The sequence below is a fragment of the Manis pentadactyla genome, chromosome 3 (assembly GCF_030020395.1).
Source record: "Manis pentadactyla isolate mManPen7 chromosome 3, mManPen7.hap1, whole genome shotgun sequence".
Taxonomy (NCBI): Eukaryota; Metazoa; Chordata; class Mammalia; order Pholidota; family Manidae; genus Manis; species Manis pentadactyla.
Window position 1 is genome coordinate 126,209,554 of NC_080021.1, and position 106,613 is coordinate 126,316,166.

The 106,613-nt window shown below is 44.9% G+C and overlaps 2 protein-coding genes and 3 long non-coding RNA genes across 8 annotated transcripts; 3 read left to right on the forward strand and 2 right to left on the reverse strand.

Annotated features, from left to right (window-relative positions):
* The first annotated feature begins 11,226 nt into the window (after positions 1-11,226).
* LOC130682941 (uncharacterized) lies at positions 11,227-80,165 on the forward strand. 3 transcript variants are annotated; one of them, XR_008996409.1, is made up of 4 exons: positions 11,227-11,479; positions 65,508-65,614; positions 76,524-76,622; positions 78,360-80,165. It is a non-coding gene; the product is annotated as an uncharacterized LOC130682941 (long non-coding RNA). The 3 variants fall into 3 exon arrangements; XR_008996410.1 differs by having other exon boundaries at positions 11,228-11,479; positions 65,525-65,614; XR_008996411.1 differs by lacking the exons at positions 76,524-76,622; positions 78,360-80,165 and adding an exon at positions 73,300-74,315 and having other exon boundaries at positions 11,230-11,479; positions 65,525-65,614.
* LOC130682940 (uncharacterized) lies at positions 26,117-85,409 on the reverse strand. Of its 2 annotated transcripts, XR_008996407.1 has the most exons (4): positions 85,123-85,409; positions 67,552-67,661; positions 26,726-27,248; positions 26,117-26,606 (listed from the first exon to the last, which is right to left on the reverse strand). It is a non-coding gene; the product is annotated as an uncharacterized LOC130682940 (long non-coding RNA). The 2 variants fall into 2 exon arrangements; XR_008996408.1 differs by lacking the exon at positions 85,123-85,409 and adding an exon at positions 67,842-70,380 and having other exon boundaries at positions 26,117-27,248; positions 67,552-67,658.
* Positions 53,624-65,500, reverse strand: LOC130682942 (uncharacterized). The gene is made up of 2 exons (XR_008996412.1): positions 61,460-65,500; positions 53,624-54,456 (listed from the first exon to the last, which is right to left on the reverse strand). It is a non-coding gene; the product is annotated as an uncharacterized LOC130682942 (long non-coding RNA).
* Positions 85,410-87,446: 2,037 nt separating the features above from the next.
* Positions 87,447-94,832, forward strand: LOC130683093 (NUT family member 2G-like). Its single transcript, XM_057499362.1, has 10 exons — positions 87,447-87,522; positions 87,824-88,030; positions 89,624-89,820; positions 90,004-90,341; positions 91,181-91,309; positions 91,656-91,795; positions 92,116-92,522; positions 93,037-93,153; positions 93,476-94,310; positions 94,612-94,832. Exons 1-10 carry the CDS (start codon positions 87,447-87,449, stop codon positions 94,830-94,832), a joined length of 2,667 nt encoding a protein of 888 aa, XP_057355345.1.
* An 8,146-nt stretch (positions 94,833-102,978) lies between these two features.
* Positions 102,979-105,846, forward strand: LOC130683094 (NUT family member 2B-like). Its single transcript, XM_057499363.1, has 4 exons — positions 102,979-103,536; positions 104,051-104,167; positions 104,490-105,324; positions 105,626-105,846. Exons 1-4 carry the CDS (start codon positions 102,979-102,981, stop codon positions 105,844-105,846), a joined length of 1,731 nt encoding a protein of 576 aa, XP_057355346.1.
* The last annotated feature ends 767 nt before the right edge of the window (positions 105,847-106,613 follow it).

Here is a 106,613-nt window from a genome sequence, read left to right on the forward strand (position 1 = left end):
TTTCATGCTTCTGCAAGGTATCTGGGTGCACCACCAACCTGCAACCACTTTCTGCTAAACCTGGTGCTCAGGTTCTTCGGGTGCAGACACAGGAGTGTAAATGCTGTGTCTACACCTTACTGTGCTTAGGAAAGCTCAGGGCACTCTGCAGAAAACCTGTGCGGTGGCACACAAGGCTTGGAGACTGTACACATGTTCAGATCAGTTACTTCATGAAGCTGGACCCATAAAGGCATCATCTGTAGTGGGGAACTAAAAGACCCCACACTCCGATCTCTGCAGAAGGAATCGCTGGGAGGTAATGCCCATGAGGGCCGAATGCCCCTCCTTGGGGCTGGTGGCTCTAGTCTCCCGGGAATTCCTGCCTTTCCAACCCAAGGCCCCTGCACGTCACCGTCAGCCAGGGATGATCCTCTGTTGCTTGTGTTCTGGTGTAAATGAAGTGCTGGGGACTGGGGAGTATTTGGTCCAGATGAACTCACTTGTCATCCTACCATGAGCACCCCCAGACCCTTGCTGTCCTGGTGGCCACAACTGTGAGCCTGAGGAGGCCCTGGGTCCACTCCCACCTCGGGCAGCTCCTCTCTTTATAATTGTGGGGGTAACATCTGTGTTCTTTAGTCTAATCCTGTGCTTTCTTTACTAAGATACTACATGTTTTCTCATTCAGGCAGCTATCCCTTCTTATTTTCTATTCTACTTATTGACTCATTAATTTTAAACATGTTTTATGTCACATGTTGGGATAGTTTTGTGGGAGAGGAACACTACACCTTGAAAATATCTTTATAATATTCTGCATATTCTGTAAGTACCCTTTTCTTTGGGATCAACTTGTCAGGTTCACTGAAGGAAAGAAACATACAGAATTAACTGTATTGCTATGATTCAATAAAAACTCAGGTATGTTTAATGAGATAAAGTGCAGCCCAAAGTCTTTCCTGCTGACTTGTTAGAATACGTTGATGATATGAGGCACAGCAGAGAGAAAATTTAGTGCAGAGAACTGTCTGAATGAAAATGATTTCATATAAAAATACTGGAATTATAACAGCTTTCTAAAAACAGGTCAGTGTCATTAAGATGGTAACATGTCTTAAGACTTGACAACAGAAAAAAAACGACAGCTCATTGCAAAACATTTACTCTATGGGAAACAGTACTTCACTGCTTAGTAAAACACACAAAGTATTTGAAATAGAAACATTTTTCTACATATTCCCTAGAAGTGGCAATGTTATATATATGTCGGTGAGTCCAACAGTAATACGTGTGATATTAACGTAAAAAATAGCACAATCCAGCTTAGAAACTACATTTAACACACTTGCCACAAGGAGCACCTGTTATTTTCTAAGTGTAATCATGCAAAATAAAGGTCTGCCCTGTCTCTGGCCTTCTTAAATATCCCCCTCCAGTGTTTACCTGACAGTGACTGCAGCCTGTCTTCATCTCCCCAGGGACATGCTGTCTGGGTAATACAAAGCAGTGATGATTCTCAGGGTACGGCAGATATGCTATGTAGTGGGCTAAGAAATACTAATACAACTTGCTAAAGATTTTACTTAAATTTTCTAAAAGGATGTATAGACATTGAAGAAGCTGAGATGCAAGAAAGCGGCTAAGCCTATACTCCATCTTTGGACAACAGGCCCACACACCATGAAGTGGTCAGGGCAGACTCCAAGAAGGACAGACGACACCAGTGAGGGACTACTGCCTTAAGCTCATCTGTCTGATGTTATTTCCTTCTATTTTTGGTTACTTTGCAAAAAATCTCCCATTTTTGCAGGCAAAATAAATCCATGAATATCTGTTAAAGTGGTATTCAAATGTTCTGCATAGAAACTACTTGATATAATAGAAAACATTCTAACTATACTCACAGTGCTCACGCACCGCAGTATCTGTCCCACACTATGGCACTGGGCTTTTCGTGTGTCCCTGAGATGCCTGGCTGACATGTCTCCCTCCCTGGGGAAGGATGCGCTCCTTGAAGGCTAAGTAGAAAAAGAGGGAAACAAATAACAAAACTGATTTCTATACAGCACTAAGGAGCCCAGTGACCCTGGAGGCACCAGCAGAGGTGACCCAGTAGCACCAGTGACTCTCTGGCAAAGAGGAGGGAAGTGAGGAGTGGAAGCCTGCCTGGCCCCACAGGCCACAGATGGGGGGTCTCCTTGCTCTTTAGGGCTGCCTGGTCCTCTGGAGCCAGACACCTGACCGGGGCGAGAAAGGCAAAGGAAGAGGGCAGAGAAGCAGCAGGTCACCCGAGTCAGCCCACGAGTCAGCAAGAGGCCCACTCAGGGCCTCTGAGACTCCCTCCCTTGAGGCTCCCCCTACCAGGGCCACGGGCAACCCGAAGCCCCCAGGGCCGGGCACAAGCCTCCCCGACTCTGCTGCCAGCCCTATTTCCTCGTCTTTTTGAGCGCTCTCTCAAATACAGCCACTGAGCAGCTCCTTTGAGAGAACCCAAAAATGTGTGCTATAGTGCCACCTGCTGGAAAACAAAAGAAAGTCCTTTAATTGCCAAACTTGGACTGTGTACAAAGTAAAGAAGGTTTTATCTAAATAAAAAAGGTGTTAGCTACTTCAAATGTACCAGCAAAGGCACATGTCATCAAACACCGTGAAAAGTCATGGTAATACACTATCACAAAAAGAAAAAGAAAACTCTCCAGCAACCAAACACAAAGATACAGAAGATTGCAATCTGATAAAGAATTCAAAAGAGCTGTTATGAAGAAACTAAATGAACAAGAAAACTCTGAAAGAATTCAATGAACTCAGGAATAAAATTAATGAACAGAAGGGGTACTTTACCAAAGACAGAAATTTTTAAAAAGAACAAAACAAATTCTGGGACTAAAGAACTCAATAAATCAGATGAAGAATGCATTAGGAAGCACTGGAAATAGAGCAGATCATATGCAAGAGCAAATAGCCAAGTTCGAAGATGAGAATCTAGATACGACTCAGGTGGAAGAGACAGAACTAAGACATTTTTTTTTGAGAGGGCATCTCTCATATTTATTGATCAAATGGTTGTTAACAACAATAAAATTCTGTATAGGGGACTCAATGCACAATCATTAATCAACCCCAAGCCTAATTCTCAACAGTCTCCAATCTTCTGAAGCATAATGAACAAGTTCTTACATGGTGAACAAGTTCTTACATAGTAAATAAAAAACTAAGATTTTTTAAAAGCAAAGGAACCCTATGGAGAACTATCACATTCCATTAGTTTAGCCAACCTAAGTATAATGGATATACCAGAAGGAGACAAGGCAGCAGAGAGTTTATTTAAAGAGCTAAGAGCTGAGACCTTCCTAAACTTGGGGAAAGAATTGGACATACAAATCCATAAAGCTAACAGATCACCTTATTATTCCAACACAAAAGACCTTATCCAGAGCACATTATACTAAAGCAGTCAAATGTCAATAATAATCCTAGAGGCAGCAAGGGGGAAACAAAGAAAGTAACCTACAAAGGAACTCTTCCCCCCTTAGGCTATCAGCAAATTTCTCAGCAGAACCTCTACAGGCCAGGAGAGAATGGAATGACATATTCAAAATATTCCAAGATAAAAACTGCCAGAATATTCTATCCAGCAAAGTTATGCTTCAGATATGAAGAAATAAAGGCCTTTCTGGGCAAACAAAAGCTGAGGGAGTTCATCAAGAAATACTGAAAGGTGATCTTTTCTGAAATGAAAAGACAGAAGTACACAAAACTCTGAATAATGTGAGAGACACAATCAGAAAACTGTAATTCTATTTAGAATGGGGTGTTAAACACTTACTTATAGCATAAAGAGTAAAGGAAAAAGCATTAAAAGTAACTATAGTGACTATAATTTGGTAACAGACGCAAAGCATATAAAGTAATAATTTCTGACAGCAAAAATATAAAAGGAGAACACTAAATGACAGAACCTGTATAGGCAAATGAAGATACTAGCTAACAGCACAAAGAGGACTATTTTACTTCTCAGATGCTTCATGCAAACCTCATGGTAACCACAAAATAAAATCTAAAGCAGAGATATAAAACATGAAGAAAGGGGAAACTGAGCAAATCATCATGGAAAGCCAATTTTAGGAGGGATTCGAGGGCTCCAGATGGCAGTATGAGTAGGATGGCGGAAATCTCCTCCCCAAACCATATACATTATGAAAATGCAGTAAACACAACTATTCCTAAAAGAGAGACCAGAAGATACAGTACAACAGCCAGGCTACATCTACATCTGTGAGAACTCAGCATCCCACAAAATGGTGGGAAGAAAAGAATCAGAGTGGGGAGGGAGTAGAAGCACAGGACTGCTAAATAACCAGCCCTAGTAATCTGCACTGGGAGCACAGACACACATTGCATGGTGTACTGGATATTAGAGAAACGGAAAGTAAAATTCGAGATGGCGACTGTGAGGGGGTCCCCTCGGCTGGCTCCCCAGGGACAAAAGAAAAGGGGGTACACAAAATCGTGCTGGCACACTCAGCCCAGCAGGCTGGGAATCTTAAGGAACTTCAGGTGCCCTAACCTCCTGGGTGGCAACAAAGCTCTGAAGACCCTCATGGTGATAAGCAGCCTGTCATTCATTGCCCCTCACCAGCACTGCAAGCAAACTGGCTTACCCTCCATTGCTGTGGACAAGCTGGGGAGCAGGCCCTCCCACAGCAACCACACAGTTTTCTCCCAGTGTCCAGCTAAATGGGCCAGATTGAGTCTACCACGACCGTGCAGCTGCCTGGCACAGTCACAGGAAGCCAGGGAAAAGTCCGGAAGTCACGAAGGGGCACTGTTCTGGCAGAAGAACACACCCAGTGCAACTTCGACACCCGGCAGTGCCTCAGGCCATCCCGAGGGCTGCCCCACACATGGCAGCTCAGGGAATTAACCCAGAGACTGCTCCTGGTATGCAGGTAACTGTCACAGGCAGCAGAGAAGGACAAGGTGACCAGCAAGCAGGAAGGGACTTTGTTTTTCCAGATGACACATGCACCACTTGCCAGCAATCACTTCTATCGCCATGAAAAGGCAGAAGAACCTGGTCCAGTCCAAAATCACTCAAACAATGCCAGAAAGAGGGCCTGGCAAGATAGATATAAGCAATCTTCCTGAAAAAGAATTCAAAATAAAAGTCATAACTAGGCTGATGGACTTGCAGAGAAATAATCAAGAGCTAAGGGATGAAGTCTGGAGGGAGATAACAGAAATGAAACAGTCAACTGAAAGACCAATATTTTCATAATAGGGTGACCAGAAGAAGAAGAGAGAGAAAAAGGGAGAGAAAGTGTCTTTGAAGAAATAATTGCTGAAAACTTCCCCAAGCTGGGAGAGGAAATAGTCTCTCAGACCATTGAAGCCCACAGATCACCCAACATAAGGAACCCAAGGAGGACAACACCAAGACATACAATAATTAAAATGGCAAAGATCAAAGGACAGGGTATTAAAGGCAGTGAAAGAGAGAAAAAAGATCACCTACAAAGGAAAACCCATCAGGCTATCATCAGACTTCTCAACAGAAACCTTACAGGCCAGAAGAGAATGGCATGATATATTTAATGCAATGAAATAGAAGGGCCTTGAACCAAGCATACTGTATCCAGCAAGATTATCATTTAAATTTGAAGGAGGGATTAAATAATTTCCAGATAAGCAAAAGTTGAGAGAATTTGCCTCCCACAAACCACCTCTACAGGATATTTTAAAGGGACTGCTCCAGATGGAAGCACTCCTAAGGCTAAATAAATGCCATCAGAGAGAACAAAATCACAGCAAAGAAAGAAGGTCAGCCAAATACTAACTAAAGGCAAAAAATAAAACCAGCTATCCACAAAAACAGTCAAGGGAAACACAGAAGAGTACAGAATAAAACACTGAACATATAAAGAGTGGAGGAGGAAGAATAAGAAGGGAGAGAAATAAAGAATAATCAGACTGTGATTATAATAGCACATTAACTGAGTTAAAGTTAGACGGTTAGATATTAAAGAAGCTACTCTTGAACCTTTGGTAACCACTAATCCAAAGCCTGCAAAGCCAATAAGTACATATCTGTCAATAATCACCCTAAATGTAAATGGTCTGAATGCACCAATCAAAAGACACATAATAATAGAATGGATAAAAAAAGCAAGACCCATCTATATGTTGCCTACAAGAGACTCACCTCAAACCCAAAGCCATACACAGACTAAAAGTGAAGGGATGGAAAGAGATATTTCATGCAAACAATAGGGAGATAAAAGCAGGAGTTGCAGTACTAGTATCAGACAAAACAGACTTCAAAACAAAGAAAGTAACAAGCGATAAAGAAGGACATTACAAAATGATAAAGGGGTCAGTCCAACAATAGGATATAACCATTAGAAATATCTATGCACCCAACATAGGAACACCCACATATGTGAAACTAATACTAACTGAAAATTAAAGGAGGAAATAGAATGCAATGTATTCATTTTAGGAGACTTCAACACACCACTCACTCCAAAGGACACATCAACCAGATAGAAATAAGTAAGGACACAGAGGCACTGAACACACTAGAACAGATGGACCTAACAGACATCTACAGAACTCTCCCCCAAAAGCAGCGGGATACACATTTTTCTCAAGTGCACATGGAACATTTTCCAGAATAGACCACATACTAGGCTACAAAAAGAGCCTCAGTAAATTCAAAAAGATTGAAATTTTGGAAATTCTACCAACCAACTTCTCAGATCACAAAGGTATAAAACTAGAAATAAATTATACAAAAAAAAAGAGAAAAGCTCACAAACACATGGAGGCTTAACAACATGATCCCAAATAATCAATGGATCAATGACCAAATTAAAAAAGAGATCAAGTAATATATGGAAACAAATGAAAACAACAGCAGAAGGCCCCAACTTCTGTGGGATGCAACGAAGCCAGTTCTAAGGGGAAAGTATATAACAATCCAGGCATATTTAAAGAAGGAAGAACAATCCCAAATGAATAGTCTAAAGTCACAATTATTGAAACTAGAAAAAGAAGAACAGAAGAGGTGCTAAGTCAGCAGAAGGAGGGACATAATAAGACCAGAGAATAAATAAAATTGAAAAGTACAAAACAATAGAAAAAAATCAATAAAACCAAGAGCTGGTTCTTTGAGAAAATAAACAAAATACATAAACCCCTAGCCAGACTTATTAAGAGAAAAAGAGAATCTACACACATAAACAGAATCAGAAATGAGAAAGGAAAAATCATGACGGACACCACAGAAATACAAAGAATTATTAGAGGATACTATGAAAATCTATCTGCCAACAAGCTGGATAACCTAGAAGAAATGGACAACTTTCTAGAAAAATACAACCTTCCAACACTGACCCAGGAAAAAACAGAAAATCTAAACAGACCTATTACAAGGAACGAAATTGAATCAGTAATCAAAAAAACTACCCAAGAACAAAACAACCAGGCAAGATGGATTCAGTGCAGAATTTTATCAGACATTTAGAGAAGTCATAATACCCATTCTCATTAAAGTTTCCCACAAAACAGAAGAGGAGGGAATACTCCCAAACTCATTCTATGAAGCCAGCATCACTCTAATACAAAAACCAGACAAAGACTCCACAAAAAAAGAAAACTACAGACCAATATCCCTGATGAACGTAGATGCAAAAATACTCAACAAAATATTAGCAAACCGAATTCAAAAATACATCAAAAGGATCATACACCATGACCAAGTGGGATTCATCCCAAGGATGCAAGGATGGTACAACATTCAAAAATCCATCAACATCATCCACCACTTCAACAAAAAGAAGGACAAAAACCACATGATCATCTCCATAGATGCTGAAAAAGCATTCGACAAAATTCAACACTCATTCATGATAAAAACTCTCAACAAAATGGGCATAGAGGGCAAGTACCTCAACATAATAAAGGCCATATATGATAAACACACAGCCAACATCATACTAAACAGCGAGAAGCTGAAAGCTTTTCCTCTGAGATTGGAAACAAGACAGGGATGCCCACTCTCCCCACTGTTATTCAACATAGTACTGGAGGTCCTAGCCATGGCAATTAGACAAAACAAAGAAAAACAAGGAATCCAGATTGGTAAAGAAGACAAACTGTCGCTATTTGCAGATGACATATTGTATGTAAAAAACCCTAAAGACTCCACTCCAAAACTACTAGAACTAATATTGGAATTCAGCAAAATTGCAGGATACAAAATTAATACACAGAAATCTGTGGCTTTCCTAAACACTAACAATGAACTAATAGAAAGAGAAATCAGGAAAATAATTCCATTCACAAATGCATAAAAAAGAATAAAATACATAGGAATAAACCTAACCAAGGAAGTGAAAGACCTATACCCTGAAAACTACAAGACACTCTTAAGAGAAATTAAAGAGGACACTAACAAATAGAAACTCATCCCATGCTCTTGGTTAGGAAGAATTACTATTGTCAAAATGGCCATCCTGCCCAAAGTAATAAACAGATTTGATGCATTCCCTATCAAATTACCAACAGCATTCTTCAATGAACTGGAACAAATAGTTCAAAAATTCATATGGAACCACCTAAGACCCCGAATAGCCAAAGCAATCCTGAGAAGGAAGAGTAAAGTGGGGGGGAATCTCACTTCCCAACTTCAAGCTCTAGTACAAAGCCACAGTAATCAAGACAATTTCTTACTGGCACAAGAACAGACCCACAGACCAGTGGAACAGAATAGAAACTCCAGACATTTACCCAAACATATATGGTCAGTTAATATATGATAAAGGAGGCATGGACATACAATGTGGAAACGACAGCCTCTTCAATAGTTGGTGTTGGCAAAACTGGACAGCTACGTGTAAGGGAATGAAACCCGATCATTGTCTAACTCCATACACAAAGGTAAATTAGAAATGGATCAAAGACCTGAATGTAAGAGTTTTGATAAAAACTCTCAACAAAATGGGTATAGAGGGCAAGTACTTCAACATAATAAATACCATATATGACAAACCCACAGTTAGCATCATACTTAACAGCAAGAAGCTGAAAGCTTTTCCTCTAAGATCGGGTACAAGACAGGGATGCCCACTCTCCCCACTGTTATTCAACATAGTGCTGGAGGTCCTAGCCATGGCAATCAGACAAAAAAAAAAAAATACAAGGCATCCAGATTGGTAAGGAAGAAGTCAAACTGTCACTATTTGCAGATGACATGATATTGTACATAGAAAACCCTAAAGACTCCACTCCAAAACTACTAGAACTAATATTGGAATTCAGCAAAGTTGCAGGATACAAAATTAATACACAGAAATCTGTAGCTTTCCTATACACTAACAATGAACTAGCAGAAAGAGAAATCAGGAAAACAATTCCATTCACATTTGCATCAAAAAGAATAAAATATCTAGGAATAAACCTAACCAAGGAAGTGAAACACCTATACCCTGAAAACTACAAGACACTCTTAAGAGAAATTAAAGAGGACACTAATAAATGGAAATCCATCCCATGCCCTTGCCTAGGAAGAATTAATATTGTCAAAATGGTCATCCTGCCTAAAGCAATCTGTAGATTCAATGCAATCCCTATCAAAGTACCAACAGCATTCTTCAGCGAACTGGAACAAATCATTCTAAAATTCATATGGAACCACAGAAGACCCCAAATAGCCAAAGAAATCCTGAGAAGGAAGAATAATGCAGGGGGGATCTCGCTTCCCAACTTCAAGTTATATTACAAGGCCACAGTAATCAAGACAATTTCGTATTGGCACAAGAACAGACCCATAGAGCAGTGGAACAGAATAGAGAGTCCAGATATAAACCCAAACATATATGGTCAATTAATATACGATAAAGAAGCCATGGATATACAATGGAGAAATGACAGTCTCTTCAACAGCTGGTGCTGGCAAAACCTGAGTACTGATATGTATTAAGCAAATGCTCACAGATATTAAGAGAGAAACTGACAACAATAAGAGTAGGGCATGTCAACATTCAATACCCCACTATCAGTAACTACTAGATTGTCCAGACAGAAAGTCAAAAAAAGACATGTTGAAACTGAAACATGTTTCAGAACAAACTGACTTAACAGATATAGACACAACATTCTATCCAACATCAGATACACATTTTCTCAAGTGCACATGTGATATTCTCCGGAACAGATCATATGATAAACCACTAAATAAATGTTAGCAAATTTTGGAAGACTGAAACCATTCCATTCACCTTCTTTTGATTACAATGGTATGAAATAAACAGGAGGAAAGTGAGAAGATCTACAAATATGTGGAAATGAAACAATACATTTCTAAACAACCAATGGATACAAAATGATCTCAAAACAAATGAAAATATATCAAATTTTGTGGGACACAGCAGCTCTGAAAATTTATAGCAATAAATGCATATATTAAGAAATTAGAAAAGATCTCAAATATACAACCTAACTTTACAGGTAAAGGGACTACTAGGAAGAGAGGAATAAATAAACCCCAGTTAGTAAAAGGAAAGAAATATCAATCATAAGAGACTACCGTGAATAATTATATGCCAAAAACAGACAAGAACTACAAAAACAACCAGAAAACAATTAACAAAATGGCAGTAAGTACATACCTGTCAATAATCACTTTAAATGTAAATGGTCTAAGTGTTCCAATCAAAAGACATTGACTGAATGGATTAAAAAAAAAACAAGACCCATCTATATACTGCCCCAAAGAGACTCACTTTAGACCTAAAGACACATACATATAGACTGAAAATGAAGGGATGGAAAAAGATATCCCATGAAAATGAAAGTCAAAAAAAAAAAAAAGCTGGGGAAGACATACTTGTATCAGGGAAAAAAATGGACTTCAAAACAAAAACTGTTAACAAGAGACATAGAACAATAATACATAATGATAAGGGGATCAATCCAACAAGATGTAACAATTATAAACATCTATGCATAAAACATACCTCAATATATAAAGCAAGTGTTAACAGACATAAAGGGAGAAATTGACAGTAAAACAGTAATAGTAGGGGACATTAACACTCTACTTACGCCAGTGGCTAGATCAGACAGAAAATCAATAAAGAAACAGGCTTTGAACACATTAGACTAGATGAACTTAACTTGTACAGACAGAACATCCCAGCGGGTCACACAGTGCGCAGCGCGGCGCACCGACGTCTGCGCGCCTGGGGGCAGGGCGCCCGAGCGTGGGGCACCACCCCATGACGCTTGTGCACTGCGCGGGAAAGCAGAATGTCGAGGCCTCTGCGGGGACGGTTGTTGACCTGAGCCTCCTACCTGGGGCGGGTATTTTGGGAAACTGCGGACTGATTGTCCTATTTTGACCCGCTGGCATTCGGGAAGGAGGCCGGAGCGGCTGGGTATGGCGGCCTTTGCGGAGACGTGGGTGCTGGTGGAGCTGGTCCAGGCGCTTTACGAGGTGAGCTGGTGGTCCGCGGCCACACCCGGTCCCGGGGACGTGGACGGTGCGCGTGGCTGTGTTCCGAGACCTGGGCGGGCCTGGCTCGGTCCCTCGGCGTCCGTCTCCGGAAGGACTCGCGGGCGCACACCGCCCCGGCCGCTGAGCGTGGGGAGGGACCGGCGAGAGCCAGAGCCGAGGGTCTCGGTTTGAGCTCCGGCGAGCGGGGAGTTCCCTCCGGGCCTGTCCCGGCGCCAAAGGAGCACGGGGAAGAGGGCGCAGGGGAGAGGCTGGTCCTCAGAAACCACAGTAGGAGCTGTTGGTGAAACGGGGTGGTGGAAACAGCGGGAGATCTGAGTCTGGAAAGGCCCTCGGGAAGTCGGGGCCTTGGAACCGTGCGGCAGGAACTAGGGGACAGAATTGCGATCCGTTGGGGTTTGTTTGTCGGGGCGTGAGGTTAGAAAAGAAACCAAATGGGAAGCTGCATTTATTGTTCTCTAGGTATTTTTTTATATCGTTTGATTTCTTCCTTGATCCATCGGTTATTCAGTAGCATGTTGTTTGGCCTCCACATGTTTGTGTTTTTTTCCAGTTTTTTCTTGTTAACAATTTCTAGTTTCATAACGTGGGAGGAAAAGATACTTGATATGACTTCAGCTTTCTTAAATTTGCTGTCTTGTTTGTGGCCTTACATGTCACCTGTCATGGACAGTGTTGCGTGTGTCCTTGAGAAGAATGTGCATTCTGCTGTTTGCGATGTTCTGTTTATTCTCAAAAATTGGGAGGTTTTAAACTAGATTCCCTAAGACAAATTTATCTTCTGGAATACAGCCTGGCTTAAATCTTTCAAAAGAAAAGAACGCTTAAAGAGAGGCTTGGCTTTGTCATGTTCAGTGAAGCTATTGTAAGTAATCTATCATGGTTGTTAAGAACCAGTGAACTAAATTAGTGTAGTAACTGAACTTCTTAATAATCGTGTGTTACAGTGCACTACAGAGTGTATACCTATGTACGGCTTGAAACTGTTTATGGTAACCTAAAACCTTAAAGTTTTGCTAAGTAAACATATTTTGTGCCTATTGAAAAATTGTGCTGTAAAGCATGTTTCCAGAAATTATAAAATCTGTTCATAAATTTGTCAATTTAAAGACTGCTAGTATTATAGTTTACAATAGTTTACTTCTCAGTGTTCACTGAAAACTAAAGTTTCTAATGGTTTTGAGTTCTAATTAAAAGTAGTTAAAAGAATAAGGAAAACATCTCTGCATGCTAAAAAAGATGTGTATTTTGATAAGAGAAGGTCTAAGGAATGGAAATGCATTTTATTAAGGGTGAAAGAAGGTAAATTTGTTCTAAGTTACAGCTGGTTATTTAAAGAGGGAGAACTCTGAATGTAAAAAAGAAAGTTGCAGAAAGTTTGTGGAAGAATTGATATGGTCATACTATGTGAAATTAAAGCAAATGAGTTGATATCAAGAACACAGAAAAATAAGAATTTTCTGTTTGTTGAAAGGACAAAGTTTTCTTAAACTATTAGTCTGCTCTTTTCTTTTTGTAATTAATTTTTTATTAAGGTATTATTGATATACACTCTTATGAAGGGTTCACATGAAAATACAATGTGGTTACTACATTAACCCATATTATCAAGTCTCCTCACCCATACCCCAATTCAGTCACTGTGCATCAGTGCAGCAAGATGCCACAGATCCACTCTGCTTTCTCTGTGCTACACTGTTCTCCCCGTGATCCCCCACACCATGTGTACTAAACATAATACTCCTCAATCCCCTTCTCCCTCCCTCCCCACCCACCCTGCATACCCCTCCCCTTTGGTAACCACTACTTCCTTCTTGGAGTCTCTGAGTCTGCTGCTATTTTGTTCCTTCAGTTTTGCTTCATTGTTATACTCCCCAAATGAGGGGAATCATTTGGCACTTGTCTTTCTCTGCCTGGCTTATTTCACTGAGCATAATGTCCTCCAGCTTCATCCATGTTGTTGCAAATGGTAGGATTTGTCTCATTCTTATGGCTGAATAGTATTCCATTGTGTATATTATGGCTGAATAGTATTCCATTGTGTATATGTACCACCTCTTCTTTATCCATTCATCTATTGATGGGCACTTAGGTTGCTTCCATATCTTTGCTATTGTAAAAAGTGTTGTGATAAACATAGGGGTGCATATGTCTTTTTGAATCTGAGAAGTTGTATTCTTTGGGTAAATTCCAAGGAGTGGGATTCCAGGGTCAAATGGTATTTCTATTTTTAGTTTTTTGAGGAACCTCCATATTGCTTTCCACATGGTTAAACTAGCTTACATTCCCACCAGCAGTGTAGGAGGGTTCCCCTTTCTCCGCATCCTCGCCAGCGTTTGTTGCTCTTAGTCTTTTCAATGCTGGCCATCCTTAGTTATGTGAGGTGATATCTCAGTGTGGTTTAAATTTGCATTTCCCTGATGATTAGTGATGTGGAGCATCTTTTCATGTGTCTGTTGGCCATCTGAATTTCTTCTTTGGAGAACTGTCTCTTCATAACCTCCACGTATTTTTTAATTGGATTATTTGCTTTTTGGGTGTTGAGGTGTGTAAGTTCTTTATATATTTTGGATGTTAACCTCTTTTCGGATATGTCATTTACAAATATATTCTCCCATACTGTAGGATGCCTTTTTGTTCTGTTGATGGTGTCCTTTGCCATACAGAAACTTTATAGTTTGATGTACTCCCATGAGTTCATTTTTGCTTTTGTTTCATTAGCTTGAGGAGATGCATTCAGGAATAAGTTGCTCATGCTTATATTCAAGACATGTTTGCCTGTGTTGTAACAGTATTATGGTTTCATGACTTACATTCAAATCTTTAATCCATTTCAAGTTTACTTTTGTGTATAGGGTTAAACAATAATCCAGTTTCATTCTCTTACATGCAGCTGTCCAGTTTTGCCAACACTAGCTGTTGAAGAGGCTGTCATTTCCCCATTGTATGTCCGTGGCTCCTTTATCATATATTAGTTGACCATATATGATTGGGTTTATATCAGGGCTCTCTAGTCTGTTCCATTGGTCTGTAGGTCTGTTCTTGTGCCGGTACCAAATTGTCTTTATTGTAGTAGAGCTTGAAGTTGGGGAGTATAATGCTCCCAGCTTTATTCTTCCTTCTCAGGATTGCTTTGGCTATTGGAGATCTTTTGTGGTGACATATTAATTTTAGAAAGATTTTCTGTAGTTCGTTGAAGAATGCTGTTGGTATTTTAATAGGAATTTTTTTGAATCTATAGATTGCTTTGGGCAGGATGGCCATTTTGACAATATTAATTCTTCCTATCCATGAGCATGGGATGTTTTTCCTTTTATTGTTATCTTCTTTAATTTCTCTCACGAGTGTCTTGTACTTTTCAGAGTATAGGTCTTTCACTTCCTTGGTTAAGTTTATTCCTAGGTATTTTACTCCTTTTGATGCAATTGTGAGTGGAATTGCTTTCCTGATTTGTGTGTCTGCTAGTTCATTGTATAGCAATGCCACAGATTTCTGTGTATTAATTTTGCATCCTGCAACTTTGCTGAATTCAGATATTAGATCTAATAGTTTGGAGTGGATTCTTTAGGGTTTTTTATGTACAATATCATGTCACCTGCAAACAGGGACAGTTTAACTTCTTCCTTGCCAATGTGGATGCCTTTTATTTCATTGCGTTGTCTGTTGCCATGGCTAGGACCTCCAGTACTATGTTGAATAGAAGTGGGGAGAGTGGGCATCCTTGTCTTGTTCCCGATGTTAAAGGAAAAGCTTTCAGCTCCTTGCTGTTAAGTATGATGTTGGCTGTGGGTTTGTCACATATGACCTTTATTATGTTGAGGTACTTGGCCTCTATATCCATTTTGTTGAGAGTTTTATTATGATTGTATGTTGAGTTTTGTCAGGTGCTTTTTCAGCATCTATGGAGATGATCATGTGGTTTTTGTCTTTCTTTTTGTTGATGTGGTGAATGATGTTGATGGATTTTCGAATGTACTACCATCCTTGCATCCCTGGAATAAATCCTACTTGATCATGATGGATTATCTTTTTGGTGTATTTTTGAATTCGATTTTCTAATTTTGTTGAGTATTTTTGCATGTATGTTCGTCCAGTATATTGGTCTGTAATTTTCTTTTTTTGTGGTGTCTTTGCCTGATTTTGGTATTGGAGTGATGCTGGCCTCATAGAATGACTTTGGAAGTATTCCCTCTTTTTCTACTCTTTGGAAAATTTTAAGGAGGATGGATATTAGGTCTTTACTAAATGTTTGATAAAATCCACCCATGAGGCCCTCTGGTCCATGAATTTTGTTTGTTCTTTGGTAGTTTTTAAATTACCAGTTCAGTTTTGTTGCTGGTAACTGGTCTGTTTAGATTTTCTGTTTCTTCCTTGGTCTGCCTTGGAAGGTTGTATTTTTCTAGAGAGTTTTCCATTTCTTCTAGGTTATCCAGTTTGTTAGCATATAATTTCTCATAGTATTCTCTCATAATTTTTGTATTTCTATGGTGTATGTAGTGATTTTTCCTTTCTCATTTCTGATTCTGTTTATATGTGTAGACTCTTTTTTTCTTGATAAGTCTGGCTAGGGGTTTATCTATTTTGCTTATTTTCTTGAAGAACCAGCTCTTGCTTTCATTGATTCTTTCTATTGTTTTATTCTTCTTGATTTTATTTATTTCTGTTCTAATCTTTATTATGTCCCTCCTTCTACTGACTTTGGGTCTCATTTGTTCTTCTTTTTCTAATTTCATTAATTGTAAGTTTGGAGGGCTCATATGGGATTGTTCTTCTTTCCTGAGGTAGGCCTGTATTGCAATATACTTTCCTCTTAGCATGGCCTTGGCTGCATCCCACAGATTTTGCAGTATTGAATTATTATTGTCATTTGTCTCCATATATTATTTGATCTCTCTATTTATTTGGTCATTGATGCATTGGTTATTTAGGAGCATGTTGTGAAGCCTCCATGTTTTTATGGGATTTTTCATTTTCTTTGTGTAATTCATTTTTAGTTTCATACCTTTGTGGTCTGAGAAACTGGTTGGTACAATTTCAACCTGTTTGAATTTACTGAGGCTCTTTTTGTGGCCTAGTATATGATCTGTTTTTGAAAATGTTCCATGTGCACTTGAGAAGGATGTGTATTATGCTGCTTTTGGGTGTAGAGTTCTGTAGATGTCTGTTAGGTCCATGTCTTCTAATGTGTTGTTCAGGGCCTCTGTCTCCTTACTTATTTTCTGTCCGTTTGATCTGTCCTTCAGTGTGAGTGGAGTGTTGAAGTCTCCTAGAATGTATGCATTGTATTCTATTTCCCCTTTTAATTCTGTTAGTATTTGTATCACATATGTAGGTGCTCCTGTGTTGGGAGTGGAAATATTTATAATGGTTATATCATCTTGTTGGATTGACCCCTTTATTTTTATGTAATGTCTTTCTTTGTCTCCTGTAACTTTCTTTGTTTTGAAGTATGTTTTGTTTGATACAAGTACTGCAACTCCTGCTTTTTTCTATTAGTTACATGAAATATGTATTTCCATCCCTTCACTTTTAGTCTGTGTATGTCTTTGGGTTTAAAGTGAGTCTCTTGTAGGCAGCATATAGATGGGTCTTGTTTTTTTATCCATTCAGTGACTCTGTGTCTTTTGATTGGTGCATTAAGTCCATTTACATTTAGGGTGATTATCAATAGATATGTACTTATTGCCATTGTGGACTTTAGATTCATGGTTACCAAAGGTTCAAGGTTAACTTCCTTACTATCTAAGAGTCTAACTTAATATGCTATTACAAACACAATCTAAAGGTTCTTTTCTTTTTCTCCTTTTTCTTCCTCCTGCATTCTTTATATATTAGGTATTATATTCTGTACACTTTGTCTATCCCTTGATTGACTTTGGGGGTAGTTACTTTAATTGTGCATTTCCTTAGGAATTAGCTGTTCTATTTTCTTTACTGTGGTTTTACTACCTCTGGTGACAGGTATTTAGCCTTAGGAACACTTCCATCTATAGCAGTCCCTCCAAAATACACTGTAGAGATGATTTGTGGGATGTAAATTCTCTCAGCTTTTGCTTATCTGAAAATTGTTTAATCCTTCCAAATTTAAATGGTAATCTTGCTGGATAAAGTAATCTTGGTCTGAGGTCCTCCTGCTTCATTGCATTACATACATCATGCCACTCCCTTCTGGGCTGTAAGGTTTCTGCTGAGAAGTCTGATGTTAGCCTAATGGGCTTTCCTTTGTATGTGATCTTATTTGTCTCTCTGGCTGCTTTTAAAAGTCTGTCCTTATCCTTGATCTTTGCCATTTTAATTACTATATGTCTTGGTGTTGCCTTCCTTGGGTCCCTTGTGTTGGGAGATATGTGAATCTCTGTGTTCTGAGAGACTATCTCCTTCCCCAACTTGGGGAACTTTTCAGCAATTGCCTCCTCAGAGACACTTTTGTACCCTTTCTCTTTCTCTTCTTCTTCTGGTACCCATATAATGCGAATATTGTTCTGTTTCGATTGGTCACACAGTTCTCTCAATATTCTTTCATTCTTAGAGATTCTTTTTCTTTCTGTGTGTCAGCTTCTTTGTAGTCCTCTTCTCTATTTTCTGTTTCATTTATCATCTCCTCCACCGTATCTCATCTGCTTTTAATACCCTCCATCGTGCTCTCCAACGATTGGATGTCCGACTGTAATTTATTACTGAGCTCTTGAATATCTTTCCATACCTCCATGAGCATGTTAATAATTTTTATTTTGAACTCCCTTTCAGGAAGAGTCGTGAGGTCCATGTCATCTTTCTCTGGAGTTATATTAATTTTACTCTGAACCAGGTTCCTTTGGTGTTTCATATTTGTATATGGCGCCCTCTAGTGTCCATAACCTGTGCTCTCTGGACCTGCTCAGCCCCTGGAGCAATGTCGGGGGTCACAGGGGAGTGGTATTGGTGCCTGGGGAAGGGAAAGAGATGTTTCCTGCGTCCTGGCCTCTATGCCTGTCTCCACTCCTGAACCAGTGGGCCAAGCACACAGGTATAAGCATCTGTGCCTAGCTAGCATTTGTAGTTGCTGTAGACAGATATTCACTGTGGCTGGCCTAATGCCAGGGTAGGGTTTGCCAGTTTATGAGCCAGGTGTGGCTGGCCAGGAGAAAGGCGCAGTAGGCTGCCTGTCACAGAAGGGGTTCTTGGAGCTCTGTAGCCAGACAGGGAGCTGGAGCACCTGGAAATCGTAAAAGCTCCCAAACTACTGGGCAGAGTGCACCCAGACAATTTTGTCTACCTGTCCTTTCTCCTGAGCAGTAAGCTCTCTGTGCAGTCCTTGCCCTTTAGCAGCCCTCTTGCTAAGGGCTTCCTTGTTAGGATGTCTGTCAGACTGCCTGCCTCTCTTTTGTCCCAGGGCAGCCGGATATGGATCCCTGCTTTCCACAAGCAGCTGGGATCTCAGTCTCTCCAGGAATTCTGCCTGTTTTAGCTTTCCAATCCCCTAATCACAAGAGTATCATGAAAGCACCATGAAATGTAGGTTTGTGCTCTCAGAGCAGATCTCCAGAGTTAGGTGTTCAGCAATCCCAGGCCTCCACTCCCTCCCCACTCTGTTTCTCTTCCTCCTGCCATTGAGCTGGGGTGGGGGAAGGGTTTGGGTTCCACTGGGCCACCGCTTTGGTAGTTAGTTACCCTGTTCCATGAGGTCTGCTCTTTTCTTCGAGTGTATGCAGTCTGGCTCAGCCCTCTTTGCTATTGCTCTTTCAGGATTAGTTGTACTAATTATATTTTCGTATTATATGCAGTTTTAGGAGGAAGCCTCTGTCTCGTCTCTCACGCCGCCATCTTTTGTATTAGTCTGTTCTTAATGTTGAAAAATTGCAAAGTGTTTTCTAGTTGTTTTATCAAAGCAGTTTCTCATGCCTAAAGTCTCAATAAGTTTATGGGCATAAATTTCCCTTCTCCTATGATGTTTCAAAGAATTTAGCTACCATTACAGCTCTACCCCAACTGCAAAATGCTTCCAATGTGCTAATTCTCCATGCAAATAATCACAGATATGAAAGCAATTTTTTCAAATCCAGGATGAGTGCATTTGGGTTACTCCAATGGCAGGATGCTTAAGTCAAAAGGCTCCCCTCTGCTGGGAGCAAAGAAACCATTCTAACAACCATCGCCCAAGCTTCACCCAATATTTAAACTGGCTTCCCAAAGACCACTGTTTACATATTATAACTTTACAGGCTACAGATTGGCTTGACACAGATTAGACAATCCACCATGGTATCCGTTGTCCAGCCCCAAACAGCACTCACTGTCTGTGTGGAACTAATCTCTGGCCATGGCTCCCTCCAGGGTGGATAGGGAAGTGCACTCTGGGATTTCCTTGGTTGCAAGGATGTTGGGTTAAGAACATCCCACACCCTGCAAACTTCGGAAGCCTCCAATATCAATGGACTAGGAGTGTTTTTCACTGATATGATCACCTAGCCTCCATTTTTATACCATCTCTTGTTTTAGAATATGTAATTTGGTATATAAAATCCTTAACCAGTTTTACTCAAATGGCCTTAATACTGAAGTTAAACTAATGCACCAAGCAGTTATATGACATAATATGGCACTAGACATCTTAACAGCAGCACAGGGTGGAACCTGTGCTATAATTAAAGTTGAGTGTTGTGCAGAATATTCACAAAATGTTTCTGATTCACTCCAGCACCACTGAAAGCAAGTTCAAGCTATGTCAGGCCCAGAAGTCCCATGGACTACTACAATATGCAGCTAGTTTCTAAATGCTCTTAATGCCATAATACTGCAAATGGTGGAAATGAAACCCAGGATGAAAATGTCCATCTCCTGAGGCCTCTCGACAACCAGTGAAGGAGACCTGACTGCACGCTTTACTGCGCCCCCTCTCGGTCATTACCCCCTTTCCCTAGAAGCAGCTAGGGTCTCCATGTGCAGGGGGAGAAATGAGACAGGGACTGTTGGCTTAGACAGGGTAGGATGAGGGCCTCCAGAAAACACAAAGCATGAGTATCCATTGTGGGATTTGCTTTGGCCTGCTGGGGGGCCCAGCTTGTTTTTCTGACTTTACCCAGGTGCTGCTTTCCCTCCTCCACCCCTATTCAGGTCATCTGCAACCTGGACAAGTTAACAAGCAAGCCCAAGACAACATAGTAAAAACAGGAAGGTCTGAAGATAAGATTGCATTAAAGCCCAATTAGTTAAAAAGTAAGTTTCTTAACATACTCTTTAACAAACAGACAATAACTCAGCCCACCTTGGGAGCAAAGCAGGCAGCCGGGTAGTGAAAGAAAAACTTGATGGGCAGCTCAATAGAATCTTGTTGGGCAGTCAACAGGATCTTCTTAGAATTGTGGTTCCAATTAAAACCATAGCAGCAGTTCCAGCCGCTGAGGTCCAGGGCACAGAAACCGGAGTCAAGGCCTCATGACCCGCCTGTGTCCCTGCAAAACTTCGTGGGGACCATACTCAGGATTCATCTGGGCTCTAACCCCCACAGGAGGACGATTGGGCATTGTGGTTCAACTGGGAGTGTGGGGTCGGTCAAGTTCCCCACCTTGTGGGACATGGTGGGGACTGGAGGCCACATGTAGAATTAGCAATTCATTGGTCCCCTGTGAATGTACAGTGTGTCCTGGCACTGGTGGACACAGGAGCTGAGTGTTCTCTGATTTATGGCAACCCTGAGATTTTTCCTGGGACCCCTGCTGTGATAGATGGCTATGGGGATAATGCAGTTAGAGTGAAGAAAGCCCCAATCCCATTGGTGATAGGGCATTTACCTCTGAAGGAGTATACCGTGTACATTTGTCCCATCCCTGAATGTATTTTGGGAGTAGATATCCTGCAGGGCCTGTGGATATAGACCACTGCAGGTGAGTTCAGACTGAGGGTATGTGTGGTGAAGGCAGTTCTGAGGGGACATGCTACGCAACCACCTGTAGCTCTGCCTGTACCTCAGCGGGTGACAAATGCTAAGCAGTGTAAATTGCCTCAGGAGCACAAGGAAATAGGAGAAACCCTACAGGAGTTGGAGAGCATGAGCATCATAAAACCCACTCATAGTCCTTTTAATTACCCAGTGTGGCCAGAGAAAAAGTCAAATGGCTCCTAGTGTATGACTGTGGACTACAGGGAATTGAATAAAGTCACACCCCCTGTGCATGCTGCTGTCCCCTCTATAGCAGCCATTCTGGACACCCTCAGCCATGAGCTGGGAACCTATCATTATGTAGTAGACCTTGCTAATGCTTTCTTCTCTATAGACATAGCACAGGAAAGCCAGGAACAGTTTGCCTTGTCATAGGCAAGGTCCAGGCTTTCCCTTACCACTGTGGCAGTATTACAAGAATGTTTGGGTCTTTGGGGCCACTGGAGAGTGTTTATCCCACACTTGGCAAAAATTCTGAAGCCCTTACATCTGTTGGTACAAAAGGGCATCAGGTGGGACAGGGATGACACATGTGCAGCTGCTTTTACTGCTGCCAAGTGACAGTCAAGGCTGTGCAAGCCTTGATTGTAATGGACTCATCAAAGCCCCGTGAGCTAGATGTTCATGTAACCAAAGATGGTTATGGATGGGGCCTTTGGCAGTGGCTTGAACAGACACGCCAACCTACTGGATTCTGGTCACAACTATGGAAAGGAGCAGAGGCCCGGTACACCTTGAAAGAAAAGCAACTGCCTGCTGTGTACCACACCTTACTGGCTATGGAACCTATCACCAGAACAGCTCCGACAAAGGTAATAACCACCTATCCCATTGCGGGGTGTGTGCAAGACGGGACACAAAGGCCACAGAGTGGCATGACACAGATGCCTATGCTGGCCAAATGGGGTGCATATTTACAGCAGCATAGTGCCCTCTCTACTAGCCCCTTAAGTGGAGGACCCCAGTGCTTATTGGGGCCAGTGATCTATACCGTGGAAAGCAGGAAGAACTTGCTTTTGAGCCATTGGTAGCTGAGAGTCCTTATCAGGAGGGAAAAGCCCCTGTACCTGAAGATGCTTGGTATACAGACTGCTCCAGTCATGGGCCTTCCCCAAAGTGGAGGGCTGTTCCATCCTAAGACTGAGACAATGTGGATGGAGGATGGCGAGGGGAAGAGCAGCCAGTGGGCTGACTTGTGGGCAGTATGGCTCATGATCACCCAGTAGCCTTCCCCTATACTTGTCTGCATTGTCAGCTGGGCTGTCTGTCATGGCCTGACCCTGTGGCTACTGACGTGGTACTACGCCAACTGGATGGTTGGTCACCAGCCCCTTTGGGGGCAAGTGTTGTGGCAAGACCTAGTGGCCACTGGTCAGACTAAGACTGCACCATATGTCATGTGACTGGCCATTTGCCTTTGGCATCCCCAGCGAATGATGAAGCAGACACAGTGACCCAGGTGTGCTGGCTAGAAGGAAAGCCTGCCTCTGATGTGGCCCAATGGCTACATCAGTGTTTGTTGCACACAAGGCAAAAGACAACGTGGGCTGTAGCCCGTTGATGGGGCTTGTCATTGACCTTTGAAGAAGTCAGCCAGGCCCGGAAGGAGTGCTTTGCATGCTCTAAGAGGGACTTACACTGAGTCCTGCTGGAACATGGGACAATAATGAGGGGACTGATACCTCTTATAAGCTGGCAGATAGACTAGACTATATTGGGCCTCTGCCCATATCAGAAGGATATCGGTATTCTGTGGCTTGTGTGGACATGGCTACTGGACTATTGGTTGCTTTTCTTGCATTTTGTGCAGATCAGCAAACCACCAGCAGGGGCCTAGAGCATCTCTTTGCAGCCTATGGCCAGCCACAGGTGATTGAGAGCGATCAAGGCACCGACCTTACTGGACCTGCGTTACAAGGATGGGTGCAGCAATTAGGAATAAAGTGGAAGTTTCATGTACCATATAACCAACCCTACTGGGGCAGGCATGAAAGAGAGGTACAATGGTTTGTTGAAATCTGGCAAGAAGTTGGACACCAGTAGTCTATGGGGCTGGTCAGTGTGCTTATGGACAGTGCTACAGAATTTGAATGAGAAGCCACAAAAAGGAGCTTTGAGCCCTGTGGGTATGCTCACACACCTTGCTACACACCTTGCTACCTCTCCTATACAGCTGTATGTGCAAACCAAAGAAGAGTTTTTGAAGTCATGATATGGCCAGCAGAGCAACATCCTGCTACCAGCCTCAACTTCATTAAACCCTGGAGATATTCAAACCATGTTGAATGGACATGGTCCTGGACATTTCAGCACATGGGCCAGGGATAGCTGGTCCTCTGGCACCTAATGGAAAAGGCCTGAAAGCTGGCCTCATGTGTATTCCTGGAGTAACAGCAGAGTGGCCCTGAAAGGTCACAGTAGTGTACCCAAAACATCCAGGAGGTAAGAGCATCTTTCGGGGAAGTTTTGTTTTTTCTTTATGGCCAGTGCATGTACCTCCTGTAGCCGTATATATTGACCCATCTGTAACACCCACAGGGAGGGGTGTGAAAGTCTGGTATACTAGACCAGGATGATATCTCATTCCTGCCACTGTTCTACCACAGGACCACTCTCTTGCTTGCATCCTACCTGATGGACAAGATTTGCCTATGCTGGTGTCATTAAAACATGTATCTTATCACCCTTAGGTTCATTTTCTTCAGTCCTTGTGGACTGGATACGCTCCCTGGCTGCAGCTGCCACATAGTAATTGCTACCGCCTGCCTGTGGAATGGGCGAACTGTGGACTTAATCTGCAGAGGACTTTGAACACAGCTGAATCCTCTGGCTTGAGGATTATCATGATTTTATCACTGTTGCTATTTTATGTCATCAGTCTAGCCACAGTGCCCCAGTTTTCTTGCCCAGGGGCCATTGCGGAAGAGGGGGAGCGAGTAGATTGTAAGGTGAGATTTCTGGAGGGGTGACCTGTGGGTAAAATGGAAGGATTTCCAGAATCTCACATGGCTTTAGTGCATCTGCATATCAACAGGCGTTCCTAAAGGGGTGGAGAGTAGTTCATCAGTAGGTAATTTACCTGGGTGACCCAGGGCTTATCTGAACCTGAGAGGTTGAGGGGAAGTCTTGCTTGTTTCTGCCAGAGCAGTAGAGAGAAATGGCTCCAGACCACAGTTTGTAAGCAGTAAACGGATTTTAAACTTTATTTTTCCCTTTGACTGATTTTGGTTTTAGAGGTATTTTGGGCTGGGATTTCCTCTTCTCAGAGTTAACAATTGGCGGTAGTTGGCAGGACCTCTGAACACAAAATCTGTCCAAATTGGTGAGACTTTTGAGAGGGCTGTCCCTAGAGATGGTGGGGAGATGCCTGGAACCCCCTCTGTGGATATTGGGGTGGACCCAGTGGATGCAGTGGCAGAGGATGCAGCTTCACCTGTTACTGTCCCCCCATCTGTGGGACTTCCAATTTGGGAGCCCCTGGTGGGGAATTGGTCTAGGGTAAAGTACCTCCTAGAGGGTCAGGGCCTTCCCCAGATCTGGGGAAGGGTGGGGACTCCGGAAGCTGCAGAATTAGCCCTCTGTGAGTTAGAAGGCTGCTTACATACCCTAAGTGGCGTGTAGTGTTGGTCCCCTCCCTGCCTCTCTATCGCAGATAAGGGGGGAGACACCATGAGATATGAAGATCTGAAAGGGCAGCCAGGGGACTCAAGGCATAACAGCGCAAGAGTGATGCCGAAAAGGCACTCCTCATATTTATTGAGCAAATGAACCCAAACATCCAAAGAATTCTGAGTAGGGGGTTCAACACATGGTCAACACACAATCATTATCTGACGTTGAGTCCAGACATATGGCATGGCGCTCCTCAGGGACACCGAAACCATGTGAGGTCATGAGTTGTAGGAACTGTTTTGTCTTTACTCATTCTGTTATTGATCATGCATTAGGAATTGTAGGAGAAACAGTCAGGTCATATGTATTTGTACATCTCCTATATTACTTGATTTATGTATTAATCCCATTAATCCCACATTTCCCCCTTTTCTTTTAAGTAGTAGATATAATAAAGAATATAGCAAGCAGATAGTTTCTAACAGAAGGCTTTTAATATAGTTTACTTCTCCAAATTCTGCAGTATGAAATAAAAGTCTGCTTCTTAAATTTACATGATGTGAAATAGACAGAAAATAGATTTAGTGCAAATAGAAGGTAATTGCAGGTGATCAGGTCTATGCTTATAGAGGGAGTTTTGACCTGAGCTAGGCAAGGGCAACAAAACAGCCCTGGGTAGAGAAGCTTTTTCTCCAAACTGGGGGGCTGAGGTTCTAAGCCTCACCTCTGTTGACTCCCAATTTCTCACCTGATGGCCCCTCTGCGACTGTGCCTGTCTTAGGTCATTCCTCCCTTGAGGATTCTTACCCGTCTCTGGCTAACCAGCCATCTTCCAGGGCCATACAGGGAGATGTGAAGTGAGTAAGTGAGAGAGAAGTAGTATTCTTTGAAAAGGTTAGCTTTCTGCCTTTTTGAAGTTATGCTTCATGGCTACTATGCCCAGCACTTGTCTTGAGGTATCCTCATTAGCTGGAAAGGCTTTGATGCACTACAATTCTATCTATGAGACAAAAATTCTAGAAAAAGAGTTGTATTCAGGAAGGGAGAAGAAAAGTTATAGAAGTAGCAAATGGAAGAAAAATGTGAGAAGATTATTTCTATGACATAACTTCTTGTAGAGTAGCATAAACCTGCATGGGTTTTAACAAACTATCAATTAAATTACATACACACATTAACAGAACAGGAATACAGATACATAACAAAAGCAGACCCACAATTAAGGGCCATATCCAATGAAACCAAGAAAACCAGTTAAGTAACCCAGGCATTTGTGAAAACTGATTACTAATATTATGAATATTGTCTAGTTGATTCTGAATGGTTTGAGAGAAGTCTGACAAATTAAAACAGCACATTCCTGCAAATTGTTCACACCCCGTATGTCCTTTTAACAGCAGAGAGTCATAGTAGCACGATTCTGAAGCACTGCAACTCACACTTCTAGCTCTTGACTGAGTTCAGATAATACGGAAGCAGTCAAATTCATTGTCTTGCTGTATGCACAGGCCAGCTTAGACAGTTTCTTTTGCATTCCACCGAGAAGCCCATGAGCCAGCAGGATGAATGCAGCTGCAACTGCAACAAAAGCCTCAAGTTGTCATCACAATCAGATGGCAGAGCTCGGAGAAATCTTTCACGACTATTTCCAGGATAATCTATTAGAGCAGGAAGGATGCATCCCATGCCACACATACCTTAATAACCTGAAGAAAGGGCTTAGGGTGTGGACTTGCACCACCTGCCCTGCCCCTAGGGTGGACTGGGTTGCTGTCTGTTTGCCAGGGCTGTTTGCAGTCAAGTCACAGGTTGTGCTGAGATACCCTTCTTCATTTGCAGAACACTCAAACATTCCAGGCCAAGTTGCTCCTGGCCTTTTAAGCTTTAACTGATCTCACTGAAGAATGACTCTAGAGCTGAATGTTTAACACAGAGTTTTGGTAGGGGGTTTCCTTGCATGCAGTTACATTGCTCTGACTGCAAATATCCTGCCTTGCCTTTTCTGGAGGCCCTCACCCTGTTCTGTCTAAGCTCAAGGTCCCTGTCTCATTCCCCCCTCTACAGATAGAGACCCTAGCTGCTGCTAGGGAAAGGGGGTGACGACCGCTCTGGCTGCTTCATGCTGAGAGGGGGCCCATAAAGGTCAGTTGAGAGGGCCTTGGAAGATTGGCGCTTCTATTCCAGGCTCCATTTCTATTACTATTTGCAGTTTTGTGGCTTCTAGGCAAGATAGAACATATTGTGTTATTAGGTTAAGTAGCAATGTCTGGAGTTGGATTTTCCATTCTGGAAGGACAAACTTGATGAGATTAAGAATGCATGGTTGAATATGAGAACTAAAAATAGTAAAACTTTAATTGAAATGATAGAAAACTAAAACATCTGGAAAATCATAGCCAGATATTTTGAAGAAGCTAGAATTTTGGATCTAGTTTATGTCCCAATGACTATTAGGGTTTAGTATAGATAAGGCTGCATTATTGAAACAATTCTCTTCTCTAAAATCACCTTTATTTTTATTAGAAGTAACTAGTTTAAGAAAATAATTAACAATTGGCTTGACTGTTTGCATAAGTGCAGCAAGAAGAGCAATTGATTACTTAGGATCTTTTAAATGTGCTTTGCTGGAACTTTTTATAAGGAATTTCAGATTGGACTTTTGAAGGCCTCTTGAGGCCAGAAAGCCAAGCCAGACTTGCGATCAGGTTTTGCCTGCAGTACTTGTATATTTGGGTGAATTCCTGTCTTCTTGAGGTCTCCGAGACATTTTGAGATTCCTGCACCTGCCAGGAATCGACCTTCCTTACTCACCTGGTAAGGCTGCTGGGAACCCTGTGAGCAAGGTACCAGGCCAGTTCTTCCAAGGGGCTTTGTTGGCTATAAAAAGTCAACCTTAGTTCCTTAAACTGTTCATATCTGAGTTTATGCACGTGTCTCTCAGGTATGACATTCCAGTCAAAGCCTTGATAACATAACCAGTGTTTTTAATTGGTCTTGTTATAAGGAAAGCAGATTCTTACTGAGCTTATGCAAATAAACATACTGCCATAAAATATAAAAATACTGAAAGCTTTTAAATTCTGGAGGGGTCAGGTAGAGAAAAAGACAAGTGTTTCAATTCTGCTTTTAAAGGCATTGTCATTTACTAAACTGTTGTCAGCTTAAGAGAAAAAGCTTAAAACACTTAATCAGCAACATTTGAAACAAAAAGCCACAAAATCATTTCCCTAGTTTATTTAATCTTATGTAAACAATACTTGTTCTGCTGAAATCCAGTTCTTTACTAGTTTAGGAGTAATAAGAGAGTGACTATAAATGACAAAAGACTTATAAATGACAATGGTTAAAGATCTGATGAGAGCTTACTATAAGACAGTTGACATAAGAAAATTTGGATATTTCTGTAACATAAAACATTCAGTAACAAAGTTTGGCATCATTCCCTTTGACAGTGCTTTCCAGGTAAATATATATCAGATAAATAAGCCAAATTAGCCAAATATTTTCCCCGATGAGGAGAAAAAATTCCTCTGACGTGTTCCAGGGGCCCTCTGGAAAATACCAGAGTGAACTAGAGGTAAAAAGCACCTTTTTGAATTTGGTTTTGGGAAGCTGTCAGAAAATTTTTAAGGCACTTGCCTAAATAGCCTAAATAGAATCATAAGTCACTATGAAACAGTACTTATCTATTTAACCAGAATGACAATAAAAGATTTAAAGGCAAATACAGAAGATTACACAGTTGTTAGCAAAGCTTAGCTTTTAGTCTTTTTAATATTAAGATCTCATTTTCTTAAATACTCAGACAACTCACTGAGACTCTAAGGATGAGAAACTGTTTTGATAAAACAATTAGAAAACCCTTTGTAATCTTTCAACATTAATGGTTGACTAATAAATCTTTGTTCCTTTAACAAACAAAAATTTCTAGTTTTGCTATGTACTTGATATCAAGACTTATTTGCTTTAATTTCATATAGCATGACTATATCAATTTTCCACAAACTTTCTACAACTTTCCTTTTAAATTCGGTGTTCTCTCTAAATAAACAGCTGTACTTTAGGATTTACCTTTTACCCTCAACAAAATGAATTTTCATTCCTTACACCTTCTCTTATTAAAACACACATCTTTTTTTAGCAAGTAGAGATGTTTTCTTTATTACTTTAAGTAGCTTTAATTAGACCTGAAAACCATTAGGAACTTTAATTTTCAGTGAACACTGAGAAGTGGGCTATTGTAAACCATTGCACTAGAATTCTTTAGATTAACAAATTTATGAACACACTTTATAATTCCTGGAACCATGTGTTTTACAGCATAATCTAAGCACAAAATATGTCTACTTAGCAAAACATTAAGGTTTTAGGTTACCACAAAGATTCTCAGGCTGTTTGTAGGTATACACACTATAACACACTGTAATACATTAACACACTATTATTAAGATGTTTACTTGCTACACTTATTTAGTTTACTTATTCCTAACAAGTATGCTCACAAAACTTTTACCAAAAGACAAAGTCAAGCCTCTCTTTAAGCATTTTTTCTTGAAATATTTAACAGATAACATCAACTTCAATGACTTTAGGTAAACTTAGGCAGCTGATAAGCATAAGGACATGTCCATTTCAGTCTAACTTAAATTAGCATTAATGCTTAGTATCTTTTATTAGAATTTTCTGGAAGTTTTAGAATGTCCAATTTTTACAAGCACTTGTCTTTAAATTAATTTTTATTAATACCATCCGGAGGTAGAAAAATATTTTTCATTTACACACATAAGCATACAGATTGAGACATAATTACTACAGTTAGCAACACTTTTCATAAAAGAACATATACACAGATAAACTGATACAGAGATTTGAGTTACTGATATCCAATTGCCTTCTTTCCTTTTAGCTTATTTGACTAAAAGTATCTCAGTTTTCAAGAATACACACTAAGGGTGAGCAGTTTACATCACTGGGTTAAGGTTTAGATGGCCCCAGACTAAAAGGGCCAGTAAAGGCTCTGTACTAATAGGGACCGTGTGTGTCCAGGGGGTTGGAAATGGTATGCAAGTACAATTCTAGCACCAGTCATTTAAAGCCAGGCTGTATTGCAGAAGATAAATTTCTTCCATTTCAGGGAGTCTAGCTTAAAAATCTCCCAATTTTTGGAAATAATAATGAACATATATTTAGCTGCATAATCTTATTATACTGTATACTTCCCTCAGGTGCCAAGCTTTTCAAATCAGAGACTTAAGACTGGTAGCTGACATTAACTGTCTTTTAAGTGACTAATAGCTACTCAGACACATTTTATGAGATAAAAAGTACAGCATTTAGTCAGGAATAAGAGCAGTTTCTTCCCTTGCAGTGGTGGGCATCAGGTTCCGTGACACTGATGAAGTTAGAAGAGTGTTAGGGACGCCCCCTGCCTCACCCAGAGGCCAGGGTGGCCTGAGGAAGCAGGCTGGAAGTCAGAGACAGAGACAGAGAGACACTCCTCATGGATACCCTGTCTGGCTGTGGGGGTCTGATTCCAGACACGCGGGCCTTTGAGAAGCCGCTGAAGTGCAGCCTCAGCCTAGACTCTCACAGTTGCCCAGGGCCTTCCTCAGTCCCTCGCATCCAGGGAGACGCCTCTGAAGGGGAATCCTGGCCTCCACTCAGGTGACTTTCCCGGCTCCCAGGGGAGATGGGGGATCCACTGAGGGAGACACCGGGGAACCTGTCACTCGGGACTTTGAGATCGGCAGCCCGGCTAGTCCCATTTAAGTGGCTGACGAGCGCCTGATGCTGTGAGCCATAGACAGCTTCCTTCTATGAGGACAGTGAGAGAAAAGGCAGGCTCAGGTGCTGATACTCACCTCCGGTTATCCTGGACGAGCCCCCAAAGATGATGCCAGGGTTCTTGTTTGCGGAGGTGATAAATGAACTAAGCAAACAGTCAAGGTAGGAGAGCTAAGGGGAGACTTCTATTTAGAGATACAGTGAGAGGACAGACAGCTCCTGGCTCACCCCAGGAGGGAACAAGAGAGCCCTGTGCACATAATTTTGACAAATTGTAGGGCTGTTTAACATTCCTTGAGGAAGTACTTTCTATTGGAATCCTTCTGAAGGAGCTTGTAAATTTAAGAAGGGTACAGTAGAAGCAAAGGTTTCCCTATCTGCCATAGCTAAAGGAATTGAAAAAAAACAAAACAAAACAATCTTTAAGATCAATGATAACCATGTCCCAGTCTTACAGAATCATAGCTGGAGAAGCGAGGCCTTCTTGTAAAGGACCCATAGGTTTAAGGACTGCATTAATTTGTTGTAAGTAATGTAAGAGTCTCCATTTTCTGGATTTTTTTTTTAAATGAATACAGGGGAATTCCACAGGCTTATGGAAAATTCTAATCTATTTAGCTGAAGCTGTTCTTGAACTATGTGTGTAAGGCTGCCAGTTTTTCTTTATTGAGGGGACATTGATCTACCCAAACAGGTACAGGGATAATGTTTCTCTGTGAGCCTTTTTGAAATCTCTTAATACATTACTCCAATCAGCTTGTCTGAGGGTTCCTTGTGGCGGCAAACAGTAACAATGTTTTTAAATATATTTATGAAGTTGAGCAAAGTCTTTTTTAGAAGTTTTCACGAGGGCGCAGAGTAATTTTAAGTAATCCTCTGGTTTATCTGCTTTAGTTTCATGTTGGCCCATTATAGTGTCCCTGACGTCTCGATCCTATCCCTACGTATGCTTTCCTGGGAGTCTTACCGGGTCATCGATCTTAGGAGCTTCCCTGCTCTGAGTTTCAAGGGTCCCTGTTTGGGTGCCGCTTGTCGGTCCCCTCCCTGCCTCTGTATCTCAGATAAGGGAGGAGACATGATGAGATATCGAAGATCTGAAAGGGCAGCCAGGGGACTCAAGGCGTAATAGTGCAAGAATGATGCCGAAAAGGCACTCCTCATATTTATCGAGCTAATGAACCCAAACATCCAAAGAATTCTGAGTAGGGGGTTCAACACATGACCAACACAGTCATTATCTGACCTTGAATCCAGCCCTAGGGCGTGATGCTCCTCAAGGACACCGAAACCATGTGAGGTCACGAGTAGTAGGAACTGTTTTGTCTTCTGTTATAGGAGTTGTAGGAGAAACAATCAGGTCATATGTATTTGTACATCTGATTCCTATAGTACTTGATTTATGTATTAACCCCATTAATTCCACATATAGCAGCTGGCATTATAGGGTCTCTTTTCATTGAGATACTGGAAAATATTATCTAGGAGAAAGGGGATTATCAAGAGGGTTAGTGAGGAGAGAGGGACTTAGGCTGGACAGAGACACCCTTCAGCATCGCTTGGGGGAGCTGGGAGATAACCTATGGGATGCTTTAAGGAAGAGAGAGAGTTACCCCACAGGTGGTCACATATACATGACACAGAGTTAATTTCCTTATCTATAAAGCACTTTTACACATTAGTGGATAAAGATAAAAAGTGTACAGATGGAAAGATATTAATAAGCAGTTTGCACAAAGATGGCTTATAAATAAATGAAATAACATTCAACCTCATGTAAAAGTTGAAGAGAGGAAAACTGAAACAGCAGTGGGTACTACTTAGCCCATTAGATAGGAACAGAGTTTAGTATTTGCTAAAAGGGCTCCACTGTTTAGGACAATACTTTGCAAACTATATCATAGTAAAAACTTATATTCTTTTCCTTTCACAGTTATGTATTAAATTTAAAGTCTCTTAAAATATAAATAGTACACCATACCTATGAGACCATGGATGTTCTTGCTTAGCATAAGACTTGGGTTTAAAAAAAATCAGTTTAAAGAAATTGAGACTGAATTGTTCATTACATATCCTGAGTGCTTAGTGTTCGGCAGACAGAATTCTTTGTGTTTTGTGTGCCTTAACATACTCACAAAGCTTTACAGGAGGTAGTAATATTCTGCTCAAGTAATAAGAAAACAAGCAAAAAACCAGGTTTTATTTGCTCAAATCAGAGAGCTGGTTAGTGCTGACACAAGGATTTGAACCCAAGCAGCCTGGCCACAGACCTCACAGCCCTCACCTGTTGCAGGTCTGTAATAAGCAGTTTGCACAAAGCAGATAGACAAACTGATTATGTCTGCAGATGAACTGAAAAGGTAGAATCCAAACGATTTAACCTCAGTTAACACTGCCTTAGGTGCTCTGTGGGGTATACACTGATACGATTCCTAGGAGGGCAATTTGGTACTAGCTGGACAATTAACTACAAGTTTACAAAATGATACAAGAAGAGTGATGCTTTTAGGTCTTCACAGTGTACAATTTAGTAGGTAGCAATTGTACTTCTAGAAATCTACCCCATAGTTATAGTCTAATATAGTCATATGTAAATGTGCATAAAGAGATCAGTTGTACCATTTTTTAAACTAAGGTAATATATTGACACAGTTCTCTATCTGTTGGTGCCTGACAAATAAATGGATACTTTTATACTATGGAATTGCACACAGCCTTTAGAAAGAATGAATTAGTAGTAGTTGTTGATAATGAACTTCAGGACTTTTTTATAGGCAATCAATTGATAAACATAATATTTTACCTTTTGAGATTCTCAAAATAAATAATACATATATATGCGTGTAAAATATCAAATATATATTTAGGAGGATATACCAGAAAAATCATTATAGCCTTATCCCCCTCTGGGTAAGGTGCCCAGGAGTAACAATACAAGAGGAATGGTTTAAACTACATGAATGTTTAACTTTTCACTTAAATACTAAGTAGTTGAAAGATTTAGTAAACAATAAACAAACAGTGGTCTTAACTTCATTCTTTTTAGCCATTGAAATCTCTTCTGTTTGAAAGCCAATTGGTAGAGCTCAGTTAGCATGTCCACCATGTCCTCATCAACCCCTCCTCTGATGCACTTCCAAAGATACACACGATCCATCTGAAAGGGAAAAGAGCGCACAGACAGAAGTTTGTCTTCATTTGGCTGGGTCTGCCGCAGAGACCGTGAGAGCAGAGGCCGCACAGTGCTGTGTTTGGTAACAGTGCCTCGCTCGGCTGCTGGAGGGGAGGCTCTGTCCACCATGTTAATCCTGGTGCTCTGGAGGACGGCTTCCTTTGGCATCAGCTCCTGACTCGGTTTCTCCAGGTGTCAGGACACAAGTTTCTGCTCCAGTCAGTCACCAGGGTTATACATCCTTACCCCCAGGACTGCTTCTCCATGCCTTGCTTTCCTGTGGTCTTGAACCAATGTTTTTCATCTCATCACCTCTGAATTGGGTCCTTTGGCCAATAGTAGAAACCATGTGTTTCCCAAGTGGCCTCCTTGACCTCAGAACTATTAATATTCACTAAATCATTTCTCCTGAGTTGTGTAAATGGCTTCTGACATAGTTCCACTTCTAGATGCCATTTCTGAGTTACCATGAACTGCAACAGTCTGCCCAATCCTTCCCTGCCAGTATTTGAAGCTCATTTATTAATATAAGCTGCTGACTAAAAGATACATTATTTTTGTTATCATTTTATTAAACATATTAATGCTTATTTAGGACTGTGAATTCCTAAGAGATGGGTTTGTTGTAAGATTTTTTTCGTATGAATAGAATTTTGAATCATTTACACAGTGCATATTTTCCTAATATGTCCTTTTTGATGACATGGATAGGAGAAAATATTAATACTACTCTATTCTTAGTGACCACAGATAAAATAGAATATTATAACCAGTCATGTCATTCCTGGATTACATTCCTGGGGTTTCTGTTTATAAAGCAACATGTATTTCCCTGTGACATGTATATTTACAAGAAAAGCTCTTCTTTTTAAGTAGCAGGACCTGAATCAGGCAACTGCACCTTCATGCATATTTCCAGTTCTCTGTGCTTCCCTCCAAGTCTGCCTCATGTAAAACCCTCTGTTTACGCCAGCATATAGGCCAGTGTTCCTTTCATAAATGTCCTTGGGGAGGAACCTTTGGGTACTACAGAAAACTATACTTTAGAAAAGATCCAAGTGTCCGGACACTAGTTCCGAAGTAACTGTGAGCATGAGAAGAAACAGAAATAATTCAGGAAAAATCAGATTTGATCTGCATTCTGCAAATGGAAGTATTTTTTAAAATTTGAACTCCATCTCTTAGTTTTCTATTCCTTAAAGTCCTAGTTAATTATTAAAATCAAGTTGCTTGTCTTTCCTTCAGTTTTGCTTCGTTGTTATACTCCACCAATGAGGGAAATCATTTGGTATTTGTCTTTCTCCACCTGGCTTATTTCACTGAGCATAATATGCTGTAGCTCCATCCATGTTGTTTCAAATGGTAAAATTTGTTTTCTTCTTATGGCTGAATAATACTCCATTGTGTAGATGTACCACATCTTTATCCATTCACCTACTTGATGGACACTTAGGTTGCTTCCATTTCTTGCCTATTGTAAATAGTGCTGTGATAAACATAGGGGTGCATATGTCTTTTTCAAACTGGGCTCCTGCATTCTTAGGGTCAATTCCTAGGAGTGGAATTGCTGGGTCAAATGTTAGTTTATAGGAATACCACAGATTTCTGTGTATTAATTTTGTATCCTGCCACTTTGCTGAATTCAGATATTAGATCTAGTCATTTTGGAGTGGATCCTTTAGGGTTTTTTTATGTACAATATCATGTCATCTGCAAACAGGGACAGTTTAACTTCTTCCTTGCCAATGTGGATGCCTTTTATTTCTTGGTGTTGTCTGGTTGCCGTGGCTAGGACCTCTCCAGTAATATGTTGAATAGAAGTGGGGAGAGTGGGCATTCTTGTCTTGTTCCTGATTTTAAAGGAAAAACTTTCAACTTCTTGCTGTTAAGTGTAATGTTGGCTGTGGGTTTGTCATATATGGCCTCTATACCCATTTTGTTGAGAGTTTTTATCATGAGTGGATGTTCAATTTTGTCAAATGCTTTTTCAGCATCTATGGAAATGATCGTGTGGTTTTTGTCCTTTTTGTTGATGTGGTGGATGATGTGAATGGATTTTCGAATATTGTACCATCCTTGCATCCCTGGAATAAATCCTACTTGATCATGATGGTAATCTTTTCGATGTATTTTTGCATCTATGTTCATCAGGGATATTGGTCTGTAATTTTCTTTTTTTGCCTGGTTTTGGTATTAAGAGAGATGCTGGTTTCATGGAATGAGTTTGGAAATATTCCCTCCTTTTCTATTTTTTGTAAAACTTTAAGGAGAATGGCTATTATGTCTTCACTAAATATCTGATAAAATTCAGTGGTGAATCCATCCGTTCCTGGGAAATTGTTCTTGGGTAGTTTTTTTGGTTACTGATTCAATTTCATTGATGGTAATTGGTCTGTTTAGATTTTCTGTTTCTTCCTGTGTCTGTCTTTGAAGGTTGTATTTGTCTAGGAAGTTATCCATTTCTTCTATGTTTTTCAGCTTGTTAGCATATAGATTTTCATAGTATTCTCAAATAATTCTTTGTATTTCTGTGGTGTCCATTGTGATTTTTCCTTTCTCATTTCTGATTCTGTTTATGTGTGTAGATTCTCTTTTTCTCCTAATAAGTCTGACTAGGGTTTTATCTATTTTGTTTATTTTCTCAAAGAACCAGGTCTTGGTTTCATTGATTTTTTTCTATTGTTTTATTCTGAGTTTTATTCATTTCTTCTCTGATCTTTATTATGTCCCTCCTTCTGCTGACTTTGGGCCTCATTTGTTCTTTTTCCACTTTAGACTATTCATTTGGGATTGTTCTTCCTTCTTTAAATAGGCCTGGATTGCTGTATACTTCCCTCTTAGAACTGCCTTTGCTGGGTCCCACGTAAGTTGGAGCTTTGTGCTGTTGTTGTCATTTGTCTCCATATATTGCTTGATATCTGTTATAATTTGGTCATTGATCCATTGATTATTTAGGAGCATGTTGTTAAGCCTCCATGTGTTTGTGAGCCTTTTTGTTTTCTTTGTACAATTTATTTCTAGTTTTATGTGATCTGAGAAGTTGCTTGGTACAATTTCAATCTTTTTTAATTTACCAAGGCTCTTTTTGTGGCCTAGTATGTGGTCTATTCTGGAAAATATTCCATGTGCACTTGAGAAGAATGTGTATCCTGCTGATTTTGGGTGGAGAGTTCTGTAGATGTCTGTTAGGTCCATCTGTTCTAGTGTGTTGTTCAGTGCCTCTGTGTCCTTACTTATTTTCTGTCTGGTTGATTGTGTCCTTTGGAGTGAGTGGTATGTTGACGTCTCCTAAAAGGAATGCATTACATTCTATTTACTCTTTTAATTCTGTTAGTATTTGTTTCACACATGTAGGTGCTGCTGTGTTGGGTGCATAGATATTTATAATTGTTATATCTTCTTGTTGGACTTACCCTTTTATCATTATGTAATGTCCTTCTTTATATCTTGTTACTTTCTTTGTTTGGAAGTCTATTTTGTCTGATAGAAGTTCTGCAACACCTGCTTTTTTCTCCTTGTTTGCATGAAATATCTTTTTCCATCCCTTCGCTTTTAGTCTGTGTATGTCTTTGCGTTTGAAGTGAGGCAGCATATAGTTGGATCTTGTTTTTTTATCCATTCAGTGACTCTGTCTTTTGATTGGTGCATTCAGACCATTTACATTTAGGGTGATTATTGAAAGGTATGTACTTATTTCCATTGCCGGCTTTAGATTTGTTCTTACCATAGGTTCAAGGGTAACTTCCTTACTAAGAGTCTAACTTCACTCACTTAGTATGCTATTACAAACACAATCTAAAGGGTTTTTTTCCCCCTCCTTTTCTTCCTCCTCCATTCTTTATATGTTAGGTATCATATTCTGTACTCATTGTCTATCCCTTTTTATTACCTCTGGTGACAGCTATTAACCTTCGGAACACTTCCATTTATAGCAGTCCCTCCAAAATACACTGTAGAGATGGTTTGTGGGAGCTAAATTCTCTCAGCTTTTGCTTATCTGGAAATTGTTTAATCCCTCCTTCAAATTTAAATGATAATCTTGCTGGATAAAGTATTCTTGGTTCGAGGCCCTCCTGCTTCATTGCATTAAATGTATCATGCCACTCCCTTCTGGTCTGTAAGGTTTCTGCTGAGAAGTCTGATGATAGCCTGATAGGTTTTCCTTTGCATGTGATCTTATTTCTCTCTCTGGCTGCTTTTAATAGTCTGTCCTTATCCTTGATATTTGCCTTCTTAATTATATGTCTTGGTGTCGTCCTCCTTGGGTCCCTTGTGTTGGGAGATCTGTGGATCTCCATGGCCTAAAGACTATCTCCTTCCCCAGATTGGGGAATTTTTCAGCAATTACCTCCTCAAAGACATTTTCTATCTCTTTTTCTGTATCTTCATCTTCTGGTACCCCTATAATGTGAATATTGTTCCATTTGGATTGGTCACACAGTTCTCTTAATATTCTTTCACTCTTAGAGATCCTTTTACTCTCTGTGCCTCAGTTTCTTTGTATTCCTCTTCCATAATTTCTGCTTCATTTATCTTCTCCTCCACCATATCTAATCTGCTTTTTATACCCTCCATCGTGTTCTTCAATGATTGGATCTCTGTCCTAAATTCATTCCTGATATCTTGAATATTTTTATGTACCTCCATAAGTATGTTAATGATTTTTATTTTGAAATCTCTTTCAGGAAGATTCATGAGGTCGAGTTCATTTGAATCTTTCTCAGGTGTATTCATAATTTTGCTTTGAACCAGGTTCCTTTGGTGTTTCATAATTTGTGGTGCCCTCTAGTGCCCAGAAGCTGTACTCTCTCGAGCTGCTCAGCCCCTGGAGCAATGTCGGGGTTTGCAGGAGAGTGGTGTTGGTGCTTGGGGGGAGGAAAGAGCTGTTTCCTGCTTTCCGGCTGTTACGCCTATCTCTGCTGCCAGAACCAGTGGGCCGAGCACACAGGTGTAAGCCTCTATGCTTTGTGTTTGTAGCTGCCATAGGCAGGGCTTCCCTCTGGTTAGCCTGACACCAGGGCAAGTATTGCCAGTTTGTGAGCCTGAGCCAGGTACACACTAGCCTGAGGAAGACGCAGCAGGCTGCGTATCACAGTGGGGGGCCTTGGAGCTGTGTAGCCAGCCAGGGGGATGGAGCGCCTGAAGGTCATTTAAGGTCCCAACCTGCTTGGCACAGTGCACCTGGACAATTTTGTCCACATGTCCTTTCTCCTGAGCAGTAAGCTCTGTGCAATCCTTGCCCCTTTAGCAGCCCTCTTTCTTTTAGGAAGTCTCTCAGACTGCCCACCCCGATCAGCCAGATATGAATACTTATTTTCCACAAGCAGCTGGAATCTCTGTCTCTCCAGGTGTTCTGCCTTTCTTAGCTTTCCAACCCCACTAAATCTCCAAAGCAGCATGTAATGTAGGTTCATGCTCCCAGAGCAGATCCCCAGGGCTAGGTGTTCAGAAGTCCCAGGCCTCTTCTCCCTCCCCACTGTTTCTCTTCCTCCTGCCCGTGAGCTGGGGTAGGGGAAGGGCTTGGGTCCAACCAGGTCACAGTTTTGGTCCATTACCCTGCTCTGTGAGGTCTGTTGTTTTCTCCAGGTGTACGCAGTCTGATGCAGCCTTCTTTCCTGTTACTCTTTAAGGATTATTTGTATTAATTATATTTTCATATTATATGTGGTTTTAGGAGGAGGTCTCTGTCTCACCTCTCATGTCACCATCTTTAATCCAATCTCTTCATTGAGTTTTGCAAAATTATTTCTTTTGATACTTTATTCTGTTTTCCTTTCATTCTTCCTGGAGTCCAACACTCATTTCTTTCCTACTGTTAGGCACTTACTCTGATGTGTTTGAATAATGTCCATGCATGTGTATACTCTTGTAAAATATGTGTTTGAATTTATTGTGTCACACCTCTTACCTTATGTACTTAACAGTATGCTTTTAAGTTCATCTCATGAAGCTACATTCATCTCTGATTCATTCATGGTGGTACTGGCTGTGAATGCTGATGTTTTTCCCAGGATCATGCCTTGGAGGAGATGAAGAATGAAGCCAGCAGACAAGAGTATTGAGCAACTAGCAAAGCTCTTTTAATGAATGAAAAGAGAAAGCTCCTACTACGCAGGAGGGGCTCCAAGGGAGGAGGCCATTAGGGCTCTGGGGTCTGCAGTTTATATTGCCTCCTGAGAGAAGGAAGTCCACCCTGAAGTGATAACATCACAACCCACTTGATGGGCTGAAAAAGTACAGTGCTTCATTTGCACAGGGCATAAGCAATCAGCTCACATAGGGCATAACCAATCAGAGCTGAGGTCTATCTAAATATAATTTTTGAGTGGCTGAGTTTGATTGGAGCTTCTTGAAACTGACAAGGGCTCTGAAGCTTCTTGAAACTTACAAGCACCTTGAAACTTACAGGGATCCTGAACTCCATCTGCCTGCATCCCTCTATTACCTGCCTCAATAGTCCTGCATAATATTCCATTAGAATGCATATGCCAAGTTTACTTGTCTATTCCTTCCCCTTTCAAGGAACACCTATGTTGGCTCTCTACTCCACTGCCACAAACAATGCTGTGATGAGCATCTTCATTCATGTCCCTTATAGACTTGCATATTCTTTTCTGGGATATATATTCAGGAATGGAATTTCTAGGTTGTAGATGTGCTTATTTATTAATTTGTTTGGGCTGATATGGCAGGGTGTCATAGACTGGGTAGCTTAAGTGATAAATATTTATTTCTTTCAGTGCTGGAGTCTGGAAGTCCAAGATTAGGATGCCAGCATGGTTGGGTTATTGATGAGGATCCTCTTCCTACCTATAGCCTCACATGGCCTTCATTGGTGGGCGCACACACAGAGCTTGCTATGTCCTATCTATTCTTTTCATGAGGGAATTAATCCATCATAAAGCCCTATCTTTGTGGCCTAATCTAACCCTAATTACATTTCAAAAGCCCCACCTCCAGGTAGCATCACAATGGGGATTAGAGTTTCAACATACGAATTTTGGAGGGACAGAAACATTCAGTTGATAAGCAATTATTTTGCTAACTGTTGCCAGATTGCTCTCCATAATGACTGTACCAGTTTACCTTCCTAATTGAATTAGATTATTGCCTGTTTCCCTAAGCACTTGCCAGTACTCATTGTGGAAGGCAACATCTGATGATCCCCATGATCTCAGCCTCATGATGTTCACACTCTTGTGTAATCTACTTCCCTTGAATGTGGGCTGTACCTAGTGACTTGCTTGTAAGGAATAGAATCAAAAGAATCCAACAAAAGTAATGGGATGTCTTTAACATGACTAAGTTTTCTCTTGCTAGAACTCTTGTTGACAGTCTCTCTTTTCTCATTCTAATGGAAGTATATTGTGATTCTCAATGAAGAGACACACATCTCAAGGAACAGCTCCTGAGGAACTGAGCCCTCAGTGCAACAAGTCGCAGGGAATGGAATCCTACCAGCAACCACATTACTGAGCTAGGAACCGGATTCTTCCCAATTGTGACTTGAAATGGTGTAGCCTTATAAGACACTCAGAGCCAGAGGACCAGCTAAGCTGCACCCAGATTCTTGACCCATAGAAACTCTGAGATAATGGATTTTGTTGTGCAGACCACTAACTTTTGAGGTAATTTTTTACAGAACAAATTATAACTAACACATTTGTTTTATCAAACTTTTTTAAAAAATCCGGTTAAAAATGCAATCTCTTTTCACTTCTGTGATTACTAGTGATGCAGTTATTCAGGTTCTCCTATTCTTTAGTTTTTGGTTAATGTTTCTCATTCTATTGGATTTGTCCTTCATGTTGATTTCACCATTCCTTTGTATTTTTGGATATTCTTAGTAAACTTTGTAATACTTTGTTGAATATAAATCCTTGATATTTAGCCAGTTTTCTTATTCTACACATAGTTTTCCCGTGCCATTTGATATGTGGTGATACCTTTACCATATACCTTTTACTTTAGAGGGTATTATTTCATTGATGATAGCCTCCAGCATGATTTTGAATATGGAGGCAATATCAGATATATCCTAAAGGTCATGTGCCTAAGATGTTATAGTAATTAGGAGTTGGTTTTTGTTTTTTGTTGTTTGGTTTTGCTACAGGGACCTTATAATGTTAAAGAAGTTTCTTATTTTTCGTTTTTGGAAAGGGCTTTTAAAAATTCACGTCTTCTATCAAATGCCTTTGTTTTCCCCATTGTGATGATTATTTAAATGAAATATTTTCCTTTTTAATTTGGGTAGGGAATCACAAACATATTTTCCTATCTTAAATCAATCTTACATTCCTAAGACAAATCCACTTGATTATGATGTATTATTATGATATTTTATTATGTAGTTTTCTATGTATGATTATAAGGAAGATAGCCCTTTAGGTTTCATTTCATGATCTGTCCTTCCTCTGTTTTGAATTCAAGGTTATACTAGCCTTATAAAATGGGTTGGTAAGGTTTCTCTTATTTTTAATTTTCTGGTCCAATTTGTATGAGAGGTAAATTTTACAAAATGCTCAAGGAACAGAAAGTTCTATCTAAAAAGCTCTCCAGATCTTGGGCTTTATTATATGTGGGCATTTTTGGCTGGGGAGTGCACTGATTACCAGTTTTATTTCTTTACGAGTTATGGGAATTTTAATTTGAGAGAGGGATGAATTAATGAACCTATTTCTTTCAGAGTTTGCAACCTTTTAATAGATCCACGTGTCAGAGACCCAGATAAAGCTGACAGAAAGTTGTGACTTTAGATTTTAGTCAAGTAGGCTTGCTAATAGTTCACTCCTGAATTCACCATACCCCTTACCACATGGCATATTAGAATTCACCTTTCAGCTGGGAGGTGGATCAGAAGATGCTGAGCAGAACATGCCCCACTGCTTCTTACAGATTTACCAAATAAATCCGTCTCTTCCTGGGGAGAAGTGAGTGAGGTAGTAGAAAGCAGCTAATTAAAAATCAGACCACAACAAAGGAGTCTCCCAAATGATTGGGCTCTTCAGGTTTCTTCTGTAAAATTTAGTCATTTATAAGGTTTCCCCCAACAATATGCTCATTTCTTCTTGGGCTATATCATTACTTTTTAAATTGCTATAGCATTTTTCCTTTTCGTGTTTATATTATTTGAGCCTTAGCTCTTTTGATGTCTCGTTTGTGGTTTATCTTAATAATGTTTTTAAGTAATCATTTCTCAATTTTTTGTTATTCTTTGTTTTTTGGTCTATATTTCCTCATTTATGTCTCTTTCTTTCCTTCTGGTTTCTTTTGCATTTACTCTTCTGCCCTTTCTTCCAGCTTATTGAATGGAACACATAGCTTATTTCTCCTCAATACTTTTTTATTTCTGATAAATGTATTTTAAAGCAGTAAACTCACGAATTTCTGCATTAGCTACAAATCACAAATCTTCTAGTGCTAAGTAGTATTAGGAATATCTCACAATGTGTTAACTATTTCCTCCTTAATCCAAGGATTATTCACTAGTATAATTTTGGTTTCTAAGATCTTAGAGTTTTCAGCTATCCTGAAAAGGACATAATCTATAGGATGTTAACTCAAAGTTTTGTGAGGCTTTCTTTGTGAACTTGTATGTGATCAATTTTTTAGACTGTTCCTTGCATGTTAAAAATTATGTGTATTCTCCGCTTCTTGAGGGCAAATTTCTGTACACCAACTTCTTATTCTGGTGTTCAGATCCTGTATTTTTGCCTTCCTTTTTTCCCTCTCTCTTTTTATTTCTAGTTGCTTGGCATAACTGTTCATTATGCCACCCACCATACTTCTGATAAAGCCCTCACTTTGTCAGCATTCAACACCTCACCCATGGACTATCTAATAGAGCAGATGCCTGAGCCTAAAGACTTTGCGAGGTCTCCATTTGATGGCCCAAGGTAGAACCTCCCCTGTAAAACCCAGCACATCTGCAAGCATAGAAAAGGATTTAGGTCTCTGGACCCCTAGGAGGTATAGGGAAGGCCCCTTACAAATGTACTTTCTGGGAGTAGAATTGAAACATTTGAGACTAACCCTTCATTGGGAAATTTTTAATCACAGTTCATTTTGGTTTTTCACACCTTTACCTTTATTATTATGTGAGTGTTTAAAGAACAGAAAGTGCAAAGTGTTTCTATTTGAGCAGTGGACATATAACAGGAGCTCAATAAATGCATATATGAAAGCATAGCTAATTGATTCTGTAATACTTTCCTGCTGCAGCCTCAGAATCCTCTTAAACACAACATTCTAGCTAGTCTCTATAAGTGGACAAGCATCAGCAAAAAATACATAAGCTGTCTGTTTTCCTGATGCTAGATCAGTAGTCAGCAAATGATGGTCTGTGGGCCAAATTTAGCTTGGCTGCCTGACTAGGTAAAAAGAAAAAAAAGCTGTATACACATTCATGCATCTATTTTCTCTGACCAATTTTGTGCTACAAGAGCAGAACAGAGTAGTTGGGATGGAGAGCATGTGGTACACAAAGCCAAAACTTGTTACCTCTAGCTGTTTAAGAGAAAAAATATTGCCCACCCCACCCCTGGGCTAGAATCTTGACCCTTTTGAGATCAGGGTCTACATTTCATTTATCTGTATATTCCTGCAGATCACAGAATGTAGTTGATCTTAATACACTTAGAGACAGTAAGTTAAAAATAAGTACAATAAAATATTTTCAGTGAAGGCATCACTGTTGAACACTATTTAGCAGCTATATCATTCTTTCAAATAACATGCTAATTAGAATATCTACAATGTCATCACTATTTTTCCTTCAGTTGCTACTCTGATTTCTCAAAGTAAGAAAACTGTTAAAATTGAGTTGGAGAATATAGAATTCCATTACTCTTGAAGCTGGGTCTCCTGTCCCAGCTGTGACCTTGGGCCATGAAATTAGAAACTTGTTTAGGCTGTCTTTTGTGCTTTATTTTTAAGAAGGTCAGTTTCTTATTCCACAGTGAGTAAGACTTACTCATCAATGTCAATTCCATCTGTATTATAAAGCAATCAAATGGATTCTAAATGCAAATTCAAAGGAAGCCAAATGAGGCATAAAAAAGTTCTTGGACAGGTATTAGTATCACTTCTTCACAGATAAAATACAAATATCCTGCTGTATTTCTGTGTGCTCTGTTTAACAGCATTTTTCTAATGTTCCCTGCCAATAATTTGTGTCAAATTATAGCTTTTTGTTTTATAATTTTTTCAGTCATCATTCAAAACTAAGCACATAATAGGTACTCTGTAAGTGTTTGTTGCATACAGAAAAAAATTACTTTGTGACATGAGTTACTTCCTAGATGTTTTATGATAAGGTAGCTTCACAAAATAAGGGGTTTTAAAACCCAGGGTGTAATGAATTGAATGACTACAAGGAAGAAATATTTAGAAATGTTGATCTTTATACCTAACCTAATATTTACAATTAGGTCTTTCTGGAACCTGAACTAACTTTTCAGTTCCCAGAACTTCTAATATGAAATATTAATGAATGAAATATTCTTTTGCATATAGTGCCAAGTGCAAATAGTCAATATATGACTGTCAGTAATGTCATGATGGGATGATTAATATTTTTTCTATTACTGGTGAACAAAATATATGCTTCCTCCCTGGTAAAGCAATTTTAGGATATGAGAAATTTATCTTAGTAAATACAAACGTAAGACTGACAAAAATAATTTTAAATACTATTTTAAAAAACAACAATGCAGATGTTTTCCTCTAAAATCAATACTGTACTTTCACATTTTACTTTGCTACTGTTTGTATCACAAAATTAAATCATTTTCTGGTTGTGTTGATGCGCCAGATTGTCAAAGCTTTGCCCCTCTGTTACAAAACAATCCTTAGAGTGAACTGTCCTTTACTATACAGTGTAATGAGGACCAAGTGAAATTTATAGAATACATTCAGTAATACCAGGTCAGTTATTCTTGTTTTCTTTCTTTTCTTTTTTGCTGTTTAATAAGTAAAAATTGCTATTTTATAATTTAAATCACCATTTGACTGTATTTTCAAAACATCTTACTTTTACTTTATAGTAATCCTTCATTTTAAAATCTCTTTTATATGTGTTTTATATGTTGGGGCGTTTTATATTCTTGCTTGAATTCTTCTTTCTTGATGACATTACTAAAGTATATCTATATAAAATATAACACTGATTTAGGGGCCAGCAAATCAAACCACTGTCCTGGTAGGGTCAAATACAGATCATAGCTGCTTATTTTTACAAATAAAATTTTAGAGGAACATAGTCATACCCATTCATTTATAGAGTGTCAGTGGTTGCTTTTGTGCTAAAACAATAGGGACCTATATAGCCTGCAAAATCTAAAATATTTACTACCTAACCCTTTCCAGAAAATGTTTACTGACCCAATATTTTAAAGCTCAGAATGCTGCATTTCAGATAAATTCAATAACCTGCCCAAATTCACTTTATGTATGTGAGAGAGCTGAGGTTTAGCTCGAACTGCTTTGATGATACACTGTTGATGTTTTTCTTTAAATCTGCACGTAATGCTCTAGACCTAGAAAAATAGACTTAGCTATAGTTGTTAGTCAGACAAACAGTAATCTTGGCTATTTTAGAATCAATAATAAGGAAACTGCAAGTAGGGCCCAGTTGATATTAGTCTTTCTCTGTCTGACTTATTTCACTGAGCATAATACCCTCTAGCTCCATCCATGTTGTTGCAAACGGGATGATTTGTTTCTTTCTTATGGCTGAATAGTATTCCATTGTGTATATGTACCACACCTTCTTTATCCATTCATCTACTGATGGACACTTAGGTTGCTTCCATTTCTTGGCTATTATAAATAGTGCTGCAATAAACATAGGGGTACATATGTCTTTTTGAGTCTGAAAAGTTGTTTTCTTTGGGTAAATTCCTAGGAGTGAAGTTTCTGGGTCAAATAGTATTTCTATTTTTAGTTTCTTGAGGAACTTCCATATTGCTTTCCACAATGGTTGAACTAGTTTACATTCCCACCAGCAGTGTAGGAGGGTTCCCCTTTCTCCGCATCCTCACCAGCATTTGTTGTTCCTAGTATTTTTGATGTTGGCCATCCTAACTGGTGTGAGGTGATATCTCATTGTGGTTTTAATTTGCATTTCCCTGATAACTAGCGATATGGAGCATCTTTTCCTGTGCCTATTGGCCATCTGAATTTCTTCTTTGGAGAAGTGTCCGTTCATATCCTCCATCCATATTTTAATTGGCGTATTTGCTTTTTGGTTGTCGAGGAGTGTGAGTTCTTTATATATTTTGGATGTTAACCCCTTGTCAGATATGTCATATACAGATATATTCTCCCATACTATAGGATGCCTCTTTGTTCTGCTGATGGTGTCCTTTGCTGTACTGAGGCTTTTTAGCATGATGTAGTCCCATTTGTTCATCTTTGCTTTTGTTTCCCTTGCCCAGGGAGATATGTTCATGAACAAGTTGCTCATGTTTATGTCCAAGAGATTTTTGCCTCTGTTTTTTTCTAAGAGTTTTATGGTTTCATTCATGACTTACATTCAGGTCTTTGATCCATTTTGAATCTACTTTTGTATATGGGGTTAGACAATCATCCAGTTTCATTCTCTTGCATGTAGCTCTCCAGTTTTGTCAACACCAGTTGTTGAAGAGGCTGTCATTTCCCCATTGTATGTCCATGGCTCCTTTACCATATGTTAATTGACCATACATGTTTGGGTTAATATCTGAACTTTATTCTGTTCCACTGGTCTGTGGGTCGATCTGTTCTTGTGCCAGTACCAAATTGTCCTGCTTACTGTGGCTTTGTAGTAGAGCTTGAAGTTGGAAAGCGAGATCTCCTCTGCTTTATTCTTCCTTCTCAGGGTTACTTTGGCTATTCAGGGTCTTTTATGGTTCCATATGAGTTTTAGAACTATTTGTTCTAGTTCATTGAAGAATGCTATTGGTATTTTGATAGGGATTGCATTGAATCCTTGGATTGCTTTAGGCAGAATGGCCATTTTGATAATATTAATTCTTCCTATCCGTGACCATGGGATGTGTCTCCATTTATTGGTACCTTCTTTAATTTCTCTCATGAGTGTCTTATAGTTTTCAGAGTATAGGTCTTTCACTTCCTTGGTTAGGTTTATTCCTGGGTATTTTATTCTTTTTGATGCAATTGTGAGTGGAATTGTTTTCCTGATTTCTCTTTCTTCTAGTTCATCATTAGTGTATAGGAATGCAACAGATTTCTGTGTATTGATTTTATATCCTGCAACTTTGCTGAATTCAGATATTAGATCTCATAGTTTTAGAGTGGGAAAAAATTGTAAATAGTTATACGCTCAATATTGGAGCATCTAAATATACCATGCAAATGCTAACAGAGCTAAAAGGAGGAATAAACATCAATATAATAATAGTTGTCAACTTTGATACTCCACTCTCAACAATGGATAGATCATACAGACACAGAATCAATAAGGAAACTGTATTTGAACAACACTACACACCAAAGGAACTTGACATATACATATAGAACATTCTACCCAACAGCAGCAGAATATACATTCTTCTCAAATGCATAAGGAATATTCTCCAGGATGGATGACAGGACACAACACAAGTCTCAATAAATAAAGATGATCAAAATTATATCAAGTATATTTTCTGACCATAATATGAAACTAAAATTCAATTAACAGGAGTAAAGTTGAAAAATTCACAAATATGTGTAAATTAAGCACACTCCTGAAATCACAATGAAACTAAGAAGAAATCAAACAAAAAAAAATCTTGAGACAAACCAAAAAAAAGGAAACACAACATACCAAAACAGGATGGAGCAAATGCAGTTCCAAGAGGAAAGTTTACCACTATAAGCATATACATCAAGACAAAAAAATCTCTAATAAACCTAACTTTATACTTCAAGGAACTAGAAAAGAAAAATTAAGCCCAAAGTTAGCAGAAGGAAGGAAACAATAAAGAAGTGCAGAAATAAACAAAACAGAGAATAGGAAACTAGAAAATATTAACAAAAGTAAGAGTGGCTCTTTAAAAAGTTAAGCAAAACTGACAAACCTTTAGCTAGTCTAACCAAGCTAAAGAGGACTCAAAATTATGAATAAAGAGAAGACATTAAAAATGATATCACAGAAATACAAAGGATCATAAGAGACTACTATGAAAAATTACATGCCAACAAAATGGGCAACCTATGAGAAAAGGGTAAATCCCTAGAAATGTACATCCTACTATGACAGAACATAAAGAAACAGAAAATCTGACCAGAGCAATAATGAGTAAGGAGGTTGTCAGTAATCAAAACAACCCAACAAAGAACAACCCATTGTTAGCTGATTTCACCAGCAAATTCTACCATTTAAAGAATTAATTCTAATCCTTCTCTAACTCTACCAAAAAAAAAAGAAGAGGAGAGAATACTCTCAAACTCATTATATGAGGCCAGCATTACTCTGATAGCTAAGCCAGACAAGGACACTACAAGAAAAGAAACAACAGGCCAATATTCTTGATGAAGACATGCAAAAATACTCAACAAAGTAAAAGCAAACTGATTTCAAAATCACGATAAAACAATTACACAACATGATCAAATAGGATTTATCCCTGCATGTAAGGATCATTTAACATACACAAATCAGTAAGTGTCATACACCAAACTGAGTATACTCAGTTTGGTGTATGACACTTACTGATTCAACATCCTTTCATGATTGAAAACTCTCAGCAAATTGAGTATAGAAGGAATGTTCCTCAATATGACTGCCATATATGAAATGCTCACCATTAACATCACATCCAGTTGGGTAAAGGTTGAAAGATTTTCCTCTAATATCAGGAATAAGACAAGAGTACCCACTCCCATCATTCCCATCTGACACAGCACTGAAAGCCCTAGCCAGATCAAACAGGGAAGAAAAAGAAATTAAAAGTATCCAATCAGAAGGGAAGAATTAAAGTTTTCTACTTCTGGATGGAAAGATTATAGATAAAGAAAAAACCAACAAACTCCAACAAAACTCTTAGAATTAATAAATAAATTAAATAAAGTTGCAATATGCAAAATCAACATACAAAAATCAATTAGTTTCTCTACACTAATAAGTACCCAAAATAAAAGTAAAGAAAACAATCCTATATACTATATATATATAAAATACACATATATATACATAAAATACAACCCTAATAGTATCAAAAAGAATAAAATACTTAGGAATAAATTTAACCAAGGAGGTGAAAGATCTGTACACTGAAAACTAAAACACTGAAGTATGAATTGAAGGAGACAGAAAGAAAAAGAAAAATATCCTGTGTTCATGGATAATAATTAATATTGTTAAAATTTCCATACGACTCAAAGCCATGTACAAATCCAATGCAATCCTTATCAGAATTCCAATGGTATTTTTCTCAGATATGAAAAAAAGTATTTAAATTAATATGGAACTACAGAAGACCCTGAATTAGCTAAAGCAATCCTGGGTATGAATCACAGGGCTGGAAGGATCACACTTCCTGATTTCAAACTATATTACAAGGCTATATATATCAAAATAGTACAATACTGACAGAAAAGTAGACACACAGACCATTGGAGAAGAATGGGGAATCCAGAAATAAACCCACACACGTGGTCAATTACTCATCAATGAGGGAGCCAAAAAGACTCGAAAGGATAGCCTCTTTAATAACTGTTACAAAAACTGCATATTCACATGCAAAATAATAAAACTGGATTTGTATCTTACACCACTTACAAAAATTAACTCGAAATGGGCTAAAGATATAAATGTAAGACTTGAAACTTTAAAACTCCTGGAAGAACACTTGGCGGGTGCACTCTGTGACTCAGTTCTTGGCAATGACAGTTTGGCTATGACACCAAAAGTACAAGCACCAAAGCGAAAATAAACAATTGGGACTACGTAAAACTAAAAAGCTTCTGCACAGCAAAAGAAACAATCAACAGAGTGAAAAGACAACCTGCAGAATGTGAGTAGATATTTGTAAACCATGTCTCTGATAGGATGCTAATACCAAAAATATATGAAACTCACATAACTCAATAACAAAAACAAATAAATCTGATTTAAAAATGTGGACAAAGCAGTTTGAAAAAGACATATGCACTCCTATGTTTATCGCAGCACTATTTACAATACCCAAGAAATGGAAGCAGCCTAAGTGTCCATCAGTAGATGAATGGATAAAGAAGATGTGGTACATATACACAATGGAATATTATTCAGCTATAAGAAGAAAACAAATCCTACCATTTGCAACAATGTGGATGGAGCTAGAGGGTATTATGCTCAGTGAAATAAGCCAGGCGGAGAAAGATAAGTACCAAATGATTTCACTCATATGTGGAGTATAAGAACAAAGAAAAAACTGAAGGAACAAAACAGCAGCAGAATCACAGAACCCAAGAATGGACTAACAGTTACCAAAGGGAAAGGGACTGGGAAGGATGGGTGGGAAGGGAGGGATAAGGGTGTGGGGGGAAAGAAAGGGGGCATTATGATTAGCATGTATAATGGGGGCATGGGGAGGGCTGTGCAACACAGAAGACATAGTGATTCTACAGCATCTTACTATGCTGATGGACAGTGACTGTAATGGGGTTTGTGGGGGGGACTTGGTGATGGGGGAGTCTAGTAAACAATGTTCCTCATGTAATTGTAGATTAATGATACCAAAAAAATGGGCAAAGGAGCTAAATAGACATTTTCCCAAAGATAAACAAATGGCCAACCAGGTATATGAGAAGATACTCAATGTCATTAATCATCAAGGAAATGTTAGTCAAAACCACATGGGATATTATCTCATACTGGTTAGAGTGGTTATTTTCAAGAGAAAAGATAGTAATTTCTGGCGAGGAAAAGAAAAGGGAGCCCTTGTTCACTGTTGGTGGGAATGTAAACTATTAGAGCCACTATGCAAAACCGTATGGAGGTTGCTCAAAAAATTAACAATAGAGCTACCATATGATCCAGCAACCCCACTTCTGGGTATACCTCTAAAAGAAATGAAGTCACTACCCGGAAGAGATATCTGCATGCCTATATCCACTGCAGTGTGACTTACAAGAGCCAAGATATGGGAAAGTGCCCTTCAACAGAGAAATGGACAATGAACATGTGGTGTGTATGTATATGTAATAGAATAATATTCAGCCATAAAAAGGAAATCCTGTCAATTGCAGCAACATAGATGAACCTAAGGGCAATGTATTAAATGGAATGGTCAGAGAAAGACAAATACTTTATGATCTCACTTATATGTGGAATTTTAAAAAACTGAAATCATAGAACAGATAGTTGACTGGGTGATGGTGGTCAATGGGCAACAGTTTCAGCAGAAAATGCAAGTTCTGAGGATCTAACACACAGCATGGTGACTATTGCTAAATGGCCTATTGTAGCACTTGAATGCTGCTGAGAGTTGATCTTTTAAGTTCTTCCATCAAAACCACAAAAATCGTAACAATGTGAGGTGATGGATGTATTCACTACCCTTGCTGTGGTAATCATTTTGTAATATACATGTATATCAAATCATGTCATGTCCTACATGTTAAATTTACACAGTATTCTATGTCCGTTATTCCTCAAGAAAGCTGAAAAAGAAAGTCAATTATTGGTCATGGAGAAAACCAAGTCCTGCAATTGTATTTAAAGAATATTTTCCTAATATAAGTAATTCATTTATTCAGAAATATTGAAAATTTATCACATGCTGGCACAGTATTGTTTTATTGCCACTATTAAACACTTTAAACTTCGACATGATTGTCCAGTTATAAGTATTTTTTCTAAATGTTTACATTCTTCAGGAATAGGAAATTATTGGATAATTGAATATCTGAAGACCAATTTTTGAGTATTTCTACGTATCAGGTTAAGCAGCAGAAACATCCACTAAAACACTGCCGTTCTTAAAGTGTTCCTCAAGGACCTGCCTCATGAACACTGTGTATGAGAAGTGTGCTAGAAATTATCATTCTATACTAACATCATAAGACAAATGAGCTTTTGGGATAAAAAAACACTTATCCCCAAACTCTCCACCAGAATTTTAAAATTAGTCTCTTGGAGGTTTACCCAAGAACTGGAATAATCTTTGTCAATAATAAACCTAACATAGTGCTTTTGCTTGCCATTTCTTCTTTACCAGGGCTTGATTTGAACATTAACATGCCGATGGGGAAAACTATTCTAAAAGAGGTTCCATCCAATACCAGGGCTCAGTGGTAGTAAATAAAAAACAACAGAAAAAAGTAGGAAATCATAATATTCCATTTTGGACCTACTGAGCAGATGGGAGAGATTTATTAAAAAAATAAAAAATAAAAAGCACTTGTTTCTGAAAGCAAAAATATGCTATTACTATGTTTTCAACTATAATTTTATTTCTTCAGTTTTTCCATGGTATGAATGTACTATTATAGGTTGAATAACACATTCAGGGTTTCCCAAGTGCATGGGAGAAAAGCATTTCATTAAGGCATGTTACGCTGTTACTTCAAGGGTCTGGTCAGTTACACATGTGTGCGATCATCATTTCCTGCCCTGAGATTCCATCTAAACCTATAAATGTTACATGGAGCCTGTTTGAAAAGCAGCACTGAATTTGGTTTAAAGAACGTGCATTTTATTACTAACTGACACATTAAATTTCAGGTTATCTTGAAACTATAAAAATGTAAAAAGCAAATGTGTATTTAATTAATTACATTCTATACTGCCCAACATTCATGTAATGTCTTTTTGTAAATTAAGAATAATTTTGGATTATGCTTCCTAACTTATCAAACCGTTCATGGAAAAAGTGACCCCTCTGAAAGGAAGGGAGCGACACACAGCAGCAATTCACTGGAGAATTCCGCTTTATTAGGGAAAGGTGCTGGGTTATATAGGAAGGGGCATGAGCTGATTGAGGTGTCACTTCTACGGGGCTGGTGGCTATTGGCTAGGTGCTGGGATTGGGAGGGGAGCGAAAGGTGATTGGGCTTCAGGTGGCGCCGGCAGGAACTGAGGACCCAGAAGAGAAGCAGGAAGTTCGCCATCTTATGGGTGGGGGCCCTTCATTCCCCTCTTTCTCCTCTGTGGGGTTGTGGACGTTGCTTTCTCTCTGACTGCTTCGTGCTGAACGGGGGCGGAGAAGGGAGTGAGAGCTTGAGGACTGGGAGGAAAGGGTTGATAGGACTCCCCACAGTAAGGACGAGTAGATGTGGACTTCTTCAGGTTGGAAATCAGTGAAGGTTCCCTGTAACCATAGGTCGAGGACTTGTTGATTCTAATGGTGCCAAGAGGATACGGGTGCCAGAAGCCAGGCGTCTGTGGCTATTGTTTCCAGGAACAGTTTCCAGCGGAGAGAGGGGTCCATCTCAGCGTGTGGTGAGGAGGTTACGTGAGGGTGAGGGATCTTCTGTGGCTAAAAGCTGGTAGTTCCTGAGTAAAAGCTGGTTGAAAGTTTGATTAGAGATTTTACCGACTTGGGATTTGACAAACTTTACTATACAAGGTAAGAAGAGACAGGTGAGAAGAATGATTATTATAGGGCCTGCAATGGGCTAAAGCCAGGTAAGGAAGGGGTTTGTTAGTATTGAAGAGAATGGGTTGGAGGAGTAATATTGTGGGTACCGGGAGTTATTCATGTCAATGAGGGCAGTAATTTTTGTTTGATGCTGTCTGTAAGTCTGTCTGACTTTGAATCGCCATACAAAGGAGGCTGGGGTGGCAGGGAAGACAATAGGAATGAGGAAAAAAAGCGAGAGAGAGCGAGGGAGCAGTAAAGGAGGAAAAAGTCATGATTCGGGTATGGATGGCAAAGGGGATGAACGGGATTTTGGAGGAAAGAGGACAGTAAGGTCAGGAGTCTGGAGGGAGGGAGAGTCTGTAAACTTTTGTAGGTTAAGAGATCCTTTAGGTAATGTGGGGACAGAATGGTAAGGGGCGCCCCGAATGTCAGTTAATGAGCTTCCTTCTGCAAGAGCTGTCCAGTGGCTAATGCCCGTAGGCAGGGGGCCCATCCCCGAACTGTGGGGTCTAATTGCTTGGAAAGATAAGCTACTGGGGCAAAGGATGGGCCATAATATTGGCCTAGGACTCCTAGAGCTTGACTGGACCTCTCATGAATGTATAATGAGAAGGGCTTCGACAAATCAGGAAGATGGAGAGCTGGGGCTTCCACAAGGGCTCGACGGAGCTTAATGAAGGAGTGTCGGGGTGAGGAGGATAATGGTTCTTCAGGGGGGCCCTTGCTGAGGTCGTATAGGGGTCTTGCCAACAAGGAGAAGTTAGGGATCCACGCTCTAAAATACCCAGCCAGGCTTAGAAAGGAAAGGATTTCTGTCTTGGTTTTGGGAACGGGCAGGTCAGAGAGGAGCTGTTTTCTGTCTAAGGTAATGGACTTTCTTTGTTGAGATAGAAGAAATCCGAGGTAAGTGACAGAAGGGGAAGAGATTTGAGCTTTGACAGGGGATACCCGGTAACCTCTGGAAGCTAGAAGGTTAAGTAGGGAGGCAGTGTCAAGTTGAGACTGTTCCCACGAGGGACTGCAGAGTAGAAGATTGTCCACATATTGTAATAAGGTGGACTCGGAAGCCTTGTGGCAAACTGTCCAAGTGAGTTGTTCAGAATGTCTTGTGTATGGGTCTGTCCAGGTGAAGGCGAAAAAATCTTGGGAGGAGGGGTCCAGAGGGATAAAAAAAATGCGTCCTTGAGATCTAGGACTGAGAAGTGGGAGGCTGAGGCAGGGATCTGCGATAAAAGGGTATATGGATTTGGGACTAAGGGATGGATAGGGACGATGGCCATGTTGATGAGGCGAAGGTCTTGGACAAGGCGGAAAGATCCGTTGGTTTTTTTAACAACTAATATGGGGGTATTAAACGGGGAGTGAGTGGGTCTGAGGTAATTTTTGTTTAAAAGGTTTTGAATGATGGGTTGGAGGCCTATGAGGGCTGAAGTGGTTGGGGGGTATTGGGCCTGACAGATATACTGAGAGGGGTTATGTAATTTGATAGAAGCAGGAGGACATAGAGCCATGGAGGGGCTTGTAATGTCCCAAACTTTGGGATTTACAGGGTGTATGAGGGCGGAACTGGAACTTTCATTGGGTAGAGGGGGGTTGTCAGCTATGAGGGCCATTAGAAAGGGAGTACTGGGGGCTGTGGGAGTGGATATAGTTATGGAAACATGGAGGAGAGAAAGGATGTCTCGTCCTAGTAAGGGGATGGGACACTGGGGCATAACCAGGAAGGAGTGGGAGAAAGGTATGGGATTGTCTTGGATTGTGCATAAAAGGGGGGGGGTTTAATGGGAAAATCTGTTTACCTCCTACTCCGACTATATGAGTAATGGCAGGCGTGGTAGGGCCCCGGTATTCCCGCAAGACTGAGAAGGTCTGGCTCCTGTGTCTAGGAGGAAAGAGATGGGGCGACCGTCTACTATTAAAGTAACCCTGGGCTCCTGTTTGGTGATGGAAATGGTCGGGCGAGAAGCCCCCGGGCCCCGTCAGTCTTCTTCTGCCAGCCCCACTACGGAGGGCTTAGGATGGGGGTTGTTCGTCCAGCCTCCCCTTTGGGTGGCTGGGCAATCAGACTCCCAGTGGCCCTTTTCGTGGCATCTGGGGCATGGGGTGGTAGCCCTTGACTAATGTTCTTCTTGTCCGCACTTGAAACAAGCTCCTGGGGGCGGCTTGTTTGTAGAGGAGTGCCCAGGTTGTGGTTTTATCAGCTGGGCCAACATTTGGAAATTGGCCTGATCAGCCTTTTGTTTACGGCGTTCTTTCTCCTCCTCCCGGTTATGAAAGACTTTAAAGGCCACTGTTAGGATCTCAGTCTGTGGGGTAGCAGGGCCCTGTTCTAACTTTTTGAGTTTAGCTTTAATGTCGGGGTAGCTTTGAGCCAGGAAGTATGTCATAAGGACATGTCTCCCGTCAGGCGTTTCTGGGTCTAGGCTGGTATACTGTAATAGGGCTTGAGTGAGTCTAAGAACTCAGAGGGTGTCTCCTCCCTCCTTTGAATTATGTCTTGGAGCTTTTGAAAATTGACTACTTTACGAGCTGCCTTTTTCAGACCTGTTATTGAGCAGGAGACAAAAATATCTCAAGAGCGGAGACCCACAGCAGTGTTATAATCCCAGTGTGGGTCTTGTTCGGGGACAGCGGTGGGGCCAGGGGGATAGGTGGGGTCAGTCCTGTGGGTTTCGGTGGCGTGCGTTTGGGCGAAGTCCCAAACTCTTCTACGCTCTTCAGGAAGGAGGGTATTGGCCAGGAGCATGAAAATATCATGATGTGTGAGGCTGTATGACTGGAGGGTCCATTGAAACTCCTTGATATATGTCGTGGGATCAGTGGAAAAGGAACCTAGGTGTTTCTCCAGTTGGGCTAAATCTCCTAAGGAGAAATGGACGTGAATGCGCACGATGCCTTCGGATCCTGCTACTTCTCGAAGGGGGGCAATAATTTTGGGAGGCTTTCGGGACTGAGTCTGAGGGGGACTGAAGGGTTCAGGCTCAGTCTGTGGGGGAGAAACAGGTGATGGGGGCAAAGACAGAGGAGGCTCCTGGAAATTAGTTGGAGGGGGGCTGAAAGGCTCAGGCTTGAACTGCAAGAGGGGTGAGGTGGGGGAGGAGATGGTGGTGGAGGAAGGGGGAAGGGCTGTTGTAGGAGAGGAGGGGAAGGCAGTGGCGACAGCAGTGGTGGAGGAAGGGGGGAGGGGCTGTTGTGGGAGAGGAGGGGGAGGCGGCTGCTGCCGCAGAAGAGAGCGGAGGGGTTGTGGGAGGGGGAAGGGAGTGAAAGGGAGGCTTTTGCGGGGGAGACGGCTTGCAGGCTAGGAGAATTTGGGGGGAGGCAGTGGGAGGAGGTGGAAAGCTTCGATATAGGGAATCTCCTTCCAGTTTTTCAGGCACTGGCAGTAGTTAAAGAGATCGCGAGTGATGTTAGGATCAAGAATTCCCCCTGCGGGCCATTGGTTGTTATTGTTTAGGGGGTATGTCGGCCAATCTTGGGAGCAGTATTTACGGGGAGGTTTTGGTTTTATATCAGGCGTCAGGGAGAGGGTGGCTAGATACTTGAGCAGGCATTCAAGAGGTGAATGCTTTATATCAGGCGTCAGGGAGAGGGTGGCTAGATACTTGAGCAGGCATTCAAGAGGTGAACTTTCAGGGAGGGATGAGGAGGCTCCCATGGCTAAAGGACAGAGAAGGAGACAAACAGGGGAAGACGAACGGAGATCCTCGGACTGGGAGCAGACCACAAGGAGACAAAGGGCGTCCCCGATGATCCTTGGTGGTCTGCGGAAACTCGTATACGAGTCGGAATTTCTTAGGAAGTGTGGGTCGTCACCCAGACTTCTCTAAGAAGGCAGAGTGCCAGAGTCCAAGGTACCTAGTACTAGGAGTTTTCGGCGGAAGGAACGGAAGGAGGAGGGGGGGAGAAAGGGAGCGTTCTCATCCGCAAAGGAGTCACCTCGTTTATGGCTGTTGGAGGAGGGGCCTGAGGGTCCGCCGCAGCCGTGAAGGCCTAAGGCGGGGAGAATTCCCTCCTCGTCCCCAAGCGTCAGGGCCTTGCCGGATGATCACGGTCAATGGCACTGCGATAGCTCGGGGAAGAGTGGCCTGCTCTGGGGGAAAACTTACCCAAAGGCCAAAGAGCAGTGGTGAGTGTGAGGAGCCAGTGCCGGAAAAAGAGGATGAGGGCAAGCTGCTGCTGGTGTCGGGGGGAAGATGGGGCCCAGTTGGGGTGTCCCGTCTCCCGGGTTTCGGCACCAATGAAAGGAAGGGAGCGACACACAGCAGCAATTCACCGGAGAATTCCGCTTTATTAGGGAAAGGTGCTGGGTTATATAGGAAGGGGCATGAGCTGATTGAGGTGTCACTTCTACGGGGCTGGTGGCTATTGACTAGGTGCTGGGATTGGGAGGGGAGCAAGAGGTGATTGGGCCTCAGTTGGTGCCGGCGGGAAATGAGGACCCAGAAGAGAAGCAGGAAGTTCGCCATCTTATGGGTGGGGGCCCTTCACCCTCCCCATAAGAAGGGGATAGATAATGTGGATGTGTAAGTACATTAGTTTGGCCCACCAACTCATCATTTAGTGAGACAGAAGAACCAGTGGTGGCATCCAAGTGGTGTGAATGAGGACACATCCAAAAAGTCAACTCTGCTCCCTTAACGTGAGTCACATGGGATCCATCTACTCTAAGTTACCTTCTTCTGCTCTCATCCCTCAGGCCAGGGCTTCAGTAACTACCACAGCTACTTCCACAGCGCCTTCCAGTTGTCTAACTGGAAAACTACTTGCTTTATGTCTACTAATTTTAACTGAGATCTTTACACTCCACTAGAGAAAGGCTTTAATGTCTGTGATGTTAAAAATACCCAGTCATTTATGTATTGGTTTATTTTTTATGTTTTTTAAATATTCATGATCAGAATACTAAATCACTCCTCCACAGACCACCAAAATATATTAAGAGACACTAAAACACTAGAGATAATCTAAAGCCTTCAATAAAAATACCTAATTTTGAATTTTTTTGTTCATGATTTCAGGTTAACATAAGGGAGATAATATCAAAACCAATAGAAAATGAATTTGTAACCAACTCAGTTGATCGCTAACTAAAGCATTAAATTAAAATAATAATAAACAGTTTTCTTCATTAACAAAAGCAAATTTTATTAAGATTGGTATCCTGCTTTTTCACTCTGAACTGCAGGAATCGGAACAAAGAATAAAAACTACTCCCCATGCTAGAGAATCCTCATGGTCATAGAGTTTAATACAAAATAATACAATCTGACATCAAGAAGAGCTATGGCTTGAGATTACCCAATTTCCTTTATCCCCAGCCCAATCTCACTCAGTGCTTCAGTGGTAATGACCATCTAATAAGGCTATGCAGCACCACCATCTAAAGTGAAGAAACAGAAGCTAAATTCTGGCAATGAATGAAATAACAGACTTAAGTGTATTATGAACAAAATGAAGAGTTAAATTGTTCATTTTGTTGTAGCTGTAGTTGCTTTGATTTGGTAGCTCAGACCCAAAGCCTGGTGGTGTCCTGGCCGTGTGATCCAATGGTGAGGGAAAGGAGAGGATAAGAGGTGAGCATCCACAGAAATGCCCCAGGTCCTGGAACTGCTGTAAGATACCAGAGAGCAAAACAGATTGCTAGGGGTGAACAGGAAGGATGGGCGGGGATAAAATTGCATTTCCAGAAGCTCTCATCTGGCCTTGTGTATCTCCATATCAATAGGTGTTCCCAAGGGTGGAGAGAAGTAGTCCATCTCCGTATCAATAGGTGATTACAATGATGGGGGAAGTGAGTGTATAATTGGAGTGGAGAAGTTTGCTGGGGTCCCTTTTTGTAGCTGGGTTGCTAGAGACACAGACAAGCAGAAGCAGACAATTGCTTGTAAGAAATATACAAGTTTCTCTCACTTTATTTCTCCCTTTGACTGCGTTCAGTTTCGAAGGTATTTTGCCCTGGGCTGGGAAAATATTTTCCACTCGAGTTACATCTGTCATAGCTGGCAGGATCTCTGAACCCAAAATCTGTCTTCATGGGTGTGACCCTTGAGCAGGCTGTCCCTAGAGATGGTCAGGAGATACATAGACCCCCACTGTGGATGGTGGGGAGGCCCCAGTGGCTGCAGTGCTGGAGGGGGCTGCTTCACCTGGGAACCTCCTATCTGTGGGGCTTCCAATTCAGGAACCCATCCATAGTGGGGAATTGGTCTAGGGTAAAGCACCTCCTCAAGGGGTGGGGCCTTGCCCAGAATTTGGGAAGGGTGTAGACACTGGAAGCTGTGGAATCAGCCCTCCATGAGCTAGAAGACTGCATAGAGGCCCAGAGAGGCCATGTAGCAGCTGGGATTGTGGGATGTCTTTTTCTCGAGATAGTAGAAAGGATTATCGAGGAGGGAGACACTTCAGCATTGGGTGGTGGAGCTGGGTGGTGAGCTATGGGATGCCCTTAAGAGAGACTGTTACTGAGAAGACAGGTCACACTCCCTGGAGGTATGTTAGCAGTGCGGGAGGAGGCAGCTGAAGAATCTGCATTGTAATAGGCCACTGGGGGTGGGGAGGAAGGAGCAGTGCCTTCAGCCCTGGAGATGGTAGAGGAGGATGAGGGGGTGGGGATGAGGGCCAAACTGTTGCCGAGGCCACCGCCTGAGGCACCTGCCTCTCCTGTATTAAAGGTCTGCCAGGTTGTAATTAAGAAAATAAAAACACAACCACCGTGGGCTCCTCAGGAGGAGGAGTAGCCGCCTCCCTGGGTTGTGAAGCGCCCCATGCTCCTCTATACCTAGGATGAGCTGGTGGACATGAGCATACAGTTTTGGCAAAAGCTGTTGGAACTTCTGCCTACATGGCTTTTACATCTTTGGGGTATGGGGATGGAAAACATCATGTCAGGTTCTGAAATGGGTAGACTGGCTTCCTTGACCACTCACCCTTCCCTCTGGCAGCAGTTGCAAAGTGCCCATCACACCTCAGGGAATCAGGCACTTCTGGATTGGATGGCAGCAGCTATCATGGCAGTTTGGCCTAAAAAGGGTGATTTACCAAACTTACCCACTAGCTGGGAAACATATGCAGAGCTCCAGCAGGTGCTACGGGGGCTATGCATGAAAAATATATCCTATAATATGGACCCCCTAGGGCCCTGATGAAGATTTGTTCACTGTAGGAATGAGAAATTTGGAGATCCATACAGCTCCCCCGTCTCTCTTTGGGACCCTAGTGACTATTCTTCCCCCAACAAAGGGTAACCCATAAGTGAGGCTACTCATACTTTAGCACAGCTGGGGGAGGTTGAAATAATAAGAGCAGAGAAGGAAGTATGAGTTATGAGGGCCCATAAAGGAGTTGCAAAGAGCCCTGTGAAGGTCTTGAGGACCCAGATGTGCGTTGATTTGATAAAGGCCGGGGTAGTGAAAGAAAAACTTCATGGGAAGCCCAATAGGATCTTGTTAGAACTGTGGCACCAATTAAAGCCAGGGCAGCAGTTCCATACGCTGAGGTCCAGGACACGGAAGCCAAAGGCAAAGCCCCATATCCAGCCTGCATTTCTGCAAGATTTCCTGGGGGACAGTACTCAGGCTCCACCTGGGCCCTCACCGCCACAGGAGGATAATTAGTCATTGTGGTTCGACTGAGGGAAGGGTCAAGGCCCCCACCCTGGGGGACATGGTGGGGACCGGAGGCCACACATAGAATTAGTAATTCATTGCTCCCCTGTGAATGTACAATGTAGCCTAGCACTGGTGGACACAGGAGCTGAGTGTTCTCTGATTTATGTCAACCCTGAGCATTTTCTTGAGACGCCTGCTGGGACAGATGGCTATGGAGGTAAGGCAATTAGAATGAAGAAAGCCCAAATCCCACTGGGGATCAGGTGTTTAACCCCAAAGGAGTATACTGTGTACATTTCTCCCATCCCTGAATATATTTTGGGGGTAGATATCCTGCAGTGGTCTGTGGTTACAGACCACTGCAGGTGACTTCAGACTGAGGGTACATGTGGTAAGGCCTGATCTGAGGGGATATGCTAAGCATCCATTCGTAGCTCTGCATGTAACTAGGCGGGTGACAAATACTAAGCAGTGTAAATTGTCTGGGGGATACAAGGCAATTGAAGAAACTCTACATAGTTGGAGTATGTGGGCATCATAAAGCCCACTCATAGTCCTTTTATCCCATGCTGTAGCTAGTGAAAAAGCGTACGGCTCTTGGCATATGACCGTGGATTATGGAGAATTGAATAGTCACATGCCCTTTTGCGTGCTGCTGTCCCCTCTATAGTAGCACTTATGGACACCCTCAGTCATGAACTAGGGACATATCATGTTGTGGAACTTGCTAATGCTTTCTTCTCTTATTGATATAGCACAGGAAAGTCGGGAACAGTTTGCCTTCACATGGGAAGGCCAGCACTGGACATTCACTGTCCTTCCACAGAGATACTTTCACGGTCCCACCATCTGTCACGGTCTTGGAGCCCATAACTTGGCCACATGGAAGAAACCACAAGTGGTGCAACTGTATCACTACATTGATGTTATCATGCTCACATCTGATTCTCTTGCAGATTTAGAAGGGGTAGTTCCTAGAGTGCTGCCACATCTACAGGAGACAGGATGGGCTGGGAACAGCACCAAGGTTCAGGGACCTGGTTTGTCTGCAATGTTCTTGGGGGTTGTCTGGTCATGAAAAAGTAAAGTTATCCCAGAAACAGTTATAGACAGGGTCCAGGCTTTCCCCACCCCTACCACTGTGACAGTATCACAAGAGTATTTAGGTCTTTTGGGCTACTGGAGAGTGTTTATTCCATGCTTGGCACAAATTCTGAAGCCTTATACCAGTTGGTATGAAAGGGCATCAGGTGGGACTGGGATGACATATGTGCAGCTGCTTTTACTGCTGCTAAATGAGCAGTCAAGGCTGTGCAGGCCTTGAGTGTAATGGACTCATGAAGGCCCCGTGAGCTAGATGTTCATGTAACCGAAGATGGTTATGGATGGGGCCTTTAGCAGTGGCTTGAATGGATATACCAACCTATTGGATTCTGGTCTCAGCTATGGAAAGGAGCAAAGATCCGGTACACCTTGACAGAAAAGCAACTGGCTGGTGTGTACCACACCTTGCTGGCTACAGAGCCTATCACCGGAACAGCTCTCTGATCAAGGTAATAAGCACCCATCCCATTGAGGGGTGGGTGCGAGACTGGATCCAAAGGCCACGGAGTGGCGTGACACATCCCTACACTGGCCAAATGGTGTGCATATTTACAGCAGTGTAGCGCCCTCTCTACTAGCCCCCTAGTGGAGAACTCCAATGCTTACTGGGGCCAGTGACATACACCAGTGGAAAGCAGGAAGAACTTGCTTTTGAGTCATTGGTGGTCAAGAGTCCTTATCAGGAGGGAAAAGTCCCAGTATATATGTGAAGATGCTTGGTACATAGACGGCTCCAGTTGTGGGCAGCCCCCAAAGTGGAGGGCTGTGGTTTTCCATCCTAAGACTGAGACAGTGTGGATGGAGGATGGACAGGGGAAGAGCAGCCAATGGGCTGAGTTGTGGGCCATATGGCTCATGATCACCCAGGAGCCCTCCCCTATACTTGTCTGCACTGACAGCTGGGCCATCTATCGTGGCCTGACCCTGTTGCTACCGACATAGTACCATGCCAACTGGATGGCTGGTCACCAGCCCCTTTGGGGGCAAAAGTTGTGGCAAGACCTATGGGCCTCTGGTCAGACTAAGACTGTTACCATGTATCATGTGACTGGCCATTTGCCTTTGGCATCCCCAGGGAATGATGAAGCAGACATACTGGCCCAGGTGCACTGGCTAGAAGGAAAGCCTGCCTCTGATGTAGCCCAATGGTTACACCACTGGGGCAAAACACAATGTGTGCTGTAGCCCATCAGTGGGGCTTGCCATTGACCTTTGAAGAAGTCAGAAGAGCTCAAAAGGAGTGCCTTGTGTGCTCTAAGAGGGAATTACAAGACCTGTAGCAACATGGGACAATAGTAAAGGGGCCGATACACCTTGTCAGGTGGCAGATAGAGTATATTCGGCCTCTACCTGTATCAGAAGGATATCAGTATGCCATAACTTGTGTGGACACAGCTATTGGCATGTTAGTTGCTTTTCCTGCATGTCATACCACCAAAAGGGGCTTAGAGCATTTCTTTGCAGCCTATGGCAGCCACAGGTGACTGAGAGCGATCAAGGCAGCCATTTTACTGGACATGCGTTTCAAGAATGTGTGCAGCAATTAGGAATAAAGTGGAAGTTTCATGTACCATATAACTGTACGGGGCAGGCATGATAGAGAGGTACAATGGATTGTTGAAATCTGCCCTGAAGAAAGACACCAATAGTCTATGGGGCTGGTCAGTTCACTTATGGACAATGCTATGGCATTGGAATGAGAAGCCCTGAAAAGGAGCCCTGAGTCCTGTGGTTATGCTAACACACCTTGCTGCCTCTCCTGTACAACTGTGTATGCAAACCAAAGAGACATTACTGAAGCCAGGATATGGCCAGCAGAACAACATCCTGCTGCCAGCCACAACTGCATTAAACCCTGGAGACACTGTTGAATGGATGTGGCCCTGGACATTTCAACACATTGACCAGTGATGGCTGGCCCTTCTGGCACCTTGGGGAAAAGGCCTGTATATTGCTGGATTCACAGCAGAGTGGTCCCCAAAGATCACAGTAGTGTACCTAAAATGTCCTGGAGGTAAGAGCATCTTGTGGGGAAATTGTGTTTTATTTTTATGGCCAGTGCATGTACCTCCTATAGCCCTATATAGTGACACATCTTTAACTCCCACAGGGAAGGGGGTGAAAGTCTGGTATTCTACACCAGGATGTGATCTAATTCATGCCACTATCCTATCACAGGACCATTCCCTTGCATGAATCCTACCTAATGGACAAGATTTGCCTATGCTGGTGTCATTAAAACATGAATCTTATCGCTCTTAAGGTTATTTTCCTCTACAGTTCCTGTGGACTGGACCTGCCCCCTGGCTGCAGCTACCGTGTGATGATTACAATGAACTCCCATTCAGCTACTGCCTGCCTGTGGAATGGGTAAGCTTTAGACTAGATCTTCTTAGGACTTTGAGCCTAGCTGAATTCTCTGGCTTCAGGATTATCATGATTTTATGGCTGTTGTGACTGTGTGTTATTAGTCTGGTTATAGTGCTCCAATTTTCTCCACAGGGGTCACTGCAGAAGATGGGGAGTGAGTAGCCTGTGAGGCGAGATTTCTGGAGGGGTGGGCTGTGGGTAAAACTGAAGTATTTCTAGAATCTCTCATCTGGCCCTGTGCATCTACGTATCAATAGATGTTTCCAAGCGTGGAGAGAAGTCGTCCATGTCTGTATCAACAGGTGATTACAAGGATGGGGGGAGCGAGTGTACAACTGGAGTGGAGAGGTTTGGTGAGGTCCCTTTCTGCAGCCAGTCACAAGAGACACAGGCAAGCAGAAGTGGATGACTGCTTATAAGAAATAAATGGGTTTCTCCCACTTTATTTCTCCCTTTGAGTGATTTTGGTTTCAAAGGTATTTTGCCCTGGGCTGGGAAAATATTTTCCACTTGGAGTTACAATGGGACCAGGCCCATGGTCCAGAGAAGGAGGGAGCTTATCCCGGCCAGGAGCCCTGTTCCTCCTAACCTGTGTGTCCACTGACCTGCGGTCTGTCAGGTCTTCTGTGTGGTCACTTGGGGAGTAGTAACTGACTAGTTGGAGGATCCCCACTACAACTGACTACATTAGGTATAAAGCTATTAAAATACAAAAACTCCACTGTACCATATAAATACATAATCCCCATTTAAAAATTTTAAATTTTTTCTCACTTTTTAGCAATTGCTGTGACACACATTCACATTTTATCTTACATAGAAAAATAAAACTAAGTTTTAAAATAATAATGGATACCTATTAACATGGTAAGAAAGTGATTTTAAAGCAGCTTTATTAGAGTAAGTGCTTTTAAGTGAGACGTATATTCTGATAACCATATTGCCTACAATAAAGGCCATAATATATTTGTGGTTCAATGTGAAGTGCCCTAAAGTGCTGAATTAGTGAAATACAAAGGAAAGCAAAAGGGAATAAAAACAAAACAGAAAAGCGCAAATAATAAGGAAGGCAATAAAGAAATAGGGAAGCATAATACTAATAGTGTTAACACTTTTGGTGTATTTTTCTTACATGCCGACAAATATTTTTTGTTCATAGTGTAAATTCAATTTCCTGAGAATTCACTCACAGAAGTTGCACCTCAGTTTTGGCTCAGAAACTGCCAGGGTGATGCCCTGTCACCATGCATATGGTGTTTTCAAGTTTCCTGTTATTTATATAGCAAGATAACATTCTGTTTTCTACACTTCTGTTTAGCATATGGTAAAGAAACATAGTCCTCAAAGATATGCTTACATATGTAAATAGAATATTCACAATGGAGCATGAATAAGCCATTATTATCCCTATTCTTCCTCAGTGGGTGATAGCAAGAGAATCAAGTCAGACACAGTAAGAAATAAACTAAGAGTTATAGTTAAAGAATATTCAAAGCCTAACCTTTTTAAAATGCTTCTCATTCTGTTAATTTTCTTGTCCAAATAGAGATCATTTAATAATCTGGGATAATGTACTGAAGCAATGCATACGTGTGGTAAGAAAAAAAATTCAAGATACACAAAAGGACATGAACACTTACTTCTAAGGCCTTCAATACTGAGATCTGGAAATGACTGTACAGAGCTCACTCTTAAGTCAGGGGTGACTTCTTTCAGTGCCCTGAGGATGGTACTGACAGAGGCCCAGCTGGGCCAGAGTGACAAAGTGATTAACTTACTCATGTCACATATACCCTGGAGGTTCCAATGTGAGCCAGTCTGCTTATTTGGAATTTTATTTCCTTCCTCAAGTCACCAGTCATAAAATTGTAAGTATTTTATTAAAGAAAATCAATGAGATTCACCAAGTACAAATAGGAGGGAAAAGGCAGACTCACCATCTCTGCACCAAGCCTTGCAAACCCAGGACTGAGGTTGCTGGACAGCTCCCAGGAGCTACTGAAGGACGCCGGAGGCAAGAACGCAAAGGGAGCACTGCAACCATCTGCTAGGGGAAAACACCATGATACAGTTAACACACAGGCTGCTGCAGCTGAGGGAGAAATAAGCAATAACAACAACAAAAGAAGAAGAAAAACACGAAGACCTGGGCAAAGTTCCTTCTTGTTTTAAATTCAAAGATTTGAACACGTGTACTGCAAAGTAATTTGCACAGAGTAAAACTCACCCTTTAAAAAAGCGTGCACACTGGCGGAGCCAAGATGGTGGCATGAGTAGAGCAGCGGAAATCTCCTCCCAAAACCACATATATTTTTGAAATTACAACAAATACAACTCTCCCTCAAAGACAGACCAGAAGACACAGGACAATAGCCAGGCTACATCCACACCTGCGAGAACCCAGCGCCTTGCAAAGCAGGTAACATACAAGCCCCGGCCCGGTGGGACCCGAGCACCCCTCACCCCAGCTCTTGGCAGGAGGAGAGGAGTCAGAGCGGGGAGGGAGAGGGAGCCCAGGACTGCTAAACACCCAGCCCTGGCCATCAGCACCAGAGCACAGACACAGTGCGTGCATGGGGTGCTGGAAACTAGGGAAACAGGACAGTAAGACCAGTGAGCGGGTCCCTGCGGCCGGCGCCCCAGGAACAAGCGAGTACTTTTTGAAAGTCTTAAAAGGACAGGCCCCGTCTGCATGCAGCTGCCCATCACAAGCCGCTAGAGTTTGCTGTTCTCCTAGGAGAGGAAGGCCACAAACCAACAAGAAGGGACGTTCTCCCAGCCATCACTCGCCCCAGCTCTGCAAACTATCTCTATCGCCATGAAAGGGCAAAATCTGAGACAGACAAAAATCACAGAGACAACACCTGAGAAGGAGATAGACCTAACTAGTCTCCCTGAAAAAGAATTCAAAATAAAAATCATAAACATGCTGACAGAGCTGCAGAGAAATATGCAAGAGCTAAGGGATGAAGTCTGGAGGGAGATTACAGACATCCGGAGGGACATTACAGAAGTGAAACAAACTCTGGAAAGATTTATAAGCAGAATGGATAAGATGCAAGAGGCCATTGATGGAATAGAAACCAGAGAACAGGAATGCATAGAAGCTGACGCAGAGAGAGATAAAAGGATCTCCAGGAAAGAAACTATTAAGAGAACTATGTGACCAATCCAAAAGGAATAATATCCAGATTATAGGGGTACCAGAAGAAGAAGAGAGAGAAAAAGGGATAGAAAGTGTCTTTGAAGAAATAATTGCTGAAAACTTTCCCAAACCTGGGGAGGAAATAGTTGCTCAAGCTATGGAAGTACACAGAACTCCCAACAGGAAGGACCCAAAGAGGACAACACCAAGACACATAATAATTAAAATGACAAAGATTAAGGACAAGAACAGAGTATTAAAGGCAGCCAGAGAGAGAGAAAAGGTCACTTACGAAGGAAAACCCATCAGGCTATCATCAGACTTCTCAAAAGAAACCTTACAGGCCAGAAGAGAATGGCATGATATATTTAATGCAATGAAACAGAAGGGCCTTGAACCAAGGATACTGTATCCAGCATGATTATCATTTAAATATGAAGGAGGGATTAAACAATTCCCAGACAAGCAAAAGTTGAGGGAATTTGCCTCCCACAAACCACCTCTACAGGGTATTTTAGAGGGACTGCTGTAGATGGGAGCACTCCTAAAAAGAGCACAGAAGAAAACACCCAACATATGAAGAATGGAGGAGGAGGAATAAAAAGGGAGAGAAATAATCATCAGGCTGCGTTTATAATAGCTCAATAAGTGAGTTAAGTTAGACAGTAAGGTAGTAAAGAAGCTAACCTTGAACCTTTGGTAACCATGAATCTAAAGCCTGCAATGGCAATAAGTACATATCTTTCAATAATCACCCTAAATGTAAATGGACTGAATGCACCAATCAAAAGACACAGAGTAATAGAATGGATATAAAAGCAAGACCCATCTATATGCTGCTTACAAGAAACTCACCTCAAACCCAAAGACATGCACAGATTAAAAATCAAGGGACGGAAAAAGGTATTTCATGCAAACAATAGGGAGAAAAAAGCAGGTGTTGCAATACTAGTATCAGACAAAATAGACTTCAAAACAAAGAAAGTAACAAGAGATAAAGAAGGACATTCAATAATGATAAAGGGCTCAGTCCAACAAGAGGATAGAACCATTATAAACATATATATACCCAATACAGGAGCACCAATATATGTGAAACAAATACTAACAGAATTAAAGGAGGAAATAGAATGCAATGCATTCATTTTGGGAGACTTTAACACACCACTCACTCCAAAGGACAGATCCACCAGACAGAAAATAAGTAAGGACACAGAGGCACTGAACAAAAGCTAAAGATCAAGAAATGGGACTTCATCAAACTCAAAAGCTTCTGCACAGCAGAAGAATTTAAAATGAAGACAGCCTATAAATGGGATAAAATTTTTGCGTACCCATGTATCAGACAAGGGTTTAATATCTGAAATATTTAAAGAATTATACAATTTAATAACAAAAAAAGCAATCTGATTTAAAAACTGGCAGAACCAAACAGACATTTTTTCCAAAGAGAACATGAAAATGGCCAACAGGCCATGAGACAATGCTCAACATCACAAATTATCAGGGGCACTGCAAATAAAACCCATAATGAGATACCACCTTACACCTGTTAGAATGGGTATCATCAAGAAGACAAAGGACAAGTGGTGCTGGTAAGGATATGGTGAAAAGGGAACCCTTGTATGTGTTGGTAGGAATGTAAATTAGTCCAACCACTATGGTAAACAATATGGAGGGTCCTCAAAAATTTCAAATGAAATCTGCCATGCAATCCAGCAATTCTACTTCTGGGTCTATCCCAGAATTCCATTTCCTTATGACCAAAGGAAGTGAACACAGAAATTCAATGAGATGTTTCAATAATCAGTCCCATGCTTATCATAGCATTATTCACTATAGCCAAGATATGGAAATAACCTAAGTGTCCATCAGTAGATGAATGGATAAAAAAAGATGGGGTGTAATATGCACAATAGAATATTATTCAGGCAGGAGAAAGGAAGATATACTGCCATTTGCAGCAACATGGATGGACCCTGAGCACATTATGCTAAGTGAGGTAAGTCAGAGTCAGACAAGTATTGTATGATATCATGTATATGTGGAATCCAGAAAAGTCACACCTGTGGAAAAAATTTTTTTAAAAATGGAGAGTAAAATGGTGTACAAACTTGTAACAAGTACTAAATAAGCCAGAGAGGTCTAAAGTAAAGCACATCGAATATAGACAATATAGTACTAAATGTAACGCGATAGTTATAATGGCAACCATATTCCAATAGTAAATGTATCAAAGTAATACACTGTACACCTTAATCCTACATGTCAAATTTATACAATAAAATAACAAATATATAAATATAAAAAAGATGCTCCAAAATGCCTCTTTATTTCCTGGGTTGCCCTTGTGTAATTCCTACCCCTGTGCGTGGGTAGGACCCGTGACTTGCTTTTAACCAACCACATAAAGTTGGGATGATGGAAATGAATATATAATTACATAAAATTGTAAAGCCCGTGATTTGTAAAGTATCCATCTTCCTTGCTGGCTCTAATGAGGCAAGCTACCATGTAGGGGAACCCCATGTGTCAAAGAGCTATGAGCAGCCAACCACAAGGAGCTGAGGGGACCCCAGCCAAACATCAGCAAGAAACTGATGCTCAGTTCTACAGCCATAAGGAAATGAATTTTGCCAACAGCTTCAATGAGTTTGGAAACAGATTCTTCCCACTGAGCCTCAGTGAGATGGCAGCCTAGCTGATACCTTAACTGTATCCTTGAGACCCCAAACAGAGCCCCCTCAAAGCTGTGCCTGGACTCCTGGCATGAAGAAACTGTGGGATAATAAATGTGTGTTCTTTTAAGCTGTTAAAAGAAATGATTTCTGTAGATACCAGATATGACTGAGAATTTAAAAATAATAATTTGAAGACATTATAACCAATGTTATTACAAACCTAGCTATAGCTTTAAGGGAACAGGTAAATGTGAACTTTTGCTAAAGAGCAATGAATACTACTTCCTATGTAACTCTGAGATTTGACAGGATTAGTATCCGAACCAGAATACCAGGCATGAAAAGGGTATAGAGTCTTCCAAGACTTATTACACAGGGACGGAAAGAGGGTTGTATGTCAGGTTTGTAAGATCTCAAAGAGACTTCCTGCCCTCAAAGGCCAATGTAGACTGGAGAGCATATGAGAGCAGAGTAAATGGAAGAGAATCTAAGTAATCCTGAAGTTAACAGGCAACAGATATACTCTAGACATATTAGTCCATCAGCATGACTGACATCAGCCAGAAGATTTTTTTCAGCCCAAAGTAATAAACCTGCAAAGTATCAGATGGGATCCTTTGTCTGCATTTGGCTACAATGCAGTTAGTAAGGGACAGTGTCAGAATCCTTGAGAAAACAACAATCGTGACATCTCAGGATTTACTGTGCCGAGGAGGGAGCCCTGAGAATAGTCAGATGTTTATCTGAGACCTCAAAGATGATTTGAAAAAGTGAGGAAGATGGTAAGTATATTCCAATGAAATATGTTTTTTGTGTGAATTTTAACTCTTAATAATTTCAAGCTCTGAGATATTAGAGATTTGAGTTGGTTTTCTAATTTGAAGATAATATCTGAGAAAAAAATGGGAAATGCTACGTAATATCACCTCACAGACATCAGAGCACCCACATAAAAAGAGACATTATCATTCCTATCTACTCAGAGGTACATAGGAAGGAGTATTCATTGCTCTTTAGCAAAAGCTCACATTTACTTGTTCCTTTAAACCTATAGCTAGATTTGTAATAATAGTTCAGCAATGTGACAAGCTATCAAAATAAAATCCAGACCAGATGACTCCAGTGAAGTAGAAATGGGAGAAGGGGCCAAAGAAAGAGTATTTGTGACCAAAAGGAGCATTAGCACAACTTAAAAGGAAGCAAAGTGAAGGAAGCTAAGGCCCAGAACAAACGAACACTTGCAAAGATTGTTAAAAGCAACCAAAGAAACTTTTCAGTATGCCTGTGAGAAAAACAAGACCAAAGAAGCTGTAGGTCTGCTCTTTGGGCAAAGCTCATAAAGATAAGAAGAAAATAGAAATAACTAACTTGTGTTTGTTTTTCACCATCTGTAAAGAAGGAATTTCAGATGGGAAAATGTAAAACGAATGCCAACAGAAGGAACTGAAGCCCAAGATGGGGGAAGCAGATGTAAGAAATACCTTAGCTGTCAGCAAGTTTGGCTCCTAATCTAAACACAGATTTCAGAAGGTGGTGACAGAAGTTCTGGGCTAAAGCGCCACATGGACAGGGCGGCCTCTCGGGGGTGAGAGGCACAAGCCCTTCTGATGTTCAGGAAAGGGCAGCTTTCATTACTGGTCCTCTGGGTTGTTTGGTGGCTTGCTTATTTGCAGTCTCTATCTAAATAGGATCTAATCCATCAAAAGTAATGAAGTGATGATTAATTTCAAATTAAAACTTGACTGAGCTACAAGGTACCCAGGTATTTTGTCAAACATTATTCTGGGTGTTTCTGCAAGGAAGATTTTGGATGACATTAACATTTTAACTGGTAAAACCATTTGCTCTCCATACTGTAGGTGGGCTTGTCCAGTTACTTGAAGGCCTGAACAGAACAAGACGATGAACGCTTGTTGGAAACAGAATCCAGCAGCCTACCTTTGGGCTTCACCATAGCACTGGCTGCTCCTGCCCAGCAGCCTCCAAACTCGAACCCTGGCTCTCCCTGGGTCTCCGCCCGCCAAGTCACCCTGCAGATCAGACTTGGCAGCCTCCATAAACACATGAGCCATTTCTTTACAATAAATCTTACACATACATTGTTTTTCCAGAGAACCCTATTACAATGCTATAAAGGAAATCCAGGGAGTGGCACAAAGAAACAATCTGTATATCCAAATGACCTTGACAGATTGGAATGGATGTTTGAATGAATCTAACTACAAGATGTTTACTGGGTTCAAACTGCTGGCTGCAAAAGTAAATGGATTTTTTAGATCAAAGCTACCTTTTCAGCTTTACCTTTACCTGTAGCTGAATGCTACAATGCTTTTGACCCATCCAGTCTCATCTTTCCTTGTATTATCATCAGTCTGTGGCATTGATCCCTTTATTCACTCTCTGAATATTGAATATGGTTATAATTCGAACACTATGCTAAGTGGTGGTGGTACAAAATCACCTCTCAAATATACCAGTTTTGTGAAAGTGATGCACTAAAAAAGTACTTGCAATGCAATATGCTCAGTAGAATGGGAGAAGTCCAGAGGAGACAGGCTTGGGGAAGGCATGATATAGCAGGTGACCTCTGATCTGAAAGCACTGTCCAGGAGAAATCAGGGAGAAAAAAACGTGGATATTTCAGGAACAGCAGCAGGATATGCAACAATTCTGTAGTAGGAAAAGGTGCCTTGCCTGGCGGAAGAAGACTGTATTATGGGGCAGGACAGATGGGAAGGTGAATTAGTAACTCAGGAAAAGCTCAAGAGATAGTCAAGACAGTTGATGAATATACTGCTTTGCTGTTCTTAGAAGCTTGAATTTAAGACTGAAAAATCTAATAATGAAACGTAGCATGAAGACAAAACTTGCTTTCCTAACAAGTGTGTTAAAATTGAAGAAATATGTAGATTTTTTCTACAGACAAGTTGTAGAATCTTCACTCTACTTTCCCATGGGCCTTGCCTGCCCTTGGCTCCAGAGGCAAACACCATCTCTGTCTCAGGTGGCTGCAGCCTTGGGAAGGAAGGTGCCTCCCATGCAAAACATGGACAAGTAAAGTGGAGTTAATTCAGTAGGACTCATGATCACTTCTGATATAAATCTCTTAAAGTCCAGGTTTTATTAATAAATGTCTTAAGTTTCATGAAGGATAGCAAACTGTTATTCTCATAATATCTGAAAATTATGTGATATTTTTATTGGCTTCATCTTATTACAATTTTATGAGTATTTGGATTCCTTGAATTGTCATTGGACCATGAGAACAGAGAAGATACATTAGTTGCTTTCTCAAAGCTAAACATCTTTTCCTAAGTTCCAAAACTTTTCCTAACTTTTAGCAATGTTCACAAGTTTTAGGCTCTGAAACACTGTGCTATAAAATTTCATGGCTCAGAAGCATTTTCTTAATATAATGCCACCATTATATAAAGTATTTATATTTTCTCTAGTGCTGTACAACAGTTTAAATTAGCATATGAATCATACAGAACAAGACAGGCTATTTGAACAGCTTTCTGACACTACACAGATATTTATTTTCTTAATGTTGATGCTGTATTACTTTTCTACCAATCTTCTTATAATAAAATCATAAATATCTTAATTATAGTAAAACTCAAGTTATATCACAAGTCTTTAAAACTGGGCCTTACCAAGAATTCAAATATATTTGTTGTTGGAGATATAATCTTCAAAAACCATACACAACTGGAAACCAACAGTGAACAATTCTTAAAATGTCCTCTGACATAACAGAGGCTTTGCTTACTTTTCTCTTTGTATCTGTGTTAACTGTTGATTTGTCTTCAAAGTTAAATTCAGGTCCTAGTCTCCATTGCTTGTGCTCAAAGAGACTAGACCACAGGAATTTGTCACAAGCTGGATTAAATATTGGATGTGCAAGAGGACATCTCCTTTCATGGTTTGCTGAGTGCATGCATGTTGAGACAGGGACCGTGGGTTTAGGCAGAGTAGGATGAGGGCCTGGGGGGGTGGGAAGGGGGAACAAAGCAAGAGAATCCATTGTGGGATTTGCTTTGGCCTGCTGGGCGGCCCAGTTTGTTTTTCTGACTTTATCCAGGTGCTGCTTTCCCTCCTCCAGCCCTAATCAAGGGATTTGCAGCCTGGGCAATTTAGCAAGCAAGCCCAAAACAATGTAGTAAAAACAGGAAGGATTCCACCTTGAAGATAAGATTGCATTTTAAAACCAAATTAGTTAAAAAGTAAGTTTCTTAACATACTCTTTAACAAACACAATTACTTAGCCCACCTTGGGAGCAAAGCAGGCAGTTTTGATTGATATGCTCCCAGACCAGGAAGCTGCTATCCTGGGAGGGAATCAGAGCAGTAAGTTTCTTGTAAATAAACCCAAACACTAATAAGAAACTTAATGTCTCTTCAAACATAAACATTCTGGGACCATCTCATAGGTATGCATCCCTAGCCCTTTGTCTCTCAACCGCCTATAAGTCCCCTAGACAAAGCACCACCCCGGGGCTCTCTTGTCCCCTCCTGGCCTGAGCCACGAGCTCTGTCCCTCTTGCTTTATAACTAAATAAAAGCTTCTGCCTGGCTCTCCTACCTTCTTGAGTGTTTGTGATGTTCATTCTTCAACTCCATGAACAAGAACCCCGGCATCATTTTGGTCTTTAAAATATTTTTCAGATTTTTTTTAAATTACAAAAGGCACATTTTTACAGTTGTATAAAGAAAATAATAATTTGCTACCACCACCACCCTGACCCTACTGAAGTTAACAAATTCGTATAAATTTTCCTAATTTTTGCCCTTCTTATATACAAACCCTGTATATGGCGGTGGTGGTCATTTTATTTCAATGTGCTTTACCCTATACTTTTATCATTCTGCAATTTCATCTTCTCTTATAGTAATGTAACGTGCATTCCAGTCTAAGTCAGAACGTATAGTCCTGCAATTTTCATTTTTATAAAATAGAGACAGTAAAAATATAACCACATTTCTTCTACTAACTTTACAGCACCTTAAGTCCTAAATGGATCTTCTCTTACAAGTATGCTACATCTCTAAAAATGCTTTCCTTTCTTACAATATTTTTTAGGCAATGTAATGTGACACTAATTAAAAATACCCTGCTGCATTCCTCAAGGCCCAGGCAGACTTCACCAAGATGGCTTTATTAAGAGATTTCAAAGTACAGGTAAGGGACCCAACGAGATGTGACACCAAAGACAGGCAGTAACAGAAAACCATTACTGCCATTGCCAGAGATCAATGGGAGGAAAGGCTGTTGTCAGGGCCCCAGAAGGGCAGTCGCTGTCAGAGCATGGAGGGTGTTGTGAGTGGGGAGGAAACACTGAGCTCTGACTTGTCAATCCCGGCTATCTATGCCAGTGTCTCCCATTAGCCAAACCAACTGCACGTCAGCCAGCAAGGGAGCCCCGCTGGTGGTGGGGCAGGAAGGACAGAGGTGATTCCAAGGCACTGAACATAGGGGCCCATACATCCTGAGAACAGTGACATTTATGAAGTGAAAAGTGATCATAAATGTAAAATGTTTATTTTTATTTTGGTAATGAGTGGCTTATAAAGTAGTGTCAGTGTAGAAACCTAAACCTTTGATCTTATTTGTTTATTTATGTATTTTTCCTATGCTATACTTCTTGTATTTATTTTTTTTTTAGTTCAAGAGTCAAAGTAATTGTACCTGTTAGAAATTATACCAGAGCTTTCAAGTCAACTATTTTACTTTTTCTTCTATGGATATTAACAGGGAAGATTACCTGTGCTTAATATCATAGTTTGAAAAGGAGTTTTTCTTAGCATCAGGAAGTCATTTGAGTCCACTTAGGTTTCCTACTTTTTCATGGAATACAAAGGTTGATCTTCATTCGTATTATAGAGAAAGCTTAACTCTCTCATGACCTTCTGACCTCCATCAGTATTTTTAGGAGAACAATTCTCACCTTTCAGGCCCAACTGGGGAAGAACCTTGACCTCAAATAAAAAGGAAATTATTTTTTAATTAAAACATTATATAATAAATTTTTCTGTGAAATCAAGAAAAACCTAATCCTTCCCAACTATATAGTATGTTCAAAAATAAGCAGAGAAATGGTAAACAAGCTGAATTTTTCTTCTCAGGTTCTTGTCACTAGGTGATTGGGAAGTTAAAAGACGAGACAATAATCAATGGCTATTTCACAAATAATTTGCTTAACTGTTTTATTGAGACTGGTTCTATGTAGGGTCCCTGGTTTCATAAGGATGTAGTAGGGTAAGGCACATTAACACTGTTATGTAAAAAAAATACCGTAGTTTCTTCTGTATCAAGGAAAACACCCTCTCATAGGTTTTCTTTCATATAAGACAACTTTTACCCTAAATCTGTGTCACTTTTGCACATAGAAAGAGTAGGTGGTCCCAGTTAGAATATGATTTTAGAGACTAGAAAACTAGACCCAGACTTCATCAAATCAATTTTCTACCACTGAGGTGTGCTGATAATGAGCATGATATGAAATCTCACAGATTTCATATCTTTCCTTGAAGATAAACTTCAGTATAGGAGAGAGTACCCAAATTGGGGTCCAGGGTAGGGAAAATGAGAAGAGGAAATTACCAGAAGAGGTATATATATATATATATATTGAGGTGGGAAAGGGTGAAGAGAAGAAAGAGGTGGTTAAATGTCAAAAATTAATTTATTCACTTTACAGTTTTGTCTAGAGTGAAAATCAATACATAAATGAGATGCCAGGGAACGCCTCTTCAACCAGGCATGGATAAAGTTGTAGAATGTCAAGTTTAAAATGATAGGACCCTATATTTGGGATATTTTTTTTAACTCAGCTGACTTAAGAATATAAAAGGAAACTTTGTTCTTATTTAAATGGCTTTGGAAGAATTTTTAGATTTGCCTACAATTTTGTTTCAGATTTCTGAATAGCCTCACGGCAAGCCTGAATTTCAGAGTTTAATGAAAACAGGAAACTGTTTTGCCTTAAGCAGATCCAAGGAATTCAAATCCACCCACAATCAACATTTTGGGTACTGCACAGCATGCTGCAGGGCCGCCAGCAGAGGAGCCTCCTAACACCTTAAAGAAACACTTTGACCACAAGGCCTGTCAATCTTGCTACAGGAGGACCTACTTGGAGTTCAACTCCTACTGGTAAAACTGACTATTGTTTGAGCAGACACCGTGAAGGTGCCCTATAGAAATTAGATACAAAAATGCCAATTAGAAAGCAGGCTTTTATATGGAGTGAAATGACCACACTTTCTGCTGTGGCAAATCTAAGCAGACATGGTGAGGTGGATAGTATGAGGGGGATACTTCGATGTCGTTTCACGCAGAAGGTTTCAGATGGTTGGCAAAGGAATGTTTACAATTTCAAATGACTCACGTATAAAAACCTATAAAGATGGAAAACTTGCATTCTCCTTATGATACAAAATATTTTCAGCTAACTCAAATGTCTAGCCAGGCTGTATGCAGGATCTGTGTAGTTTATACTGAACATGTCCACCCCGGTGACAGAAATAAAAAACTGCTGATCACATACAGGATAACTTTCTAAGAATACTAAATTGAGATGCTACAGAGCAACCTAGCATGCATCTCCTCGTCTGAAATTTAAAAGAAATTACCCAGGGCATAAGGGGAAAACAAAGAGGGGGTGAGAAGCTAAAGGGGGAAGTTGAAATGGTAAAATATGTGGCAGCACCTAAGATTTAGGAATACTTGTGATTCAGCAAAATGAGATGGTCTTTGGAGTCAGACTAATAGCTGGAGCTTTTCAAACCAGCTCTTTGAATGCCAGAGCAAGACACCAAATCCTTCTAAACCTGGAATTTCACATTTTTATAATGAACATAATTATGCCTCTTTTCTGGGTAGTCTGTGAAGATTATTTAAGATTAATGGAACATGACCACTGTCTATAATACACTACAAGTTCGGTAAATTATTCACATTGTTGTTGATTAAAATAAGCCCAAATCCTATTAAGAACTTCTTCAAAGACTGACAGTCATAGGTGCAACATGCTTTCTGGTCACCATGTGTCTTTCCACCCCATATATTAGACTCTTGTTTATCTCTAAAGGATAGTTCAACATATGGTTCCCAGGAAGGGCTATCAATAAATGCTGGCGTTTTGGCCCCCTTGTGTTCCTATAGGTTTTTTTTGCGGCATAATAGAATGAGGCTTTGCCAGAATTATTTCCACAGTATCATTAATACAGTGCACCTTTAGGGGTTCAAGGGTTTTGTGCCAATCCACTTATTCTCTCTAATGCCCAATGTAAATTTATGAATTGTTAATATTCTTCAATAAACATCTAAGCATAATTACAATTAAATACAGATTCACAATTTTGTTAGCACTACTATTTATTTTGTTTCCTATGATTTGTTCTTATTAACTTGTTTCTATCAACAAATCTAACAGACAGTAATCTGTCAAGTGCCTGTTATGCATATGGTGCCTAGTTATACTCGAGGCTTCCTTACACTCGGCTCATCTTCCAAAAAGTGGCAGAGCTATAGAATGTTCTCAAAAGAATGGGCAAATACATGTTAAAGTTCTACGTTCTTGAGCAATTTTCACCCTTAAACAGAAATTCAGCTAATTATACTAATCCGATAAAGAGTCGTTTTAGACAGTCCTAAAATGTTCTTATAATTTAAGCTCTGGTTGATGAAATGTCAGAAGTATTGCTCTATTAAGTAAGCCAGTTCATCTTTTTTGTGTATAAGTTAATTGATGTATTTTGTTTCATCTTAAAAACTTACTATTTCAGTCTACCTTTCAACATATTTTATGGTAAAGGCATAGTTTTATTCACCTATGGGACACAGTTTACTTACTGGGTAACTCTGGGAAAACTACTCTTAGCAATATGTAAAAAAAAAAAAGAAAAAAGTGTAATTGATAGGCTAAGGAGAAAAAATAGAATCATACAGAATGCTCAACTGAAAGTAAAAGCCAGAATAAATTGTGAAGGAGGTTAATATGAACAATGAACAAGAGCAACACATAGAAAAAGTAACAAATGGAACAAATGGTAGGTACTAATAATCCAAGTATACCAGAGAGGGTGAGGGGGATAAAAGGGTACCAAAATATCAATCATAAGTTAGTCACAGGGATGGTAGGACAGCATGGAGAATACAGCCGATGATTCTGTAAGATCTTCCTATGTTGACAGTAACTGCACTAGTGGGGGTGAGGATTTAATAACACACATGGATAACTGCTGAGCCACTATGTTGTATACTTAAAACCAATATGAGATTGTATTTCAATAATACTTCAATAATAACAAAATCTAGGTATATCAATAATAATCATAAATATCAATAGTCTAACTATACCAATTAAAAAATGAGACTGAAACAAAGGTTCAAAAACAAGACTCATATGTTGTCTACCTGAAAACCACTTTAAATATAAAGACACATATGGATTAAAAATGAAGGGGTGAAAAAAGATATATCATGCTAACACTAATCAAACAAAAGAAAGGAAGAGTAGCTACATTAATTTCATACAGAGCAGACTAGAGAATGACTAAAGTTATCAGGGGCATTGCTTTATAATAAGGGGGTCAACACTCCAGGGAAATGCAACAGCTCTTAATGTGTATGTGCCTAACAAGAGTGTTAAAATATGTGAGGTAAACACTAATAGAACTTCAGGGAGAAATAGATGAATCCACTATTATAATTGGAGATTTTAACACCCCTCTATGAGAAATGTTCAGTTCTGGCAGGCAGAAAAACAGTAAGGGATGGTTAAACTCAATAGCACCATCAATCGATTGGGTATAATTGACAACTACAGACTACTTCATTCAACAACAGCAGACTGAACATTCTACTCAAGCTTACCTGGAAGATATTCATCAAGCTTACCAAGCTAGATGAATATCTGTTCCATTAAAAATACTTTAACAAATGTAAAATATATAAATCATACAAATTATGTTCTCAAATCATGAAATTAAACTAGAAATTAATAACAAAAATGGCTAGAAAACCACAAAATACATGGAGATTAAACATTGCATTTCAAAATAACACATTTATCAAAGAAAAAGTCCAAAGAGAAATTTGAAAAGGAGCCAAATGAAAATGAAAATACAACTTATGAAAATTTGTGGGATGCGGTAAAATTAGTACTTAGAGGAAAATTTATAGCATGGAATGAATACGTTAGAAAAAAAAGGAAAACTCCAAATCAGTAATCTAAGTTTCCACCTTAGGAAATTAGAAAAAGAAGAAAAATTATACTCAAAGTTAGCAGAATAAAAATAATAAAAATTAATTCAGAAATCAATGAAATTGAAAACAGGAAATCAGCAGAGAAAATAAAATCAAAATTTCTGTAACTCCATAAAGGAATATGGTTTGCTAATTTCAAACACAATGAATGTATTGGTGGTCAACAAAGAAGAGGCTGGTAGCATGGTAGCAGTAAGTGAAATGGCAGACCAGCTAAATATTTTACAGAGAAGACTCAAAATGGACAGCAGAGAAGAACCCAGTAGTATCAGAGCCAGTCTCAAAGTTTAGCATCACAGACTTCTTCTACAAAGGAGTCCAACTAACACTGAATCAGATTTTGCAGTAATTTATGTCCCAGGAAACTGCTGAAAATAAAAGAAACCAGCTAGTGAGTAATGGAGACTAATAGCTGGATGTGATACCAGTAGAAACATACCAGCTATAAACTTAACAGGGAGACTAAGGAAAGGGACAGTCAACAAAGCCCGGCTAAAAAAACACAGAAATCCTGGTAGGTGGAGAATCAGGCAACTGAGTACATACCCAAGGGTACAAACTATGAGAAGGGACTTCAGAGATGGCTCAGTAAAGAGGAAATGTACTTCACATTCTAAGTCAGTAAGAATGTCACTAAAGAAATATACAACCAAACAAGCAAAACAAGTCTTGGTGGAGGGAGATAAGTATCCAGAGTTGCTACAACAAATTAAATAAAATGTAGTTTCCAATTTTAAAAACTGAGACATGCAGAGAAACAGAACTAAATGTGATTCAGACATGGGGATAAAAGCAGGCAACTGAAACTACCTGTAAGAGGATTCAGTTGTCAGATTAAACAGATTTCAGCAGCCATTATAAATATGTTCAAATAATAAAAGTAAACCATGTGTTAAGAAGTAAAAGATGACAATGTCTCATCAGAGAATATTGACAAAAAAATAGAAATTACATAAAAAAGAACCAGATGGACATTTTGTCATCAAAATGTACAATAGCCAAAATGAAAAATCCACTAGTAGGGCTCAACAGCAGGTTTGAGCTGGCATGAGAAAGAATCAGCAAACTTGAAGATAGATTAATAGAGACTTTCAAAGCAAAGAACAGAGAAAGAAAAAGAATAAAACAAATAAACAAACAATGGAGCCTTGTAGAAATGTGGAACACCACTAATCATACACACATATGCATAATTGGCTTACCAGAAGGAGAAAAGATGAAAAAAAAATCTCAAATATAATGGTTAAAATATCCCAAATTTGATGAATGGTGTAAATAAAAATAAAAATAATATTTTATACAACCAAGAAGCCCAACAAATCGAAATAAGATAAATGCAAAGGCAGATATCCACACCCAGAAGTATTATACTCAAAATGTTGAAACCCAAACACACACAGAAAATACTTAAAGTATCAGGGTAAAAATGAGTTACACATAGAGAGTTACAACTGACTTGTCATTGAAAACAACAGAAACCAGAAGAGTGGAATGACAAATTCAAGGCTCTGAAAGAAACCAAGAAGTCAAGACTCTTACATCTAGTAGCATTATCTTTCAATAATGAAGGTGAAATAAAGACATTTCCAAATATATCTAATGAGAAAATGTTCTTATAGGAGACCCACCTTATAATAAATACAAAAGATCTCCAGGCCAACCCCTGACTGTGATTCAAACCCACATTGGAAAAAAAAGAAGCCATTAATGATAATTAAGTAAATAATTGTTAAAGAGAGTAAAATTGCATATTTCCTCTACATCTCTCTCTTAACTGATTTAAAATGCAGTTGCATAAAACAATATGCATATGCTTTTACTTTGGGGCCTATAACAGAAACATGGTATCTTTGGCAATAATGGCACAAAGGAGGTAAAAGAAAGCAAAGCTGTAGAGGGGAAAGAGTGACACCAGATAATCATGTGAATCCACAGAAAAAAATGAGAACTAGAAATGGTAAATAGGAAGGTTAATATCACAAACTATATATATGTACTTTTTTCCTCTCTTCTGTAGACTTCTTTAAAAGAAATAAAATCATAAAGTAATAATTACAACAATGTGTTGCTGGGTTGCAGCACATAACATTATCTACAAAAACAATGGAAAAGGGGGAAGGGGAAACAGACATATACAGGAGTATCATTTTTATGTATCTTCCTGGAATGAAGTAATATATTCTGAAGTAGATTCTGATAAAATATATGAATAATTCTAATGTGTTTTAGGCTACAGCGGTGGTCTCTAGTTGCTTAGTTACGTGCCCTAGGATGATTTAGGTCAGGGGAAACCTGGGCTAACTGTGTGAGATTAGATAAAGGGGGTAGCTGGGCCAGTAGACTCTGGATTTGTTGGATTGCATATGAAAGATGAGATCCCAGTGAGCCCTTTCCTAGCTCTTGACAACTGGCTAGTCCTAGAAGGGACAGTCTCTCCACAGCCACACAAGCTTAACATGTCAAAATGGGAGAAATATATACATGATTAATGCACTGCTGCCATCTGCCCACCAGGACCTCCCAACCTGGTACCCAGGTGCCAGGACCACACAAGTGCAGAAGGGGCACCCACATGCCTAAGGCACAGACCTCCCCCAACCCACAACTCCCAACATCTACAGGGATTCCTTGGCCCTAAAAAGGGCCAGCCCAAGGACGAACCATGCGATGACAGGATGACCAGGGTCTGGGCACATACAAGGGCTACCAGCCCCAGGGTCCCGCTCACAATTCACCTGGAGTCTTCCACACATGTACATGCTTCACCCACACCAGTGCTCTGCTGGTAGAGGTTTAAGAAACAGCTCTCAGGGGTAGTCCGGAAAGACGTCGCGTGTGGTGTGTACTTGGTACAAATATTCCCAGCGTGCCCCACTTCTGGCGACAGATCAGGCAGCACTGAGCAGAGCCGGAAAGAACTGTGCAGCATCCACTATCCCAAGACAGAAGGAGCCGCTTCCAGGGCGCCCCGCCCCTCCATACCAGTATGTGACACAATCCACCTGCACGCCGACGAGGATGCCCAACTCCCAGCCCCCATGGATGCATGAAAGGGCACACATGTGCCTTCCTACCTTCACTTCCTAGACAACCAATTCTATCCCCAAGTCTTCACGGACAAACCCTGACCGTTCACATACACATCTACAGTTCCCCGAAGCCCCAGAGTGCCAGGTGCGCTGCACACCACACCCGACACCCCAGGACTCCTCCACGCGCAGGCCTTCTTCACCATCAGTGCACAGACAGCTCTGCGCCCCACTACCCCCCCAACACGTGCCGCCGCCCAGCGAAAAGCCGCACCCCACGATTGCTCCGCGCGCCCCCTACGAACCGCCCTCTCAGACAGCGCGGTATCTCCTCATAACTACAGCCCAAATGACACCCAACCTCCCCCGACTTTACTCACCGATCTCACGGGACCGACACCGTCACGTCGGGAGACGAAGTGCCACCGCAGAACCAGACACCGCGGTCCCCGTGCAGACGCCGGCTGGCTCGCAGAGGGGGCAGCAGCACGGGACTCCCAGGCTTCCGCAGCTCCGCGGGAAGATCACCCGAAGAGCTAGAGGACGGCAGCAGCCCGCGTGTCCCCGCCCCCAGGTAGACGCCTAGCCCCTCGGCAGCCAGGACGCGGCAGCCACGCTCCCTCACGCGCCGGGCGAGGTAGCCGCTACGGACCCCCGACCGGCTGCTCTGCCGTTGGCCCCGCCCCGCGAGCTCGCGCGCAGCCCGAGCGGTCCGCCGCAAGGGATCCTGGGAGCCGTTGGATCCGCTGGTCCGCGCGCCCGGAGCCCGCTCCCTGGGCGTGTGGCGCGCGTGCGCGCGACGCGCGAGGCGCAGCGGGAATCCGCGGCTGGCAGGACCCGGCTTCAGGGTCCCGGGGCATCGGAGCCGAGCCTCCTTTCCGCCGCCTGCGGACTGCGCACCCCCAGTCCGCACCCTGCACTCGGCCGCCCACGCACCGCAGGCTGGCCGCCTCGCAGCCGTCCTGTCTCACAGGCCTCACGGGCAGCAGGCTGCCTCCCTAGGTTCGCGCCCCGCCCCCGAGTCCAGGGGCGGCCCTCCCGAGAGACTGGCGGGAGCCTCCCGCCAGACCTCATCGATAGTAAAAACATTTGCTCTGCCAGTGATCGCCTTAACAAGATGGAAAGACGAGTTACAGACTGGGAGCAAGCATTTGCAAAACATACGTCTCACAGTGGACTAGTACCTAAAACATAAAAATCACTCTCAGAGAACACTCCTCGCTCAGAGCTCTAGACCCACCAGGGAAACACTCGGGGTTCTTCCGCGGGCCTGCTGCACTACGTGTCCCCTTCACGGCACCTGCTGAGTGCATGCAGGTTTCCCCGCGAGCACGCCTCCGGGTGGAGGGTGGCGGGAACACCCTCCTCCGTGAGCATGGCGCTCTGACAAGGATCCACACGGGCCAAGGGGCCAACTGAAGTTGCACAGCAGGCAGCGTAGGAGTAGCTTTACTCCCCTCCTCTTCCGGAGGGAATTTTGCAGCCCTTGAGCTGGCAATGAAAAAGACAGGCAGCAGAAGCCACTTTGGGACTTGAGTTTCTAATGCATTCCCAGAAGCTGCACACACCCGTCCAGCCTGTTGCAAGGTGGGTACCGGGTCTCAACTCCGCAGCTTCACCTACCACACTAAAACCTTGTGTGCACACGTGATCTCCCCGTTCTGCTGCTCCTCCCTGACTGGGAGGAAGATCCTCTGTCCGCTAAGGCCTGAGACCCACGTCTGGAGATTTTTGTTTGCTCGAAAGACACCCGCCCCTGGCCTTCCTGCAGGAATGGTCAGAAATCAGAGTGCAGAGGACTGTCATCTCCCCCTCGCATGGCTGGTGTTGTCAAACACATTTGCGCTAACAATTCTATCTGCTTCTGGAGCCTAGGCTTTCTGATGGAGTCATATAAAAAGGGGTGTGGAATTGGGACGAGATAGTTTTTCCACAATACAGTTTTCCAGTCGGTGGTCCTGAGAAGAACAAGCAAATCCCACATGAAAGCCGTGAGGGAGAATCTTGTCCACAATTGGTGGAGGAAGCAAGAGGGAAGCCTGCCTCTCGTGAGTGTCTCAGTACCATGCTTTGCTTCATCATCCCTCTGAATATGAAGTTCCTTGGTGAAAATCATCTAAGGTTTCCCATGATAAAAACCCAAGTCCTGGGAGATGTCTGCAAGTTGTTCTTTTTTCAATCCCCAGCAGGAGTTCTGTTAAATAAAGCTCACTGTGACTTGCTTGCAAGGCTGTAAATATCTGCAAATATATCAGAACATAAATGAATTTTCACCAGAAGAGAAAACTGAAAGCATTTAAAAAATAAGAAGAGAATGCATTTGCCTTTGGCCACATAGCACATGTCTGAGAAGATCTGCACAATCAGATGACACTGGTTCCCGGTGGACAGAGATCTGGGCTGCTGGGAAAGAGGTGGAAGGAAGACTCGCCACTGTACTTTCCGTGTTTACAATGGACTGTGAATCATGCGAAGGTCTTACTTGTGTGAGATAGTACATTAAAACCATCGAAAAGGTAAAAAACGTATTTAACAGGAGGGTGATGTTCCAAGAAACGCGAAGGAGGAATTTCTGGTCTTGGACGTGGAGGCCGCAGGGCCTTTCTTTGATGGCATGGGCCTTTCCAACAACGGGGGCCTGGCTGGGGTCTGCAGGGCCTCCACACACAGCCCTGGGGACGCACGGGCTGCTCCCTGAAGCGCGATGGGCACAGTGCCCCGAACAGGCCGCGGCTGCACAGACATCCCCATTTCAAACGCAGGGCCGCCCGTGGCCATGAGTACCTGTGTGCTCATCAGAGCACCTGTTCCCATGGGTTCAGAAAGCCTAGCCTCTGTGGAAGTCAGTGACGGGCAGTAGGAAGCAGTGGGGCCCCGGCCGCAAACTAGGTGGATGGTCACAGAATGAAAGTAGCGGGAACATCAGCTAGGACCTTGGTGCTGTGAGGCGGAAAAACGATTTGTAAGCGGCCAAGAGAGGCACCCACCGAGGGTGTGGCGCTGGAAGCTGGAAGAGCACCTGTGCTCTTGCCCACCTGCCAGAGTGCCCGTGGAATGTCTCCCCCTCCCTCGTGCCCCCAGCCCGCCTGCCCTCTGCCCCTCCCCCACTGCAGAGTGTCTTGGGCCCCTACATTCTAGGCCTGTTTACATTCAAACTTGCCCTGGCTGAGTGGGATCCTGAGCAGTTGGTGGAGGAGGCTGCTCTCTGGTCCTGGACTCGGTTCCCCAGGTGGAACGGCCAAGCGGCTGCGGTCGGATCTCAGCCTGTGGTGATGACTTCAGGAGGAGGTAAGGCCTGAAGGCTGGGTGGCAGTGTTTCAGGGGCCACCGCCCACCGGTCCCTGGGATTCAAATGTGACTGTTATCCGGGCACAGTGGTTAGACCGTCAAGGGGGCAGAGAGCTCTGGGCCCCAGGGTATCTCACCTGCTTGGTGGGGGGGTGCTCTGGAAAGCTGAGGAAGCCCTGGGGAGGTGGCTTCTGGAGGTGGGTCAGGTGACCCAAGGGAAGCGCCCTGAGCAGGGAGAAGGGACCGCCGCCCACATGCTGCTGCTTTCTAGAAAGGAGACACGCCGTGGACCCTGCGTTTGGGGAGGCTGTAGTGGCCGCATAGAGTGGAGGGTGTCCCGGGAAAGCCCAGCCCTGAGTCACCCTCCGGGGCACAGTGCTTGCCCCACGATGTCATCCCAAGGGATCTGAACTGCACTTTACCAGACCCCACAGTGCGCTAGGAGAGGTAGAGAGACTTGGCCTGAGCCAGAAAATTGTCCAGGGGCCCTATCTATGGCCAAGTCTGCAGGCACATGTTCTCTCCACGAGCAAGGCCACAGCGTCCCCTGGCTGCCGGAGCCCCGACCTCCCGCCCTCCCTCCAGCCAGAGCTCTTCTCCTCTGGGCAGTGGGCTGTTGTTGGGCTCAACGGGGACACGGCAGCTGGGTGACGCCAGCAGGATAGGGCTTGGGTTCCTGAGTCATCCTGAATCCTTCTCCCTGTGAGGAGACTCAGTTCTGCAGAGCCACTTCCTCCTGTCCAGTGTCTCACAGACTTGAGCTTTGCGTTTCACCTTTGAGATGAGGCGTTTGCTTGTGTGCGAGTCACTAACCCAGGGATGATAGTGGACGTGGAGTATGGTTGCCTGTCCCGTGGGACATCTACACGTGCTGATTCCTTTCCAAAGCGGAGGGATCCTCCCCTGACTGCCCTCTGCTCTCCATTGCCAGCCCTTTCCCAGGCTCTGCAGCCCACACTGGTTGTCGAGTGACAGAATTCAGGGCACACGAGACCTCCTCCACTGACCCTCTCCTGGGAATGGAGCTCCTGAGCGGTGGCAGGGACCCTGGCCCATGTTAAGGGTGTGCTGTGGGTGGTTCTGGATGGGTTATGTCAGTCAGGGTCCCGGGGCCTTTCCTGTGCAGAGGGACATTTCAAGTGCGTTCGTGTGCTGTGTCAGGCAAGAAAGAGAGGGATTTATGTGGGCACGGGCACCGCAAAGCAGAGGGGCGTGGGCCCCGGTGTTTTAGACACTGCCGGGTCTCAAGGCCCCAGGGCCCGGACCATACCTCGGGGATGAGTGCCCTGCGGCTCACGGGCTGTGGTCGGGGTCGTCCCCGCAGGCAGGTGTCTGCAAGTCTTGTGTGGAGAGAGCCATGAGGCCAGGGTCTGGTGGCACAAACGCAGCACTTGCTGGGAGGTCTCTTCTTGGCAGAGTGGGCCGGGAACCCGGGTGGGGCAGACATTTCCAGGGGAACGGTCTCAGCTGGTCGGGGCCTGACTGTCCCCTGCGGACAGCTGTGCCCTGCCCGGTTCCACCAGCAGACCGGCCCCTGAGTCCCGGGCACCCTTCCCAGGACAGATTCTCTCAGCACCTCTCCTGTCTTGACAGCGTTTCCAGTGCCGGGCCCGCAGGGGACCGTCAACCTTGGCAGCTTCGCGTCATCTTTCACAGTGCTGCCGTCAGCCCCTCCCGTCCTCGGCCCGCCACACTGGGCCCCCTGGCAGCAGCACCCACCGAACCTCCTGGGCCCAGTGTTGCCCCCAGGAAGCACCCTGGTGCTGCCGGCTTTCCCCAGCACGCCGTTGGTGGCAGGACAGGCCAGCTGTGGCTCAGGCTGGCCTGGGGCCTGCAACATCACTGTGCACGTCTGGCCGGAACAGAGGCCCGTGCAGGCTCCCCTGCCTCAGACCTTTGTCGTGACTCGGGCCCCTCTCCATGGGAGCACTCCTGGGGCCCTCTGTGGGGGTGCTGTGTGTCCTGTGCCCCAGTTCCTGGCGGCCTCGGGAGGGAAGACCATCCTGCCCGCCCCTCCTGCCTGGAGCACCCAGGCTAGCGATGGACGCTGGTCCCTGCACCGTCCACCTCGAGCTGCAGTGCCAGCTGCCCAGCTGGCCTCTGGCGAGCTCCCAGCGATGGCCAGGCCTCGTCCACCTGGGGCTGCTAGGAACAGCGGCCCGGCCTGCTCGCAGCCCACCGCCTCACCCGGGAACGCCTGCCACCGCACCAGCGTGAACAAAAAGTTCCGGCACTGGCAGCACTGCAAGCCCCTGGCCCGCAGGCACCTGCCCCAGACTCCCGATGCAGAGGCACTGTCCTGCTTCCTCATGTGAGTGTCGTCCAACGGGGAAGCCACGGTGTCCAGCCTGGATCAAGGGCCGTGTCGTCCTCGCTCTGACCGGGCTGGTTGTCGGGAGGCGGTCACTTCTGGTGGTGACATCCTTTAGGCCGCATCTCGCGGGCGGCCCCTGTGAGCCAGCCGGCCTCTGGCCGCAATGCTCACCACAGGCTCGCTGCGGGCTCACAGTGGGGCCCCTGGCCGGCAGGCCCAGGGTTGGAGGCTGCGCTCTCAGGGCTCTGTCCCCTTTTAACACGGGGCTGAGGGGATGATGCCTGGGCATCCCTTCAGGGAGGCGGGGGACCCCAGGGCCCAGGAGACAGCTCTCTGCCCAACTGCCCTCCTGGGTGCAGGGTCCAGGCCGGGAGAGGCGGGGGGACTGGTGCAGGGGGGCGGCACACTCGGAGCCCAGAGCGGGGCAGCCCCACCATGGCCGGGCCCCTCCTGACACACCACTCCACTGCATTCAGAGGCCTGCAGAGCACGCGCCTTGGGCTGTCCAGGCAGGGTGTCTGACGGCGTGGCCTGTGCTCGCCCATTGGACGCCTGCCGTTGTTAGCCGGAAAGGGCCAATTTGAGGAGCAGCCCCGCTCTCCAGGCCACAGTGGGCAGCTGCGGTTTGAGGGCACAGGCGGCCGCAGTCCGTGGCGGAGGCTTGTGGAGTCAGGCGGCACCACAGTGGCCCGGAAGGCTGGCCTCTACCGCCGAGACCCTGCCGGTCTCCTCCTGGGCTTAGTCCTCCGTGCTGGGGATGCGGGCTCCACAGTGTGAGGTGGGGTGGGCAGGTTCCGGGCTGCAGATGGTGACTGACCGCAGTGGGCAAATTACAGCCCAGTGCTTCGGACCCTGGCCCGCCAGAACCCCACCATGACCCGGGAGGAGGTCCTGCAGCGGGGCATGCAGGAGTGGCATTGTCTAAGCAAGTCAGAGCGCAGCATCTACTATGTGATGGCGGGAAGGTGAGTCAGGGCCCCGGGCCAAGGGCTGGATGAAGACCTGTACCCCTCTGGAAGCACGCCCCCCACTTTGGGAGGCTGGCTACTCTTTTCCCCTGCCCCAGAGCCCCACCTGGCCAGACCCTGACCTTTTCTGTCTAGACATGAAGGTCTCATGACATTGGGGGGTGGGGTTCAGACTCGGGCCCTGGGGCTGTACATGGGGTCGGGTGCCCCAGGCAGCCTGCCTCCCCACCACGGCCAGGGCCATGACACCCCATGACCTAGCCGTCTGACCTCTCCATTGACTGCTTCCCTGCCTGGGCCCGGGAGGCCTCCTCCTCAAGGGGCCGTGCCTCCCCTGCCCCAGGTTCATGGAGTTCGAGGCCGAGGAGGCGAGACACTTTCAGAACGCACAGTGGATGAAGGCGGCACAGGGCGTACCTCCTCCAGCACCCCTCAGGCCTGTTGCTCGGGTGCCCTCAACCCCAGAGCGGGGCCAGAAGCGAGGTATGCCACCGTGTTCCCCCAGAGCCAAAGGCCAGAGGCAGTGGGAGCCTGGGAAGGCCGCGGTCCCCAACACGGTCCTCCTCATCCCGGGGGCATTGGGCAGTGACCTCGATGCCACCAGTAGCGTGGGGTCTCCCTTGGACCCGACGGGAATGGGCCAGGTTTAGGACATGGCCACCCCCCTTGCCCTGGTCAGAGACCCACAGAGGGTGCTGAAGGGGCTGGGGGCTGGGAGGAGGGCGGGCCTCCTTCCCGCCACCCCAGCATGAAGCCCTCAGAGGCCCTGTGTCCACTTTCACACCTTGGTGCCTGCGGACCAGCTGGCCATGACCCCCCACGGGAATGTCCCCGAGCTCGGTACTCCCTGAGCACGCTCAGGGCTGGGGAGGTGCGGCCGGGCCACCCACACTCCTTCCCTGCACCCTCCTCAGCACGCATCCGCGAGAAGGCCGGCGCCATGGCCCAGCTCGCCACCGCCCAGCCACCGCGATGCCGGCGGAGCCCGCACACCGAGGCGCCGATGGAGATCCCCCTCGAGGCCGTGACAGAGTTCCTGGAGATCATGGAAGGGCTGCTGGGGCCCGGCGGCCCAGCTCAGGGGCTGCCCGGCGGAGAACGTGGGGAAGATAGCTCCAAGCCGCCACAGGGAGAGGGGGGCCTCTATCCAGACCCGGGTCTCCTGACCTACATCAATGAGCTTTGTGCCCAGGAAGACTTTCTCAACAAGGTAGGCTGGCCCTGGCCCGGGTGCTACAGGATTTCGGGGAGCGGCACTCCTACCACCCAGGTCGGGGTGGTGCCCAGGCAGCTGGAATTGAGTTGTTTCTTATTCCTGAGCTCTGGCGTGTGCGTGTGTGTGTGTGTGTGTGTGCATATGTAGCTGTGTATATGTGTGTGTGTGTCTGCGTGTTGTACAGGGGTAACCCAGGTGAGCCAGGGTTGTGCGGGGTGTTGGTGTGCGTGCTTGTGTGTGTGCATAGGTACCGGTATATATACTTGTGTGGCTGTGCATATGTTTGCGTGCACGTCTCGTGTGGGGTGTGTGGCATGCACACATATACGTGTGTATATGTTGTGCGTGTGCATGTGTGCCTGTGGTCGGGGACCGTGACCACGTCTTTCCAACAGCCCCTTGTTGTGGAGGCTGGGGCTGGTCTCTGCTTTTCCGTCGCCCTCCGGGTCCTCTGGATGCCCAGGGGATTCCCTCCAAGGATGCTCACAGCCTCTTCCTTCTGGGCCAGGTGGACGCAGTGCTGCACCCACGCTTCCTGGCGGAGTTGCCCTGCCCGGAAGCCCAGCTGGATCTCTTGGCCCTCGCTGAGGAGCTGCAGCAGGAGGAAGGACTGTCCTTGGCACAGGTGAGCTGGGAAAGGGAAGGAAACAGGTGAGCCTGGAGAGGGGCACCCCGGGTGTGCCAGGGCAGGGGAGCCCAGGACAGGATTCCTTCCTGACCGTCCCCCTGCGTTGCATGGCAGAAGTGGCAGGGAGGGCCTCTCTGAGGGTGGGGGCCGGGCAGGAGTACGGCAGGGAGAGGATGTGGGGAGCCGGGGAGGAGAGGGAGGACGCAGGCCGGGGCACCAAGCTGGAGGGTGAGGTTGGCAGGAGAGCCGCAGCGGCTGTCGTTGGCGTGGCACCGCCTCCCCCTCTCGGGCCGCCTCACGGTGCCCACCCTCCTCGCAGCTGGAGCAGAAGCGACTCCTGGAACTGAAGCAGGAGGAGGGTGTGCGGGGCCCCCCGAGTCACGGCACACCCCGAGCGGACTCAAGGCCTTCTGGCCCTGTGGCCAGCCAGGATCCCCAGAGGCACAGCCACGGCCCCCAGGTAGGGGCCAGCGACCAAGCCTTCCCACCAGAGGCTGGTTGCGGGCAGCGCCAGGCGCACAGCCGAGGAGATGCTGGTGTGTCCGGGCCCAAAGCCTTCGCTGCCTCTCCAGGACGCCAGGAGCCCCCTCCCATGAAGCCTGGCTGGCGGCCCCCTGCCCCCCAGGCTTGGTGCCACACTTCCCCCAGCCTGGGGCCCAGACTCGCCACTGCTCCGGGAGAGACCTGTCCTGCTCGGGAGCCCCTGGGGCCCACGGGCAGGCCCAGTGAGAGCGAGGAGGAGCTCCCCAGCCTGGCCTTCCTCCTGGCCTCTCAGCACACGCTGCCATCCTGGGGACTGCCCCAGAGTCCTACTCCGGGCTCAGACCTCCTCCGCCGTGGAGTACCCCAGGCCCGCTCTCCCCACAAGCCGGGCCTCAGCCCCGCTGGCCCTCCAGCTGGCAAGGCCAGCAGTCGGGCCCCGCGTGCAGGCCCAGCCCCTGCTGGGAAGACACCCCTGCCAGGGGCCATCCTCAGGGTCGCTGGGGCTCCAGCGTTGGCTCTGGGGCTGGGCCGCCCCTCCCAGCCCCAGAAGAGAAGGGGGGACCCTTTCATCACAGGGAAGGGTAGGAAGCGGCCCTGCAGCCAGGAGGGAGGAGCCGGCCCTCCAGGGCAGCTTCGGGCTCCTCCACATCCCAGTCCTGATCCTGGCTGCTGTGGGACAGGGAGGGAGGGGTGGGAGAGGCGGGAGGGCGGGTCCCCTGGGGGTGGCTGGTTGGGGTTGGGATAAGAGGGTGGTGGGAAAGGTGTGGGGCGGTGGGGGGGGTTCAGCCCATTTGGGCCTTGTATGCAAATGCAAATAAAGCCTGTTTTGTCACGAAATGCTCTGGGTCTCTGCCCCTGGTGGCATCTGGGCTTCTCCATGGGAAGGGGCGCCGAAAGCAAGAAGGTCCCGGGCTCCGGGACCCAAGGCGATGATGTCCCCGTTCCCCCTCCACATTCATGTGCATTCTCCAGATGGCTCCCGAGAGCCCACCACCCCCATAAATCCCCCGCCCCACCCCTGCTCTCCTGGAGGCCGCTTTTGGGAGTCCCCAGGACACAGCGTCATCACAGGACCCCAGTCGTCTAAGGATGGCCGCTGCTTTGGCCCTGTGCCCTCTGCAGCACCAGCCCACTTTCTGGACAGAGCCTGCAGACAGCAGTTGTCCAGAGGGGGGCCCTCCCTTTCTCGCTGAAGCGGGCTGGGGCACTGGGGGATGCTCAGACATCAGGGTCTCCTGGTGGGCTGAGCAGAGAGGAAAGGCATGTCATGAGGGGAAAGGCTCCACAACCGATGTAGAAGGCCCATCCTCCGGCCTCGGTGGGCGAATGAAATGTGTGGGCTGGTGGACAGTCCCTCTTCCCTCAGCACAGAGAGGGCATCGGGCTGGGAGGAGAATCGGGGCACTCAGAAAGGAGATTGGGCAGGGGGGGCACCTTGTCTCTCTGGGGCATTTCTGTGCAGAAGCGTCTCCTCCACTGAGGTAGGAGGCCCCATGTAGCTGTGGCCTGAGAGGCTGGCCTCGGGGCCTTTGCATTTCAACGATGCCCACACTGCTGTCCCATCGCCTCCCCCCCAGGGCTGGACCCTCTGTGAACAGAGTAATTTGGTGCTTTTGTTTAGACACATGACTGGTTCCTGTATGTTGATTTTGTGTTCTGCAAGTGTGCCGAATTGGTTTATGAGTTCTAAGAGATTTTGCTGTTGACACTTTAGGGTTTTCTACATGTATGATCATGACATGCATGAGCAGAGATAGTTTTACTTCTTTTCTGATTTGGATGCCTTTTATTTCTTTTTCTCCCCTAATTCCCCTGAGTGGGCCTTTCGGTGCTATTGAATAGAAACAGTGAGGGTGGGCACCTTTGCCTTCTGCCTAATGTTAGAAGAAAAGATTTCAGTTTTTCATCAGTGAGAATGTTTGTTGTGGGTTTCTCATATATGCCTTTATTGTGTTGAAGTACATTCCTTCTACACCCAATTTGTTGAGAGTTTGTACCGTGCAAGGGGTGCTGAATTTTCTCAAGTCCCATTTCTGCATCAATTGAGATAGCTTATACTATTCCTTCCTTTTGTTAATTCAGTGTGTCACATTCATTTGGGTATGTTGAACTGTCCTCATATCCCAGGAATAAATCTTACTTGATCATTGTGTATGATCCTTTTAATGTGGTGTTGAATTTGATTTGCTACAATTTTGTTGAGGATTTTTCCATCTATGCCTATCAGGGATATTGGCCTGTAATTTTATTGTATTGTATTGTCCTGTCTAGCTTCAGTGTCAGGTAATGCTGGTCATCTAAATGAGTTTGTAAGTGCTCCCTCCTATCCAGTTTTTTGGAACCATTTAAGGACTTTTTACATTTCTCTTTAAGTGTTCGGTGGAGTTCACCAGTGAAGCCATGCCATCTTGAACTTTGCTGTTTGGGGAGGCTTTTAAAAATTGATTCCATCTCATTTGTTCTTGGTGTGTTCAGACTTTCTATTTGAGCTTGATTCGGCTTTGGTGGATTATGTTTCTAAGAATTTATCCGTTTCTTCCAGGTCATCCAATTTGTTGGCACATAGCTGTCCATAATTATCTGCTATGACCCCTTTGATTTCTGAGTCATCAGCCGGGGCCACAGCAGCTCCGCGCGGAGAGACCGCGAGGTGTTGGAGGCCGGCAGCCGCCCGCGTGTCCCCGCCCCCAGGTAGACGCCTAGCCCCTCGGCAGCCAGGACGCGGCAGCCACGCTCCCTCACGCGCCGGGCGAGGTAGCCGCTACGGACCCCCGACCGGCTGCTCTGCCGTTGGCCCCGCCCCGCGAGCTCGCGCGCAGCCCGAGCGGTCCGCCGCAAGGGATCCTGGGAGCCGTTGGATCCGCTGGTCCGCGCGCCCGGAGCCCGCTCCCTGGGCGTGTGGCGCGCGTGCGCGCGACGCGCGAGGCGCAGCGGGAATCCGCGGCTGGCAGGACCCGGCTTCAGGGTCCCGGGGCATCGGAGCCGAGCCTCCTTTCCGCCGCCTGCGGACTGCGCACCCCCAGTCCGCACCCTGCACTCGGCCGCCCACGCACCGCAGGCTGGCCGCCTCGCAGCCGTCCTGTCTCACAGGCCTCACGGGCAGCAGGCTGCCTCCCTAGGTTCGCGCCCCGCCCCCGAGTCCAGGGGCGGCCCTCCCGAGAGACTGGCGGGAGCCTCCCGCCAGACCTCATCGATAGTAAAAACATTTGCTCTGCCAGTGATCGCCTTAACAAGATGGAAAGACGAGTTACAGACTGGGAGCAAGCATTTGCAAAACATACGTCTCACAGTGGACTAGTACCTAAAACATAAAAATCACTCTCAGAGAACACTCCTCGCTCAGAGCTCTAGACCCACCAGGGAAACACTCGGGGTTCTTCCGCGGGCCTGCTGCACTACGTGTCCCCTTCACGGCACCTGCTGAGTGCATGCAGGTTTCCCCGCGGCCACGCCTCCGGGTGGAGGGTGGCGGGAACACCCTCCTCCGTGAGCATGGCGCTCTGACAAGGATCCACACGGGCCAAGGGGCCAACTGAAGTTGCACAGCAGGCAGCGTAGGAGTAGCTTTACTCCCCTCCTCTTCCGGAGGGAATTTGCAGCCCTTGAGCTGGCAATGAAAAAGACAGGCAGCAGAAGCCACTTTGGGACTTGAGTTTCTAATGCATTCCCAGAAGCTGCACACACCCGTCCAGCCTGTTGCAAGGTGGGTACCGGGTCTCAACTCCGCAGCTTCACCTACCACACTAAAACCTTGTGTGCACACGTGATCTCCCCGTTCTGCTGCTCCTCCCTGACTGGGAGGAAGATCCTCTGTCCGCTAAGGCCTGAGACCCACGTCTGGAGATTTTTGTTTGCTCGAAAGACACCCGCCCCTGGCCTTCCTGCAGGAATGGTCAGAAATCAGAGTGCAGAGGACTGTCATCTCCCCCTCGCATGGCTGGTGTTGTCAAACACATTTGCGCTAACAATTCTATCTGCTTCTGGAGCCTAGGCTTTTTGATGGAGTCATATAAAAAGGGGTGTGGAATTGGGACGAGATAGTTTTTCCACAATGCAGTTTTCCAGTCGGTGGTCCTGAGAAGAACAAGCAAATCCCACATGAAAGCCGTGAGGGAGAATCTTGTCCACAATTGGTGGAGGAAGCAAGAGGGAAGCCTGCCTCTCGTGAGTGTCTCAGTACCATGCTTTGCTTCATCATCCCTCTGAATATGAAGTTCCTTGGTGAAAATCATCTAAGGTTTCCCATGATAAAAACCCAAGTCCTGGGAGATGTCTGCAAGTTGTTCTTTTTTCAATCCCCAGCAGGAGTTCTGTTAAATAAAGCTCACTGTGACTTGCTTGCAAGGCTGTAAATATCTGCAAATATATCAGAACATAAATGAATTTTCACCAGAAGAGAAAACTGAAAGCATTTAAAAAATAAGAAGAGAATGCATTTGCCTTTGGCCACATAGCACATGTCTGAGAAGATCTGCACAATCAGATGACACTGGTTCCCGGTGGACAGAGATCTGGGCTGCTGGGAAAGAGGTGGAAGGAGGACTCGCCACTGTACTTTCCGTGTTTACAATGGACTGTGAATCATGCGAAGGTCTTACTTGTGTGAGATAGTACATTAAAACCATCGAAAAGGTAAAAAACGTATTTAACAGGAGGGTGATGTTCCAAGAAACGCGAAGGAGGAATTTCTGGTCTTGGACGTGGAGGCCGCAGGGCCTTTCTTTGATGGCATGGGCCTTTCCAACAACGGGGGCCTGGCTGGGGTCTGCAGGGCCTCCACACACAGCCCTGGGGACGCACGGGCTGCTCCCTGAAGCGCGATGGGCACAGTGCCCCGAACAGGCCGCGGCTGCACAGACATCCCCATTTCAAACGCAGGGCCGCCCGTGGCCATGAGTACCTGTGTGCTCATCAGAGCACCTGTTCCCATGGGTTCAGAAAGCCTAGCCTCTGTGGAAGTCAGTGACGGGCAGTAGGAAGCAGTGGGGCCCCGGCCGCAAACTAGGTGGATGGTCACAGAATGAAAGTAGCGGGAACATCAGCTAGGACCTTGGTGCTGTGAGGCGGAAAAACGATTTGTAAGCGGCCAAGAGAGGCACCCACCGAGGGTGTGGCGCTGGAAGCTGGAAGAGCACCTGTGCTCTTGCCCACCTGCCAGAGTGCCCGTGGAATGTCTCCCCCTCCCTCGTGCCCCCAGCCCGCCTGCCCTCTGCCCCTCCCCCACTGCAGAGTGTCTTGGGCCCCTACATTCTAGGCCTGTTTACATTCAAACTTGCCCTGGCTGAGTGGGATCCTGAGCAGTTGGTGGAGGAGGCTGCTCTCTGGTCCTGGACTCGGTTCCCCAGGTGGAACGGCCAAGCGGCTGCGGTCGGATCTCAGCCTGTGGTGATGACTTCAGGAGGAGGTAAGGCCTGAAGGCTGGGTGGCAGTGTTTCAGGGGCCACCGCCCACCGGTCCCTGGGATTCAAATGTGACTGTTATCCGGGCACAGTGGTTAGACCGTCAAGGGGGCAGAGAGCTCTGGGCCCCAGGGTATCTCACCTGCTTGGTGGGGGGGTGCTCTGGAAAGCTGAGGAAGCCCTGGGGAGGTGGCTTCTGGAGGTGGGTCAGGTGACCCAAGGGAAGCGCCCTGAGCAGGGAGAAGGGACCGCCGCCCACACGCTGCTGCTTTCTAGAAAGGAGACACGCCGTGGACCCTGCGTTTGGGGAGGCTGTAGTGGCCGCATAGAGTGGAGGGTGTCCCGGGAAAGCCCAGCCCTGAGTCACCCTCCGGGGCACAGTGCTTGCCCCACGATGTCATCCCAAGGGATCTGAACTGCACTTTACCAGACCCCACAGTGCGCTAGGAGAGGTAGAGAGACTTGGCCTGAGCCAGAAAATTGTCCAGGGGCCCTATCTATGGCCAAGTCTGCAGGCACATGTTCTCTCCACGAGCAAGGCCACAGCGTCCCCTGGCTGCCGGAGCCCCGACCTCCCGCCCTCCCTCCAGCCAGAGCTCTTCTCCTCTGGGCAGTGGGCTGTTGTTGGGCTCAACGGGGACACGGCAGCTGGGTGACGCCAGCAGGATAGGGCTTGGGTTCCTGAGTCATCCTGAATCCTTCTCCCTGTGAGGAGACTCAGTTCTGCAGAGCCACTTCCTCCTGTCCAGTGTCTCACAGACTTGAGCTTTGCGTTTCACCTTTGAGATGAGGCGTTTGCTTGTGTGCGAGTCACTAACCCAGGGATGATAGTGGACGTGGAGTATGGTTGCCTGTCCCGTGGGACATCTACACGTGCTGATTCCTTTCCAAAGCGGAGGGATCCTCCCCTGACTGCCCTCTGCTCTCCATTGCCAGCCCTTTCCCAGGCTCTGCAGCCCACACTGGTTGTCGAGTGACAGAATTCAGGGCACACGAGACCTCCTCCACTGACCCTCTCCTGGGAATGGAGCTCCTGAGCGGTGGCAGGGACCCTGGCCCATGTTAAGGGTGTGCTGTGGGTGGTTCTGGATGGGTTATGTCAGTCAGGGTCCCGGGGCCTTTCCTGTGCAGAGGGACATTTCAAGTGCGTTCGTGTGCTGTGTCAGGCAAGAAAGAGAGGGATTTATGTGGGCACGGGCACCGCAAAGCAGAGGGGCGTGGGCCCCGGTGTTTTAGACACTGCCGGGTCTCAAGGCCCCAGGGCCCGGACCATACCTCGGGGATGAGTGCCCTGCGGCTCACGGGCTGTGGTCGGGGTCGTCCCCGCAGGCAGGTGTCTGCAAGTCTTGTGTGGAGAGAGCCATGAGGCCAGGGTCTGGTGGCACAAACGCAGCACCTGCTGGGAGGTCTCTTCTTGGCAGAGTGGGCCGGGAACCCGGGTGGGGCAGACATTTCCAGGGGAACGGTCTCAGCTGGTCGGGGCCTGACTGTCCCCTGCGGACAGCTGTGCCCTGCCCGGTTCCACCAGCAGACCGGCCCCTGAGTCCCGGGCACCCTTCCCAGGACAGATTCTCTCAGCACCTCTCCTGTCTTGACAGCGTTTCCAGTGCCGGGCCCGCAGGGGACCGTCAACCTTGGCAGCTTCGCGTCATCTTTCACAGTGCTGCCGTCAGCCCCTCCCGTCCTCGGCCCGCCACACTGGGCCCCCTGGCAGCAGCACCCACCGAACCTCCTGGGCCCAGTGTTGCCCCCAGGAAGCACCCTGGTGCTGCCGGCTTTCCCCAGCACGCCGTTGGTGGCAGGACAGGCCAGCTGTGGCTCAGGCTGGCCTGGGGCCTGCAACATCACTGTGCACGTCTGGCCGGAACAGAGGCCCGTGCAGGCTCCCCTGCCTCAGACCTTTGTCGTGACTCGGGCCCCTCTCCATGGGAGCACTCCTGGGGCCCTCTGTGGGGGTGCTGTGTGTCCTGTGCCCCAGTTCCTGGCGGCCTCGGGAGGGAAGACCATCCTGCCCGCCCCTCCTGCCTGGAGCACCCAGGCTAGCGATGGACGCTGGTCCCTGCACCGTCCACCTCGAGCTGCAGTGCCAGCTGCCCAGCTGGCCTCTGGCGAGCTCCCAGCGATGGCCAGGCCTCGTCCACCTGGGGCTGCTAGGAACAGCGGCCCGGCCTGCTCGCAGCCCACCGCCTCACCCGGGAACGCCTGCCACCGCACCAGCGTGAACAAAAAGTTCCGGCACTGGCAGCACTGCAAGCCCCTGGCCCGCAGGCACCTGCCCCAGACTCCCGATGCAGAGGCACTGTCCTGCTTCCTCATGTGAGTGTCGTCCAACGGGGAAGCCACGGTGTCCAGCCTGGATCAAGGGCCGTGTCGTCCTCGCTCTGACCGGGCTGGTTGTCGGGAGGCGGTCACTTCTGGTGGTGACATCCTTTAGGCCGCATCTCGCGGGCGGCCCCTGTGAGCCAGCCGGCCTCTGGCCGCAATGCTCACCACAGGCTCGCTGCGGGCTCACAGTGGGGCCCCTGGCCGGCAGGCCCAGGGTTGGAGGCTGCGCTCTCAGGGCTCTGTCCCCTTTTAACACGGGGCTGAGGGGATGATGCCTGGGCATCCCTTCAGGGAGGCGGGGGACCCCAGGGCCCAGGAGACAGCTCTCTGCCCAACTGCCCTCCTGGGTGCAGGGTCCAGGCCGGGAGAGGCGGGGGGACTGGTGCAGGGGGGCGGCACACTCGGAGCCCAGAGCGGGGCAGCCCCACCATGGCCGGGCCCCTCCTGACACACCACTCCACTGCATTCAGAGGCCTGCAGAGCACGCGCCTTGGGCTGTCCAGGCAGGGTGTCTGACGGCGTGGCCTGTGCTCGCCCATTGGACGCCTGCCGTTGTTAGCCGGAAAGGGCCAATTTGAGGAGCAGCCCCGCTCTCCAGGCCACAGTGGGCAGCTGCGGTGTGAGGGCACGGGCGGCCGCAGTCCGTGGCGGAGGCTTGTGGAGTCAGGCGGCACCACAGTGGCCCGGAAGGCTGGCCTCTACCGCCGAGACCCTGCCGGTCTCCTCCTGGGCTTAGTCCTCCGTGCTGGGGATGCGGGCTCCACAGTGTGAGGTGGGGTGGGCAGGTTCCGGGCTGCAGATGGTGACTGACCGCAGTGGGCAAATTACAGCCCAGTGCTTCGGACCCTGGCCCGCCAGAACCCCACCATGACCCGGGAGGAGGTCCTGCAGCGGGGCGTGCAGGAGTGGCATTGTCTAAGCAAGTCAGAGCGCAGCATCTACTATGTGATGGCGGGAAGGTGAGTCAGGGCCCCGGGCCAAGGGCTGGATGAAGACCTGTACCCCTCTGGAAGCACGCCCCCCACTTTGGGAGGCTGGCTACTCTTTTCCCCTGCCCCAGAGCCCCACCTGGCCAGACCCTGACCTTTTCTGTCTAGACATGAAGGTCTCATGACATTGGGGGGTGGGGTTCAGACTCGGGCCCTGGGGCTGTACATGGGGTCGGGTGCCCCAGGCAGCCTGCCTCCCCACCACGGCCAGGGCCATGACACCCCATGACCTAGCCGTCTGACCTCTCCATTGACTGCTTCCCTGCCTGGGCCCGGGAGGCCTCCTCCTCAAGGGGCCGTGCCTCCCCTGCCCCAGGTTCATGGAGTTCGAGGCCGAGGAGGCGAGACACTGTCAGAACGCACAGTGGATGAAGGCGGCGCAGGGCGTACCTCCTCCAGCACCCCTCAGGCCTGTTGCTCGGGTGCCCTCAACCCCAGAGCGGGGCCAGAAGCGAGGTATGCCACCGTGTTCCCCCGGAGCCAAAGGCCAGAGGCAGTGGGAGCCTGGGAAGGCCGCGGTCCCCAACACGGTCCTCCTCATCCCGGGGGCATTGGGCAGTGACCTCGATGCCACCAGTAGCGTGGGGTCTCCCTTGGACCCGACGGGAATGGGCCAGGTTTAGGACATGGCCACCCCCCTTGCCCTGGTCAGAGACCCACAGAGGGTGCTGGAAGGGGCTGGGGGCTGGGAGGAGGGCGGGCCTCCTTCCCGCCACCCCAGCATGAAGCCCTCAGAGGCCCTGTGTCCACTTCCACACCTTGGTGCCTGCGGACCAGCTGGCCATGACCCCCCACGGGAATGTCCCCGAGCTCGGTACTCCCTGAGCACGCTCAGGGCTGGGGAGGTGCGGCCGGGCCACCCACACTCCTTCCCTGCACCCTCCTCAGCACGCATCCGCGAGAAGGCCGGCGCCATGGCCCAGCTCGCCACCGCCCAGCCACCGCGATGCTGGCGGAGCCCGCACACCGAGGCGCCGATGGAGATCCCCCTCGAGGCAGTGACAGAGTTCCTGGAGATCATGGAAGGGCTGCTGGGGCCCGGCGGCCCAGCTCAGGGGCTGCCCGGCGGAGAACGTGGGGAAGATAGCTCCAAGCCGCCACAGGGAGAGGGGGGCCTCTATCCAGACCCGGGTCTCCTGACCTACATCAATGAGCTTTGTGCCCAGGAAGACTTTCTCAACAAGGTAGGCTGGCCCTGGCCCGGGTGCTACAGGATTTCGGGGAGCGGCACTCCTACCACCCAGGTCGGGGTGGTGCCCAGGCAGCTGGAATTGAGTTGTTTCTTATTCCTGAGCTCTGGCGTGTGCGTGTGTGTGTGTGTGTGTGTGCATATGTAGCTGTGTATATGTGTGTGTGTGTCTGCGTGTTGTACAGGGGTAACCCAGGTGAGCCAGGGTTGTGCGGGGTGTTGGTGTGCGTGCTTGTGTGTGTGCATAGGTACCGGTATATATACTTGTGTGGCTGTGCATATGTTTGCGTGCACGTCTCGTGTGGGGTGTGTGGCATGCACACATATACGTGTGTATATGTTGTGCGTGTGCATGTGTGCCTGTGGTCGGGGACCGTGACCACGTCTTTCCAACAGCCCCTTGTTGTGGAGGCTGGGGCTGGTCTCTGCTTTTCCGTCGCCCTCCGGGTCCTCTGGATGCCCAGGGGATTCCCTCCAAGGATGCTCACAGCCTCTTCCTTCTGGGCCAGGTGGACGCAGTGCTGCACCCACGCTTCCTGGCGGAGTTGCCCTGCCCGGAAGCCCAGCTGGATCTCTTGGCCCTCGCTGAGGAGCTGCAGCAGGAGGAAGGACTGTCCTTGGCACAGGTGAGCTGGGAAAGGGAAGGAAACAGGTGAGCCTGGAGAGGGGCACCCCGGGTGTGCCAGGGCAGGGGAGCCCAGGACAGGATTCCTTCCTGACCGTCCCCCTGCGTTGCATGGCAGAAGTGGCAGGGAGGGCCTCTCTGAGGGTGGGGGCCGGGCAGGAGTACGGCAGGGAGAGGATGTGGGGAGCCGGGGAGGAGAGGGAGGACGCAGGCCGGGGCACCAAGCTGGAGGGTGAGGTTGGCAGGAGAGCCGCAGCGGCTGTCGTTGGCGTGGCACCGCCTCCCCCTCTCGGGCCGCCTCACGGTGCCCACCCTCCTCGCAGCTGGAGCAGAAGCGACTCCTGGAACTGAAGCAGGAGGAGGGTGTGCGGGGCCCCCCGAGTCACGGCACACCCCGAGCGGACTCAAGGCCTTCTGGCCCTGTGGCCAGCCAGGATCCCCAGAGGCACAGCCACGGCCCCCAGGTAGGGGCCAGCGACCAAGCCTTCCCACCAGAGGCTGGTTGCGGGCAGCGCCAGGCGCACAGCCGAGGAGATGCTGGTGTGTCCGGGCCCAAAGCCTTCGCTGCCTCTCCAGGACGCCAGGAGCCCCCTCCCATGAAGCCTGGCTGGCGGCCCCCTGCCCCCCAGGCTTGGTGCCACACTTCCCCCAGCCTGGGGCCCAGACTCGCCACTGCTCCGGGAGAGACCTGTCCTGCTCGGGAGCCCCTGGGGCCCACGGGCAGGCCCAGTGAGAGCGAGGAGGAGCTCCCCAGCCTGGCCTTCCTCCTGGCCTCTCAGCACACGCTGCCATCCTGGGGACTGCCCCAGAGTCCTACTCCGGGCTCAGACCTCCTCCGCCGTGGAGTACCCCAGGCCCGCTCTCCCCACAAGCCGGGCCTCAGCCCCGCTGGCCCTCCAGCTGGCAAGGCCAGCAGTCGGGCCCCGCGTGCAGGCCCAGCCCCTGCTGGGAAGACACCCCTGCCAGGGGCCATCCTCAGGGTCGCTGGGGCTCCAGCGTTGGCTCTGGGGCTGGGCCGCCCCTCCCAGCCCCAGAAGAGAAGGGGGGACCCTTTCATCACAGGGAAGGGTAGGAAGCGGCCCTGCAGCCAGGAGGGAGGAGCCGGCCCTCCAGGGCAGCTTCGGGCTCCTCCACATCCCAGTCCTGATCCTGGCTGCTGTGGGACAGGGAGGGAGGGGTGGGAGAGGCGGGAGGGCGGGTCCCCTGGGGGTGGCTGGTTGGGGTTGGGATAAGAGGGTGGTGGGAAAGGTGTGGGGCGGTGGGGGGGGTTCAGCCCATTTGGGCCTTGTATGCAAATGCAAATAAAGCCTGTTTTGTCACGAAATGCTCTGGGTCTCTGCCCCTGGTGGCATCTGGGCTTCTCCATGGGAAGGGGCGCCGAAAGCAAGAAGGTCCCGGGCTCCGGGACCCAAGGCAATGATGTCCCCGTTCCCCCTCCACATTCATGTGCATTCTCCAGATGGCTCCCGAGAGCCCACCACCCCCATAAATCCCCCGCCCCACCCCTGCTCTCCTGGAGGCCGCTTTTGGGAGTCCCCAGGACACAGCGTCATCACAGGACCCCAGTCGTCTAAGGATGGCCGCTGCTTTGGCCCTGTGCCCTCTGCAGCACCAGCCCACTTTCTGGACAGAGCCTGCAGACAGCAGTTGTCCAGAGGGGGGCCCTCCCTTTCTCGCTGAAGCGGGCTGGGGCACTGGGGGATGCTCAGACATCAGGGTCTCCTGGTGGGCTGAGCAGAGAGGAAAGGCATGTCATGAGGGGAAAGGCTCCACAACCGATGTAGAAGGCCCATCCTCCGGCCTCGGTGGGCGAATGAAATGTGTGGGCTGGTGGACAGTCCCTCTTCCCTCAGCACAGAGAGGGCATCGGGCTGGGAGGAGAATCGGGGCACTCAGAAAGGAGATTGGGCAGGGGGGGCACCTTGTCTCTCTGGGGCATTTCTGTGCAGAAGCGTCTCCTCCACTGAGGTAGGAGGCCCCATGTAGCTGTGGCCTGAGAGGCTGGCCTCGGGGCCTTTGCATTTCAACGATGCCCACACTGCTGTCCCATCGCCTCCCCCCCAGGGCTGGACCCTCTGTGAACAGAGTAATTTGGTGCTTTTGTTTAGACACATGACTGGTTCCTGTATGTTGATTTTGTGTTCTGCAAGTGTGCCGAATTGGTTTATGAGTTCTAAGAGATTTTGCTGTTGACACTTTAGGGTTTTCTACATGTATGATCATGACATGCATGAGCAGAGATAGTTTTACTTCTTTTCTGATTTGGATGCCTTTTATTTCTTTTTCTCCCCTAATTCCCCTGAGTGGGCCTTTCGGTGCTATTGAATAGAAACAGTGAGGGTGGGCACCTTTGCCTTCTGCCTAATGTTAGAAGAAAAGATTTCAGTTTTTCATCAGTGAGAATGTTTGTTGTGGGTTTCTCATATATGCCTTTATTGTGTTGAAGT

Coding starts and splice junctions, on each gene's coding strand:
- LOC130683094 (XM_057499363.1), top strand. CDS start 102,979: ATGGCCACCCCCCTTGCCCTGGTCAGAGACCCACAGAGGGTGCTGGAA. Junction 103,537..104,050: donor AGGAAGACTTTCTCAACAAG/GTAGGCTGGCCC, acceptor CTTCTGGGCCAG/GTGGACGCAGTGCTGCACCC. Junction 104,168..104,489: donor AAGGACTGTCCTTGGCACAG/GTGAGCTGGGAA, acceptor CCCTCCTCGCAG/CTGGAGCAGAAGCGACTCCT.
- LOC130683093 (XM_057499362.1), top strand. CDS start 87,447: ATGGGCACAGTGCCCCGAACAGGCCGCGGCTGCACAGACATCCCCATT. Junction 91,310..91,655: donor TACTATGTGATGGCGGGAAG/GTGAGTCAGGGC, acceptor CCCCTGCCCCAG/GTTCATGGAGTTCGAGGCCG. Junction 94,311..94,611: donor CAGTCCTGATCCTGGCTGCT/GTGGGACAGGGA, acceptor TGCATTCTCCAG/ATGGCTCCCGAGAGCCCACC.